At 46.3% G+C, this 144,179-nt stretch overlaps 8 protein-coding genes across 8 annotated transcripts; all 8 read left to right on the plus strand.

Annotated features, from left to right (window-relative positions):
• Positions 1-2,990: 2,990 nt before the first annotated feature.
• On the plus strand, positions 2,991-33,116 carry LOC129706182 (uncharacterized). The gene is made up of 15 exons (XM_055650240.1): positions 2,991-3,253; positions 8,582-8,866; positions 17,689-17,858; positions 19,326-19,605; positions 19,934-20,132; positions 21,031-21,413; positions 22,878-23,113; positions 24,082-24,105; positions 24,587-24,866; positions 26,239-26,540; positions 27,189-27,468; positions 30,294-30,451; positions 31,135-31,414; positions 31,993-32,153; positions 32,833-33,116. The coding sequence occupies exons 1-15, from the start codon at positions 2,991-2,993 to the stop codon at positions 33,114-33,116; spliced, it is 3,585 nt and encodes a 1,194-aa protein (XP_055506215.1).
• Positions 33,117-33,434: 318 nt separating this feature from the next.
• LOC129706189 (fucolectin-like) lies at positions 33,435-44,324 on the plus strand. The gene is made up of 4 exons (XM_055650252.1): positions 33,435-33,442; positions 33,770-33,930; positions 39,069-39,348; positions 40,594-44,324. Exons 1-4 carry the CDS (start codon positions 33,435-33,437, stop codon positions 40,895-40,897), a joined length of 753 nt encoding a protein of 250 aa, XP_055506227.1. The 3' UTR covers positions 40,898-44,324.
• Positions 44,325-51,567: 7,243 nt separating this feature from the next.
• On the plus strand, positions 51,568-57,085 carry LOC129706200 (uncharacterized). Its single transcript, XM_055650263.1, has 6 exons — positions 51,568-51,639; positions 51,942-52,236; positions 53,594-53,873; positions 54,516-54,676; positions 55,895-56,174; positions 56,815-57,085. Exons 1-6 carry the CDS (start codon positions 51,568-51,570, stop codon positions 57,083-57,085), a joined length of 1,359 nt encoding a protein of 452 aa, XP_055506238.1.
• A 6,250-nt stretch (positions 57,086-63,335) lies between these two features.
• LOC129716111 (fucolectin-1-like) lies at positions 63,336-69,731 on the plus strand. The gene is made up of 2 exons (XM_055666000.1): positions 63,336-65,352; positions 67,371-69,731. Exons 1-2 carry the CDS (start codon positions 64,949-64,951, stop codon positions 67,765-67,767), a joined length of 801 nt encoding a protein of 266 aa, XP_055521975.1. The 5' UTR covers positions 63,336-64,948; the 3' UTR covers positions 67,768-69,731.
• Positions 69,732-70,068: 337 nt separating this feature from the next.
• Positions 70,069-88,362, plus strand: LOC129706209 (uncharacterized). The gene is made up of 10 exons (XM_055650276.1): positions 70,069-72,271; positions 79,017-79,762; positions 80,107-80,506; positions 81,732-81,735; positions 82,449-83,251; positions 83,397-83,443; positions 83,544-83,961; positions 84,390-84,428; positions 86,005-86,681; positions 86,990-88,362. The coding sequence occupies exons 1-10, from the start codon at positions 71,868-71,870 to the stop codon at positions 87,409-87,411; spliced, it is 3,960 nt and encodes a 1,319-aa protein (XP_055506251.1). The 5' UTR covers positions 70,069-71,867; the 3' UTR covers positions 87,412-88,362.
• A 4,704-nt stretch (positions 88,363-93,066) lies between these two features.
• Positions 93,067-106,104, plus strand: LOC129716122 (fucolectin-1-like). The gene is made up of 3 exons (XM_055666007.1): positions 93,067-95,188; positions 102,928-103,088; positions 103,864-106,104. Exons 1-3 carry the CDS (start codon positions 94,926-94,928, stop codon positions 104,145-104,147), a joined length of 708 nt encoding a protein of 235 aa, XP_055521982.1. The 5' UTR covers positions 93,067-94,925; the 3' UTR covers positions 104,148-106,104.
• A 644-nt stretch (positions 106,105-106,748) lies between these two features.
• Positions 106,749-108,130, plus strand: LOC129706214 (fucolectin-1-like). Its single transcript, XM_055650288.1, has 2 exons — positions 106,749-107,125; positions 107,914-108,130. The coding sequence occupies exons 1-2, from the start codon at positions 106,749-106,751 to the stop codon at positions 108,128-108,130; spliced, it is 594 nt and encodes a 197-aa protein (XP_055506263.1).
• A 127-nt stretch (positions 108,131-108,257) lies between these two features.
• LOC129706218 (uncharacterized) lies at positions 108,258-116,146 on the plus strand. Its single transcript, XM_055650304.1, has 6 exons — positions 108,258-108,294; positions 109,595-109,874; positions 112,385-112,614; positions 113,962-114,241; positions 114,774-114,796; positions 114,879-116,146. Exons 1-6 carry the CDS (start codon positions 108,258-108,260, stop codon positions 115,535-115,537), a joined length of 1,509 nt encoding a protein of 502 aa, XP_055506279.1. The 3' UTR covers positions 115,538-116,146.
• Positions 116,147-144,179: the final 28,033 nt, after the last annotated feature.

Here is a 144,179-nt window from a genome sequence, read left to right on the forward strand (position 1 = left end):
TTCTAGCTGCATCCGTCGGGTAAGCGATACAGAGGCCAGAAGTCCCTCGCCACCAGTTCAGGACCAGCTACTTTCTTACAGCCACCTTGTTATTGAACATACCTGCAAACCCCCAATCCTACCTCACCAATGGAGCACTCTGGAACCCTGTTATCCATTACCATGAATTAGTGTCATGGAGGTTTGCAAATATCCCCTCCGTCCCAACTTGTCCTACGCCGCATAACATACCCCATCTACACGAGACCGATCTGCCTACGTTTGGCCCACATTCGCCTGAAAATTTCCCATCCCTGTACTTGGTCAAGTATCTTTTAAATTATCTGTCAGCTCGTTCCATATACCCAACACCCTTCGTGTAAATAAGTTTTTCATCAGGTTCCTAATAAATCCCACCCTTTTACCTTAAACCAGTGTCACCTGGTTTTCAATTAACCTACTATATGTAAAAGTCTCGGTGCATTTATATTATTTATCCATGTCATTACTTTAAACCTCTATAATATCACCCCTCAACCCCTGCGCTCTACTCAGAATTGGTTCTGATTGTAATTTTCACATGCCTTTTTATTTTGCATCGTTTTTTTATTATTTCACTTTCTTATAGAAGTTATGAATGCTTTAAGATGTCGTTTTATTTAGATTCAGGCGTATTATTATTACAAGGTACAGTTTGCGGCTTTGATTTGCATGTTATCCAAACATGGAATATATAACCGATAGGCACAATTGTATATTGTATGTATATTTTAGCTGAATATGTATTACTTATTTATATTCAGCCATTGAGATAAAACTCAAATACACCAGGTAGAGCAAAACAGAAGAAGCAATACAGAATATAGTTTTCAGCATTGTGATGCAACTGTTCCATTGGCAAAATCCAATTACATCAATGGGGTAGAGGGGAATCGGACAGTACCCTAGCTTACGGAAGGACCGTTCAGAATCCTCATAACAGGGATGAAGAAGCTGTTCGTCAAACTGGGAGTGCGCGATTTCAAACTTTTGTACCGTCTGCTAGACATTAGTGGGGAGAAGAATAAGTGTCCGGGTAGGACGTCTTTTCCAAGGCAGCATGGTGTAGATGGAGTCACTAGTAGGAAGTCTGTTCGCCGTGATGGACTGGACCACATGCATAACTCTCTGCACAGCTGTTCTCAACCCAAGCTGTGATGCAATCTGACAGCATGCTCTCTGTGATGCATTTCTAGACGTTTTCCAGGGTAACAGGAGGCATTCCGAATTTCCTCAGTAACTCAAGTAAAAGCGTACGTGTACCTTCTTAACTGTCGCATAAATGTATTTTGTCCACGGCAGATTATTGATAACATTAACACCATTGAACTTGATGTAGTCGAACATTTCCACTCCGCTTCATTGATGCTAATTGGGGCATGTACTCCATCATGCTTTCTGAAGTAGTAACCAGCTCCTTGGTCGTGTTAGGTTTAGGAAGGGTTTATTGTCCTGGCACTCTGTCACTAAGCATTCTAACTCCTTCGTTCACACTATCCGGTCTTTGTTGGTGTAACGGCCCACCTCTGGGTGGTGTCGTCTGAAATTTGGAGGTTTTGTGAAATCTCCATATCCAGGTTCCTGTGCTGTTGTACAGGCAAGATTGTTCCTGTACCTCATCGTACTTGTTCATATGACAATAAACCTGAATTGGCACAAGCTTTTGTATACAACATATATTCCCATGCCATTTCCGCCAGCTGCAAATGAACTCTGCTACCAATCGCATCACACATCCCACCACACATTATTATGGGTTACTCTTTCAGGACTCTGACTAGGACATCTTCTCCATCCATGTCTTCCCGATCAGTAGCACTTTCCATAGCAACGCAGGAAGTACAGCTCTTGTATCATAGTCACGTCTATGATTGTTTTTGCAGCGTGGTCTCACACTGAGATGACAGGAAGGTAAATTAACGCGGTTTTGAGGGGCCCGATTTTGTTTACACAAAGAGAATTCGATATCTGAATCTCGGAATCAGATGAAGACACAGAACACCATGCAATAATTACAAATATATGGCGTGGCGACCTGTACTTCAACTTGGCGGGGAGGGTAAGGGATGTCCTCCATATTTATGTTGGAGGCTTAGGAGGCAGCAAAGAGAAGCGGGGAAAAGCAGTGATTGGATCGAGCCCAAGTTCGAGTAGAGTTAGAGGTGAGCCAGAGGGGGAATACAGTTTAAAAAGAGAGGCAAAGCAAAGACCGACTTAACTCAGAGCTTCCCTGGATTGTGAAGTAACAGCAAAAACGAGAAGCAGGAAAAAGCAGTGATTGGCTCTTACCCGAGCGAGAGGCGAGTTAGAAGTGGGTCAGAGTGGGAAACACTTTAAAAATTGAGGCAAAGCACAGACAGACTTAACTCAGAGCTTCCGTGGATTTTGAAGAAACAACAGCAAAGAGAAGCAGGAAAAGGCATTGGTCGGCTCTAGCCCGAGAAGGGAGGAGAGTTAGTAGTGAGTTAGAGTGGACAAACTGTATAAAAAGAGAGGCAAAGCACAGACAGATTTAACGCAGATCTTCCGTGGATGTTGAAGAAACAGCAGCAAAGAGAAGCAGGAAAAAGCAATAATTGGCTCTAGCCCGAGTGAGAGGAGAGTTAGAAGTGAGTCAGAGTGGGAAAAACGTTTAAAAAGAGAGGCAGGCACAGACAGACTTAACTCAGATCTTCCGTGGATATTGAAGAAACAGCAGCAAAGGTAAGCAGGAAAAAGCAATGATTGGCTCGAGCCCGAGTGAGAGGAGAGTTAGAAGAGAGTCAGAGGGGGAAAACCGTTTAAACTGTGGAATTTGGTTTGTAAATTGGTAAATTGGTAAATTAGACAATGTATCAGTCAATATAAGCAAGACAGGTCTTAGGGAGCGGCAGTGAGGGAACGGCCATGTGATCGAAGTGCCTTGTGAGTAAAGTCTAAGTCGAGGCTCGGGAGTGTTCGACGAGGAGGCTGAGGAGAGGAGGCTACGCATAATGTTCCAGACGACGGAACGCAGTGAACATATATCGGGGCAGATGAGACAGTGTGAGGCTTGCAAAATGTGGGAGTCCAGGGACACATATGGAGCCTCTGGCTGCTATAACTGTGGCAAGTGCGTTCAGCTTCCGCTACAAAATGACCGTGTTGGGTCACTGGAGAAGCAGCTGGATGATCTCAGCGCCATCCGGGAAAACACGAGTGTCCTGGACACGACCGACAGTGAGGCAGTCACGCCGAGGATACGGGATGAACCAAGGTGTGTGACGGAGAGAATGTGGAAACGGTGGAAATCGTGGAGTGCAGAAGAACTAGATGGCTGTGCCTAATGAAAACAGGCACGGCTCTTGGGAACTGTTCGTGGAAACGACGTTTTCTGTCCGAGCGGCGGATACGTCGGTGGCTCCAATCCTAGAGATGGGACTCAACCGGCAAGACCGACGTCGGGCCGAGATCTTGTGGTGGGTGACTCCATTGTCCGAGGAGCGGACAGGAGATTCTGTGGCGGAACACGAGATGCGAGGATGGTCTGTTGCCTCCCTGGTCCCAGGGTTCAGGATGACACGAGCCGATTCAGAACATCCTCGAGAAAGAAGGTGAACAGCCGGCAGTAGTTGTAGGCACACATACATCGTGGAGAAGAGAAAGTAGGGTCTCCTACATGAGTTCAGAGAGTTGGGAAGAAGACTGAAATGCCGGACTTCGAGAGTAGTTATTTCTGGGTTGCTTCCTGTACCACGTGCTAGTGAGGACGGGAACAGGGAGATAGCGGATCCGAATGTGTGGCTGTGGGGCTGGAGCAGGGAGCAAGGATTTAGATGTATAGAGCACTGGGATCTCTTCTGCGGATGGGCTGACCTGTATAAAAGGGACGGGTTACATCGTAACTGGAGGGGGACCGACATTCTGGCCCCCTGAGCCAGCCTCCTCATCGACCACTCCCGAGCCTCGACTTAGACTTTACTCACAAGGCACTTCGATCACATGGCCGTTCCCTCACTGCCGCTCCTTAAGACCTGTCTTGCTTATATTGACTGATACATTGTCTAATTTACCAATTTACCAATTTACCAATTTACAAACCAAATTCCACAGTTTAAACGGTTTTCCCCCTCTGACTCTCTTCTAACTCTCCTCTCACTCGGGCTCGAGCCAATCAGTCTGAAGAAGGGTTTCGGCCCGAAACGTTGCCTATTTCCTTCGCTCCATAGATGCTGCTGCACCCGCTGAGTTTCTCCAGCTTTTTTGTGTAACCTTCGATTCTCCAGCATCTGCAGTTCCCTCTTAAACATTCTGGCAGGCAGGTTTGCTGGGTACACACGTGTGGGTTTAAACTAAATCATCGGTGAGGGGGAGCGGTTGACAAATTGGGAGTATAAAGATGGAGTTGAAGGGGAAGTGACTACAGGAAAAAATATTCTCGAATTAATGGGAAGGAAAGCTCGAGAATGTACAGCAGAGTAAGGTCAGGGCCATGTGTGAGGGGGAAGTTAATACGGATGTCAAAGTGCTGTATATGAATGCGCGAAGTATAAGGAATAAATTGGAGGCTCAGTAAGAAACTGGCAAGTATGATGTTGTGGGAATTACGGAGACAGCGGTGCAAGAGGGCATGGGATGGGAACTGAATATTCAAGGGTATACCTCCTATCGAAAAGACAGACAGGTGGGCAGAGGGGGTGGGGTTGCCCTGCTGGTGAGGAATGAAATTCACACCCTTACAAGGGGTGACATTGAAACAGGAGACGTGGAGTCAGTATGGATGGAACTAAGGAATTGTAAGGGTATAAATACCCTAATGGGACTAATCTACGGGCCCACAAACAGTAGCCTGGACATAGGGTGCAAGTTGAATCAGGAGTTAAAATTGGCATGTAGCAAAAGTAATACTGTGGTTGTTATGGGATCTTTCAAGATGCAGGTAGACTGGGAAAATCAGGCTGGTACTGGACCCCAATTAAGGGACTTTGTAGAGTGCCTTAGTGGTGGATTCTTTGAACAGCTTGTATTGGAGCCAACCAGGGAGAAGGCAATTCTGGATATATTGTTATGTAATGAACCGGATTTAATAAAGCACCTCGAGGTTAATGAGCCATTAGGAGGCTGTGACGATAACATGGCCAGGTTTAATCTACAATTGGCGAGGGAGAAGGGTAGATCGGAGGTGTCAGTGTTGCAGTTGAATAAAGGGGACTATGGGGCCATGAGGAAGGAGCCGCCAAAAATTGCCTGGAAAGATGCACTAGCAGGGACGACAGTGGAACAAAAATGGCAGGTGTTTCTATAATAATACAGAAGGTGCAGGATTAGTTCACTCCTAGGGGGAAGAACGGTTCCATGGGGAGAAGGGGGTGAACGTGTCTGATGAGGGACGTCAGGGACAGTATAAAAATTAAAGCGAAGAAGTACAACATAGCAAAGATGAGCGGGAAGCAAGAGGATTGGGTAATGTTTAAAGAACAACAGAAGATAACCCAAAAAGACAATACTGGGTATGTGAAGAGGAAAACATTTGTTAAGACCAAAGTTGGACCCTTGAAGACCGAAAAGCTGAATTTATTATGGGGAACAAGGAAATGGCAGATGATTTGAACAGGTACTTTGGATCTGTCTTCTATAAGGAGGAAACAAACAATCTTCCTGATATAACAGGTACACAGAATTGCCGGAGAAACTCAGCGGGTGCAGGAGCATCTATGGAGCGAAGGAAATAGGCGACGTTTCGGGCCGAAACCCTTCTTCAGACCCTTCTTCGTATCACCTCCTGATATAGTAGTGGCCAGAGGATCTGGGGTGACGGAGAAACTGAAGGAAATCCAAATTAGGCATGAAGTGGTGTTGGATAAACCGATGGGACTGGGGACAAGTCACCAGGGCCTGATGGTCTGCATCACAGGGTACTTAAGGAAGTGGCTCAAGAGAACGTGGATGCATTGGTGATCATTTTCCAATGTTCTATAGACTCGGGATCGGTTCCTGTGGATTGGAGGGTAGCTGGTGTTGTCCTACTTTTTAAGGTAGGCGGGAGAGAGAGAACGGGGATTTATAGACCAGTTAGCCTGACAGGTCGGGAAGATGCTGGAATCAATTATAAAATATGAGATAGCCGAACATTTGGATAGCAGTAACAGGATCTTTCCGAGTCAACGTGGATTTATGAAGGGGAAATTATGCTTGTCTAATCTTCTGGATTTTGTTGATGGTGTAACTAGGAAAATGCACAATGGAGAGCCAGTGGATGTAGTGTACCTCGACTTTCAGAAAGCAATTGATAAGTTCCCACATAGGAGATTAGTGGGGAAAATTAGGACATCTGGTATTATGGGTAGAGTGCTGACATGGACAGAGAAGTGATTGACATACAGGAAACAAAGAGTAGGGATTAACAGGTCCCTTTCAGAACGACAGGCAGTGCCTAGTGTGGTGCGCTAGACTCGGTGCTGGGACCGCAGCTATTTACAATAAATAGCAATGATTTGGATGAAGGGATTCAATGTAACATTAGCAAATTTGCAGTTGACACAAAGCTGGTGGCAGTGCGAACTGCGAAGAGCATGCTATGAGAATGCAGGGTTACTTGGACGGGTTGGGGGGAGTGGGCAGATGCATGGCAGATGAAGTTTAATGCGGATACATGTGAGGTTCTCCACTTTCGTAGCAAAACCAGGACGGCAGGTTACTATCTAAATGGCGTCAAGTTGCGCCAAATGGCGTCAAGGGAAAGCACATCTGGGTGTCCTTGGATCTGGGAGTCCTTGTACATCAGTCTATGAAAATAAGCATGCAGGTACAGCAGGCAGTGAATGAAGCAAATGGCATGTTGACCTTTTTAACAAGAGGGATCAAATATATGAGCAAAGCTGTCCTTCTGCAGTGGTACAGAGCCCTAGTGAAGCCACACCTGGAGTATTGTGTGCAGTTTGGGTCCCTTAATTTGAGGAATGAGATTCTTGCTATTGAGGGAGTGCCGCGCAGGTTTACGTGGTCCCGGGATGGCGGGACTGTCATATGCTGATAGAATGTAGCAGCTGGGCTTGTACACTCTGGAGTTTAGAAGGATGAGAGGGTATCTAATTGAAACATATAAGACCGTTAAAGGTTTGGACACGCTAGAGGCTGGAAACATGTTCCCGATGTTTGGGACTAGGGGCCATAATTTAAGAATAAGGAGTAAGCCATTTGGAACGGAGACGAGGAAACACCTTTACTCACGGAGAGTGGTGAGTCTGGAATTTTCAGCCTGGAGGCGGTTTCTCATGATGCCTTCAAGAGAGAAATAGATAGGGCTCTTACAAACACAGAGTTTATAGATATGGGGAGAAGGCAGTAACGGAGTACTGATTGGGGATGATCAGCCATGATCACATTGAATGGCGGTGCTGGCTCGAAGGGCCGAATGGACTACTGCACCTACGATCTATTGTCTATTGTCTATAGTCTATTGAGAGAGGATGTCGCAAAGAGAAGCCCATACCGACGGAACTGTGTATAAATCGTCATACCCATATCCCTTTGGAAACGGTACAGGTCCCAGGTTCAACAAATAGTCTCTACGTGACATAGATGCGATGACATTTTAACGTGTTGCTTCATTTTGCAGAAGATGATCCTGGCGTATTTATTGGGATTTGCCGTCCTTGCTGGGATATTCCCCGTTGGAATTTGTACAGGTCAGTCTGACACCCTCGGTTATAAGGAATGCACGCCGTCATGTCCTCCTCGTGCTGTCCGCGACATGTCCATCTGAAAGCAGAACCTTCATCTTCATCTTCACCAACCACGTTGCCAGTCTCATGTTCATCGCCAAATCGCGGTCATAACATTTAAATCTAAAATCTCACCCATAATCACATATATACAACGGAGCCCAGTGGAATTCCACAGTCTAGTTCAACAAGCCATTTCCCCCAGCTCCCTCACTTATCTCCGATGCATTAAGATATTTACCTTCGTGAGCAACTCGTCACATCAGACTCTATGAAGAGACCCGCTGAAGGGAAATGTGTTAAATGCACTCTCCGTATGCATTTTAGATGGGCACACGGGTGTGAAGGAAATGGAGCAATATGGGGATGAGTTTAATTTGAAATCATGTTCGGCTCATGCATTACGGGCCGAAGGGCCTGGTCCTGTGCTCCATCTCCCACTGCTCTATTTTCAATGCGCTTGGCCCTGCCCTCAAACATTACTTGTTATCTGCACACGTCTCCCATAAGAAGTGTCTTCCATAATTTTCCATCTTCCTGAACGCCGAGCGGTGGGATCACTGATAATATTTTCCGGCAACATCATCCGGCATTGGGTCCACGGATGGTGCAGTCATGGGTGTGTCACGTGATACAAAACCGAGCGCAATCGAAGTCCAAACCGTGCACAAAACCAGACACAGACACACGCCGTCTCACAAACACTGTTCCTTTCACAGTCCCAATGTCAGACCCTGTTCGACACTTGTGCTCCGCATCAGACTCATTCCACATGGCAGGCAACGCACGACAGTTCCCATTCGTTTACGCGGATGGGAAGCTGGATGATTATCGAAACGGTCTTGGGTGTACCCTTCTTGATTCATCTTCTTGCCCCTCCCAACAGAAAACCTAGCGCTGTGGGGAACCGCGGAGCAGTCCAGCAACAATAATGGGTCAGTTACACGGCTAGCCATTGACGGCAACGATAACCCCGATGCGAACCTAGGCTATTGCAGTCAAACTGAGCTATCCAACAATCCTTGGTGGAGGGTCGATTTAAAGGACATTTATATTTTGTTGGATGTAAGAATCATCAGCCGGATGGACTGCTGCACGGAAGAACTCATCGGAGCCGAGATCCGCATCGGGAACTCGCTGCAGAACAACGGGAACTCCAACAGACTGTGAGTATTCAGCGGCAAACGCTGGCCCTCTGAGGGATCTGCCTTGGAGGACCATTGCGGCGGTTTTGGAATATGCATTGTTCCTGATGTTTTCTTTCTAATATCCAAAAATATTTTGGGTTCAACATGGCTCAGTACGTCAACATTTTTAAATCAAATTAACCATGAATAATTTGTTTGACGAGCAGTTCTGTCAACATATATGTTACTTTTGCCCCGCGGCAAATCTTGACTCCCCCTCAGGTCGTGAGGGGTTGGGGACCCACAGTTAGCGGCAACTCGACATCTCCCGACCATATACAAACTAAAAGGAATCAAGAGATACCGCAGACGCTGGTGCCTTGTGCAAAACACAAAGTACCGGAGGAACTAAGCGGGCTAAGCAGCATCTATTGGGGAAAGTAAATAGACGACCTTTGAGATCGGGACCCTTCTTTATACTGATTCAGATCAGTTTATATAAGGTGAGACAAGATGCACGAGAATGAACAGACGAAATCGGAACCGGCACCGGTGACCAACAAAATGTGGAGCCCACAATGGGCCATCGTTTTCTGTGGAAGAAGTGATAGCGTCATAATGTCACGGAGTGATGCAGCATGGAAACAGGCTCTTCGGCTCAACTTGCCCTCACCGGCCAACATGTCCCAGCTACACTGGTCCCACCTGCCTGCGTCTGGTCCATATCCCTCCAAACCTGTCATATCCATGTACCTGTCTTACTGTTTCTTAAATGTTGAGATATCACCAGTCTCAATTACCTCCTCTGACAGCTTGTTCCATGCACCCATCACCCTTTGTGTGAAACCGTTAACCCTCAGAGTCCTATGAAGTCTTTTCCCCTTCACTTTAAACCTATGCCCTCTGTTTTTCGATATACCTACACTGGGCAAGAGACTGCCAGATCTACCCGATGTATTCCTCTCATTATTTTATACACCTCGGTAAGATTACCAGTCATCCTCCTGTGCTCCGAGGAATAGTCCCAGCCTCCTCATCCTTTCTCTATATGTCAAACACGCCCGTCCAATAAACATCCTCGTAAATCTTCTCTGTACCTTTTCCAGCTTCACAACTTCTTACAGCATGGTGCCCAGAGCTGAACGTAATGCTCTAAATGCGGCCTCACCAACGTCTTATGCAATTGCAACATGATCCTCCAAACTTCTATAGTCAATACTGTGAGTAATAAAGACTAACGTGCCAAAGGCCTTTTTGACCACTCGGTCTACTTGTGCCTCTACCTTCAATGAACCATGCGTCTGCACTCCCAGAGCCTTTGGCTATACAACACGCCCCAGACCCACACCAGTTCTAGGTAGGTCCTGCCCATGCTAGACATCCTAAAATGCAACACCTCGCATCTTTGTTTAAATTCCATCAACAATTCTTCAGCCCATCAAGATCCTGCTGCAATTTTTCACAACCATCATCATCACCTGTAAACCATCCATGTTTGTATCATCTGCAAACTTGCTATTGTTGCCCTTTGTGTTAGCTTCCAAATCATTGACAGAGATGACAAACATTAACGGGCCCAGCACCGAACCGGGAGGAACACCACTAGTCACAGGCCTACAATTCGAGAAGTAATATTCCACGTTCATCCTCTGCGTCTTTCCACGTAGCCAATTGTCTATCCATTCTGCTATCTCCCCTTGCAACCAATGCGATCTAACCTTCCAGACCAGCCTACCACGAGGAGCCTTGTCGAATTGTTTGATTAAGTCAATATGTATACACAACATGAACAGTCCGCCCTCGTCGGCACTTGTGGTGACATCTTCAAAAAAATCAATCAGATTTGTGAGGCACGATCTCCCACGTACAAAACTATGCTGACTATCGCTAATCAGCCCTTGCCCGTCGCAATACCTATCTGTCCTGGATACTTGGATATAATTGCGAATAATCCCTGGTAACGTTCTAACTACAGATGTGAAGCTCACTTGCCTTTTGGCACAATGTCCTCACTATTGTGGGATCATGCCCTGGAGATTTGTCTACTTATGTTCAGTCCCTCTTCGATCGTAACATTGACCATAGCATTCCAAAGAGGAAGAAAAATTCCAAGGGGAAAAAGAGGCAACCGTGGCTGAATCGGTAGGCGGCGCGGCTCTGGCCAGCAGCGGCCTCTGCAGTCTGTCCGCGTTTTTATTATTTTCTGTCTGTGTTTTAATGTAGTTTTTGTTATTTTTTGTTGGGGTGTGTGTGTGGGGGGGTGGGGGGGTGGGAAACTTTTTAAATCTCTCCCTGCACTGGAGACCCGACCTTTTTCTCGTCGGGTTTCCGTTGTCGTTGAGGCCGCAACGAGGAGCGGCCTCCAACAGGAAGAAGCCGGGGACTCAGGTGCTACTCACCGTCGCCGTCGCGGGGCTGGCCGAGTCCGGAGCGGTTGGAGCGGTGGAGGAGCGCTGCTGCTGCCCCTGCTGCTGCTGCTGCTGCTGAGTCGGAGGCTGCTGCTGAGTCGGAGGCTGCTGCTGCGGGTCTGCGGACAGCGGCGCCGGGAGCCCGCGGATCCCTGGAGAGAGACCGCTTTTCGGGGCTCCTGCAACGGCGAATTCACACGCCCGAGTTGCGGGGTCGAAGAGCTCCTGGAGCGGGGCCTAACACCATTGCCCCGCGCGGCTGGAACGGCCGCGGGACTTTACGAGCGCACACCGGGGGCTCCAACACCAAGACCCGGTGTGCGACCTCGCACCACCCGGCGTGGCTTCAATTGCCGCGGGACAATCGCCATCGCCAGCCGGGGGCTTTGACTTTGACTCTGACATGGGGGGGGGGGGGGAGGGTGCAGTGGGGAGAGATAAGTGTTTTTTGGCCTTCCATCACAGCTATGTGATGGATGTTTATGTAAAATGTAATTATGTTGTGTCTGGGTCTATTTGTGTGTAATGTATGGCTGCAGAGACGGCATTTCGTTTGGACCTCTAGGGGTCCAAATGACAATTAAACTCTTGACTCTTGACTCTTGTCTCTTGACAAGGGAAGTTAGCGATGGAATAAAACTAAAGGAAAAGGCGTATAACATAGCAAAGATTAGCGAAAAGCCGGATGATTTGGTAACTTTCAAATGACGCAGAAGGTAACAAAATGGGGAACACGGGTTGAATAGATGAAGGTCGAGGGTGAACACAAAGAAAGGTTAGTAAACACTAATTTAGCTATGTTAAGAGAAAAAGATTAGTAAAGACAAATGTGGGTCCCTTGAAGGCAGAAACAGGTGAAATTATTCTGGGGAACAAGACAACGGCAGAAGAGTTGAACAGGTACTTTGATTCTGTCTTCACTAAGGAAGACAAAACAATCTCCCTGGTGTACTAGAGGACAGAAAATATATGGAGACAGAGGAACTGAACGAAATTTGCATTAGGTGGGAAATAGTATTGGCTGGACTGATGGGACAGTAGGCTGTTCAATCCCCTGGGCTGATTGTCTGCATCAGCTACCTGAACAGGTACTTCGGATCTGTCTTCACTAAGGAAGACACAAACAATCTCTCAGATGTACTGGAAGACAGAACGGGGGTAGAAGATCTGAAATAAATTTTCCAATGCTCAATATATTAGGCTGTGGAGAAATTGTATTGGGTATAATAATGGGGCATTTGAATAGCAGTAAAATGATTAGGCCATGTGAACATGAAGTTTTGAAAGGGAAATCATGATTGACTAATCTTCTGTAATTTTCTGAGCATGTGACAAGTAAAATGGATGAAGCGGTGCCAGTGAATGTGGTGTATCGAGACTTTCAGAAAGCTTTTGATATTGTCCCGCACGGGAGATTGGTGACTAAACTAAGAACACATTGTATTGGGGATAGGGTGTTGACATGCATAGGATATTGGTTGGTAGACAGGATGCAAAGAATAGGAGTGAACGGTTCCTTTTCATAATGGCTTGCAGTGGCAATGGATTGGATTGGATTCAATTTATTGTCATTGCACTTTTCAGAGGAACGAAATGGTTTAGCCTGCAGTCATAACGTAGAAGAAATAACAAAAACTCAACACAGTTTAAAGTCCCAAAGTCATTGTGTTCTTCCCTCCTTGCTCTCCCTTTGCGCCGAGGCAATGCAAGCTTCCGATGTTGTGGCCCAGCCGGGTGATGGTAAGTAAGTCCCGCGGCTGAACCCGTGCTCCGCAAACGGGCCGGTTCAAACTCCGCGGCCTGGGGCGGTCGAAGCTGCCGGAGCTGCCGTCCTCCAGTCCAGCGGACGCAGATGTAGTTGCGGGAGCTCCGGAAAAACAGGTCACCACCTGTGACCTGCGAGCTCCCGATGATGTCGTCCACTGACCCGCGGCCGAGCCTCCGACGCTCCAAAGTCGGGTCGGATGTTGGGTCGCCCCGCAACCACAGTCCCGAAGTCACAGGCTTGGTGTTGGGACCGTAATTGTTTATCATATATATTAATGGTTTGGAAGAGGGAATTAGGAGCAACACTAGCAAGTTTGCGGATGGCACAAAGCTGGGTGGCAGTGTGAACTATGAAGATGATTTTAGCAGGCTGCATGGTGTCCAGGACAGGTTGGGTGAGTGGGCAGATGCATGGCAAATGCAGTATAACATAGATAAATGTGAGGTTGTACTCTTTGGCGGCAAAAAGAAGGGGGCAGATTATTATCTCAACGAGGTTAGGTTAGTTAAGGGGGAGGTGCAGCGAGTCCTGGGTGTCCTTGTACACCAGCCACTAAATGTTGGCGTGCAGGTACAGCAGGCAGTGAAGAAAGCTAATGGAAAATTGGCCTTCATAACAAGAGGATTTCAGTATAGGAGTAAAGAGGCTCTTCTGCAGTTGTATAGGGCTCTGGTAGGACCACATCTGAAGTATTGTGTACAGTTTTAGATTAGATTAGATAGCCTTTATTGTCATTCAGACCGAAGTCTGAACGAAATTGCAGCAGTCATACATATAATACAATAAAACAACTATAAACACATATTAACATCCACCACAGTGAGTCCACCCAGCATCTCCTCACTGTGATGGAGGCAAAAGTCTTAGGTCTGCAGTCTCTTCCCTCCTCTTCTCCCTCTGCGCTGAGGCGATACCCCCTCCTAATTTGAGGAAGGACATCCTTGTGATTGAGGCAGTGCAGCGTAGGTTCACGAGATTGTTCCCTGGGATGGCGTGAATGTCCTATGACGAATGATTGAAAAGACTAGGCTTGTATTCACTTGAGTTTAGAAGGATAGGGGGAGGGGGGGGGGGTATCTTGTAGAAACATATTAAACTATAACAGGACTGAACAAGCTAGATGCAGGAAAATTTTTTCCCAATATTGGGCGAGTCCAGAACCAGGGGCCACAGACTTGGAATAAAGGGGAAGCCATTTAAGACTGAGGTGAGAAAACACGTTTTCAACCAGAGAGTTGTGAATGTGTGGAATTCCCTGCCACAGAGGGCAGTGGAAGCCAAATCACTGGATGGATTCATGAGAGAGTTAGATAGAGCTCTAGGGGTTAGTGGAATCAAGGGATATGGGGAGAAGGCAGGCACAGGTTATCGATTCGGAACGATCAGCCATTATCACAATGAATGGGGGTGCTGGCTCGAAGGGCCGAATGGCTTCCTCATGCACATATCTATCCCAGTGTACTCATGGAGATGCCTCTAGAAATCTTGCACTCATTAGTGATCATTTTCCAACGTTCCATATATTCAGGATCAGTTCATGTGGATTGGAGGGTAGCTAATGTTATTTCACTTTTCAAGAAAGGAGCTGGAGAGACAACCGTGAATTACAGACCAGTTAGCCTGACATTGTTTTTGGGGAAGATGCTTAAAGAATGATTAAAGAAGCAATAGCGGCGTAATTGGACAGCAGTAAAAGGATTGGTCGAAGTCAGCATTTTTTATGAAGGGAACATCCTGCTGCACTAATCTTCTGGATTTTGTTGGAGGATGTGACAAGTGAAATGAATGAACGAGAGCCAGTGGATGTAGTTTATCTTGACTTTCAAAACGCCTTTGATAAGGTCCCACACAGGAGATTAGTGGGAAAAATTAGATCACATGGTATTGGGTGTAGGGTATTGACATGGTAAGTAAATTGGTTGGCAGACAGGAAACAAAGAATATGAATAAACGGGTCCCTGTCAGAATGGCAGGCAGTGAAGTGTGGAGTGCCGCAAGGCTCGGTGCTGGGGCCGCAATTGTTTACTATATATATATTAATGATTTAGATGAAGGGATTAAAAGTAACACTAGCAAACTTGCAGATGACACAAAGCTGAGTGGCAGTATTAATTGCGATGAAGATTCTAGGATGATGCAGGATGACTTGGACAGATTGAGTGAGTGGGCAGATGCATGGCAGATGCAGTATTATGTAGATCAATGTGAGGTTATCCACTTTGGCGACACGAACAAACAGGCAGATTATTGTCTCAATGATGTCAGATTAGGAAAAAGGGAAGTGCAACATGGGTGGCCTTGTACACCATTCACTGAAATTAAACATGCAGGTACACAGGCAGTGAAGAAAGCTAATGGTATGTTGGCCTTCATAACCAGAGGATTTGTGCATAAGAATAAAGAGGTTCTTCTGCAATTGTACAAGGCCCTGGTGAGACAACATCTGGAGAATTGTGTGCAATTTAGGTCCCCTAATTAGCGGACGGACACCCTAGATTTTGAGGCAGTGCAGCGTTGATTTACGAGGTCAATCTCCATGGTGGAGGGACGGTCATATGAGGAAAGATTGGAAAAAGTGGGCTTCTATTCACTGGAATTTAGAAGGATGAGAGGAAATCTAATATAAACATCTAAAATTATAAAATGACTTTACAAGCTAGATGCAGGAAAACAATTCCCAATGTCGGGGGTGTCCAGATCCAGCGGACATAGTCTATGAATAAAGGGGAGGCCAATTAAAACTCAAATGAGAAAACGTTTTCAAGATTCAAGATACAAGATTCAAGATTCAAGAGAGTTTATTGTCATGTGTCCCAGGCAGTACAATCAAATTCTTGCTTTGCTTCAGCACAACAGAATATAGTAGGCATACCCGGAGAGTTGTGAATTTGTGGGATTCTCTACCACAGCAGGCTATAGAGACCAATTCACTGGATTAATTTAAAAGAGACTTAGATCGGGCTCTAGGGGCCTGCAGAATCAAGGAATAATGGGAGAGGGCCGGCACGGGTTACCGATTGTGGATGATCAGCCATGATCGCAATGAATGGCGGTGCTGGCTCTAAGGGCCATATGGCCTCCTCCTATTTTCTATATTTCTATGTTTCTATATTTCTCAAGAAACTTGAGTCACAGTAGGTATGGCCATCGACTCTCCCATGTTGCTCTGTCCCCCTGTCTTTCTCCTCGGTAAATACAGAGGAGAGATACTAATTGAGGGCCTTTACTATCACACAACGTTGACCGCATTGATTACTGAGGGGTCCCACGTTCTCTCTGGTTGCCCTTTCCCCCATTACCTATTTATAAAATATATTTGGATTTTTTATGAATGCTATGTACAAGAGCAATCTCCTGCCCCCGTGTTGCCCTTCTAGTTTCCTAGTTCACGAAACTCCACCAGGGATGCACTTGATCCCAGATGCTTCTACCTGGTTCATTCGGCTTTTCGTTTTTTTGACTAATGCCCCAATGTCTCCCGTTATCCAAGCGTCCTCACGTTTGCCTCTTTCCCACTCAAACAATCTGATCCAATCAACTTTAGAGAGATGTCTCTCATATCCTCAATGTTCGCCATACCACAATTCAGATGTTTAGCACATGGGTACTCTCTGTCCCCATCCATAACTATCTTAAACATAATCGAAAATTGGTAATTCGTCCCAAAAGGATCCTCCGCCATCCTTAACTTACTCCTCCCAATTTCACAAGACTAGTCAAGTTTTGCCTTCTCACGCGTGAGTTCCTCTACATATTGCTGGTGAAACGCTCCTAAACACCTTTGAGAAATTGCACCCCATCTAAACCTTTGACACTATGATTTTCCCACTCTCTATTGGGAAAGTTGATATCCCCTACTATAACAACCTTATTTGACCTGCAGCTATCTGCAATCTCCTGGCATACTTGTTCTTCTAATTCCCGTTAACTATTTGGGAGTTCGTAGTACACCAACAAGGTGAGCGGCCCTTTCTTGTTCCTCAGCTCCACCCGTATGTACGAACCGTCCGTAATGTCATCCCCCATGCCGTGACATCCTCATTCACCAATAATGCACCATGTCCTCCTCTTTGACCATCACCCCTGTCACTCCTGAAACACCTGTGTCACGGAAAATTGAGGCACCATTCCTGCTCGTCTCATAAACAGGTTTCGGTAATGGCTACAACCATTCAGTCGCACATTCCTGTCCATTCTCTAGTCTCATCTGCTTTAGTCCTCATACCCCTTTCATAAACATACGTAAGTTTAAACCAACCTTCCCGCCTCGCTCCCCGACTTATCCCCCTACCCGATTCTGTACTCTAATTCACCGTGAAACATTTTGGGATCCACCTTTCATCGGTCATCAGTGCTGGCTCTGATTTGTTTTAATTTCTCATACGTCGAATTTGCCTCGCTCCGCCTTTCAGTCCGAAGAAGGGATTGAACCCGAAATGTCACATATCCCTTTTCTCCGGAGATGGTGCTTGATCCCTTCTCAATACCATCAGAACCGCACCATACGAAGCTTGCATGTCCACCGATTTCATGACGGCGGCCAACGATGGGTCCACACTATCCACACTACAGCGGATCAGGATCCAGCTATGTAGCTAACTGCTCTGTGATGGCCCCGGTTCCAGATGATTGCTGATTTGCACCCGCGGACTGCCAGCCTGAGACTGTTTTTTTTTCTGTTTCAGCTGTACAATCGTCAACTCTATTCCGAAAACCGGAACAGTTACCGTTCGCTGTAATAATTTTGCGGGTCGATATGTGAACATCGTAATTCCAGGAAAAAATAAAAAACTAACTCTCTGCGAGGTGGAGGTGTTTGGCTCGAGCCCCCCAGATCCTCTCTGTATAACTGAAGGTAGGCTAATAGACCTACATTGGGCCTCGCTGTACATGCCCTTGCATACTGTGACTCAGATCGCATAGAGGCTTTCACCCCCAATTGAATAATAGAATGGGCGGCACGATGGTGGAGCGGTAAAGTTGCTACCTTACAACGCCAGAGACCCGGATTGGACCCGACTACCGGTGTTGTCTATACGGAGACTGTACGTTATCTCCGTGACCATGTGGGGTTTCCCCGGCTGCTCAGGTTTCCTCTCACACTCCATAGCTTTGTCGGTTAATTGACCGGTTAAACAAAAAGTTAATAGTCCCTAGGGTATAAGATAGTGCTCGTAAACTAACGTAGTGATCGCTGGCCGCTGAGGATTCGATGGACTGACGGGCCTGTTTCTTCTTTATCTGTCTCTCTAAAGTTATACACTATTGAAATCAGACCCTTCTGCGCACCTCGTCCATGCCGATCGAGATGTCCCGGCCTAAGCTTGGTCCATTTTCCCGCGTTTGACCAATATCCTTCTCAACCTCGCGTATCCATGTAATGCGCTACTGAAAATATGTCGCCGCTCCAGAGCAGAAATGTTAACATGAACACGTGCGAAGTAAGATCCGGTAAAGTAAGATGCCGAGAGCCGCGTGGATGTCACGTGGGAGGCTCGGATAGGAGGCGTGATGACGCGAGGCTTGCGGGGCAGAAATTAACTCAATTCACCGAATGTACTGAAAGGCTCAAAGATTGTCCGAACCCCAGTTCACTCTCGGGCAGAACAAAGTGTGTGTGTGGGCGAGGGGTTGGGCGGTAGTGATGTAGTGGAGGATGACGGAGTAGACAATAGACAATAGACAATAGGTGCAGGAGTAGGCCATTCGGTCCTGCGAGCCAGCACCACCATTCAATGTGATCATGGCTGATCATCCACAATGAGTTATCTTTCCTGCCTTCTCCCGTAAGGATGAAGAGGAAGGGGGGAAGGGGGGGGGGGGGGGGGGGGTTGTCATATAGTAGAGGATGTCGAAACAAGGGTGAGGTGTGATATAATGGAGGATGATGGAACAAGGGCGGGGGAAGGGTTATACTGAAGGATTTCCCAACCCGTGGAACGGTTCCTTAAATTGTGTAACCCAGTCAATCTTTGCTTTAGCTTCACGAATTTCCAATTATTCTGGGGGCTTGCTGTCTTGAACTTGTATTTATTAAATACTGTGTTGAAGTCTACATGGATAACCCAAATGCTCACCCCTGAAAATATCCATACTTAGCCAAACACGAACTTCCGTTTCCACTATCTCGCGCTCTGTGATGAGACCACACTAGACACAAAGAAAAAGCCAGGACCATTCCCTGCATTGCTTGCAGTCCCAGCCCGGTGCCTAGTTCCACCGCCAGGCCCGGATAAGCAAATACTTTTCTCAACAAATAAAGCGCGATGTGAGGCATTTAGTTTTTTGTTGCTGTCGAATGAATAACTTTCCTCCGTAATAGTAAACCAGGCTGTGGGAGGATTGGCGATACAGTCCAGCACGGCCCAGGAAAACATTGCTGAGCGAGCCATTGACGGCGATAACAATGAGGACGCGCGGCTGGGTTCCTGTACGGAAACCAAAAAGTCACCAAACCCCTGGTGGAGGGTCGATTTAAAGGAAACGTTCGTCGTGTCGACAATCAGAATCGCCAACAGGGGAGACTGTTGCTCGGAACAGCTTCAAGGGGCCGAGGTCCGCATCGGGAATTCATTGGAAAATAACGGGAATTCTAACAAACTGTAAGTATTCACCTATTAACGCTGTAACTACAAAGCGGTTTCGAGCGAGGAAGTAAATAAAAACAGAGCACGTGGTAAATCTAAAATATCAACCAAATACTGAGCTGGTCAGGCTAGGTTTTGAGGGAATGGAACGCATAAGAACAGGGAAGACGTTAAGATGATGTGTTAAAATGATCTATTGCATGTACAGTGAGGGTAGGTGTGTGTGGGGGACGGGTGGTATCCGTCTGCTAGGGTAAAGTCCAGGTGACGCCGGAATAAAGTGCAAACAAGGTTACGTGGTCAACATGCAAATTGCTCACCCTGACAATGTCCACTCTTTCAGGTGTGGGATCGTACAAGTAGCTTCAAAAACAGCGACGTTTACCTTCTATTGCAACGGTTTCATCGGTCGATATGTGAACGTCTTCATCCCTGGTCCTGATAAAATTCTGGCGCTGTGCGAGGTTGAGGTGTTTGGCTTCTACATGCCCACTGGAGTGGTAACGGATGGAGGTGGGATAGCGTCCGCTGCGCGCACCATGGCGTCCTTACTCGGATAAAAGTTACCCAATACAGATTCGGAACATTCAACAACACGACAAACCAATTAAGACACCGATATAGTACATCAATGCTGCAACAAACTCTCCACACCATACGCCAACTTTGACGTGGGGCTTTGTGTGTGGTCCTGACATGCTTCTGTTGCCAGGAATGGAGGATCTGGGTTATCGGGAGAGGTTGGACAGGCTCGGCCGTTATTCATTTCAACGCAGACGATAGATGCGTATAAAACCATGGTGTTAGGGTGAATGCACAGACTCTTTTTCCAAAGGTAGGGGAAATAGGGGGCATAGGTTTAAGGTGAAAATGGAAAGTAATAGTAATAGTAATATAAGTGGCGACGTTTTCACATAGAGCGTGGTCGTCGAACGGAACGAGCTGTCAAATGAAATTGGTTGAGGCCGGAGGATAGCACAGTTTGAAATACATTTGGAAAGGTACACGAATAGGAAAGGTTTAGAGGGATGTCGGCCAATGTGTATGCGCTTCCAGTGGAAGTGGTGGAGACAGGTTCGATTTTATCATTTATAAATTAATTGGATAGGTATATGGACGGGAAAGGAATGGAGGGGTATGGTCTGAGTGCAGGTAGATGGGACTAGGGGAGAATAAGTGTTCGGCACGGACTGGAAGGGCCGAGTTGGCCTGTTTCCGTGCTGTAATTGTTATATGGTTATATGGTTATAATGTAGAGGTAACGGCCAGAACCCGCGGTCCGATCGTCGAGAAGGAAGAGGCAAGTTGCAATCAGATACAACACAGATCTCCGCCAGACACAGATGACAGAGGCAAGCGCGAGGGCAGGAGCATGGTTTGGGCAAAGTTGGAGAATCCGCACCTCGGCCCAGCACTGGCGCATCCATAATATGACTCCAGTCATACTTACCTACTGCTGCCCATTCAACATACGAGACAACGAAAAGAAGGCAGTCGGCAGACTACCATTGCATTTACTCATTTTTATTTGTCTACCCAACAGAAAACGTGGCGCTAGGAGCACCAGCTATCCAGTCCAGCACGGCACAAAAGGCAGACGCTGGGCGAGCCACTGACGGGAACAGCCAAAGCCACTGGACTCATAGCTCCTGCACACTCACCAACAGAACCAAGGACCCTTGGTGGAGAGTTGATTTAAATGATATCTACGCAATATCGATGGTATCTATCACGAACAGAAAAGACTGCTGCTCGAATCGGCTCATCGGTGCCGAGATCCGCATTGGAAACTCGCTTGAGGACAACGGCAATTCCAACAGAGTGTAATTATTCAGCAGCAGACGGTGCCTTATTTTTAATTTATCTCATATAAGACGCCTTCGAATTCTCTTCAATCTAACCCGCCAATTACATTCCATGGCCCTTCCTGGCCCCTGTAATTCGATGCTTGTAATGTTTCCTACTGCCTTCATGTCCCTGAAAGGTCATATCTGCGTTCATCTTCTTAAACTTTAGATACGCCTTTACTTTTTGAGAAAATTTACAGCTCAATCCAAGGTTTCATTATCTTGCCCACGACCATACTCTTTTCTGGAATATTTCGGTCCGGAACGCAGATAGGCTGGCCGTTAAATAACCCCCACATGCCACATGTGGACTAACCAAATATCAACTGCGCCCAATATATTCTCTATGGTTCCTGTCTAACAACGTTGTAATTAACCCTCACAACCCAATGTCCAGTTTGACACATTCATATCTCAATAGGTAAGCAGTTATGATCACAGTAACCAAAGGCTCTCTCATTGAAATACCAGTCACCTGCCTAGACGTTACCGAATACGATGTGATAGCACATTCCAAAGCCCCGATGAACGATGATCGCATTTCAGCGTCATCCCGCGTGCATGCAACGGTACCTCCAGGCAGCCACTAGCTGCAGCTGGCCATAATTCCCATGACTATTGTCACCGGGGACGTGGGATGTTTTCTTGAACTTCCACAACCTGTGGAATAGCATATCACTACGCTAACTAATACGCGGACTAAGCCAAATCCTCACCCACGTGGAAGTCTCATAAACCATAGCGTCAGGACGCACCTACCAAGCCCTGTACATAGAACTCGCTCGGCCATAGTCACAGCCACTTCCAATGGACACTCCTCTGGAGCCCAGCGCTTCAGAAAGTTTTCCTCCAGCTTCCGCGTTCTATGAGTAGCTATCGAAACCGAACCGTCACCCATTCCTTCTCTCCAGATATGCTGCCTGTCCCGCTGAGTAACTCCAGATGTTTGTGTCTATCTTCGTTTTGAATGAGTCTGCTGTCGAGCTCATTATCCCCCAACACCTTCTCCCCTGTAAAAGCAGACTCAAATAGCTGCACGTGAGAGCGGTCGCGCTTATACTTAATGCGAACTACTCTCTCCCTAGTTACGATTTTGAGACCACTTCCAAAATCTTTCTGCACACCGCCAAACTACGGGTCTCTTTGTTACTCTCCAGATTTCATTCCGCATGTCTATTTATCATATTTTGTACACCTCAATAGCAGACCTGTTTATAGTTCTGGAATTCCTCGAGTGGTTTACTGCACCTTTATAGGGAGAACGCGGATGGAAGCCGGGAGTCACCGAGCTGCCTCCCAAGCACTTGTAAACGTTGCCAGCTGATGGCGACCTGTAACTAGCAGCTTCCCAACGCACACATTGTCGGAAACCAATGTGTTTTAGAAGATGGTGGTATCTCAGCTGCTTTCTACTCATCGTGCAACTTCCATTCCTTTCAGCTGTGGAATCATCAAATCAGTTTCGACATTGACACAAGTCTTCAGCTGTGGCGGTTTCACTGGTCGATATGTGAACGTCATCATCTTAGGACCTGCTAAAATCCTGACCCTGTGCGAAGTTCAGGTCTTTGGCTCAAAAGTCCCGTCATTGCCAGATGCAGGTAGGTTCGAATCTGCGCCAGGGTTGTGGTCGTCCACGCCCACACCCATGGAGTCAAAGGTACTTACGCTGATATAAGCTAGCCACACACAACAAATAAATTACATACGGATTCAAACAGATTTAAAGAGTGTTCATTGTGGCACTGCAGAGAACGGCAGTCCATACTTCCACATAACATGATTAAGTGGACCACAAACGAGACGACGCGTTACGCGTTGGTGCGGTGGGTGAACACAATCTCTGATTGTGAGTCCGCCCATCTCTGTAACCTAGCACCTAAAATTACATCAAAACAACCGATAGAATGCACCGTCGCACACCGCCGGTGGTATAATGGCGAGAGCACAGTGAGATGCTCAGGAAGAAAGACATTTGAAAATAACACGGCCGTAACACCCAACAGTGCCCGGTCTGGACCAAAGTGGACATGTTGATGTTGCTCGAAGTACCGGCACACATTCAGTTGCCCTGAAGTCCATCCCTCTTCAGGACCCTGATAAAAAATCGTCCCACAGCCCGGAATTCTCTCCTTCATCGCCCAGAAGGGTCGGCGAAAAATTAACGGCTCCTCAACCTATCCGCATCACTACCATGTATGTTAAGTGGACGTGATCCACGACTGCAGTGCCCTGTGCTCATATTAATTGTCAGATTCAAATATGCAACATGGAAAGAGGCCCTTCAGCCCACCGATTTCACGCCGATCACAGATCACCCACTCACACTAGTTCAAAGTTATCTCACTTTCTCATCAATTCCCTACACACCAGTTTCAAGGTACAGAGACCAATTAATCTACAGACCCGCACGTCTGTGAAATCTGAGAGGAAATCGGAGCAAATCCACGCCCGAATTTCCAGCGCTCTGAGACAGCAGCTCTACCAGTATCCCTTCCCATTTCCCTCCCATCATGCGGTACATTATAGGAAGAGCGAAAACAACGATCGCGTGGACGATATAAATGATTGTATGAGATTATAATGTGGTATAAGAGGTTAGCTACATGACCGCTTATCATGAGATTTCTTAATTGGGCCTCAGTGAACATTGCCCGACCCATCAATGGTACTCACCTTCCCGCCATCGAAGAAATTTATACAAATCGCTACCTCAAAATGACAGGCAGCCGCACTTGAGACGCACACCGCGCTTTCAATTCACGTCTTCCGTCGGGGAGAAGGCACAGTATCAAATCCTGAAAGCCACGTCCAGTTTCAGAAGCAACTTCTTCCCAACAACCACCAGGCTATTAAACACTAAAACCTCCAAGCAAGCTCGGGACATACTTGAAGGAAGGGGGGGGGAGGGAGGGGGGGGGGGGGGGGGGGGGGGGGGGGGGACAGGGGACATTGATTTTTGGCTTTGCATTATTATTGTTTATTTGGTTTTTTTATACTGAGTACGATATCTACTAAACGTTCTTACTGTTTATTATCGTATTTGCAGAGTACCATGTCTACATATTTGTTTCATTTGTGCAAGTAAAAAATGGAGTATTCCGTTTCGGGACATATGACAATAAACCACGTTTGACGCTTCCCAATAGGAAACGCGGCGCCCAGAGCAGAGGTCACCCAGTCAAGCACCTTCGAGTCGGCAGGTGCTGAGCGAGCCATTGACGGTAACAAAAACAGCAACTTCATGCGTGGTTCTTGCACACACACTATGAAATCAACAGACCCCTGGTGGAGAGCCGATCTAAAGCAATCCTACAACGTGTCAGTTGTCACAATCACAAATAGAAGAGATTGCTGCTCGGAATTGCTTACGGGAGCCGAGATCCGAATCGGGGACTCGCTGGAGAACGATGGAAATACTAACATACTGTAAGTATGCAGAGGCAAACTCCGACTATATTTTGCAGCTGCGTCGCGCACCGGGTTCCAATGTCTGGGTTGCATTGAAGACCATCAGTTCCAATGCAGTATTACTGCAGAACAGGTTTCGCATGTCTAATCCACAGACTAGGGAGAACTTTCGACCACTTACTCAGCGGTTGGATCTCCAACCTTGCCTCTAAGGCGGGGGGGGGGGGGGGGGGGGGGGGGGGGGAGTTAATTTGAAGCAGATGACGCATCTATAGTTCCACCATAAAGTCACGTTGAGTACCATGGATCACAGAACGGTACAGTACAAGAGCAGTCCCTTCCACCCACAATATTCCTGCCGAATATGACGCAACGTTAAACTAATGTCCTCCGGCTGCACGTTATCCATATCCCTCTATTCCCCGCATGTTCTTGATACTATCTAAAACACCCCCTAATGGTCCCTATCGTTTCTACGTTCAGTAGAAAGGTCACCGGCATAATTAAGGACCAGTCACACGCAGGGCACGCCCACCTCTGACCTCTTCCAACAGACAAGTGGCACAGAAATATGAAACCGTATATATTCAGGGACAGTTTCTTCCCAGCTGTTTTCAGGCAACCGGACCATGGTATCACCAACAAGGGAGTGATGTGGACCTATCATCTTCGTCTGAAGAAGGGTCTCGACCCGAAAGGCCACCTAGTCCTTCTCTCCAGATGTTGCCTTTCCCGCTGAGTTACTCCAGCTTTTTGTGTCTACCTTCGGGTTAAACCAGCATCTGCAGTTCCTTCCTACACTAGTACCTACCTACCTACCTACGTCAGATTTAATCGGACATTGGAAATTTATCTTGCACTAAAAGTTATTCCCGTTATTCTGTTTCTGTACACCGTGGACGGTTTGATTGTAATTACGTATATTTTTTTCGCTGACTCCGTAGCACGCAACTGACATCCTTGTCAGTGCACCTCGGAACACGTGCCAATAAACGAAACCATCCAATCGATCACAACTGGCAGCGCGTTCCAGACTCACTTGCTGCACACATCTCCTTTGAAGGTTCCTCTTCTTACCTTTAAGCTCTTCCCTCAAGGCGATACTATTTCCACCCTGGAAATGATATGCTCTGATTGCCCACCCTGTATATGTCTCACATCACTTTCTAAACTTTAAACATGGTCCCCCTCAACCCCCGTAATGCCAGAGAAAACAACGAAAGCTTGAAATAATGAGCATGAGAACATATGCTCGCGCTTATAAATGTTCAAGGTAAACGCTGCTTTGTTGAGCAAAGGAAGACATGGCCATCCTCAGTGGAGTTGGGGTCTGCCCCGTTTGTACTGCCTGCTCAAAACATACGTAGTTATTTAGGGCTGTTGCCGGAAGACGCTCTATGACGCACGTACGTGCCATGAAACTTTGCCAGTGTTCACGAGCACAGGCACGCGACGAGCTCACAGGCTCACGGCGGGCGCTACTCCGATCGATCGCACAAACTGTCTCACACAGGAACCTCATCTCTTACAGTTGTGGAATGATTCATTCGGCTTCTGGGACGACATTTACCTTTAATTGTGGTGGACTTGTCGGTCGATATGTAAACATCGTCATCCCTGGCCGTGGTAAAACATTGACCCTGTGCGAGGTTGAGATCTTTGGTTCAGCGCTCCCGACGATACCTCGAAAAGGTAGGCTGAGCTTCCATCTGACGCACTGGTTGTACACTGTCCCACAGCTTAGCTGAGGGAGTTTCCCGCTGATAAAACCTTTGCATAACTACCCTCCTGAAGCTCAATATCGTATTTCTCCACATTATTAGGTTAATTACCATTCTTGGACCCTCGCATTGTGCATACATGATCCTTTGCATGGAATCCCAGCGGGGCTCGGTGCACACGCCCTCATCCATTCAGGCTGGATACCTTATGCTGATAGAAAACAGCCACGCACCAAGGAATTACACATCTATTAAACCCCCCGTGACGGGTGGCTCCCTGCTATCAGACTATTGAAAAGTCCTCCTTTGCGTTGTAGTGCAATACCAAATATTTTAACCTGTCACAGTGCGGTTCCTGGACATATTTTCTAAAGCCATAAAGCTATAACTCTATAACACCACATCATGCAATCTACTCTTTTATTTTCACTTTAATTGTTGCTCTTGTGTGCGGATTCATTGCACACGTGTACAGTATGATTTGACTGTATGGTACAAACAAAGGTTTCTACTGAATCTCGCTTGACTTGACCATACTAAAGCTATACGAATACTGATGCAAACCTTGATAGAGCGCCCACATTCCTTGCGGTTCAATGAGGTGTTTCCCACCCAACAGAAACCTTATCGTCCGGAGCACCGACGATCCAATCCAGCACGGAAGAGGGGGCAGGAGGTGAGCGAGCCAATGACGGGAACAGGGACAGCAACTTCTGGCATGGTTCATGCGCGCGCACCACGAAATCGAATAACCCTTGGTGGAGAGTCGATCAAAAGGAAAGATACAACGTGTCAGAAGTAAGAATCACCAACAGAGCAGACTGCTGCTCTGACCAGCTCCAAGGCGCCGAGATCCGCATCGGGGACTCGCTGGAGAACAATGGCAATTCCAACAGACTGTAAGTATTCATTAGCGAACGCCGACTCTATTCACCTGCTGTGATTTGTTCTGGAATTCTACTGGTACTGTTGATAACGGCAGTTGGAAAAAGAGAGCTGCTTCAGGTCGAAACCAATCTCCCTGCAGATAACGCTACAACTGTGCACCACAGATCCAGATGAGAGGGAACATGAAACAGAGCCGTTGACTAATTATCCAGTGGCATGAGGTCCTGACGTACCTCCATAGAGGTGTGGGGGAGGGGGGGGGGGTGGTCAAACACTGAGAATGATACATTTGTAATTTAAGTGAAATCATGTAATGTAATATTGACCAATCGGAATACAGTGACAATGTTCGGGTAACCATTGCCTGTGGGTAAGGGAGCAATCAGTACAAACCGAGATAATACTACCAATGTATTTGGACTCTCCCGTTTCCTGCGATATGTTAGACACATATAGCAAGTGGTGAGAATATCGGAAGTAGCCGTGAGTGCAAACCTCCACTCCCACCTGCATCACCTACCCACCATCCCCTGAACGTGTCACCAATTCAAGGTTTCAAGGTCAAGTCAGTTTATTGGCACGTGTACCAATTAGGGAACAGTGACATTTGAGTTTCCACACAGCCATACTAAGTGAAGAGCACCAAGACACAAAACCACATAAACGTTAATATAAACATCCACCAGAGCGGATTCCACATTCCTCACTGTGATGGAAGGCAATAAAGTTCAATCTTCTTCCTCTATGTTCTCCCGCGGTCGGGGCAGTCAAACCATCCGCATTCGGGGAGATCAAAGCCCCCGCAGCCGACGATCGAAACCCCCGTCGGGCTGCTCGAAACTCCCGTGTCTGGGCGGTTGAAACTCTCTCCGCGGCATGGAGCCACCGAGTCGTCCTCTTCTTACCAGATACCCCGTGCTTCACAATGTTAAAGTTCTCAGGCCCCGCGGTTGGAGCTTCTATCCCCGGCAAACGGATCGCATCGTCCGGTTTTTAAAGTCCGCAGGCTGCCGCGGTTTGGAACGCCTGTCCGTCTGCAGGAAAGGCCGCCAACTACAGGATGTTAGGCCGCAGTGCGGACGGAGAGTCGATACAGGGAAAAAATCGCATCTCCGTCATAGAAACATAGACACATAGAAAATAGGTGCATGAGGATTCAATTCGGCCCTTCGAGCCTTGATTCATTGTGATAAAGGCCGATCGGCCCCAATCAATAACCCGTGCCTGCCTTCTCCCCATATCCCTTGATTCCACTACCCCCCTAGAGCTCTGCCTAACTCTCTCTTAAATCCATCCAGTGATTTGGCCTCCATTGCCCTCTGTGGCAGGGAATTCCACAAATTCACAATTCTCTGGGTGAAAACGTTTTTTTTTTTATCACCTCGGTCTTAAATGGCCTTTATTCTAAGACTGGTTCTGGACTCGCCCAACATTGGGAACATTTTTCCTGCATCTAGCTTGTCGCGTCCCTTTATAATTGTATATGTTTCTATACGATCCTCCTTCATCCTTCTAAACTTCAGTGAATCCAAGCCTCGTCGTTTCAATCTTTCCTCATATGTCAGTCCCGCCATCCCAGGGATCAATCTCGTGAACCTACGCTGCACTAACGAATGGCATACTCCTGCACCTGTCTATTGTCTATTGTCCTTCCTCAAATTAGAAAATTATTGTCCTTCCTCAAAACTGTACACACTATTCCAGATGTCGTCTTACCAGAGCCCGAAACAACTGCAGAAGAACCACTTTACTCCAATACTGAAATCCTCCTGTTCTGAAGGTGAACCTTCAATTAGCTTCCCTCACTGCCTGCTGTACCTGCACGTCAACTTTCAGTGACCGTTGTACAAGGGCACCCAGATCTCGCTGTACATCCCCCTTACCTAACCTAACCTCATTGAGATAATAATCTGCCCCCTTGTGTTTGCCACCAAAGTGGATAACCTCACATTTATCTATATTATACTGCATCTGCCACGCATCTGCCCACTCACTCAACCTGTCCAGGTCACCCTGCAACCTCCTAACATCCTCTTCACAGCTCACTCTGGCACCCAGCTTTGTGTCATCCGCAAACTTGCTAGTGTTGCTCCTAATTCTCTCTTCCAAATCATTAATATATATGGTAAACAGTTGCGGCCCCAACACCGAGCCTTGCGGCACTTCTTTCGCCACCGCCTGCCATTCTGCAAATGAGCCGTTCACTCCTAGAGCTTGCTTCCGGTCAGCCAATCAATTTTCTATCCACGTCACCACCCTACCCCCAGTACTATGTGCTCGAGGGAAGAGATTGAAAAAAAAAACATTCCCCCAGCCCGACACCACCCGACATAAATCCCCCCTCCCCCTCTCCCACCCCCGACATAAAACAAACCAATGAACACTAAAACATACTTATTAACATATATTAAAAATAACAAAAAATGAAGAATGGGCAGACAGATTGTTGGCGAGCATAGCACAATACCATGAAAGGTATAGAAGTGTGATAACGCACTCCTCCATATTCAGCGACAGTTTATTCGCAGCTGTTATCAGGTAACTGAACCATCCTGCCAACAACCCACTCGCAGTCTTGAACTACTGTCTACTCTGCGGAGACCCTTGGCCTATCTTTGATCGGATTTTACTGGCTTTATCTTACTTTAAACTGTATTCACGTAATTATCTTTATCATGTATCTGCACAGAGTGGATTCCCGATTGTAATTATGTCTTGTCTTTCCGCTGACACTTGCATTAAATTAGACTCAGGCCTACGATAACGTTTGTCACGTTGCCACTTCAGCAGTGATCAGGATACTGGCGTCTCACATTTAAATCCTCATCTATTTCAGCTGTGGAACAGTTGATTCCGCTTCTGAGGCGATTACATTCAACTGTGATGGATTTGTAGGTCGATATGTAAACATCATCATACCAGGAGAGGCTAAAATCTTGACTTTGTGCGAAGTTGAAATCTTTGGAACAGAAGTATTATCCTCGTCTGGAACCGGTAGGCTGAACTTCCCGCTGAAGCTCTGCTTGTTCACAGCCTCACAGCTCGGTTGAGGGTGTCTCCCGCTGATAATGTCTGAGGATAATCACCTTCTTGATGCACCGCCGGCTTCTTCAACACAATGCAAGGTTCCATTTTTGGTTATTCGCCAGTGTTGGACCCTCGCATTGTCCAAACACGACCCTGCCAATCAATGAGATTCCTAAGACATTGGATTCACACATCCGCATCCAATAGTCCATAGACCTTAAGCTGATTAAAAAAAAAACAGCCACGCTCCAACAAATTACACACTAATTGAAACACGCTTGAAGAGCTTCACCCCGGTCTCAGACTACTAAACGCACCCCCCCCCCCCCCCCCCCCCCAACCCTTGAATTGGAGGCAAACCCGATCTCCTAACCTGGCTTAGAACGTTTCTTGTACTTATTTCCCAGGGCCACAAAGCTACAACACTGTCACACCATATCTTGCAATCTATAATTGATTGTTTTGTCTGCGGCGTAATTGTACTGATGTACAGTATGATTTGATAACAAACAACGGTTTCCATTACAACTCGCTCCACTTGACCTTACAAGAGCAACACAAATATCAATGAAATACACAGTTGTTCCTAACCGTGACAGAACGCGTTCATCTCACCCTCGTGTCTCAGTGAGGTATTTCCCACCCAACAGAAAACGTGGCTTTCGGTGCACTGCCGAAGCAATCCAGCACGGATAAAGAGGCAATTGCTGAGCGAGCCAATGATGGTAACAGCGACAGCGATTTCACGCATGGTTCATGCGCGCGCACCAAGAAATCCAATGACCCTTGGTGGAGAGTCGATCTAGTACAGATATACAACGTGTCAGATGTAAGAATCACCAACAGAGCAGACTGCTGCGCTGACCTGCTCCAAGGAGCCGAAATCCGCATCGTGTTAACACTGGGAAAAGATAACAATTCCAACAGACTGTAAGTATTAAGAAGCAAACGCCGGTTTTATTCTGCTGCCGCGCCTTTCTCTGCAAATTCGACTACTACTCGTGCAGCGTTATCATAAGTGGAAAACAGAGAAAAGCTGCAGGTTAAGACTGTTCTCACTGCAGAATAAAATAAACCCGTGCACCGCTGATCTAGATGCGAGAGAACATGATACAGAACCGGATATCACTTATCGAGTGGCATGAGCTGCTGACGTGCCTCTATAGCAGTATGGTCGATAAAATCAAATAAATGATTCTGTAATTTAAGTAAAAGCAAGTTATTTAATGCTTAACAATCGGCTTGCAGTGGGAATGTTCACATAACCGAGAGCACTGGTCATTACCGAGACATGGTTACCTCTGTTTCCGCACACTTTCCCGTTGTTAGCTTACTGTTCGGGACAGGAGCAAGTGTGGAGGATGCCTTAAGTAGCTGATGAAGCCCCCTACATCACGTGAACTTGTCATCAGTTCACCAGCACGGGCCTACGTTAACGTTTTCGAAGCTGCCTCGTCCGCAGTTATCGACGTAGTGGAGTCACACCTTTAATTATTCATTTCTTTCAGCTGTGGAACCGTTGATTCAGTTTCTAAGACGACATTGATCTTCAAATGTGGTGGAATTGTGGGCCGATACGTGACCATTGTCATACCAGGCCAGGCTAAAATATTAACCCTGTGCGAGGTTGAGATCTTTGGATCTGAAGTCTCTTCCTTACCTGGAACAGGTAGGCTGAACTTCCCGCTGATACTCTGGTGTCCAGAGCATCTCAGCTTAGTTCAGAGTGTCTCCAACCGATAAAGTCTGAGGATAACTACTATCCTGAAGCCCACCGCCGTCATTGGCAACACCATGAATTTTAACGTTCTTAATTTACTTGCCAGTGTTGGATCCTCGCATATCCAAATATGATCCCGTCTATGAATGAAATCCTCGAGTGACTCGGTTCACACGCCCTCATCCATTCATTCCGGAGACCTCATGCGGATAAAAAGTAGCCACGTATCACCGAACCACACATAAATTGAAATACCCTTGACGAGTATATCCCCGCTATCAGACTACGGAATGGTCCTACCTCGAGTTGTAGTGCAATGTCGAACTTTTAACCTTCCCCAGTGCGGTTCATGGACTTAATTTCGGTAGCCACAAAGCAATAACACTGGAACGCCACAGCATGCAATCTATGTATTGCTTTTCCACTACTTTTCCTGCTGCTCTGGCTTCAATTCATTTATATACTGTATGACTTGACTGTATTGTACAAACAAGGGTTTCCACTGAATGTCGCTGGACTTGACCACACTATAGCAATACGAATATCAATAGACTGCCGATCGAAGGCGTAAATCCGTCGGTATTACATTTCTCCCTTATGGCTCAGTGAGGTGTTTCCCACCCAACAGAAAACGTGGCGCCCGGTGCACTGCCGACCCAATCCAGCACGGATGTAGGGGCAGATGCTAAGCGAGCCATTGACGGGAACAGCGACGGCGACTTCAGGCGTGGCTCATGCTCGAGCACCATTAAATCGAAGAACCCATGGTGGAGACTCGATCTAAAGGAAAGCTACAACGTGTCCGATGTAAGAATCACCAACAGAGCAGACTGCTGTTCGGACCAGCTCCTAGGAGCCGAGATCCGCATCGGGGACTCGCTGGAGAACGAGGGCAATTCCAATACACTGTAAGTGTTCAGAATCAAGCACCACTCTCTGCAGCTGCCGTGTATTGTTCTGCAAGTTTCACTGTTACTGTTTCAGTGATAACACGAGAGGGAAATAGAGAGAAGCTGTAGGTTAAGACTGATCTCACTGAGGAACAACGTAAAGCTCTGCATCCATGATCCGGATGCGAGAGAAATTGAGACAGAGCCGTAGACTACTTATCCAGCGTCACATCCTGCTGTAATACCTCGATAGCGATGGATTCAATAAAAGGAGATGTATTTATATGTAGTTTCAGTTAATGAATGTTATGTAATGTTGAATAATTGGATTGCAGTGGGGATGTTCAGGTAAATAATGCCTGGGGAAGTAATCGTTCCGCTGGTCCACCAATGTATCCAGATACTCTCCTCATCCCAGCTACCTTTTCGGGCCAAGGGCAAGTGGGCAGGACACTGAAAGTAGCTGCGGGAGCCTCCTACACCCCGTGAACCTGGCAGCAGTTCACCAGAACAGGCAAAAGATAAAGATTGACTCGCCCCCCCCCCCCCCCCCCCCCCCCCCCCCCCCCCCCCCCCCCCCCCCCCCCCCCCCCCCCCCCCCCCCCCCCCCCACCCCCACCATCCGCAGTGACCGAGATAGATGAGTCTAACCATAAAAATCCTCATATTTTTCAGCTGTGCAATCGTTGATTCAATTTCTTGGACGACATTTACCTTCAACTGCCGTGGATTTGTCGGTCGTTATGTGAACATCATCATCCCAGGACAGGACAAAATATTGACCCTGTGCGAAGTTGATATCATAGGTTCAAAACTCCCGTACTTACATGGTGCAGGTAGGCTGGACTTCCACCTGAGGCTCTGTTTGTACACTGCCCCACAGCTGTTGACGGCCCCCCCGCAGTTAACGTCTGGCGATAACTACCTTCTTGAAGCACAGTGCGGTTTTTCGCAATGCTCTGCTATTTGCTCATCTTAGTTTAATTGCCAGTCTTGAACGCTCGAATTGTCCAAACATAATCACGTCTATGAATGAAATCTCTAAGACAACCGGTGCAAACGCCCTCGTCCATTCAGTCCGCAGAACCTATGCAGATATAAACCAGCCACGCACCAACAAATTAAACACAATACACAATGGACAATAGACAATAGGTGCAGGAGCAGGCCGTTCGGCCCTACGAGCCAGCACCGCCATTCAATGAAATCATGGCTGATCATCCCCAATCAGTACCCCTCTCCTCCCTTCTCCCCATATCCCTTGACTCCGCTATCTTTAGGCGCCCTGTCTCGCTCTCTTTTGAAAATATTCAGAGAACCGGCTTCCACCGCCCTCCGAGGAAGATAATTCCACAGACTCACAACTCTCTGCAAAAAAAAGTTTTTCCTCGTCCCGGTTCTAAATGGCCTACCCCTTATTCTTAAACCGTGGCCCCTGGTTCTGGACTCCCTCAATACCGGAAACATGTTCCATGCCTCTAGCGTGTCCAACCCCTTAATAGTCTTATATGTTTCAATAAGATCCCGTCTCATCCTTCAAAACTCCAGAGTATACAAGCCGAGCCACTCAATTCTCTCAACATAGGACAGTCCCGCCCATCCCGGGAATTAACCTTGTAAACCCACGCTGCACTCCTTCAATAGCACGATGTTCTTCCTCAAATTATGGGAACAAAACTGCACACAATACTACAGGTTTGTTCTCACTGGGGCCCTATACAACTGCAGCAGGATCCCATTGCTCCTCTTGTTATACTCAACTCCTCTTGTTATGAAGGCCAACATGCCATTCGCTTTCTTCACTGCATGCTGTGCCTGCATATTTACTTCCATTGACTAATTAACAAGGACCCCCCCCCCTCAGATTTCGTTGTACCTCCCATTTTCCCACCTTGACACAATTTAGATATCAATCTGCCTTCCTTCTACCAAATTGGATAAACTCACATTTATCCACATTAAACTGCATCTGCCATGAATCTGCCCACTCACCCAAGCTGTCCAAGTCACCTTGTAATATTATAGAATCCTACACACAGTTCACACTGCCACCCAGCATTGTGTCACCTGCAAATTTGCTAATGTTACTGTGAATCCCTTCATCTAAATCATTGATGTATATTGTAAATAGCTGCCGTGTCAGCACCGAGCCTTTCTGCCATTCTGAAAGGGACCCGTTAATCCCTAATCTGTGTGTTCTGTCTGCCAACCAATTTACTATCCATGTCAGCACTCTACACCCAATACCATGTGCCCTAATTATGCCCACTAATCTCCTATGCGGCACCTTATCAAATTCTTTCTGAGAGTCCAGGTACACTACATCCACTGGCTCTCCCTTGTCCATTGCCCTCGTTACATCCTCAAACAATTCCAGAAGATTAGTCAAGCATGATTTCCCTTCGTAATTCCATGCTGACTCGGACCGATCCTGTTCGTGCTATCCGGTTCATATTTTATAATTGACTCCAGCATCTTCCCCACCACCGATGTAAGGCTAACTTGCCTGTTTTCTCTCTCCCGCCTTTCTTAAAAAGTGTGATGACATTAGCTACCATCCTATCCACAGAACTGATCCTGAATCTATAGAACATTGGACAATTATCACCAATGCATCCACGATTTCTGAAGCCACTTCCTTAAGTACGCTGGAATGCGGACCATCCGGCCCTGGGAATTTAACAGCCTTCCGTCCCATCAGTCTATCCAACACAATTTCCTGCCTAATGTGGATTTCATCTGTTCCTCCGTCACCCGGATCTTCTGGCCACTACTATATAACCATATAACCATATAACAATTACAGCACGGAAACAGGCCATCTCGGCCCTAAATGTCCGTGCCGAACAACGTTTTAGCCTTAGTCCCACCTGCCTGCGCTCATACCATAACCCTCCATTCCCTTCCCATCCATATGCCTATGCAATTTATTTTTAAATTATACCAACGAACCTGCCTCCACCACTTCGACTAGAAGCTCATTTCACACCGCAACCACTCTCTGAGTAAAGCAGTTCCCCGTCATGTTACCCATAAACCTATGTCCCTTAATTGTGAAGTCATGCCCTCTTGTTTGAATCTTCCCTATTCTCAAAGGGAAAAGCTGGTCCACATCAACTCTGTCTATCCCTCTCATCATTTAAAGACGTCTATCAAGTCCCCCCCAACCTTCTGCGCTCCAGAGAATAAAGACCTAACTTATTCAACCTTTCTCTGTATCTTAGTTGTTGAAACCCAGGCAACATTCTAGTAAATCTCCTCTGTACTCTCTCTATTTAGTTGACATCCTTCCTATAATTTGGGAGACCAAAAGTGTACACCATACTCCAGATTTGGTCTCACCAATGCCTTGTACAATTTTAACATTACATCCCAGCTTCTATACTCATTGCTCTGATTTAAAAAGGCTAGCATACCGTTTTAACCGTACCCAAAGCTGGCTTAACCACCCTATCTATATGAGATTCCACCTTCAAGGAACTATGCACGGTTATTTCCAGATCCCATTGTTCAACTGTATTTTTCAATTCCCTACCATTTACCATGTACGTCCTATTTTGATTTGTCCTGCCCAGGTGTAGCAGCTCACATTTATCAGCATTAAACTCCATCTGCCATCTTTCAGCCCATTCTTCCAAATGGCCTAAATCACTCTGTAGACTTTGGAAATCCACTTCATTATCCACAACACCCCCAATCTTGCAATCATCTGCATACTTACTAATCCAATTTACCACACCTTCATCCAGATCATTGATGTACATGACAAACAACAAGGGACCCAACACAGATCCCTGAGGCACCCCACTAGTCACCTGCCTCCTACCCGACAAACAGCCATCCACCATTACCCTCTGGCTTCTCCCATTCAGCCACTGTTGAATCCATCTTGCTACTCCTGCATTTATACCCAACAGTTGAACCTTCTTAACCAACCTTCCATGAGGAACCTTGTCAAAGGCCTGACTTAAGTCCATAGAGACAACATCCACTGCTTTACCCTCGTCAATTTCCCTAGTAACCTCTTCAAAAAATTCAAGAAGATCAGTCAAACATGACCTTCCAGGCACAAATCCATGCTGACTGTTCCTAATCAGACCCTGTTTATCCAGATGCTTATATATATTATCTCTAAGTATATTTTCCATTAATTTGCCCACCACTGAAGTCAAACTAACAGGCCTATAATTGCCAGGTTTACTCTTAGAACCCTTTTTAAACAATGGAAGAACATGCGCAGTACGCCAATCCTCGGGGGACTATTCCCGTTTCTAATGACAGGAAAATTCCCGTTTCCAATATCAGGAAAATTCCCGTTTCCAATATCAGGAAAATTGTTTGTGTCCTCCTTAGTGAAGACGGATCCAAAGTATCAGTTCAACTCATCTGACATTTCCTTGTTCCCCGTAATAAATTCATCTTTATCAGTCTTCATGGGTCCAACTTTGTTTTTAACTATTGTTTTCCTCTTCGCATACCTTATTAAGCTTTTACAATCCTCCGTTATATTCTTGGCTAGCTTACCTTCGTACCTCATCGTTTCTCCTCTTGCTTCCTGCTCATCTTTGCTACGTTGTAATTCTTCACTTTTATTTTTCTACTGTGCTGGACGTCCCTTTTCAGCCACAGTTGCCCCTTTCTCCCCTTAGAAACTTTCTTCGTCTTTGGAATTAACTGATCCTGCACCTTCTGTATTATTCCCATACATATCTGCCATTGTGGTTCCACTCTCATCCAGTCAACTTTGGTCAGCTCCTCCCTCATGGCTCCATAGTCCCCTTTATTCAATTGGAACACTGGCACCTCCGATTTACCCTTCTCCCTCTCCAATTGTAGATTAAACTTGACCATATTCTGATCATTACCTTCTAATGGCTCCATAACCTCAACTTCCTTTATCAAATCCGGTTCATTACATTACACTAAATCCAGAATTGCCTGCTCCCTGGTAGGCTCCAATGCAAGCTGCTCTAAGAATCCATTACGGAGGCACTTCACAAACTCCCTTTCTTGGGTTCCAGTACCAACCTGATTTTCCCAGGCTACCTGCATGTTGAAATCACCCGTAACGACCTTAGTATTACCTGTACTAAACCAATTTTAACTCCTGATTCAACTTGCACCCTGTATCAAGGGTACTGTTTGGGGGTCCCATATAGGATATTGTTTCCATTCCTCAACAACAGAGCTGCCCAACCCCCTCTGCCCACCTGTCTGTCTTTTCGATAGTATGTATATCCTTGAATATTCAGTTCCAAACCCTGGCCCTCTTGCAGCCTTGTCTCTGTAATTCCTACAACATCATACTTGCCATTTTCTAACTGAGCCTCAAGCTCGTCCACTTTAATTCTTATACTTCGCGCATTCTTATACAACACTTTGACCTCGGAATTCACCTTCCCTCTCGCAATGCTCGCAATTGGCCTTATCTACTCTCTTATTCCTTCTCGAACTTTCTTCCCATTAATTCTTCAATATTTTTTATAACTTTCCCTGTACTCACTTCCCATTCAAATCCATCGTTATACTCCCAATTTGTCAACCCCCACCCCCACTATGTAGTTTAAACACACGTTTAGTCCTAGCAGATCTGTCTCCCAGAACGTCGGTCCCCCTACAGTTAAGGTGTAACCCGTCCCTTTTGCACAGGCCACCCCTACCCCAAAGATCACATGGGTCTATAAATCTAAATCGTTGCTCCCTGCACCAGCCTCTCAGCCACATATTCAGACCTCCCATCTCCCTGTTCCTGTCCTCACTAGCTCGAGGTACTGGAAGCAACGCAGAGATAACCACCTTAGAAGTTCCGCTGTTCAGTCTTCATCCAACTCCCTGAACTCACGTTGCAGAACCACCTTCCTGTTCTTCCCAATGTCGTGTGTGCCCACGTGCACAACTACTGCGATTGTTCACCTTCTTTCGCGAGGATGTTCGGAATTCGGTTCGTGACATCTTGAACCCTGGCACCCAACAGAAAACGTGGCGTTGGGAGGACGCCCGACCCAATCCAGCACGGGTGAAGGGGCAGGTGCTGAGCGAGCCAATGACGGTAACAGCGACAGCGACTTCTGGCATGGTTCATGCGCGCGCACCAAAAAATCCAAGGACCCTTGGTGGAGAGTCGATCTCAAGGAAAGGTACAACGTGTCAGATGTCAAAATCACCAATAGAGGTGACTGCTGCTCGGACCAGATCCAAGGAGCCGAGATCCGCATCGGGGACTCGCTGGCGAATAATGGCAATTCCAACAGATTGTAAGTATTTAGAGGCAACAGTCCACTCTATTCAGCTGTGGTGTATTGTTCTGCAAGTTCCACTGTTATTGTTGCAGTGATACAATGTATGAGAAACTGAGAACAGCTGAAGGTTAAGACGGATTTCACTACAGAAAGAAATACACCTGGTGACCGCCGATCCAGATGCGAGAGAAAATGATACAGAGCCGTAGACCACTTATCCAGTGGCATGAGCTTCCCACGTGCCTCTATAGCGGTTGGTTCAATTAAATGATATTTAATTTTCCCTTTGAGAATAGGGAAGATTCAAACAAGAGGACATGACTTCAGAATTAAGGGACAGAAGTTTAGGGGTAATATGAGGGGGAACTTCTTTACGCAGAGAGTGGTAGCGGTGTGGAATGAGCTCCCAGTGGAAGTGGTGGAGGCAGGTCCATTGGTATCATTTAAAAATAAATTGGATAGGCATATGGATGAGAAGGGAATGGAGGGTTATGGTACGAGTGCAGGCAGGTGGGACTAAGGGGAAACACATTTGTTCGGCATGGACTTGTAGGGCCGAAATGGCCTGTCTCCGTGCTGTAATTGTTATATGGTTATATGGTTATATGGTTAATATATCTGCAATTTAATTGAATTCATGTTATGTCACATTAAACAATCGGATTACAGCGGCAATGTTCAGGTAACCAATGCCAATGGGCGAGGGTTCAAGGGAGTCACTTCCATGTACTTGGACACTCTCTTGTTCCTAACTATTTGTTAGGGACAGGGCTAAATGGGGAGGATGTCGGAAGCAGCCTCGAGAGCGATCCACCCCCTCCTTCCACAACCCAACATCCCTTGGACGTGTCACCAGTTGAGCGGCAAGCACAGTGATAACGTACACCTACAGATTCAGCGACAGTTTCTTCCCTGCCTTTATCAGGTAACGCAATCGTCCTGCCAACAACTAGAGAGCAATCCTGAACTACTATTTACCTCGCTGGAGACCATAGGACTACCATTGATCGGACTTTACTGGCTCTCTTACACCAAATGTTACTTACGATATTCCCTTCATCATGTACACTATGGGTGGCCCGATTGTAATAATGTATTGTCTTTCCGCTGACCGGTAAGCACGGAACAAAAAGCGTTTCATTGTACCGTGGTACGCGCGACATTAAGCTACACTCAGGCCCACGATGACGTTTGACACGTTGCCTCGTCCGCCCTCATCGAGCTAGTGGAGTGTCACAAGTTCATCTTCGTCTCTTTCAGCTGTGCAACAGTGGAATCGGTTTCTACGACGCTGTCCATCAACTGTGGTGGAATTGTCGGTCGATATGTGAACATCATCATCCCAGGCCCGGACAAAATCTTGACCCTGTGCGAGATTGAGATATTTGGTTCGCAGCTTCCGTCTTTACCTGGAACAGGTAGGCTGAACTGCCCGCTGAGGCTCTGGTTCCACACAATATCGAATTTCATTTCAGCCAAGTTCCCGCTGATAACGGCTGAGGTAAATTGCCTTCCTGAAGCACAATGCCACCTTTCTCAATGCCCTACACTTCACCAGTCTTAGTTTACTTGCCAATCTTGGGCCCTCGCATTGTAGAAATATGATCCAGTCTGTGAATGAAATCCATGAGACATGGTGCACATGCTCGTATTCATTCATTCCGGAGACTTTATGCTATAAAGAACTACCAGGCACTAACTAATTACACGTCGATTGTAACAGGCTTGAAGAATATCTCACTGCTGTCAGATTACTTATCGGTCCTCCCTTTAGTTCTAGTACAATACCAACCAGCCTTAGTGCGGTTCGTAGACGTATTTTCTATAGCCATAAAGCTGTAACACAATAACACAATTTTGTCCCATCTATTGTTTTCTCTACTTCACCTGTTGCTCGTGTGCGGCATTATTGCGCACATGTACAGCATGACTTGGTTGTATAGTATAAATAATGTTTTTCTGCATCTTGCTTCATGTAAACGATATGAATATCAATGAAATACACTGCTGATACAAAGCTTCATATAATGCATACATCGATAAGATCACCAGTTTGTATGTGGGAGGAGCAGAATTAGGACAACCGTCAACTCCTCCAATAAAATCATGGCTCATCTATTTACCCACCTTAACCCAATTCTCCTGTATTTCTGTGTAACCCCTAACACGGCACAATACGATACGATTGCACTTTATATACGATACCACACTACCCAACAAAGTCGTTGACGACACCCCTGTATTCAGCTTCCCTCCCCTCACTGATGCAACACATAATTGCAAAGCCAACTGAAATCTTCTGCACGGGGCAGGAGCCCGAGTTGTAGCTGAAATCCGAGGTGTACATGATGAACAGGAAGGGAGAGAGGACCCTCCCCTCTGGGGCCATATGTTGCTCACAACCATGGCCGAGACACAGTTTTGTAGCCGGACATACTGTGGTCGACCAGTCAGGTAGTTGGTAATCCCGGACACCAATGGAGCATCCAGCTGCATCTTCGTCAGTTTGCTTCGTAGGCGGATGGTGTTAAAAGCACTGGAGAAGTAAAGAAACACGTCTTTCACTGCTTCCCCGTTTATCCTGGTGAGCATAGGAACGATTCAGCAGGAGGATGATGGCGTCCTCAATCCCCACCTTTGTTAGGTAAACGTACTGCAGGGGATCCAGGTAGGGTTTAACCAGGGATTGCAAGTGAGTAAGCACCAGCCTTTCCAGATGCTTCGTGATGTTTGAGGTCAGCGCCAACGGTCTGTAGTCATTGGAGTAGGTGGAACGCGTCATCTTTTTTTTTTACATGAACGAGACCTGACGTCTTCCATATCATAGGAGCCCTCTCCCGACTCAGGATCACGTTGAATCTATGCTAGAGTACTCGGCAATACTTCCTGGTACATGCCTGGAGTATCCTAAGGACACATAGTTTTGCATGGTCCTCACTTACTCGGCCTTTATGGTCAGGATCGACAAAGAAAGGCCACAGCAATTGGATAAGAGGGTTGAGGGGGAGAGTTTGTCGGGGAGCAGGTGGGCAGAGGTCCCTCTATGAAATCTGTGAAAGTGCAGGTTTAGCTCATTTAGCAGATTGATTTTACTCCCTCGGCCACTGGTCATCATGTAACCTGTAATGCTCTTCGTACCGTACGGCGAATGCTCTTCAGCCGTACTAATCATGAATCTATGTCTGTCTTAAAAAGATATCCATTGATTTGGCCTCAACGGCCTTATTGGGCAATCGAATCCACAGATCCAGCACCCTCTTTCTAAACAAGTTGCTCACCATTTCCTTCCTAAAGGAACGTTATTTAATTCTGCGGCTACGACCTCTGATCCCAGATCCTTCCACAACTGAAAGAATCCAGCCCGCATCCAGTCTATCCAGGCCCCCTTTTATGTTTCTGAATTCCAGCGAATAGAGACCTTTACCATCAAACGTTCATCTTAGGTTAACCCACTCATTCCTGGGATCATTCTCGTAACCCTCCTCTGGACCCTCCTTCATTAGTGTCCCTCTGGAACACATCCTTCATTAGAAATGGAGTCCGAAATTGCTCTCATTACTCCATCTGCGGCCCGAATCAGCGCCTTATGGAGGCTCAGCATTACGGCCTAATTTTGTATTCTAGTCCTCTTGAAATAAATGATTGCATTGCCTTTGCCGTTCTTAATCCCGATTGGACATGGCAATAAACATTTTGGGAATACCGTACGAACACTTCAAATATTGTACGCGCCAGCAGCGACCTCCTGTGGAACTCCCCCAGTCACCGGCAGTCAACCCTTTATTGCCAGTCTTTGCCTTTCTGCCATTCAGCCAAACTGCTATCCACGCTAGTATCCCCCCCTTTTGTACCATCGGCTCTCATCTTCCTTAGCAGCCTCACCTGCGGTTCTTTATCACAGGCTTTCTAAAACCCTAGGTAAACAACATCCACTGACTCTCCTTTGGCCTGCTATTTACATCCTCAAATAATTCGAGCAGCTTCGTCAGTCAAGATCTCCCTTTCACAAAACCAAAACCATGCTGACGTCGGATATTTTATCATGAACTTCTAAGTACTCCGTAACCTCATCCTTTTTAATAGAATGTAGTCTTACCAGCCACTTGAGTCAGACTAACCGGTCTATTTTCCCCATCATTCTGCTTTGCTCACTTCCTGCCCAACGAGGTAATATTTGCAATTGTGTACTCGGCTGGAACCACTCCTGACACAAATGATTCTTCAAATATCACCACAAATGCCTCCATAATCTCTAACTCCACTTTTTTTCACAACCCTCGCATGCGCTCCATCCGGTCCAGGTGACTTATCCACCTTCAGACCCAAGGACACACTCCTTAGTATTCGACACATCACTAACTTCCACCCCCTGACTCTCTTGAATTTCAGGCACGTTACTGGTGTCTTCTATTGTGAAGATTGCTGCAAAACTTAATTAAATTCATCTGTCATTTATTTATTCCCCATTATCACTACTCCTACATAATTTTCGTGCAGCTGAACTTCCATTCTTGCTTCTTTCTCATTCTATATATCTGAAGAAAGTCTTAATATCCCAAGCCTCTCGCTTCCCCATAATCTTTGCAATATTGCATGCCTTCTCCTTTAGTTCATTGCTGTCCTTGACTCCCCTTGTCAGTCACGGTTACCCCAGTCTCCCTCTAAAATCTTTCTTCCACTTTGGAATGAAAATATCGAGCATCTTCCGAATTATTCCCAGAAGTTCATGCCATTGCAGTTACATCGTCATTCCAGCGAGGGTCCTTTTCCATTCAACGTCCGCATACCTCGGTAGCCCTATTTGTTAAGTTCTAATACCGACACATTTGATTTTAATAGACAATAGACAAGATGTGCAGGAGTATACCATTCGGTCCTTCGAGCCAGCACCTCCATTCACTGTGATCATGGCTGATGATCCACAATCAGTACCCCGTTCCTGCCTGCTCATCATATCCCTTGAGTCCACCATTTGTAAGAGCCCTATCTAACTCTCTCTTGAAAAATCCAGAGGATTGGTCCCTCTGGGGCAGAGAATTCCACAAATTCACAACACTCTGTGTGAAAAGGTTTTTCCTGATCTTCTTTCGAAATGGCCTTCCACTTATTCTTAACGTGTGCCCCTTGGTTCTGGAAAAAAATCATGCCTCTATCGTGTCTTATACGTTTCAATAAAATGCACTCACATCCTCCTAAATTCCAGAGTATTCAGGCCCACCCGCTCAATTGCATTCTCTTCCTGTAAAATTTCAGGTTCTTTATTATAACCTTTATCATATTGTGGTCGGCAACTTTCTGAGGTTCCTTTACCTTAAGCTCCAATATCAAACACAGTTCGCTACAGAACACTAAATCCAGAATTGACATTTTCCCTGTTAGACTTCACTGCAAGTTGTTCTGGGAAAGCATCTTGGAGGTACACTCTGATTCCCCTATGCTGGGTACCAGTGCCAACCTGGTTTTATCCGGTCAAACTGCATCAGTCAGCATTAAATCTCTCCCTGGTGACTCAGTGAGATTTTTTCCATCCAACAGAAAACGTGGCGTTCGGAGCACTGCCGACCCAGTCCAGCACGTATCAATGGGCAACTGCTAAGCGAGCCATTGACGGTAACAGCGACAGCAACTTCAGGCATGGTTCTTGCACGCAAACCAAAAGATCGAAAAATCCTTGGTGGAGAGTCGACCTAATACACAGCTACAACGTGTCAGATGTAAGAATCACCAACAGAGCAGACTGTTGCTCGGATCGGCTTCAAGGAGCCGAGATCCGCGTCGGGGACTCTGTGTCGAACGATGACAATCGCAACAGACTGTGAGTATTCAGAAATAAACGCCGACTCTATTCAGCTGCGGTGTATTATTCTGCAAGTTCCACTGCAGTGATAACATGAGTGGGAATCAGATGAATGCCGTAGATTAAGACTGGTCTCACTGAAAACAAAATTAAATCTGTGCACCGCTGAACCGGATGCAAGAGAAAATGATACAGACCGTATTCCACTTATTCAGTGGCATGAGCTGCTGACGTACATCTAGTGGCGGTGCGTTCTATAAAACGAGATGAATCTGGATCTTCTCCTGTCTCCATCTACCTGTTCGGGACAGGAGCAAGTGGGGAGGAAACTGGGAATAGCAGCGGGAGCGCCCTATATCCGATGAACCTGTCACCAGTTCACCAGCGTAGGCCTTCGTTGACGTCTGACAAGCTGTCGCATCCGCAGTTATCGACGTAGTGGAGTCTCACTTTTAAATCCTTATTTCATTCAGATGTGGAACCGTCGATTCAGTTTCTTTGATAACATTGAACTTCAATTGCGGTGGAATTGTCGGTCGATATGTGACCATTATCATCCCAGGGTATAATAAAACTTTGACCCTATGCGAGGTTGATGTCATCGGTTCTGAACTCCCGTCGTTACTTGGAACAGGTAGGCTGGACTTCCCGCTGAGCACTGCTTGGATACCGCATCTCATCTTAGTTGAGCGTCCTCAGCTGATAAAGTTTGTCGATAAGTACCTTCCTAAAGCCCAGAACCGTATTTCCTATCGCTCTACTCTTTGCCATTTTTAGATTAATCGCCAGTCTGGGGCCCTAGAATTGTGCAAACATAACCCTGTCTATGAATGAAATCCCCGAGACACAGGGTGCACACGCCCTCATCATTCATCCGAAGACGTTGTGCTGATCATCAGCAAGCACGCCCCTACCAATTACACTACTATTGAGACATACTTGAATAGTACCTCCCTGCTCTCAGACTATTGAACGGTTCTCCCTTGAGTTGTAATTCAATCCAAATCTTTTGACGTACCTCATTGCGGTTCTTGGACTTATTTGAAAAACCGTAAACCGTAAGAATATAACATCATATTGTCACAGAATGCATTCTGTTATTACTTTTTCTACCTCACATGTTGCTCCTGTGTGCGGCTTCGTTGCACTGTTGTACAGTATGATTTGATTGGATAGTACAAACAAGGGTTTTTACTGCATCTGGCTTCACTTGACCATACTAAAGCAATACGAATATCTATGAAATTCACTACTGATTCATTGCTTGATACAAGGCCTCCATCCGTCGGAATTAAATGTCTCCTTTGCGGCTCATTGAGGTGCTTCTCATCCAACAGGAAACGTGGCGTCCGGAGGACGGCCGACCCAGTCCAGCACGTATGCAGGGGCAGGTGCTCATCGAGCCAATGACGGTAACAGCGACATCCACTTCAGGAGTGGATCATGCTCGCGTACCAGGAAATCCACAAACCCTTGGTGGAGAATCGATCTAATAGAGATCTACAATATGTCAGAAGTAATAATCACAAACAGAGGAGACTGCTGTTCAAACCGGCTCAAAGGAGCCGAGATCCATATCGGAAACTCCCTGGAGAACGATGGCAATTCTAACCGACTGTAAGTATTCAGAAGCAATCGCCGACTCTATTCAGCTGCGTGATCGTGTTCTGCAAGTTCCACTGGCACTGTTGCAGTGGTAACATTAGTGGGGAACAGAGAAGCTGCAGGTTATGTCTGAACTCACTGCAGAAATAACTAAAACTATCACGGTTGATCCAGATGCGAGTGAAACTGATACAGAGCCGCAGACCACTTATTCGGTGGCACGAGCTGGTGACGCACGTCTGTAGGGGTAGGTTCAATAAAATTAGACGACTATACCAGTAATTTAAGTTAATTGAATAAAAATAATATTGAACAATCGGATTGCATGTGCAATTTTGAGGAAACCAACGGCCATGCGTGAGGGAACATGGAGTTCCTTCATAGACAAGGCGACCAATGTATCCGGACCCTTCCCTGTTCCGAGTTAATTGTTGGGGAGATAGCGGCAAGGATGCTCGAGGTAGACGCGGGGGCCCAACACATGCCATGAAAGTGTCACCACTTCAACCGCACAGGCCTACGATAACGCTTGACACGAGGCCCCGACCGCAGTGATCGAGATATTGCAGGCTCACCTTTAAATCTTCATCTATTTCAGCTGTGGAACTGTTGCTGCGGTTAATTTGACGACATTTATCTTTAAATGTGAGGGATTTGTCGGTCGATATGTGAACATTATCATCCCCGGCCACGCCAAAATCTTGACCCTGTGTGAGGTTCAGATCTTTGGTACAGAGGTCCCGTACTTCATTGGAAAAGGTAGGCGGAACTTTCCGCTGAGGCTCTGGTTATCATTATCTGGTTATAAGGGTTATCAATGCATCTTGCCTCACTTGACCATACAAACGCATCACGATTATCAATGAAATACACTGCTCATACAAATCTCGATAGAAGGCCAACATCTGTCGGCATTAAACATTTCCCTTGCGGCTCAGTGTGGTGTTTCCAACTCAACAGAAAACCTGGCGGTCGGTGCACTGCCAACCCAGTCCAGCACGTATCGAAAGGCAGTTGCAGAGCGAGCCAATGACGGGAACAGAGGCAGCGTCTTCAGCCATGGTTCATGCGCGCGCACCATGAAATCTAAGAACCCATGGTGGAGAGTCGATCTAAAGCAAAACGTCAACGTGTCAGATGTAAGAATCACCAACAGGGCAGACTGCTGCTGGAAGCGGCTCAATGGAGCCGAGATCCGCATCGGGAATTCGCTGGCGAACGATGGCAATTCCAACACACTGTAAGTATTCAGGAGCAAATGCCGGCTCTATTCGCCTGCGTTGTAATGTTCTGCAAGTTTCACTGTTGCTGTTGCAGTGATAACACGAGTGTCGAGCTAATAACAAACACTATACATAACAATCCAACATGTTCATTGGCATATACAAAAGTTACACTGCATGTTGTCACCACTGTGACTGCATCCCGACTAACCGACTAGTATCTTTAAGCGTTAGTAATATATGGCGACCGTATGGTAAAACCAGGACTAGATTATAGATTCGAGTGATGTAACATTTGTGTGTTAGTATCAGGTGGAGCAGATCTACATCGTTCCTCTTAAGAAAATAACGAAACTACGAATACATATGTGAATACATCTAATCAAGTTTAACTGGCGTCTAATAAAATCAGCACTGGAGCAGGTTAAGCTTAGTCTCCGTATCCAAGGGTAGGTTTGCAAGTACGACCCGGGGGTTGATGGAGCATCGGTGATCCGTGAGACGGCTGAGGGGAGGCTGGAGGGCGGGACACCGACTGTGGTGGGGAGAAGGAAGGACACATGCTGGGCTTCATTCTTTATTATGTAAAGGTATATGTATGTTATGATTGTGTTTATAGGTTGTTTGTCTTTTTGCACACAAGTCCGCGAGCATTGCCACTTTCATTTCACTGCACATCTCGTATGTGTATGTGACAAATACACTTGACTTGACTTGACTTGACTTGACTAGTTTGGTCGTCACTCGCACAAATAACAGAAATGCCGAGTACCGTGGGAACTCTTTGTCTACCCCCCCCCCCCCCCCGTTATATTGTGTGATATCGTGCTAGACCACGACCACTTCTCTCTGGTTACATCTTGCGTCAAGTCGCCCCGTGAGGAAGGCCTATTATGCTGACGCTGTGTTTGAATTACTGATGGTTTGAAAACCTGTGGCTGTAGTAGTTGCTTGGGTACGGGCAGCGTCGTACGGGTGTGCCTTGACATGAGGTGTTGCGCAGGGGACCCTAGCAGTGGGTCGCGGGAAATATTTCTTAAGTTGGGCAAATCCAGGTAAACATCAGATTTTGCCAAGTGTGATTTTTCTATCACTAGCTTAGCACTCAGGACTTCCCGCTCGGCTAGCCCGTTCGATTTAGAGCATCTGGGACTGCTGGTAATGTGACGAAAGTTCCATCGTTGGGCAATTTTTTTGAAGCACTGGCTGGTGAACTGGTTTCCGTTGTCAGACATTAGTTTCACGGCTGCCGGGTGACTTGACAAGTTTCGCGCTAGCTTTTGAACCACCAATGCAGAAGTGTGTCTAGGAAGCGGATCGATCTCAAGCCAGCCAGAGTACGTGTCGACCAGAAGCAGGTATTGTTTACCACGCCATTCGGAAATGTCTGTTTCCAGTGTGGACCATGGTAAGACAGGGAAGGTACACAAAATTGCTGGAGAAACTCAGCGGGTGCAGCAGCATCTATGGAGCGAAGGAAATAGCCGACGTTTCGGGCCGAAACCCTTCTTCAGACTGAAGTTTGTGTACCTTCGATCTTCCAGCATCTGCAGTTCCTTCTTGAACACACGGTAAGACAGGGATTGGGTGAGGGAGAAGCGGCTCCTAAGGTTGTTGGGGCACCAGGCTACTTGAGATCGTGCAGGTTTCCACCTTCTCCAGTATAAGCTCGGTGATTCCGGGACACAGAACATGCTCTTGGCTCGAAATATGGTTGCCTTGTTGCCGGGATGTCCGCCGTGGACAGTCGAAATATTTGTCTCATAAAGCAGTTGGAATGATCGTCTTTTGTCCCTTGACAATCACGCCGGCCTGGAAGTACGGGCGAATGGCAACAGATACCGTGTGCTGTTTATTCGGTCAGCCCTGCCAGATGATCGAGGATTGGGACTGTGTGGTGTCATCGGCTGCTGGCTGGGGAGCAAAGACGGCCAGGCACTCTGTGGGAAGGTAAGACACCATCATCACAATGTAGGCATCGACAGCAATGGCACAAGCGTATCCTGCGAACATCGTGCGCTGAAAGATTTTACTGGCGGAGTTGATGCTAAAGGGCATTCGCAGAAACTTGTAGCGGCCAAAATGTGTGTCAAAAGTGGTTCGTTCAGACGATTTGTGTTCTAACGGGATTTGCCAGAATAAACTTTTGGCATCTAGAACCGAGAACACAATCGCTTTGCCCAGGATTGCCACTGCCTCTTCTATGATGCGTATTGGATAGTGCGGGCACTTGATCGCAGTATTCAGATATCTGGGGTTGATACAGATTCGTATTTCGTCTTTGTTTTTCTTGGTGGCCGTGTCGTTGACTGCAGCGATGGCGCCTAAGGATTCCATTGATTGAACTTCGTTTTGTACGCAGTCACGCATGGCATGCGGAATTTTATGAGGCGCGCGAACAACGGGCATTATGTCAGGGTCGGTTACAATAGAGTACTTAAGGGGTAGTTTGCCAGGTTTGTTGTCAAAGAGTTCCTTGAACTAAGCAAAAATCTGTTCGTTGGTATCTGGGTCAGAGAAAGGTTGGTGCATCTCTTCTGCTAAGCGTGCCAATCTCAGGTCCTGACAGGCATCGATACCGAGCAGGGCTGTTACCTTTCCTGGGACAGCAACACGTTCAGCTTGTGCACACGTGTCGCTAGATGGAACTGCGGGTCAACCCTGCCAATTAGGTGAACCTTTCCCCCTCCGAAAGGAATTAACAAGGCTTTTGTGTTTACAAAAGTTTCAGGATTCTTGACGCTGGAAAACTCAGCCAGAGACGTAACATTACAGTGAGCCCCATGTCCATCTTTGCCACAGGAGTAGTGTTGCTGATTTGGAATGTGACCGGGGTTCGCGTAGTTGCATGACATCTCTGATAGAGAATTTATGTTTAGGCTGGAGCTGTCAAGTTCCGACAAATTCCAACAAATATACGGCACAGCTTGAGCTGCATCGGGCAGCCCCGCTGGGCTGTCTCTCTTCTGCTGACAGGCGTTCAGCACGGTAGAACGGGTTGGCAACACTAACTCGGTACGATGAGTGCAGACCTGGCCCTGCGAGGCGAGTATGTGAGTCAGTAACTTCAGAAAAGCAGTAGACATTTTGTGCCCCGATGTGGGTTAGATCAGTATCCCGTAGTAGTTCACTTTTCACTTCATCATTCAAGATGCCACTCACCAGTCTATCGTGGACACGCTCGTCACACAGGTCTCCAAAATGACACCGGCTTGCAAAGTGCTTATGATCCTTATGTAAGCGTCAACCGGTTCGCCAGGGAGCTGGGTTTTTGGATAGAATTTGTATCGTTCCATAACCATGTTGGTCCGAAGTTCACACATGTGGCTGAACATGTTCATTAAACAGATTGGGTCGTTTATAGTCTCTTGAGTGGGGGTCACTTCATTGTTGACACCCATCACAGCCGGTGCATAGTGGAACCGCTCCGCTCGTTGAATTGCTTCAGATGCGGCGACATTGAGAAGCACAGCAGCTGTTTGCTCTTCAGGCGTTCCACGATGGGCAGCCGGAATGTTGACGTTGAAATCCTTCTCTAAAATTCGCCAAAGTTCACTGCGGTCGGCATCGAAACCCAGGAGGTCGGACTTTTTAAACGATTGAGCCATAATGAAGTGGGAAAGAGAAAAAAAACTACTGGGGAACAAAGAAAATAAACAAGATAAACTAGGAGCAGAATGGGTCAGAAAACTGTGACGCCATGGAGAGCTGATAACAAACACTCCACGTAACAAACCAACAGGTTTATTGGCATATAGTAAAGTTACACTGCATGTTGTCACGACTGCAACCACATCCCGACTGACCGACTAGTGTCTGGAAGCGTTAGTAATATATGGTGACTGTAAGGTAAAACCCAGACTGGTTATAGATCCGAGTGGTTTGTGACATATGTGTGTTAGTATTCGGTGGAGCAGATCTACAAGGAGTTAGAAACAGAGAAGTTGCAGGGTAAGATTGATCTCTCTGCAAAAAATCCGCAGGTAACCGTGCCGCCCCCTTCCCCCACAACGCGTGAACCGTTCACCGGCACAGCCCTACGACAAGACTTGACACGTTGGTTCTTCCCCGGTGAACCAGTTCGTTCAGGGTTAACTTTAACCATCTTCTCTTTCAGCTGTGGAACCGTCAATTTAGTTCGCTTGACGACATTAGTCTTTAATTGTGGTGGACTGGTCGGTAAATATGTGAACATCATCATCCCAGGGCACGATAAAATATTGACCCTATGCGAGGTTGAGATCTTTGGTTCAAAACTTCCGTCTTTACTTGGAACAGGTAGGCTGAACGTCCCGCTGAAGCACTGGTTTGTTGAGGGAGACTCCCAGAAATGAAGTCTGAGCATAACAACCTCCCTGAAGCCCCCTACCGTCTCTCGCAATTAGCTACACACTCTCGGTCTTTATTTAATCACCAGTCTTGGACCAAAGCATTGTCCAAACATGATTCTGTCTGTGAAGGACATCCACGTGACACTTGGCCCCCACGCCCCCATCCATTCAGTCCAGAAACCTTGTGCTGATAAACACCAGTCACGCACCAAGTAATTCAATACAACTATTGAAATACTCTTGAGCGTTTCTGCCCGCTATCAGACCACTGAACGGTTCTCCCTTTATCAGGGGCGGAAATCGTTATCTAACATGCTGTGGGAGGGGGACACAATCTCTTGGAGGGCGCGCGCGCACGCGCACACACGCGAGACTTTGGAGGCGTTCGTCCGTGGGCCCTGTGGACGGTAACATCGGGAGCTGACCTGGTTGGTGACCGACTTAAACTCCAGCAACAGCAGCTTCGCCCGCCCCAAATCGTGGAGCTTCAATCGGCACGTTCGCGGGTCCTTTCATCACCCGGCGCGGCATAAATCCGGCCGCTGGATCTTCCATCGCCAGGCGGGCGCTTCAACATCGGGAGCCTCGATGCAGCAATTTGACCGCGGAGAGATGGAAGAACCCGCGTCCGATTTGAGGCCGCGCCGGGCCATGAAATGCCCCGCGAACGGGCCGATTTAAACTCTGCACTATGGTATTTGCTCCACTAGGACCTCCCTCCTCCAATCACCGCGCTTTATCCTCAGTCCCAACACCCCTACTGCCGCCCTTGACCGACACCACCCTCCTCCAATCGCGCTGAATCATCATGCCCCCCCCTCCCCGCACCCCGTTGCCTGCTGCCGACGCCTCTGTCGTCCAATCGTCTGTCCCACACCACTGTCCCCTGCAAAGCGGATATTGATAATTACAAAACGTGGCAGGGGTTGTCCCCCACCTGTCAAAGCATGGAGGGGAAGCCCACCCCCGGGATTTCCGCCCATGCCCTTGAGGCGTAGTGCAATTTAGATCTCATGACTTGCCTCAATGCAGATCATGGACTTATTTTCAATAGTCGCAAAGCTATCAGGTTGTAACGCCATAACTTGCATTCCTCTGAAATTTTTACCAATCTACTGGTTGCTCTTGCGTGCGGCTTTATGGGACCGATGTACAGTATGGTTGTACACCTACGTGTTTCTATAGCATCTCGCTTTACTTGCGAATACGAATTTCAATCAAATACACTGCTGGTCCATATCTTGATGGAAGACTTCGTCCGTCGGTAATTAATCTGTTCCTTGTGTGGTGTTTCCATCCAACAGAAAACGTGGCGTTGGGTGTACCGGCAGCTCAGTCTAGCACCTATCGGTGGGCAGTTGCGGAGCGAGCCAATGACGGGAACAGCGACAGCGACTTCAGGCATGGTTCATGCGCGCGCACCCTGAAATCCACGAACCCTTGGTGGAGAGTCGATCTAAAGAAAAGCTATAACGTGTCAGTTGTAAGAATCACCAACAGAGCACACTGCTGCTCGGCCTGGTTACAAGAAGCGGAGATCCGCATCGGGAACTCGCTGGAGAACGATGGCAATTTGAACAGACTGTAAGTATTCATAAGTAATCGCGGAATCCGTTCGCCTGTAAGTATTCAGGAACAAACATCGGCTCTATTCATCTGCGGTGTCCTGTTATGCAAATCCCATTGTTACAGTGGTAATGATAACATGAGAGGGAAACTGAGAGATGTTGCAGGTTATAACTGATTTCCCTAGAGAAAAGGCTAAAACGGTGCTCCGCTGATGCAGGTGCGAGAGCAAATGGCATAAATCCTTAGTTCACTTATCCAAAGGCATGAGATGCTGACGTATTTCTATAGCGGTGGAGTCAATGAAGTGAAATGAATACATCTGTAATTTAAGTTATGTATTATTGAACAATCGGATTACTGTTATTCAATGTTACAAAGTCTTATGCGTGAGTGAGTAAGCACACCCACCCAGACATCGCTACCTATGTATCCGGATACTCTCCTGCTCCGAGCAAGCTGTTCGGGATCGGAGCAAGTGAGTATAATGCAGAAAGTAGTCGTGGGTGCCCCCCCCCCCCCCCCCCCCCCCCCCCCCCCCCCACATCGCGGGAAGTTGTCACCAGTTCACCAGCACATGCTCAAAATAACGTTTGGCTATGCTTCATCCGCATGATCGAAAAGAGTGGAGTCTCAACTTCAAATCCTCATCTCTTTCAGCTGTGGAACCGTGGATTCCGTTTCTGAGACGACATTGACATTTTATTGTGCTGGATTTATTGGTCGATTTGTGAACATTATCATCCCAGGCCAGGATAAAATTTTGACTCTGTGCGAGGTTGAGATCGTTGGTAGAGAACTTTCGTCCTCACTTGGAAAAGGTAGGCTGAACTTCTCGCTGAGCCTGTGGTTGTACGCAGCCCCACAGTTTAGATGAGCCTGAGCGAGTCTCTCGCTGATAAGGTCTGAGTACAACTACCTTTCGGAAGACGTGTACCGGCTTCGCCAACGAACTGCTCTTCCCCATTCTTCATTTAATCGTCAGTCGTTGAACCCAACATTGTTGAAACATAATCCTGGGCGTGAATGCAATCCACGAGACACTCGCTGCACACACCCTCATCCATTAATTCCGGAGACTTTAAGCTGATAAACATCAGCTGCGCACCGACCCCAGTGAAACGCTTTTGACGAGTATCTGAAGATAGACACAAAATCCTGGCGTAACTCTGAGGGACAGTCAGTATCTCTGGAGAAAAGGAATGGGTGACATTTCGGGTCCCGACCTGAAACGTCACTCATTCCTTCTCTCTATAGACGTTGCTTATGCCGCCGAGTTACCCCAGATGTTGTGTCTACCTTCGGTTTAAACCAGCATTGCAAATCTGAAATTCCTTCCAACACATTTTGAAGACTATCTACCAGCTACAAGACTACTGAACGATCCTCGATTGAGTAGCAGTGCAACCCCGGCCTTTTAACATGCAACCTATTCTATATCTTCAACTTTACCTGTTGCTTTTCTGTGCAGCCCATTGAACTGGTACACAGTAGGATTTGATGAATAGAATACACTTGGGTTTCCACTACATATCGCTTCACGTGAACACACTAGAGCAAAACGATTATTAAAATAATACACTGCCGACCCAAACCTTGATAAAAGGCTCACATCCGTCGGCTCAGTAAGTTGCTTCCCACTCAACAACAAACCTGGCTTTCTGAGCACCGAATTGCACACCCACTGAATGGTATCCCCCAGCTGTGAGACTGCCAACTGGCACACCCCTGCGTTTAAATGCAATCCCGATATTTTAATCGGTCTCAGCTACATACAGCTATCAAAATGTAATATCATATCATGCAATCAATTATTGTCTGGTACTTTACATGTTGGTCCTGTATGCAGCTTCAATGCACTGATAAACTGTGTGATTTGACTGTATAGTATAAACAAGTGGTTCTCCTTCACTTGGCTATACAAAAGCATTACCAATATCAATTAAATACATTGCTGATGCAAACCTTGATAGAACAACAATACCCTTCGGCGTTATATATTTCCTTTGCGGCTCGGTGAGTTGTTTCTATCCCAACAGTAAACCTGGCGTCCGGAGCACCGGCGACCCAATCCAGCACGCATCGAAAGGCAGGTGCTGGGGGAGCCAACGACGGTGACAGCGACAGCGATTTCAGGCATGGTTCATGCACGCGCACCCGTAACTCTAAGAACCCTTGGTGGAGAGTGGATCTAAAGGAAAGCTACAACGTGTCAGATGTAAGAATCACCAACAGAGCAGACTGCTGCATGGACCGGCTCCTAGGTGCCGAGATCCACATCGGGGACTCGCTAGAGAACGATGGTAATTCCAACAGACTGTAAGTATCCAGAAGCAAACGCCGACTCTATTCAGACTGCTGCATGGTCAACATGATCAATGATAATGTGCGTGGGATTAAAAAGGGGTTGCAGGTTAAGACTGATCTAACTGCAGAAAAAAGCTAAAACGAATAACCGCCGATCTAGATGCGGGAGAATATAAGGCAGAGCCGGAGACTACTTATCCAGTAGTATCTGCTGTCGACGTATTTCCAAAGAGGTGCGGGTCAATTGAAGGAGATGTATATATCTGCAATTTAAGTTTATTTAAGTTATGTGATATTGAATAGTCGGATAGCAGTGGCAATGTTCTTGTGACGAATGACGATGCGTGAGGGATCATACAGTATCTACCCATGCAAGGTTACCTATGTATGCGGATCCTCTCCTGTGCCTACCTATCGGTTTGGAAGATGAGGAAGTATGTGTGTGTGGGGAGGGGGGGGGGGGGGGGGGGGGGGGGGGGGGGGGGTGGGTGGGAAGGAATGGTGGGAGGGGGGGGATACATAAGGCCACATCCCTCCCCACACATCCGATGAACGTATCTCCACTCCTCCAACACAGACCTATGATAACCTTTGTCACGCTCCTCATGAAGGAAGCATTGTTGTCTCAAATTTAAATCCTTATCTTTTTCAGATGTGCGACCGTGGATTCGGTTTCTGCGACGACATTGACCTTCAATTGTGATGGATTTATCGGTCGATATGTGAACATCATCATCCCGGGCCAGGATAAAACTTTGACCCTGTGCGCTGTTGAGGTCTTTGGTTCAAAACTCCCGGACTTATATGGAAAAGGTAGGTTGAAGTTCCCGCTGAGGCTTTTGGTTGTACGCAGCCCCGCAACCTACTTGAACGAGGCTCCCGCTGAAGCACACGAGCACCTTTCTCAGCAAGCCACACATTGATATTCATACTTTACTCGCTAGTCTCGGACACGAGCAGTATCCAAACTTGAACATGTCTACGAATAAAGTGGTTGGGACACTAGGTACACACCCCCTCATCCATTCAGTCAGGGGACGTTATGCTGATTAATACCAGCCACGCACCAACGAATTGTACACGTACTGAAACACTCTTGAAGAGTATCCGCCCGCTATCAGACCACTGACTGATCCACCCTTGAGTTGGTGCAATCCCGAAAAATTTAAGCGGTGTCAGTGCGGTTTTGGATATTCTGTATAGTCATACAGCTTCTTCTTCTTTCCGAGTCTACACACAGGATTTGAAGTTGTTTAGCCAGAGCTGAGCACACTTCTCGGCATCTGCATACAATGGTGTCTGTCTTGTCGTTTCTTGTGCTTCTTGTGCATGGTGGTGGAAACAGGGCCGTGACGTGAACGCACTTTCCTTGACGCCAGCCACGCAGCAAATACACTGTAACATCATATCATGCGATCTGTTATAGTGTTTACTTTGCCTGTTGCTCTAGTATGCGGATTCAATGCACTGACATAAAGTAAGATTTGACAGTGTCGTATAAACAAGTGTCTTTATAATCTCGCTTCACATGGTCACACAAAAGATATACGAATATTAAATACATTCACTGTTGATCAAAACCTTGATAGAACGTCGAAATCCATCGGCATTATATATCTCCCTTACGGCTGAGTGGGTTGTCCAGGACAAGGGGTCACAGGTATGGATAGAGGGGAAATCCTTTAAGACCGAGATGAGAAAAACATTTTTCACACAGAGAGTGGTGAATCTCTGGAATTCTCTGCCACAGAAGATAGTTGAGGCCAGCCATTGGCTATATTTAAGAGGGAGTTAGATGTGGCCCTTGCGGCCAAAGGGATCAGGGGGTATGGAGAGAAGGCAGGTACGGGATACTGAGTTAGATGGTCAGCCATGATCATATTGAATGGCGGTGCAGGCTCGAAGGGCCGAATGGCCTACTCCTGCACCTATTTCTTTCTATGTATCTATGTAGCTATGTTTCCCACTCATAGACAACGTGGCATCCAAAGCACAGTCGGACCAATCCAGCACGGATCATGGGGCAGGTGCTGGGGGAGCCATTGACGGAAACGGCGATAGCAATTTCTGGAATGGTTCATGCGCGCGCACTAGGAAATCCAACAACCCTTGGTGGAGAGCCGATCTAAAGGAAAGCCACAACATGTCAGATGTAAGAATCACCAACAGAGCAGACTGCTGCTCCGACCAACTCCTGGGAGCCGAGATCCGCATCGGGGACTCGCTGGAAAACAATGGCAATTCCAACAGACTGTAAGTGTTAATAAGCAATCGTCGCCTCCAGTCACAAGCGTTGTCTTCTTCTGTGTCTTACGTTGTTACTGGAGCAATGGTAATATCAGTGGGGAAAAAGAGAGTTGCTGCAAGATAACAATGATCTCACTGCAGATTAAATCAATACTGTTCTCCGCTGACCCAGATGCGAGAGCAAATGATACAGAGCCGTAGTCCACTTATCCAATGACATGAGCGGTTGATGCACCTCTATAGCGGTGGGGTCAATGAAAGGCCAAGTATAAATCTGTGATTCAAGTTATGTAATAACGAACAATCGGATTGCAGTGGGAATAGACAAGTAACCAATGCCGATGAGTTAGGATCATGCAGCATCTACTCGGTCAATGATGCCTATATGCAGAAAGGAACTGCAGATCCTGGTTTAACCCGAAGGCATACAGACAAATATGGCCTAACGTGTGCGGTCAGGCCACATCCTTGGAGAAAAGTAATAGATGGCATTCCTGACCGAGACCCTTCCTCAGACTGAATTAAGTCTGAAGAAGGTACACGAAAATGCTACAGAAACTCAGCGGGTGCAGCAGCATCTATGGAGCGAAGGAGATAGGTAAAGTTTCGGGCCGAAACCCTTCTTCAGACTGAGTTTCTCCAGTATCTGTGTGTATTTTCCAGCATCTGCAGTTCCTTCTTGAACACTAAGTCTGAAGAAGGATCTCCATCCGAAATTCCTTTCTCCGGAGATGCTCTGTGAAGCGCATGGCCGCCTATGAGTCCGGATATTCTCCTGTTCCTAGCCATCTGTTCGTAACGCGATCTAGTGGGCGGATGACGGAAGTAGCCGTGTGATCCCCCCATATCCCCGGAACGTGTCTCAGTTCACCAGCACAGGCCTATGATTACCTTTGATACGGATCATCATCCGCATGATCGAGGCAGTGGAGACAGTAGAATTTCACGTTTATATCCAATGTTCTAGAGAATTTCGATCAGTTCCTGTGGACTGGTGTGCAGCTAATGTAACCCCACTTATTCAGAAAGGAAGGAGAGAGAATACAGGGAATTATATAAAATTAATCCTGACATCGGTAGCGGGGAAGATGCTTGAGTGAATTATTAAACATGTAATAGCAACGCATTCGGAAAGCAGTGACAGGATCGGTCAAAGTCAGCATGGATTTAAAAGGGTAAATCATGCTTGACTAATGTTTTGAGAATATAACAAGCAGAATGGATAAGGGAGAGACAGTGGGTGGTATATCTGGATTTAAAGAAACGCCTTTGCAAGGTCCCACACAAGAGATTAATGTGCAAAATTAGAGCACATGTTATTTGTAGTAGGGTATTGACATGGAAAGAGAACTGGTTGGCAGACAGGAAGCAAAGAGTAGGAATTAACAGGTCCTTTTCAGAATGGTAGGTAGTGGATATTGGGGTTTCGCATGATTAAGTGCTGTGGCCCCTGTTATTTACAATATATATTAACGATTAAGACGAATGAATTAATGTTACATCTCCACGTTTACGGATGACACAACTTTGAGGCTGCAGGGTGACTTGGATAGACTGGGTGAGTGGGCAGATGCATGGCAGATGCAGTATAATGTCGATACAAGTGAGGTTATCCACTTTGGGGACAAAAACAAGAATGCAGTTTACTCTCGGAATGGTGTCAGAATAGGATAAGGGGAGGTGCAACAAGACCTCTGTGTCCTTGTACATCAGTCACTGAAATGAGCATGTGGATACAGCAGGCAGCGAAGAAAGGAAATGTCAGTGGTAAGGATGCCGGAATAGCCACAGGAGCCCACATCTCATGCACCTGTCACCGGTTCAACAGCTCAGGCCTGGAATAACAAAGGCTTTCTCATCTGCATTGATCGAGATAGTGGAGATTAACTTTTAAACATGTCTTTCAGTTGTGGAACCGTTGATTCAGTTGCTATGACGACACTTACCTTCAATTGTGCTGGACTTGTTGGTCGATATGTGAACATCTTCATCCCGGGCCACGATAAAATCTTGACCCTGTGCGAGGTTGAGATCTTCGTTTCAAAGTTTTCTCCTATCCATATCCGGTTAGAAGAGCCCAAGAAACCCACGTCCGCACCTGAGATGGAAGAACAAACTCGCATCCATATCCCGTCCGTAAAGGGAACCAAACACCCGCCCATACCTGAAGCGTATAACCCGCCAACAACCGGAACGAAACTTCCGTTCGTAACTGGAACAGATCTACCACCAGGCACTGTAACAGGTAGGTTCAACAGGTAGGCTGAGTCTGTGGTCGTAGGCACTGAGGCATTCTCAGCCACGAAATAGATCACTCTATGCTGAATCTGTTCCCTCTGGTCCTAGCCTCTTCCACTACTAAAATGTGATCTCTACATTCAGGCTATCCAGGCCATTGACGATAAGTTTCAATAAGATGCCCAAAGATCCAAAGACCCAAAGAACCACGACCCAAAGATCCAGCGAGCACTGAGCACGGAGCAGTCAAAGGATCTCCGAACGTTAATCCAATCATCCATGGGATCAGTCTAGTAATCATCCGCTGGACTCTCTAAAATGCCAGCACATCCAAAACAGATCACAATATTCCAAATGCACTCTACCCGGTGCCTTATAAAGTTCCCCGGCCTAGTGTTGAAATCGTGGAGGGGACGGCGGGAAACGTCCCCCACGTGCTTTGAGAGGTGCGGGACAATTGCCCCCCCCGTCCCCCATGTTTTGTAATCCGTACTTCATCAGACGCTTTCTAAGAGTTGAATCGGCCCGTTTGCGGGGCCTTTCAGCGCCCGGCGCGGCTTAAAGTCAAACTGCTGCATCGAGGCGATCGGGGCTCCCGATGTTGAAGACCCCGCCGGCCGATGAAAGGCCCCGCGAACGGGCCGATTCAAGCCCCACGATTCGGGACGGACGAAGCCGCTGTTGCTGGAGTTCGGAATCAGTCAGCGTCCGATGTCACCATCCACCCACAGGGACAACGGCCGAAGCCTCGTGTGTGTGTACATGCGCGCGCATTCATGTGTTTGTGTGTATGTGCGCATGCACGCGCGGCCGCCAAGAAATTGCGCCCCCCCCCCCCCCCCCCCCATGTTTTGATAGCGATTTCTGTGCCTGTATTTTGCACAACATTTACCCTGCAGAGAACCAGCACCCACCGTGCGCTGAGGCAGAGAATTCCACACACTCACAACTCTCTGTGTGAATTATCCTGAACAACTCTCCTGAAGCTCCGGTAACCCGGAGCATTGAACTGCCAGTTCTGCCACTCTCTTAACAACATTGCAATTATGGCTATAACGTCCCTGTCGCTCGGACCTATCCATGCACTGAGCTCGTCTGCCTTACCAGTCAGGCCTCTTGCATTAAAATACGTGCAGATCAACACGAGCTCCTTCCTCGCTCTCCGCCTTTCACCTGCCTATTCCGCCCAGTAACTTTTCCCTCGTCATCGTACAAATCAACCTCCAATGTGCATCAGTCATGTATTAGATCCCAACCAGTGCCAATCGAGTTTAAACCCTCCCGTGTAGCATGAGCAAACCTGCTCGCCAAGATGTTTGTACCCCTCCAGTTAAGGTCAACCCGTCTCTGTTGTATAGGACACCCCTGTACCAGAAGAGATCCCAAAGATCCAGAAATCTAAATCCCGGTCCCCTACACCAACTCCTTTATCTCCCTCTCTCTCGGCATTAAATATATCCCTTCCGGCTCAGTGAGGTGTTTTCCACTCAATAGAAAGCGTGGCACGCGGAGCACCGCCGGCCCAGTCCAGCACGGAAGAAGGTGCACCTCCTGAGCTAGCTCATGACGGGAACACCGACAGCGACTTCAGGCATGGTTCATGCGCGCGCACCGCGAAATCTAAGGACCATTGGTGGAGACTCGATCTAAATGAAAGATACAACGTGGCAGATGTAAGAATCACTAACAGAGCGGACTGCTGCTCGGACCAGCTCCTAGGAGCAGAGCTCCGCATCGGGGATTCGCTGGAAAACGATGGCAATTCCAACAGACTGTAAGTGTTCTTAAGCAATCGCCGACTCAAGTCACAAGCGTTGACTTCTTCTGCAATATTCGCTGTTACTGGAGCAATGGTAATATCAGTGGGAAAAAGAGAGTTGATGCAGGATAATAATGTTCTCACTGCACATCAAATTAAAATTATTCTCCGCTGATCCAGATGCGAGAGAAAATGATACAGAGCCGTAGTCCACTTATCCAATTATATAAGCTGCTGACGTTCCTCTATAGCGTTGGGGCTAATGAAAGGATAAGTATAAATCTGTAATTTAAGTTAATTCAAGTTATGCAATAATGAAGAATCGGATTGCTGTGGCAATAGTCAGGTAACCAATGCCGTTTAGTGAGGATCATGCAGCATCCACTCAATCAATGCGGCTTATGAGTGGAAAGGAACTGCAGGTCGTGGTTTAACCCAAAGATATACACACAAATATGGAATACCGTGTGCGGTCAGGCGGCATTATTGGCGAAAAGCATTAGGTGACGTTACGGGTAGAAACCCTACCTCAGACTGAATACAGTCCAGACTGAATACAGACTGAATCCATCCGAAACGCCACTTATTCCTTTTCTCCAGAGATGCTCTCTGACGCTAATGGCTACCTATATATCCTGTTCCTAGCCATCTGTTCGTAACCGGAGCAAGCAAGAAACCTGTCATCAGTTCACCAGCACAGACCTACGATTACCTTTGTTACGTTTCATCATCCGCATGATCGAGGCAGTGGAGGCAGTAGAATCTCACGTTTAAATCCAATGTTGTATAGACTTTGGCTCAGTTCCTGTGGACTGGAGTGCAGCTTAAGTAACCCCACTTTTTAAGAAGGAGAGAGAGAGCAAATGGGGAATTATATAAAATCAATCCTGACATCGGTAGCGGGGAAGATGCTTGAGTGAATTATTAAAGATGTAATAGCAACGCATTCGGAAAACAGTGACAGGATCGATCAAAGTCAGCATGGATTTAAAAGGGGAAAATATGCTTGACTAATTTATTGAGGATATAACACGCAGAATGTACAAGGGAGAGACAGTGGATGTGGTATATCTGGATTTAAAAAAAACGCCTTTGCAAAGTCCCACACACGAGGTTAGCGTGCAAAAGTTGAGCACGTGGTATTGCGAGTAAGGTATTGATATGGCTAGATAACAGGTTGGCAGAGAACACGCAAAGAGTAGAGTTTAACGGGTCCTTTTCGGAATGGCAGGCAGTGGGGTTACGCAAGGTTCAGTGCTGAGACCCACTTTATTTACAATATATATTGACGACTTAGACGAAGGAATTAAATGTCACATCTCGAAGTATGCGGATGACAAAAAGCTGGGTGGCAGTTTGAGATACCAGGAAGATGCTATGGGGATGCACGGTGACTTGGATAGGTTCAGTTGGTGGGCAGATGTATGACAGATGATGATTAAAAAAATGCTTTCTTTTGCGTAGTGATCGAGATAGAGGAGTCTCACTTTCAAACATCTCTTTCAGCTGTGGGACCGTTGTTTCCGTTGCTTTGACGACAATTATCTTCAATTGTGATGGATTCATCGGTCGATATGTGAACATTTTCTTGCCGGGACAGGATAAAATCTTGACCTTGTGCGAGGTTGAGGTCTTTACTTCAATACTTCCTACCATCGATACCTTGTTAAAACCGAAGCCGTATCCCCCTTCCGCACACGAAAGGGAAAAGCTAACCACCACCAATACCCCTTCACTAAAGGGAACGAAACAGCCGCCTTCATTTGGAAAAGAAACGACGCCCCAGTCAACAAAGGGAACGAAAATACCGTCCATACCTGGAACGACTATCCAGCCAAGAACCGGAAAAAAAGGTACGTTGCTATTGGGAGCGAATCTACCATTGGGAACGGGGGAACAGGTAGACTCATCGCTTCGCCAAGACGTGGAGACATTCTCAGCAACAAAATATATCAGCCACTGGTACAATTTCCGGACGGAGGTAATCATGTTAGACCGAGATTTAGTCCCTTCCGGCTAAAACACAGCCCCCTCGTCTCTTTCTCAATGGCATGACATCTTATTCTGAATCTGTGCCCTCTGGTCCTAGATTCCCCCACAACTGGGAACGTGCTCTCTACATTCACACTATCCAAGCCTTTCAATGTCCGATAAGATTCAATGAGATCCCCAATAATCCATTACTACTCCAGCGAATACAGGGCCCGGAACAGTCAGTGGGTCTCCATATGTTACCGTAATCATCCCAGCGATCACTCTCGTAATCCCCCACTGGACCCTCCACAATGCCAGCACATCTCAGATATGGGGCCGAAAACTGTTCACAATATTACAAATGCGCGCTGCCCAGTGCCTTTTACCCCCCTGCTTTAACATTCTATCTCTCTGGATATAAATGCAAAGAATGAATTTGCCTTTCTTAACACCGGTTCAACTTGCAAATAAACATATTGGGAATCCAGCGCCAGCACTCCCAAGTCCATTTGCACACCCGATTTCTGAATCACAAATGTGCCCTTCCTGAACAGAGCACTCGTCCTTGATGAGTACCCTGTTCCTGCTTTTTCCCCCAATATCCCTTGAATCCGTTATACCCGAGAGCTATAGCTTACTTTCACTTAAATGCATCTTGCCTTTCGGCTCAGTGAGATGTTCCCTCTCCACAGGAAACGTGGCGGGGGGCGCAAGTCCGACCCAGTCCAGCACGGAAGAAGGGGCAGGCGCTGAAGGAGCCATTGACGGGAACAGCGACAGCGACTTCTGGAAAGGTTCATGCGCGCGCACCAGGAAATCCAAGGACCCTTGGTGGAGAGTCGATCTAAAATCAAGCAATTACGTGACAGATGTAAGAATCACCAACAGAGCAGACTGCTGCTCGGACCAGCTCCTAGGAGCAGAGCTCCGCATCGGGGACTCGCTGGAAAACGATGGCAATTCCAACAGACTGTAAGTGTTCTTAAGCAATCGCCGACTCAAGTCACAAGCGTTGACTTCTTCTGAAATTTTCGCTGTTACTGGAGCAATGGTAATATCAGTGGGAAAAAGATAGTTGCTGCAGGATAACAATGATCTCACTGCACATCAAATTAAAATTATTCTCCGCTGATCCATGGAAACATTGAAACCTAGAAAATAGGTGCAGGAGAAGACCATTCGCCACTTCGAGCTTGCACAGCCATTCATTGTGATCATGGCTGATCGTCCCCTATAAATAACTCGTGTCTACCTTCTCCCCCTAGATTCCACTGGCCCCTAGAGCTCTATCTAAGTCCAGATGCGAGAGAAAATGATTCAGAGCCGTAGTCCAGTTATCCAATGACACGAGCCTTTATCGCACCTCAATAGCGGTGGGGTCATAGAAACATAGAAACATAGGTGCAGGAAGAGGCCATTCGGCCCTTCGAGCCAGCACCGCCATTCGTTGTGATCATGGCTGATCGTCCGCTATCAATCACCCGTGCCTGCCTTCTCCACATATCCCTTGATTACACTAGCCCCCAGAGCTCCACCTCACGTTCTCTTAAATCCATCCAGTGATTTGGCCTCCACTGCGCTCTGTGGCAGGGAATTCCATCAATTCACAACTCTCTGGGTGAAAACGTGTTTTCTCACCTCAGTCTTGAATTACCTCCCCTTTATTCTAAGATTGTGGCCCCTGGTTCTAGACTCGCCCAACATTGGGAACAGTTTCCCTGCATCTAGATAGCCCAATCCTTTTAGAACTTTATATGTTTCTATATGATCCCCCTCCTCCTTCTAAATTCCACTGAATACAATCCTAATCATTTTAATCAATCCTCGCATGACAGTCCCGCCTTCCCAGGGATCAATTTCGTGAACCTATGCTGCACCGCCTCAATCACAAGGATGTCCTTCCTCAAATTAGGAGACCAAAACGGCACACAATACCCCAGATGTGGTCTCACCAGAGCGCTATTGAATTGCAGAAGAACCTCTTTTCGCCTATACTGAAATCCTCTTGTTATGAAAGCCAACATTCCATTAGCGTTCTTCACTGCCTGCCGTACTTGCACGCCAACTTTCAGTGCCCGGTGTACAAGGACGCCCAGGTCTTGCTACACCTCCCCCTCAATGAAAGGAGATGCATTAATATATAATTTAAGTTAATTCAAGTTATGTAATGATGAACAATCTGATTGCGGTGGAAATAGTCAGGTAATCAATGCCCATGAGTAAGGATCATGCAACATCTAGCCAGTCAATGCGGCCAACGTGCAGGAATGAACTACAGGATCAGTTCATGTGGATTGGCGTGCAGCTAATGTAACCCTACTTTTTAAGAGAGAATGCTGAGAGAAAACTGGGAATTATAGTCCACTTGTCTTGACATCCGTAGCGGGGAACATGCTTGAGTGAATTATTAGAGATGTAATAGCAACGCATTCGGAAAGCAGTGACGGGATCGGTCAAAGTCAGCATGGTTTTAAAAGGGGAAATCATGCTTGACTAATTTATTGAGGATATAACACGCAGAATGTACAAGGGAGAGACAGTGGATGTGGTATATCTGGATTTAAAAAAAACGCCTTTGCAAAGTCCCACACACGAGGTTAGCGTGCAGAAGTTGAGCACGTGGTATTGCGAGTAAGGTATTGATATGGCTAGCTAACAGGTTGGCAGAGAACACGCAAAGAGTAGAGTTTAAACGGGCCGTGTTCGGAATGGCAGGCAGTGGGGTTACGCAAGGTTCAGTGCTGAGACCCACTTTATTTACAATATATATTGACGACTTAGACGAAGCAATTAAATGTCACATCTCGAAGTATGCGGATGACAAAAAGCTGGGTGGCAGTTTGAGATACCAGGAAGATGCTATGGGGATGCACGGTGACTTGGATAGGTTCAGTTGGTGGGCAGATGTATGACAGATGATGATTAAAAAAATGCTTTCTTTTGCGTAGTGATCGAGATAGAGGAGTCTCACTTTCAAACATCTCTTTCAGCTGTGGGACCGTTGTTTCCGTTGCTTTGACGACAATTATCTTCAATTGTGATGGATTCATCGGTCGATATGTGAACATTTTCTTGCCGGGACAGGATAAAATCTTGACCTTGTGCGAGGTTGAGGTCTTTACTTCAATACTTCCTACCATCGATACCTTGTTAAAACCGAAGCCGTATCCCCCTTCCGCACACGAAAGGGAAAAGCTAACCACCACCAATACCCCTTCACTAAAGGGAACGAAACAGCCGCCTTCATTTGGAAAAGAAACGACGCCCCAGTCAACAAAGGGAACGAAAATACCGTCCATACCTGGAACGACTATCCAGCCAAGAACCGGAAAAAAACGGTACGTTGCTATTGGGAGCGAATCTACCATTGGGAACTGGAACAGGTAGACTCATCGCTTCGCCAAGACGTGGAGACATTCTCAGCAACAAAATATATCAGCCACTGATACAATTTCCGGACGGAGGGAATCATGTTAGACCGAGATTTAGTCCCTTCCGGCTAAAACACATCCCCCCTCGTCTCTTTCTCAATGGCATGACATCTTATTCTGAATCTGTGCCCTCTGGTCCTAGATTCCCCCACAACTGGGAACGTGCTCTCTACATTCACACTATCCAAGCCTTTCAATGTCCGATAAGATTCAATGAAATCCCCAATAATCCATTACTACTCCAGCGAATACAGGGCCCGGAACAGTAAGTGGGTCTCCATATGTTACCGTAATCAACCCAGCGATCACTCTCGTAATCCCCCACTGGACCCTCCACAATGCCAGCACATCTCAGATATGGGGCCGAAAACTGTTCACAATATTACAAATGCGCGCTGCCCAGTGCCTTTTACCCCCCTGCTTTAACATTCTAGCTCTCTGGATATAAATGCAAAGAATGAATTTGCCTTTCTTAACACCGGTTCAACTTGCAAATAAACATATTGGGAATCCAGCACCAGCACTCCCAAGTCCATTTGCACACCCGATTTCTGAATCACAAATGTGCCCTTCCTGAACAGAGCACTCGTCCTTGATGAGTACCCTGTTCCTGCTTTTTCCCCCAATATCCCTTGAATCCGTTATACCTGAGAGCTATAGCTTACTTTCACTTCAATGCACCTTGCCTTTCGGCTCAGTGAGATGTTTCCGTCCCCACAGAAAACGTGGCGTGGGGAGCAAGTCCGACCCAGTCCAGCACGGAAGAAGGAGCAGGCGCTGAAGGAGCCATTGACGGGAACAGCGACAGCGACTTCTGGAAAGGTTCATGCGCGCGCACCAGGAAATCCAAGGACCCTTGGTGGAGAGTCGATCTAAAATCAAGCAATTACGTGACAGATGTAAGAATCACCAACAGAGCAGACTGCTGCTCGGACCAGCTCCTAGGAGCAGAGCTCCGCATCGGGGACTCGCTGGAAAACGATGGCAATTCCAACAGACTGTAAGTGTTCTTAAGCAATCGCCGACTCAAGTCACAAGCGTTGACTTCTTCTGAAATTTTCGCTGTTACTGGAGCAATGGTAATATCAGTGGGAAAAAGATAGTTGCTGCAGGATAACAATGATCTCACTGCACATCAAATTAAAATTATTCTCCGCTGATCCATGGAAACATTGAAACCTAGAAAATAGGTGCAGGAGAAGACCATTCGCCACTTCGAGCTTGCACAGCCATTCATTGTGATCATGGCTGATCGTCCCCTATAAATAACTCGTGTCTACCTTCTCCCCCTAGATTCCACTGGCCCCTAGAGCTCTATCTAAGTCCAGATGCGAGAGAAAATGATTCAGAGCCGTAGTCCAGTTATCCAATGACACGAGCCTTTATCGCACCTCAAAAGCGGTGGGGTCATAGAAACATAGACACATAGGTGCAGGAAGAGGCCATTCGGCCCTTCGACGCAGCACCGCCATTCATTGTGATCATGGCTGATCGTCCGCTATCAATCACCCGTGCCTGCCTTCTCAACATATCCCTTGACTACACTAGCCCCCAAAGCTCCACCTAACGTTCTCTTAAATCCATCCAGTGATTTGGCCTCCACTGCGCTCTGTGGCAGGGAATTCCATCAATTCACAACTCTCTGGGTGAAAACGTGTTTTCACACCTCAGTCTTGAATTACCTCCCCTTTATTCTAAGATTGTGGCCCCTGGTTCTAGACTCGCCCAACATTGGGAACAGTTTCCCTGCATCTAGATAGCCCAATCCTTTTAGAACTTTATATGTTTCTATATGATCCCCCTCCTCCTTCTAAATTCCACTGAATACAATCCTAATCATTTTAATCAATCCTCGCATGACAGTCCCGCCTTCCCAGGGATCAATTTCGTGAACCTATGCTGCACCGCCTGAATCACAAGGATGTCCTTCCTCAAATTAGGAGACCAAAACGGCACACAATACCCCAGATGTGGTCTCACCAGAGCCCTATTGAATTGCAGAAGAACCTCTTTTCGCCTATACTGAAATCCTCTTGTTATGAAAGCCAACATTCCATTAGCGTTCTTCACTGCCTGCCGTACTTGCACGCCAACTTTCAGTGACCGGTGTACAAGGACGCCCAGGTCTTGCTGCACCTCCCCCTCAATGAAAGGAGATGCATTAATATATAATTTAAGTTAATTCAAGTTATGTAATGATGAACAATCTGATTGCGGTGGAAATAGTCAGGTAATCAATGCCCATGAGTAAGGATCATGCAACATCTAGCCAGTCAATGCGGCCAACGTGCAGGAATGAACTACAGGATCAGTTCATGTGGACTGGCGTGCAGCTAATGTAACCCTACTTTTTAAGAAAGGATGCTGAGAGAAAACTGGGAATTATAGTCCACTTGTCTTGACATCGGTAGCGGGGAACATGCTTGAGTGAATTATTAGAGATGTAATAGCAACGCATTCGGAAAGCAGTGACAGGATCGGTCAAAGTCAGCATGGATTTAAAAGGGGAAATCATGCTTGACTAATTTATTGAGGATATAACACGCAGAATGGATAAGGGAGAGATAGTGGATGTGGTATATCTGGATATTAAAAAAAAAAACGCCTTTGCAAAGTCCCACACACGAGATTAGCGTGCAAAATTTGAGCACATGGTATTGCGACTAAGGTATTGTTATGGCTAGAGAACAGGTTGGCACAGAACACGCAAAGAGTAGAGTTTAACGGGTCCTTTTCGGAATGGCAGGCAGTGGGGTAACGCAAGGTTCAGTGCTGAGACCCACTTTATTTACAATATATATTGACGACTTAGACGAAGGAATTAAATGTCACATCTCGAAGTATGCGGATGACAAAAAGCTGGGTGGCAGTTTGAGATACCAGGAAGATGCTATGGGGATGCACGGTGACTTGGATAGGTTCAGTTGGTGGGCAGATGCATGACAGATGATGATTAAAAAAATGCATTCTTTTGCGTAGTGATCGAGATAGAGGAGTCTCACTTTCAAACATCTCTTTCAGCTGTGGGACCGTTGTTTCCGTTGCTTTGACGACAATTATCTTCAATTGTGATGGATTCATCGGTCGATATGTGAACATTTTCTTGCCGGGACAGGATAAAATCTTGACCTTGTGCGAGGTTGAGGTCTTTACTTCAATACTTCCTACCATCGATACCTTGTTAAAACCGAAGACGTATCCCCCTTCCGCACACGAAAGGGAAAAGCTAACCACCACCAATACCCCATCACTAAAGGGAAAGAAACAGCCGCCTTCATTTGGAAAGGAAACGACGCCCCAGTCAACAAAGGGAACGAAAATACCGTCCATACCTGGAACGACTATCCAGCCAAGAACCGGAAAAAAAGGTACGTTGCTATTGGGAGCGAATCTACCATTGGGAACTGGAACAGGTAGACTCATCGCTTCGCCAAGACGTGGAGACATTCTCAGCCACAAAATATATCAGCCACTGATACAATTTCCGGACGGAGGGAATCATGTTAGACCGAGATTTAGTCCCTTCCGGCTAAAACACATCCCCCCTCGTCTCTTTCTCAATGGCATGACATCTTATTCTGAATCTGTGCCCTCTGGTCCTAGATTCCCCCACAACTGGGAACGTGCTCTCTACATTCACACTATCCAAGCTTTTCTATGTCCGATAAGATTCAATGAAATCCCCAATAATCCATTACTACTCCAGCGAATACAGGGCCCGGAACAGTCGGTGGATCTCCATATGTTACCGTAATCATCCCAGCGCTCACTCTCGTAATCCCCCACTGGACCCTCCACAATGCCAGCACATCTCAGATATGGGGCCGAAAACCGTTCACAATATTACAAATGCGCGCTGCCCAGTGCCTTTTACCCCCCTGCTTTAACATTCTAGCTCTCTGGATATAAATGCAAATAATGAATTTGCCTTTCTTAACACCGGTTCAACTTGCAAATAAACATATTGGGAATCCAGCACCAGCACTCCCAAGTCCATTTGCACACCCGATTTCTGAATCACAAATATGCCCTTCCTGAACAGAGCACTCGTCCTTGATGAGTACCCTGTTCCTGCTTTTCCCCCCAATATCCCTTGAATCCGTTATACCTGAGAGCTATAGCTTACATTCACTTAAATGCATCTTGCCTTTCGGCTCAGTGAGATGTTCCCTCTCCACAGAAAACGTGGCGTGGGGAGCAAGTCCGACCCAGTCCAGCACGGAAGAAGGGGCAGGCGCTGAAGGAGCCATTGACGGGAACAGCGACAGCGACTTCTGGAAAGGTTCATGCGCGCGCACCAGGAAATCCAAGGACCCTTGGTGGAGAGTCGATCTAAAAGAAAGCTATTACGTGACAGAAGTAAGAATCACCAACAGAGCAGACTGCTGCTCGGACCAGCTCCTAGGAGCAGAGCTCCGCATCGGGGACTCGCTGGAAAACGATGGCAATTCCAACAGACTGTAAGTGTTCTTAAGCAATCGCCGAGTCAAGTCACAAGCGTTGACTTAGAAACATAGAAACATAGAAATTAGGTGCAGGAGTAGGCCATTCGGCCCTTCGAACCTGCACCGCCATTTAATATGATCATGGCTGATCATCCAACTCAGTATCCCGTACCTGCCTTTTCTCCATACCCTCTGATCCCCTTGGCCACAAGGGCCACATCTAACTCCCTCTTAAATATAGCCAATGAACTGGCCTCAACTACCCTCTGTGGCAGAGAGTTCCAGAGATTCACCACTCTCTGTGTGAAAAAAGGTCTCCTCATCTCGGTTTTTTAAAGGATTTCCCCCTTATCCTTAAGCTGTGACCCCTTGTCCTGGACTTCCCCAACATCGGAAACAATCTTCCTGCATCTAGCCTGTCCAACCCCTTAAGAATTTTGTAAGTTTCTATAAGATCCCCTCTCAATCTCCTAAACTCTAGAGAGTATAAACCAAGTCTATCCAGTCTTTCTTCATAAGACAGTCCTGACATCCCAGGAATCAGTCTGGTGAACCTTCTCTGCACTCCCTCTATGGCAATAATGTCCTTCCTCAGATTTGGAGACCAAAACTGCACGCAATACTCCAGGTGTGGTCTCACCAAGACCCTATACAACTGCAGTAGAACCTCCCTGCTCCTATACTCAAATCCTCTTGCTATGAAGGCCAACATGCCATTCGCTTTCTTTACTGCCTGCTGCACCTGCATGCCTACCTTCAATGACTGGTGTACCATGACACCCAGGTCTCGCTGCATCTCCCCGTTTCCCAATCGGCCACCGTTTAGATAATAATCTGCTTTCCCGTTTTTTTGGCACCAAGATGGATAACCTCACATTTATCCACATTAAACTGCATCTGCCAAACATTTGCCCACTCACCCAGCCTATCCAAGTCACCTTGCAGTCTCCTAGCATCCTCCTCACACCTAACACTGCCCCCCAGCTTAGTGTCATCCGCAAACTTGGAGATATTGCCTTCAATTCCCTCATCCAGATCATTAATATATATTGTAAATAGCTGGGGTCCCAGTACTGAGCCTTGCGGTACCCCACTAGTCACTGCCTGCCATTGTGAAAAGGACCCGTTTACTCCTACTCTTTGCTTCCTGTTTGCCAGCCAGTTCTCTATCCACATCAATACTGAACCCCCAATGCCATGTGCTTTAAGTTTGTATACTAATCTCTTATGTGGGACCTTGTCGAAAGCCTTCTGGAAGTCCAGATACACCACATCCACTGGTTCTCCCCTATCCACGCTACTAGTTACATCCTCGAAAAATTCTATAAGATTCGTCAGACATGATTTACCTTTCGTAAATCCATGCTGACTTTGTCCAATGATTTCACCACTTTCTAAATGTGCTGCTATCCCATCTTTAATAACTGACTCTAGCAGTTTCCCCACTACCGATGTTAGGCTAACTGGTCTGTAATTCCCCGTTTTCTCTCTCCCTCCCTTCTTAAAAAGTGGGGTTACGTTTGCTACCCGCCAATCCTCTGGAACTACTCCAGAATCTAAGGAGTTTTGAAAGATTATTACTAATGCATCCACTATTTCTGGAGCTACTTCCTTAAGTACTCTAGGATGCAGCCTATCTGGCCCTGGGGATTTATCGGCCTTTAATCCATTCAATTTACCCAACACCACTTCCCGACTAACCTGGATTTCACTCAATTCCTCGCGGGCCCCTGCTATTTCCGGCAGATCATTTATGTCTTCCTTAGTGAAGACGGAACCAAAGTAGTTATTCAATTGGTCCGCCATATCCTGGTTCCCCATGATCAACTCACCTGTTTCTGACTGCAAGGGACCTACATTTGTTTTAACTAATCTCTTTCTTTTCACATATCTATAAAAACTTTTGTAGTCAGATTTTATGTTCACTGCCAGTTTTCTTTCATAATCCATTTTTCCTTTTCTAATTAAGCCCTTCGTCCTCCTCTGCTGGTCTCTGAATTTCTCCCAGTCCTCCGGTATGCTGCTTTTTCTGGCTAGTTTGTACGCATCATCCTTTGCTTTGATACTATCCCTGATTTCCCTTGTTATCCATGGATGCACTACCTTCCCTGATTTATTATTTTGCCAAACTGGGATGAACAATTTTTGTAGTTCATCCATGCAGTCTTTAAATGCCTTCCATTGCATATCCACCGTCAACCCTTTTAGAATTAATTGCCAGTCAATCTTGGCCAATTCACGTCTCATACCCTCAAAGTTACCTTTCTTTAAGTTCAAAACCATTGTTTCTGAATTAACAATGTCACTCTCCATCCTAATGAAGAACTCAACCATATTATGGTCACTCTTGCCCAAGGGGCCACGCACAACAAGACTACTAACTAACCCTTCCTCATTACTCAATACCCAGTCTAAAATAGCCAGCTCTCTCGTTGGTTCCTCTACATGTTGGTTTAGATAACTATCCCGTATACATTCCAAGAAATCCTCTTCCTCAGCACCCCTGCCAGTTTGATTCACCCAATCTATATGTAGATTGAAGTCACCCATTATAACTGCTTTGCCTTTGTCGCAAGCATTTCTAATTTCCTGTTTGATGCCATCCCCAACTTCACTACTACTGTTAGGTGGCCTGTACACAACACCCACCAGCGTTTTCTGCCCCTTATTGTTTCGCAGCTCTACCCATACCGATTCCACATCCTCCAAACTAATGTCCTTCCTTTCCATTGCGTTAATCTCCTCTCTAACCTGCAACACTACCCCACCTCCTTTTCCTTTCTCTCTATCCCTCCTGAATATTGAATATCCCGGGATGTTCAGCTCCCAGCCTTGGTCACCCTGGAGCCATGTCTCCGTGATCCCAACTATATCATAATCATTAATGGCTATCTGCACGTTCAACTCATCCACCTTATTACGAATACTCCTTGCATTGAGACACAAAGCCTTCAGGCTTGTTTTTACAACGCTCTTACCCCTTATACAATTATGTTGAAAAGTGGCCCTTTTTGATTTTTGCCCTGGTTTTGTCTGCCTGCCACTTTTACTTTTCACCTTGCTACCTATTGCTTCTACCTTCATTTTACACCCCCCTGCCCCTCTGCTCTTGTACCCATCCCCCTGCCACATTAGTTTAAATCCTCCCCGACAGCAGTAGCACACACCCCCCCAAGGACATTGGTTCCATTCCATTCCAGGTGCAGACCGTCCTGTTTGTACTGGTCCCACCTCCCCCAGAACTGGTTCCAATGCCCTAAAAATTTTAATCCCTCCCCCTTGCACCATTTTTCAAGCCACGTATTCATCTGCAATATCCTCCTATTTCTGCTCTGACTGGCCCGTGGTACTGGTAGTAATCCAGAGATTATTACCTTTGAGGTCCTACTTTTAAGCTTATCTCCTAGCTCCCTAAATTCATCCTTTAGGACCTCATCCCTTTTTTTACCTATATCGTTGGTGCCAATATGCACCACGACAACTGGCTGTTCACCCTCCCCCTCCAGAATGTTCTGCAGCCGTTCAGTGACATCCCTGACCCTTGCACCAGGGAGGCAACATACCATCCTGGAGTCTCTTTTGCGGCCGCAGAAACGCCTATCTATTCCCCTGACAATTGAATCCCCTATTACTATTGCCCTTCCACTCTTTCCCCCCCCCCCCCTCATGTGCCGCAGAGCCACCCATGGTGCCATGAACTTGGCTGCTGCTGCATTCCCCTGATGAGCAATCTCCCTCAACAGTTTCCAAAATGGTATACCTGTTTAGGAGGGAGATGACTGCAGGGGACTCCTGCACTACCTGCCTACTGCTTTGCTGACTATTGGCCACCCGTTCCCCTTCCGTCCTCTTACCTTTTACCTGCGGTGTGACCAACTCACTGTACGTGCTGTCCACGACTTTCTCAGTGTCGTGGATGCTCCAGTATGAATCCAACCGCAGCTCCAATCGTTCAATGCGGTCTGCCAGGAGCTGCAGCTGTACACACTTCCTGCAAACATAGTCACCAGGGACACCGACCATATCCCTGATCTCCCACATGTTGCAGGCTGAGCAAACCACGGGGCCAATCTCCACCGACATATCCTACTCCCAATTTAACTATATTAAATATTGAAAAACACAAAACTTTATCTGTTAAACTTTACTAATAAATACTGTACCCTTATCTCCCAGAATCCTTATCTCCCAGAATCCTTATCTCCCAGAATCCTTATCTCCCAGAATCCTTAGCCTAAAGGCAAAAATGTAAAAATGTAAACCAATCAGAGGCTTCCCCCAGACTCCTTCTCTGGAACGTTTGCGTTTTGGTCGCAGGTTACAGCGCAGGTACTCCTCCCCTCTCACCAACGGCTCCCTGGGCCTCTGTGGAAACAAGCCCCGCGGTGTATTTTATACTTACAGCGCAGGTACTCCTCCCCTCTCACCAACGGCTCCCTGGGCCTCTGTGGAAACAAGCCCCGCGGTGTATTTTATACTTACAGCGCAGGTACTCCTCCCCTCTCACCAACGGCTCCCTGGGCCTCTGTGGAAACAAGCCCCGCGGTGTATTTTATACTTACAGCGGTACTCCTCCCCTCTCTCGGCAACGGCTCCCTGGGCCTCTGTGGAAACAAGCCCCGCGGTGTATTTTATACTTACAGCGCAGGTACTCCTCCCCTCTCACCAACGGCTCCCTGGGCCTCTGTGGAAACAAGCCCCGCGGTGTATTTTATACTTACAGCGCAGGTACTCCTCCCCTCTCACCAACGGCTCCCTGGGCCTCTGTGGAAACAAGCCCCGCGGTGTATTTTGTACTTACAGCGCAGGTACTCCTCCCCTCTCTCGGCAACGGCTCCCTGGGACTTCTTCTGCAATTTTCGCTGTCACTGGAGCAATGGTAATATCAGTGGGAAAAAGATAGTTGCTGCAGGATAACAATGATGTCACTGCACATCAAATTAAAATTATTCTCCGCTGATCCATGGAAACATTGAAACCTAGAAAATAGGTGCAGGAGAAGACCAATCGCCCCTTGAGCTTGCACAGCCATTCGTTGTGATCATGACTGATCGTCCCCTATAAATAACTCGTGTCTACCTTCTCCCCCTAGATTCCACTGGCCCCTAGAGCTCTATCTAAGTCCAGATGCGAGAGAAAATGATTCAGAGCCGTAGTCCAGTTATCCAATGACACGAGCCTTTATCGCACCTCAATAGCAGTGGGGTCATAGAAACATAGAAACATAGGTGCATGAAGAGGCCATTCGGCCCTTCGAGCCAGCACCGCCATTCATTGTGATCATGGCTGATCGTCCGCTATCAATCACCCGTGCCTGCCTTCTCCACATATCCCTTGACTACACTAGCCCCGAGAGCTCCACCTAACGTTCTCTTAAATCCATCCAGTGATTTGGCCTCCACTGCGCTCTGTGGCAGGGAATTCCATCAATTCACAACTCTCTGGGTGAAAACGTGTTTTCTCACCTCAGTCTTGAATTACCTCCCCTTTATTCTAAGATTGTGGCCCCTGGTTCTAGACTCGCCCAACATTGGGAACAGTTTCCCTGCATCTAGATAGCCCAATCCTTTTAGAACTTTATATGTTTCTATATGATCCCCCTCCTCCTTCTAAATTCCACTGAATACAATCCTAATCATTTTAATCAATCCTCGCATGACAGTCCCGCCTTCCCAGGGATCAATTTCGTGAACCTATGCTGCACCGCCTGAATCACAAGGATGTCCTTCCTCAAATTAGGAGACCAAAACGGCACACAATACCCCAGATGTGGTCTCACCAGAGCCCTATTGAATTGCAGAAGAACCTCTTTTCGCCTATACTGAAATCCTCTTGTTATGAAAGCCAACATTCCATTAGCGTTCTTCACTGCCTGCCGTACTTGCACGCCAACTTTCAGTGACCGGTGTACAAGGACGCCCAGGTCTTGCTACACCCCCCCCCCCCTCAATGAAAGGAGATGCATTAATCTATAATTTAAGTTATGTAATGATGAACAATCGGATTGCGGTGGAAATAGTCAGGTAATCAATGCCCATGAGTAAGGATCATGCAACATCTAGCCAGTCAATGCGGCCAACGTGCAGGAATGAACTACAGGATCAGTTCATGTGGACTGGCGTGCAGCTAATGTAACCCTACTTTTTAACAAAGGATGCTGAGAGAAAACTGGGAATTATAGTCCACTTGTCTTGACATCGGTAGCGGGGAACATGCTTGAGTGAATTATGAAAGATGTAATAGCAACGCATTCGGAAAGCAGTGACAGGATCGGTCAAAGTCAGCATGGATTTAAAAGGGGAAATCATGCTTGACTAATTTATTGAGGATATAACACGCAGAATGGATAAGGGAGAGATAGTGGATGTGGTATATCTGGATATTAAAAAAAACGCCTTTGCAAAGTCCCACACACGAGATTAGCGTGCAAAATTTGAGCACATGGTATTGCGAGTAAGGTATTGTTATGGCTAGAGAACAGGTTGGCACAAAACACGCAAAGAGTAGAGTTTAACGGGTCCTTTTCGGAATGGCAGGCAGTGGGGTTACGCAAGGTTCAGTGCTGAGACCCACTTTATTTACAATATATATTGACGACTTAGACGAAGGAATTAAATGTCACATCTCGAAGTATGCGGATGACAAAACGCTGGGTGGCAGTTTGAGATACCAGGAAGATGCTATGGGGATGCACGGTGACTTGGATAGGTTCAGTTGGTGGGCAGATGCATGACAGATGATGATTAAAAAAATGCTTTCTTTTGCGTAGTGATCGAGATAGAGGAGTCTCACTTTCAAACATCTCTTTCAGCTGTGGGACCGTTGTTTCCGTTGCTTTGACGACAATTATCTTCAATTGTGATGGATTCATCGGTCGATATGTGAACATTTTCTTGCCGGGACAGGATAAAACCTTGACCTTGTGCGAGGTTGAGGTCTTTACTTCAATACTTCCTACCATCGATACCTTGTTAAAACCGAAGACGTATCCCCCTTCCGCACACGAAAGGGAAAAGCTAACCACCACCAATACCCCTTCACTAAAGGGAAAGAAACAGCCGCCTTCATTTGGAAAGGAAACGACGCCCCAGTCAACAAAGGGAACGAAAATACCGTCCATACCTGGAACGACTATCCAGCCAAGAACCGGAAAAAAAGGTACGTTGCTATTGGGAGCGAATCTACCATTGGGAACTAGAACAGGTAGACTCATCGCTTCGCCAAGACGTGGAGACATTCTCAGCCACAAAATATATCAGCCACTGATACAATTTCCGGACGGAGGGAATCATGTTAGACCGAGATTTAGTCCCTTCCGGCTAAAACACATCCCCCCTCGTCTCTTTCTCAATGGCATGACATCTTATTCTGAATCTGTGCCCTCTGGTCCTAGATTCCCCCACAACTGGGAACGTGCTCTCTACATTCACACTATCCAAGCCTTTCAATGTCCGATAAGATTCAATGAAATCCCCAATAATCCATTACTGCTCCAGCGAATACAGGGCCCGGAACAGTCAGTGGATCTCCATATGTTACCGTAATCATCCCAGCGATCACTCTCGTAATCCCCCATGGACCCTCCACAATGCCAGCACATCTCAGATATGGGGCCGAAAACCGTTCACAATATTACAAATGCGCGCTGCCCAGTGCCTTTTACCCCCCTGCTATAACATTCTAGCTCTCTGGATATAAATGCAAATAATGAATTTGCCTTTCTTAACACCGGTTCAACTTGCAAATAAACATATTGGGAATCCAGCACCAGCACTCCCAAGTCCATTTGCACACCCGATTTCTGAATCACAAATATGCCCTTTCTGAACAGAGCACTCGTCCTTGATGAGTACCCTGTTCCTGCTTTTTCCCCCCAATATCCCTTGAATCCGTTATACCTGAGAGCTATAGCTTACATTCACTTAAATGCATCTTGCCTTTCGGCTCAGTGAGATGTTCCCTCTCCACAGAAAACGTGGCGTGGGGAGCAAGTCCGACCCAGTCCAGCACGGAAGAAGGGGCAGGCGCTGAAGGAGCCATTGACGGGAACAGCGACAGCGACTTCTGGAAAGGTTCATGCGCGCGCACCAGGAAATCCAAGGACCCTTGGTGGAGAGTCGATCTAAAAGAAAGCTATTACGTGACAGATGTAAGAATCACCAACAGAGCAGACTGCTGCTCGGACCAGCTCCTAGGAGCAGAGCTCCGCATCGGGGACTCGCTGGAAAACGATGGCAATTCCAACAGACTGTAAGTGTTCTTAAGCAATCGCCGACTCAAGTCACAAGCGTTGACTTCTTCTGCAATTTTCGCTGTTACTGGAGCAATGGTAATATCAGTGGGAAAAAGATAGTTGCTGCAGGATAACAATGATGTCACTGCACATCAAATTAAAATTATTCTCCGCTGATCCATGGAAACATTGAAACCTAGAAAATAGGTGCAGGAGAAGACCATTCGCCCCTTGAGCTTGCACAGCCATTCGTTGTGATCATGACTGATCGTCCCCTATAAATAACTCGTGTCTACCTTCTCCCCCTAGATTCCACTGGCCCCTAGAGCTCTATCTAAGTCCAGATGCGAGAGAAAATGATTCAGAGCCGTAGTCCAGTTATCCAATGACACGAGCCTTTATCGCACCTCAATAGCGGTGGGGTCATAGAAACATAGAAACATAGGTGCAGGAAGAGGCCATTCGGCCCTTCGAGCCAGCACCGCCATTCATTGTGATCATGGCTGATCGTCCGCTATCAATCACCCGTGCCTGCCTTCTCCACATATCCCTTGACTACACTAGCCCCCAGAGCTCCACCTAACGTTCTCTTAAATCCATCCAGTGATTTGGCCTCCACTGCGCTCTGTGGCAGGGAATTCCATCAATTCACAACTCTCTGGGTGAAAACGTGTTTTCTCACCTCAGTCTTGAATTACCTCCCCTTTATTCTAAGATTGTGGCCCCTGGTTCTAGACTCGCCCAACATTGGGAACAGTTTCCCTGCATCTAGATAGCCCAATCCTTTTAGAACTTTATATGTTTCTATATGATCCCCCTCCTCCTTCTAAATTCCACTGAATACAATCCTAATCATTTTAATCAATCCTCGCATGACAGTCCCGCCTTCCCAGGGATCAATTTCGTGAACCTATGCTGCACCGCCTCAATCACAAGGATGTCCTTCCTCAAATTAGGAGACCAAAACGGCACACAATACCCCAGATGTGGTCTCACCAGAGCGCTATTGAATTGCAGAAGAACCTCTTTTCGCCTATACTGAAATCCTCTTGTTATGAAAGCCAACATTCCATTAGCGTTCTTCACTGCCTGCCGTACTTGCACGCCAACTTTCAGTGCCCGGTGTACAAGGACGCCCAGGTCTTGCTACACCTCCCCCTCAATGAAAGGAGATGCATTAATATATAATTTAAGTTAATTCAAGTTATGTAATGATGAACAATCGGATTGCGGTGGAAATAGTCAGGTAATCAATGCCCATGAGTAAGGATCATGCAACATCTAGCCAGTCAATGCGGCCAACGTGCAGGAATGAACTACAGGATCAGTTCATGTGGACTGGCGTGCAGCTAATGTAACCCTACTTTTTAAGAAAGGATGCTGAGAGAAAACTGGGAATTATAGTCCACTTGTCTTGACATCGGTAGCGGGGAACATGCTTGAGTGAATTATGAAAGATGTAATAGCAACGCATTCGGAAAGCAGTGACGGGATCGGTCAAAGTCAGCATGGTTTTAAAAGGGGAAATCATGCTTGACTAATTTATTGAGGATATAACACGCAGAATGGATAAGGGAGAGATAGTGGATGTGGTATATCTGGATTTAAAAAAAAACGCCTTTGTAAAGACCCACACACGAGATTAGCGTGCAAAATTTGAGCACATGGTATTGCGAGTAAGGTATTGTTATGGCTAGAGAACAGGTTGGCACAAAACACGCAAAGAGTAGAGTTTAACGGGTCCTTTTCGGAATGGCAGGCAGTGGGGTTACGCAAGGTTCAGTGCTGAGACCCACTTTATTTACAATATATATTGACGACTTAGACGAAGGAATTAAATGTCACATCTCGAAGTATGCGGATGACAAAACGCTGGGTGGCAGTTTGAGATACCAGGAAGATGCTATGGGGATGCACGGTGACTTGGATAGGTTCAGTTGGTGGGCAGATGCATGACAGATGATGATTAAAAAATGCTTTCTTTTGCGTAGTGATCGAGATAGAGGAGTCTCACTTTCAAACATCTCTTTCAGCTGTGGGACCGTTGTTTCCGTTGCTTTGACGACAATTATCTTCAATTGTGATGGATTCATCGGTCGATATGTGAACATTTTCTTGCCGGGACAGGATAAAATCTTGACCTTGTGCGAGGTTGAGGTCTTTACTTCAATACTTCCTACCATCGATACCTTGTTAAAACCGAAGACGTATCCCCCTTCCGCACACGAAAGGGAAAAGCTAACCACCACCAATACCCCTTCACTAAAGGGAAAGAAACAGCCGCCTTCATTTGGAAAGGAAACGACGCCCCAGTCAACAAAGGGAACGAAAATACCGTCCATACCTGGAACGACTATCCAGCCAAGAACCGGAAAAAAAGGTACGTTGCTATTGGGAGCGAATCTACCATTGGGAACTGGAACAGGTAGACTCATCGCTTCGCCAAGACGTGGAGACATTCTCAGCCACAAAATATATCAGCCACTGATACAATTTCCGGACGGAGGGAATCATGTTAGACCGAGATTTAGTCCCTACCGGCTAAAACACATCCCCCCTCGTCTCTTTCTCAATGGCATGACATCTTATTCTGAATCTGTGCCCTCTGGTCCTAGATTCCCCCACAACTGGGAACGTGCTCTCTACATTCACACTATCCAAGCCTTTCAATGTCCGATAAGATTCAATGAAATCCCCAATAATCCATTACTGCTCCAGCGAATACAGGGCACGGAACAGTCAGTGGATCTCCATATGTTACCGTAATCATCCCAGCGATCACTCTCGTAATCCCCCACTGGACCCTCCACAGTGCCAGCACATCTCAGATATGGGGCCGAAAACTGTTCACAATATTACAAATGCGCGCTGCCCAGTGCCTTTTACCCCCCTGCTTTAACATTCTAGCTCTCTGGATATAAATGCAAATAATGAATTTGCCTTTCTTAACACCGGTTCAACTTGCAAATAAACATATTGGGAATCCAGCACCAGCACTCCCAAGTCCATTTGCACACCCGATTTCTGAATCACAAATATGCCCTTTCTGAACAGAGCACTCGTCCTTGATGAGTACCCTGTTCCTGCTTTTTCCCCCAATATCCCTTGAATCCGTTATACCCGAGAGCTATAGCTTACTTTCACTTAAATGCATCTTGCCTTTCGGCTCAGTGAGATGTTCCCTCTCCACAGAAAACGTGGCGGGGGGAGCAAGTCCGACCCAGTCCAGCACGGAAGAAGGGGCAGGCGCTGAAGGAGCCATTGACGGGAACAGCGACAGCGACTTCTGGAAAGGTTCATGCGCGCGCACCAGGAAATCCAAGGACCCTTGGTGGAGAGTCGATCTAAAAGAAAGCTATTACGTGACAGATGTAAGAATCACCAACAGAGCAGACTGCTGCTCGGACCAGCTCCTAGGAGCAGAGCTCCGCATCGGGGACTCGCTGGAAAACGATGGCAATTCCAACAGACTGTAAGTGTTCTTAAGCAATCGCCGACTCAAGTCACAAGCGTTGACTTCTTCTGCAATTTTCGCTGTTACTGGAGCAATGGTAATATCAGTGGGAAAAAGATAGTTGCTGCAGGATAACAATGATCTCACTGCACATCAAATTAAAATTATTCTCCGCTGATCCATGGAAACATTGAAACCTAGAAAATAGGTGCAGGAGAAGACCATTCGCCCCTTGAGCTTGCACAGCCATTCGTTGTGATCATGACTGATCGTCCCCTATAAATAACTCGTGTCTACCTTCTCCCCCTAGATTCCACTGGCCCCTAGAGCTCTATCTAAGTCCAGATGCGAGAGAAAATGATTCAGAGCCGTAGTCCAGTTATCCAATGACACGAGCCTTTATCGCACCTCAATAGCGGTGGGGTCATAGAAACATAGAAACATAGGTGCAGGAAGAGGCCATTCGGCCCTTCGAGCCAGCACCGCCATTCATTGTGATCATGGCTGATCGTCCGCTATCAATCACCCGTGCCTGCCTTCTCCACATATCCCTTGACTACACTAGCCCCCAGAGCTCCACCTAACGTTCTCTTAAATCCATCCAGTGATTTGGCCTCCACTGCGCTCTGTGGCAGGGAATTCCATCAATTCACAACTCTCTGGGTGAAAACGTGTTTTCTCACCTCAGTCTTGAATTACCTCCCCTTTATTCTAAGATTGTGGCCCCTGGTTCTAGACTCGCCCAACATTGGGAACAGTTTCCCTGCATCTAGCTAGCCCAATCCTTTTAGAACTTTATATGTTTCTATATGATCCCCCTCCTCCTTCTAAATTCCACTGAATACAATCCTAATCATTTTAATCAATCCTCGCATGACAGTCCCGCCTTCCCAGGGATCAATTTCGTGAACCTATGCTGCACCGCCTCAATCACAAGGATGTCCTTCCTCAAATTAGGAGACCAAAACGGCACACAATACCCCAGATGTGGTCTCACCAGAGCCCTATTGAATTGCAGAAGAACCTCTTTTCGCCTATACTGAAATCCTCTTGTTATGAAAGCCAACATTCCATTAGCGTTCTTCACTGCCTGCCGTACTTGCACGCCAACTTTCAGTGACCGGTGTACAAGGACGCCCAGGTCTTGCTGCACCTCCCCCTCAATGAAAGGAGATGCATTAATCTATAATTTAAGTTATGTAATGATGAACAATCGGATTGCGGTGGAAATAGTCAGGTAATCAATGCCCATGAGTAAGGATCATGCAACATCTAGCCAGTCAATGCGGCCAACGTGCAGGAATGAACTACAGGATCAGTTCATGTGGACTGGCGTGCAGCTAATGTAACCCTACTTTTTAAGAAAGGATGCTGAGAGAAAACTGGGAATTATAGTCCACTTGTCTTGACATCGGTAGCGGGGAACATGCTTGAGTGAATTATGAAAGATGTAATAGCAACGCATTCGGAAAGCAGTGACGGGATCGGTCAAAGTCAGCATGGTTTTAAAAGGGGAAATCATGCTTGACTAATTTATTGAGGATATAACACGCAGAATGGATAAGGGAGAGATAGTGGATGTGGTATATCTGGATTTAAAAAAAAAACGCCTTTGTAAAGACCCACACACGAGATTAGCGTGCAAAATTTGAGCACATGGTATTGCGAGTAAGGTATTGTTATGGCTAGAGAACAGGTTGGCACAAAACACGGAAAGAGTAGAGTTTAACGGGTCCTTTTCGGAATGGCAGGCAGTGGGGTTACGCAAGGTTCAGTGCTGAGACCCACTTTATTAACAATATATATTGACGACTTAGACGAAGGAATTAAATGTCACATCTCGAAGTATGCGGATGACAATAAGCTGGGTGGCAGTTTGAGATACCAGGAAGATGCTATGGGGATGCACGGTGACTTGGATAGGTTCAGTTGGTGGGTAGATGCATGACAGATGATGATTAAAAAATGCTTTCTTTTGCGTAGTGATCGAGATAGAGGAGTCTCACTTTCAAACATCTCTTTCAGCTGTGGGACCGTTGTTTCCGTTGCTTTGACGACAATTATCTTCAATTGTGATGGATTCATCGGTCGATATGTGAACATTTTCTTGCCGGGACAGGATAAAATCTTGACCTTGTGCGAGGTTGAGGTCTTTACTTCAATACTTCCTACCATCGATACCTTGTTAAAACCGAAGACGTATCCCCCTTCCGCACACGAAAGGGAAAAGCTAACCACCACCAATACCCCTTCACTAAAGGGAAAGAAACAGCCGCCTTCATTTGGAAAGGAAACGACGCCCCAGTCAACAAAGGGAACGAAAATACCGTCCATACCTGGAACGACTATCCAGCCAAGAACCGGAAAAAAAGGTACGTTGCTATTGGGAGCGAATCTACCATTGGGAACTGGAACAGGTAGACTCATCGCTTCGCCAAGACGTGGAGACATTCTCAGCCACAAAATATATCAGCCACTGATACAATTTCCGGACGGAGGGAATCATGTTAGACCGAGATTTAGTCCCTTCCGGCTAAAACACATCCCCCCTCGTCTCTTTCTCAATGGCATGACATCTTATTCTGAATCTGTGCCCTCTGGTCCTAGATTCCCCCACAACTGGGAACGTGCTCTCTACATTCACACTATCCAAGCCTTTCAATGTCCGATGAGATTCAATGAAATCCCCAATAATCCATTACTGCTCCAGCGAATACAGGGCCCGGAACAGTCAGTGGGTCTCCATATGTTACCGTAATCATCCCAGCGATCACTCTCGTAATCCCCCACTGGACCCTCCACAATGCCAGCACATCTCAGATATGGGGCCGAAAACTGTTCACAATATTACAAATGCGCGCTGCCCAGTGCCTTTTACCCCCCTGCTTTAACATTCTAGCTCTCTGGAAATAAATGCAAAGAATGAATTTGCCTTTCTTAACACCGGTTCAACTTGCAAATAAACATATTAGGAATCCAGCACCAGCACTCCCAAGTCCATTTGCACACCCGATTTCTGAATCACAAATATGCCCTTTCTGAACAGAGCACTCGTCCTTGATGAGTACCCTGTTCCTGCTTTTCCCCCCAATATCCCTTGAATCCGTTATACCTGAGAGCTATAGCTTACTTTCACTTAAATGCATCTTGCCTTTCGGCTCAGTGAGATGTTCCCTCTCCACAGAAAACGTGGCGTGGGGAGCAAGTCCGACCCAGTCCAGCACGGAAGAAGGGGCAGGCGCTGAAGGAGCCATTGACGGGAACAGCGACAGCGACTTCTGGAAAGGTTCATGCGCGCGCACCAGGAAATCCAAGGACCCTTGGTGGAGAGTCGATCTAAAAGAAAGCTATTACGTGACAGATGTAAGAATCACCAACAGAGCAGACTGCTGCTCGGACCAGCTCCTAGGAGCAGAGCTCCGCATCGGGGACTCGCTGGAAAACGATGGCAATTCCAACAGACTGTAAGTGTTCTTAAGCAATCGCCGACTCAAGTCACAAGCGTTGACTTCTTCTGAAATTTTCGCTGTTACTGGAGCAATGGTAATATCAGTGGGAAAAAGATAGTTGCTGCAGGATAACAATGATCTCACTGCACTTCAAATTAAAATTATTCTCCGCTGATCCATGGAAACATTGAAACCTAGAAAATAGGTGCAGGAGAAGACCATTCGCCCCTTCGAGCTTGCACAGCCATTCGTTGTGATCATGGCTGATCGTCCCCTATAAATAACTCGTGTCTACCTTCTCCCCCTAGATTCCACTGGCCCCTAGAGCTCTATCTAAGTCCAGATGCGAGAGAAAATGATTCAGAGCCGTAGTCCAGTTATCCAATGACACGAGCCTTTATCGCACCTCAATAGCAGTGGGGTCATAGAAACATAGAAACATAGGTGCAGGAAGAGGCCATTGGGCCCTTCGAGCCAGCACCGCCATTCGTTGTGATCATGGCTGATCGTCCGCTATCAATCACCCGTGCCTGCCTTCTCCACATATCCCTTGACTACACTAGCCCCCAGAGCTCCACCTAACGTTCTCTTAAATCCATCCAGTGATTTGGCCTCCACTGCGCTCTGTGGCAGGGAATTCCATCAATTCACAACTCTCTGGGTGAAAACGTGTTTTCTCACCTCAGTCTTGAATTACCTCCCCTTTATTCTAAGATTGTGGCCCCTGGTTCTAGACTCGCCCAACATTGGGAACAGTTTCCCTGCATCTAGCTAGCCCAATCCTTTTAGAACTTTATATGTTTCTATATGATCCCCCTCCTCCTTCTAAATTCCACTGAATACAATCCTAATCATTTTAATCAATCCTCGCATGACAGTCCCGCCTTCCCAGGGATCAATTTCGTGAACCTATGCTGCACCGCCTCAATCACAAGGATGTCCTTCCTCAAATTAGGAGACCAAAACGGCACACAATACCCCAGATCTGGTCTCACCAGAACCCTATTGAATTGCAGAAGAACCTCTTTTCGCCTATACTGAAATCCTCTTGTTATGAAAGCCAACATTCCATTAGCGTTCTTCACTGCCTGCCGTACTTGCACGCCAACTTTCAGTGACCGGTGTACAAGGACGCCCAGGTCTTGCTACACCTCCCCCTCAATGAAAGGAGATGCATTAATCTATAATTTAAGTTAATTCAAGTTATGTAATGATGAACAATCGGATTGCGGTGGAAATAGTCAGGTAATCAATGCCCATGAGTAAGGATCATGCAACATCTAGCCAGTCAATGCGGCCAACGTGCAGGAATGAACTACAGGATCAGTTCATGTGGACTGGCGTGCAGCTAATGTAACCCTACTTTTTAAGAAAGGATGCTGAGAGAAAACTGGGAATTATAGTCCACTTGTCTTGACATCGGTAGCGGGGAACATGCTTGAGTGAATTATGAAAGATGTAATAGCAACGCATTCGGAAAGCAGTGACGGGATCGGTCAAAGTCAGCATGGTTTTAAAAGGGGAAATCATGCTTGACTAATTTATTGAGGATATAACACGCAGAATGGATAAGGGAGAGATAGTGGATGTGGTATATCTGGATTAAAAAAAACGCCTTTGCAAAGTCCCACACACGAGATTAGCGTGCAAAATTTGAGCACATGGTATTGCGAGTAAGGTATTGTTATGGCTAGAGAACAGGTTGGCACAAAACACGCAAAGAGTAGAGTTTAACGGGTCCTTTTCGGAATGGCAGGCAGTGGGGTTACGCAAGGTTCAGTGCTGAGACCCACTTTATTTACAATATATATTGACGACTTAGACGAAGGAATTAAATGTCACATCTCGAAGTATGCGGATGACAAAACGCTGGGTGGCAGTTTGAGATACCAGGAAGATGCTATGGGGATGCACGGTGACTTGGATAGGTTCAGTTGGTGGGCAGATGCATGACAGATGATGATTAAAAAAAAGCTTTCTTTTGCGTAGTGATCGAGATAGAGGAGTCTCACTTTCAAACATCTCTTTCAGCTGTGGGACCGTTGTTTCCGTTGCTTTGACGACAATTATCTTCAATTGTGATGGATTCATCGGTCGATATGTGAACATTTTCTTGCCGGGACAGGATAAAATCTTGACCTTGTGCGAGGTTGAGGTCTTTACTTCAATACTTCCTACCATCGATACCTTGTTAAAACCGAAGCCGTATCCCCCTTCCGCACACGAAAGGGAAAAGCTAACCACCACCAATACCCCTTCACTAAAGGGAAAGAAACAGCCGCCTTCATTTGGAAAGGAAACGACGCCCCAGTCAACAAAGGGAACGAAAATACCGTCCATACCTGGAACGACTATCCAGCCAAGAACCGGAAAAAAAGGTACGTTGCTATTGGGAGCGAATCTACCATTGGGAACTGGAACAGGTAGACTCATCGCTTCGCCAAGACGTGGAGACATTCTCAGCCACAAAATATATCAGCCACTGATATAATTTCCGGACGGAGGGAATCATGTTAGACCGAGATTTAGTCCCTTCCGGCTAAAACACATCCCCCCTCGTCTCTTTCTCAATGGCATGACATCTTATTCTGAATCTGTGCCCTCTGGTCCTAGATTCCCCCACAACTGGGAACGTGCTCTCTACATTCACACTATCCAAGCCTTTCAATGTCCGATAAGATTCAATGAGATCCCCAATAATCCATTACTACTCCAGCGAATACAGGGCCCGGAACAGTCAGTGGGTCTCCATATGTTACCGTAATCATCCCAGCGATCACTCTCGTAATCCCCCACTGGACCCTCCACAATGCCAGCACATCTCAGATATGGGGCCGAAAACTGTTCACAATATTACAAATGCGCGCTGCCCAGTGCCTTTTACCCCCCTGCTTTAACATTCTAGCTCTCTGGAAATAAATGCAAAGAATGAATTTGCCTTTCTTAACACCGGTTCAACTTGCAAATAAACATATTAGGAATCCAGCACCAGCACTCCCAAGTCCATTTGCACACCCGATTTCTGAATCACAAATATGCCCTTTCTGAACAGAGCACTCGTCCTTGATGAGTACCCTGTTCCTGCTTTTCCCCCCAATATCCCTTGAATCCGTTATACCTGAGAGCTATAGCTTACTTTCACTTAAATGCATCTTGCCTTTCGGCTCAGTGAGATGTTCCCTCTCCACAGAAAACGTGGCGTGGGGAGCAAGTCCGACCCAGTCCAGCACGGAAGAAGGGGCAGGCGCTGAAGGAGCCATTGACAGTAACAGCGACAGCGACTTCTGGAAAGGTTCATGCGCGCGCACCAGGAAATCCAAGGACCCTTGGTGGAGAGTCGATCTAAAAGAAAGCTATTACGTGACAGATGTAAGAATCACCAACAGAGCAGACTGCTGCTCGGACCAGCTCCTAGGAGCAGAGCTCCGCATCGGGGACTCGCTGGAAAACGATGGCAATTCCAACAGACTGTAAGTGTTCTTAAGCAATCGCCGACTCAAGTCACAAGCGTTGACTTCTTCTGAAATTTTCGCTGTTACTGGAGCAATGGTAATATCAGTGGGAAAAAGATAGTTGCTGCAGGATAACAATGATCTCACTGCACATCAAATTAAAATTATTCTCCGCTGATCCATGGAAACATTGAAACCTAGAAAATAGGTGCAGGAGAAGACCATTCGCCCCTTCGAGCTTGCACAGCCATTCGTTGTGATCATGACTGATCGTCCCCTATCAATAGCTCGTGTCTACCTTCTCCCCCTAGATTCCACTGGCCCCTAGAGCTCTATCTAAGTCCAGATGCGAGAGAAAATGATTCAGAGCCGTAGTCCAGTTATCCAATGACACGAGCCTTTATCGCACCTCAATAGCAGTGGGGTCATAGAAACATAGAAACATAGAAAATAGGTGCAGGAGGAGGCCATTCGGCCCTTAGAGCCAGCACCACCATTCATTGTGATCATGGCTGATCGTCCGCTATCAATCACCCGTGCCTGCCTTCTCCACATATCCCTTGACTACACTAGCCCCCAGAGCTCCACCTAACGTTCTCTTAAATCCATCCAGTGATTTGGCCTCCACTGCGCTCTGTGGCAGGGAATTCCATCAATTCACAACTCTCTGGGTGAAAACGTGTTTTCCCACTTCCGTCTTGAATTACCTCCCCTTTATTCTAAGATTGTGGCCCCTGGTTCTAGACTCGCCCAACATTGGGAACAGTTTCGCTGCATCTAGCTAGCCCAGTCCTTTTAGAACTTTATATGTTTCTATATGATCCCTCTCCTCCTCCTAAATTCCACTGAATACAAGCCTAATCATTTTAATCTTTCCTCGCATGACAGTCCCGCCTTGCCAGGGATCAATCTCGTGAACCTATGCTGCACAGCCTCAATCACAAGGATGTCCTTCCTCAAATTAGGAGACCAAAACTGCACACAATACCCCAGATGTGGTCTCACCAGAGCCCTATTGAATTGGAGAAGAACCTCTTTTCACCTATACTGAAATCCTCTTGTTATGAAAGCCAACATTCCATTAGCGTTCTTCACTGCCTGCTGTACTTGCACGCCAACTTTCAGTGCCCGGTGTACAAGGACGCCCAGATCTTGCTACACCTCCCCCTCAATGAAAGGAGATGCATAAATCTATAATTTAAGTTAATTCAAGTTATGTAATGATGAACAATCGGATTGCGGTGGCAATAGTGAGGTAATCAATGCCCATGAGTAAGGATCATGCAACATCTAGCCAGTCAATGCGGCCAACGTGCAGGAATGAACTACAGGATCAGTTCATGTGGACTGGCGTGCAGCTAATGTAACCCTACTTTTTAAGAAAGGATGCTGAGAGAAAACTGGGAATTATAGTCCACTTGTCTTGACATCGGTAATGGGAAGATGCTTGAGTCGATTATTATAAATGTAATAGCAGCGCATTTGGAAACCAGTGACAGGATCAGTCAAAGTTCAAATTATGTTTGAATAGTCTTCTGGATTTTTGAGAATATAACATGGAGGATGTATAAGGGGAAGACAGTGGACGTGGTGTATGTGGATATTCAAATAGCATTTACCTAGGTCTCACTTAAGTGATTAGTGTATAAAATTAGAGCTAATCGTATTGGCAGTAGGGTATTGACATGGATCGGAAACTGGTTTGCAGACAGCATGCAAGGAGTAGAAATTAACGGGTCATTTAAGAAAGGCAAGATGTGGCTAGTGGGGTTCCGCAAGGCTCAGTGCTGAGACTCCTGTTATTTGTAATATATATTAACGATTTAGACGAAGGAATTAAATGTTACATTTCCAGGTTTCCGGATTACATAAAGCTGGGGGAAAGTGTGAGCTTCCAGGAGGATGGTTTGAGTCCTCAGGGTGACTTGAATATGTCGAGTGAGTGGGCAAATGCATGACAGATGCAGTTTAATGTGGATCAATGTGAGGTTATCCACTGTCATGGTAAGAACAAAAATGCAGATTATTATCGGAACGGTGTGAGAACAAGAAACGGGAATGTGCCACGAGACATCCGTGTCCTTGTGCATCAGTCATTGAAAGTAAGCATCCGGGTACTGCAGGCAGCGAAGAAAAGACATGGCAGTGAGGAGGATGCCGGAGTAGCCATGGGAGCCCACTACATGCCATGCACATGTCATCAGTTCACCAGCACAGGCCTACTATAACAAACGCACTCTCTTCCGTAGTGATCGAGGTAGCGGAGTCTCACTTTTAATCATCTCTTTCAGCTGTGGAACCGTTGATTCAGTTGCTTTGACAACACTTACCTTCAATTGCGATGGACTTGTAGGTCGATATGTGAACATCTTCTTGCCGGGACTGGATAACACCTTGACCCTGTGCGAGGTTGAGATATTTGCATCAAAAAGTCCTTATATCCATATCCCGTTAGAAAATGACACGAGAGCCACGTCCGCACCTGATACGAAAGCGCACACTCCCGTCCAAAACCCGCCCGTAAAGGGAACGAAACTCCCGCCAATATCTGGAACGAAAATCCCGTCCGCAATGGAAACGACCACCCAGTCCGCAGAGGGAACGACGCCCGAGTCCGCAGAGGGAAAGGAAATACCGCCCAAACCTGGAACGAATATCCCGCCAACAACCGTAAGGAATCTTTCGTTCGGAACTGGAACACATCTACTGTCTGGAGCTGGAACAGGTAGGCTCAACGCCCCGCTAATGCTGTGGTTATAGACATTGAGGCACCCTCAGCTACGAAATCTCTCATTGATACTGTTTCTGGACGGATGGAATCATGTTAGCCCCAGTTTTCCTAACATCTGGTTAAAACAAATCCTCAGCATCTCCTTCCTAATGGTATGTCCTTTTATTCTGCATCTGTGCGCTCTGATGCTAAACTCTCACACTACTGGAGACATGCTTCCTACATTTACACTATCCAGACCTTCCACTGCACGATGTTTCAATGATATACCCAATGATCCATTACTACTCCAGCGAATACACGGTACGGACAAGTCAACAGATCTCCATATGTTATATCAATCATCCCTGGTAATCTGTTAATCCTCCGCTGGACCCTCTACAATGCCAGCACATCCGTCCTCGGATATGGGGACCAAAACAGTTCACAGTATTCCAAATGCGCTCTGCCCAGTGCCTTATAAAGCCTCTGTATTTGACCCCTGCTTTTAAATTATAGCTCTCTGGATATAAATGCTAACATTGAATTTGCATTCCTGAACACCGGTTCAAATTGCAAATTAACCTTTTGGGAATCCAGCACCAGCAACCCCAAGTCCATTTGTACCTCCGATTTCTGAATCTCTCCTACATTGAAAAACACTGCACTTTTATTTATTTTTCCAATTTGCACTCACTTTGTTATGCTGTCTTCCATCTGCGACTTATTTGCCTCTCTCCCAACTCGCCCAGGCCATTCTACAGATTCGCTGCTTCCACTGCATGACCTGGCCTCCAGTTATCTTTGTATTATCCGCAACATTAAGTTGGGATAATGCTTAATATCCTAACATAAGCATTAATTCCATCATTCACATCATTGATATACCATGTGCAAAGTGCCGGACCTAACACAACACCTTGTGAACAACGCCACTCACTGGCAACCAACCAGAAAAATAAACATGATTCCGTCGCTTTGCCTTCCATACAGCCAACCTGATATCCATGCTGGTCATCCCTTGAGTTGTAGTGCAATCTGGATATTTTAACCCGCCTCAGCGCGGTTCTCAGATCACTGTTCTCTCGTTCAATTCCTATAATGCTATAACACCATTTTATACAATCTATTGTTTTATTTCTAATTTACCTGTTGTTCGTGTGTACGGCTCATTGCACTAACATTATGTACAATACAAATAAGTGTTTACACTACATCTCGCTTCAGTTGACCACACTAAATCAGAACGAATGTCAATCAAATATACTGATGACCCAACTACTGATAGCAGGACAACATCCATTGGTATTAGATCTCCCCCTTTCGGCTCAGTGAGGTGTTTTCCACCAAACAGAAAACGTGGCGCTCGGAATGAGTGCGACCCAGTCCAGCATAGATGAGGGGGCAGTTGCTGAACGAGCCAATGACGGGACCATCGACACCGACTTCACGCATGGTTCATGCGCGCGCACCATTAAATCGAAGAACCCTTGGTGGAGAGTCGATCTAAAGGAAAGCTACAGCGTGTCAGATGTAAGAATCACCAACAGAGCAGACTGCTGCTCGGACCAGCTCCTAGGAGCCGAGATCCACATCGGGGACTCGCTGGAGAACGATGGCAATTCCAACACACGGTAAATATACATACGCGATCGCCGATTCTATTCACCTGCGGTGACTTATTTTGCAAATGCCACTGTTACTGGAGCAATGGTCACATGCGTGGGTGAAAGAGAGAGATGCTGCGGGGTACGTATTACTTCACTGCAGATACAATTAAGTTTTTGCTCCACCGCTCAAGATGCGTAACACAACATAGAAACATAAAATCATAGAAAATGGGTGCCTGCACCGCTATTCAATATGATCATGGCTGATCATCCAACTCAGTATCCTGTACCTGCCTTCTCTCCAAACCCCCTGATCCCATTAGCCACAAGTGCCACATCTACCTACCTCTTAAATATAGCCAATGGACTTGCCTCAACTACCTTCTGTGGCAGAGAGTTCCAGAGATTCACCACTCTCTGTGTGAAAATGTTTCTCACATCTTAGTCCTAAAGGATTTCCCCTTAATCCTTAAACTGTGAGCCCTTGTCATGGATTTCCCCAACATTGGGAACAATCTTCCTGCATCTAGTCGGTCCAAACCTTTAAGAATTTTGTAAGTTTCTATAAGATCCCCCCTCAATCTTCTAAATTCTAGCGAGTACAAGCTGAGTGTATCCAATCTTTCTTCATATGAAAGCGCTGACATCCCAGGAATCAGTCTGGTGAAAGTTCTCTGTACTCCCTGTATGTCAAGAATGTCTTTACTCAGATTTGGAGACCAACAATGTACGCAATACTCCAGGTGTGGTCTCACCAATACCCTTTACAACTGCAGTAGAACCTCCCTGCTCCTGTACACCAATCCTTTTGCTTTGAATGCTAACATGCCATTCGCTTTATTCACTGCCCGGTGCACCTATATGCCTACTTTCATATAACCATATAACCATATAACAATTACAGCACGAAAACAGGCCATCTCGGCCCTACAAGTCCGTGCCGAACAACTTTTTTCCCTTAGTCCCACCTGCCTGCACTCATACCATAACCCTCCATTCACTTCTCATCCATATGCCTATCCAATTATTTTTAATTGATACCAACGAACCTGCCGCCACCACTTCCACTGGAAGCTCATTCCACACCGCTACCATTCCTGGAGTAAAGGAGTTCCCCATCATGTTACCCCTAAACGGCTGTCCCTTCATTCTGAAGTCATGTCCTCTTGTTTGAATCTTCCCTATTCTCAAAGGGAAAAGCTTGTCCACATCAACTCTGTCTATCCCTCTCAGCATTTTAAAGACCTCCATCAAGTCCCCCCTTAACCTTCTGCGCTCCAGAGAATAAAGACCTAACTTATTCAAGCTATCTCTGTAACTTAGTTGTTGAAACCCAGGCAACATTCTAGTAAATCTCCTCTGTACTCTCTCTCTATTTTGTAGACATCCTTCCTATAATTGAGCGACAAAAATTGTACACCATACTCCAGATTTGGTCTCACCAATGCCTTGTACAATTTTAACATTACATCCCAGCTTCTATACTCAATGCTCTGATTTATAAAGGCTAGCATACCAAAAGCTTTCTTTACCAACCTATCTACATGAGATTCCACTTTCAAGGAACTATGCACGGTTATTCCCAGATCCCTCTGTTCAACTGTATTCTTCAATTCCCTTCCATTTACCATGTACGTCCCATTTTGATTTGTCCTGCCAAGGTGTAGCACCTCACATTTATCAGCATTAAACTCCATGTGCTATCTTTCAGCCCATTTTTCCAAATGGCCTAAATCACTCTGTAGACTTTGGAAATCCTCTTCATTATCCACAACACCCCCTATCTTGGTAACATCTGCATACTTACTCATCCAATTTACCACCCCTTCATCCAGATCATTGATGTACATGACAAACAACAAAGGACCCAACACAGATCCTCTATTCACCTGCCTCCAACCCGACAAACAGCCATCCACCATTACCCTCTGGCATCTCCCATTCAGCCACTGTTGAATCCATCTTGCTATTCCGGCATTTATACCCAACACTGTAATGTGACTGGTGTACCATGACACCCAGGTCTCGTTGCATCTCCCCTTTTCCTAATCTCCCACAATTTAGATAATAGTCTACTTTCCTGTTGTTGCCACCAAAATGGATAACCTCACATTTATCCACATTATACTGCATCTGCCATGCATATGCCCACTCACCCAGCCTAACCAAGTCACCTTGCAGCCACCTAGCATCCTCCTCACAACTAACACTGCCCCCTAGCTTCGTGTCATCCGCAAACCTGGAGATGTTGCATTCAATTCTCTCGTCCAAATCATTAATATATATTATAAATAGATGGCATCCCAGCACCGAGCCTTTAGGTACCACACTATTCACTGCCTGCCATTCTGAAAAAAGACCCGTTTACTCCTGCTCTTTGCTTCCTGTTTGCCAGCCAGTTCTCTATCCACATCAATACTGAACCCCCAATAACAAGTACTTTATGTTTGTATACTAATCTCTTATGTGGGACCTTGTCAAAAGCCTTCTGAAAGTCCAGATATAACACATCCACTGGTTCTCCCTTATCCACTCTACTAGTTACATCCTCGAAAAATTATATAAGATTCTTCAGACATGATTTACTTTTCGTAAATCCATGCTGACTTTGACCAGTGATTTCACCACTTTCCAAATGTGCTGCTATTCCATTATTAACAACTGACTCTAGCAGTTTCCCCACTGCCGATGTTAGACTAACATGTCTGTAATTCCCCGTTTTCTCTCCTCCTCCCTTTTTAAAAAGTAGAGTTGCATTAACTACCCTCCAATCCTCAGGAACCACTCCAGAATCTACCAAGTTTTGAAAAAATATCACTAATGCATCCACTATTTCTGGGGCTACTTTCTTTAGTACTCTGGGATGCAGTCGAACTGGCCCTATGTATTTATCGGCCTTTAATCCATTCAATTTACCTAACACCAATTCCCGGCTAATCTGGATTTCACTCAGTTGCTCCATCTCATTTCCGGCAGATTATTTATGTCTTCCGTAGTGAAGACAGAACCAAAGTTTTTATTCTATTGGTCTGCAATGTCCTTGTTCCCCATGATCAATTCACCTGTTTCTGACTGCAAGGGACCTACATATGTTTTAACTAATCTATTTATCTTCATATATCTATAAGCTTTTGCAGTCAGTTTTTATGTTCACTGCCAGGTTTCTTTCATAATCTACTTTCCCTTTCCTAATTAAGCCCTTTATCCTCCTCTGCTGGACTCTGAATTTATTCCAGTCCTCTACTCGGCTGCTTTTTGTGGCTAATTTATACGCTTCATCTTTTGTTTTGATATTATCCATGATTTCCCTTGTTATCCACGAATGCACTACCTTCCCTGATTTATTATTTTGCCAAACTGGGATGAACAATTGTTGTAGTTCATCCAAGCAGTCTTTAAATGCCTTCCATTGCATATCCACCGTCAACCCTTTAAGAATCACTTGCCAGTCAATCTTGGCCAATTCACGTCTCATACCCTCAATGTTACCTTTCTTTAAGTTCAAAACCCTTGTTTCTGAATTATCAATGTCACTCTCCATCCTAATGAGGAACTCAACCATATTATGGTCACTCTTGCCCAAGGGGCCACGCACAACAAGACTTCTAACTAATCCTTCCTCATTACTCAATTCACAGTCTAGAATAGCCTGCTCTCTCGTTGGTTCCTCGACATGTTGGTTTAGAAGTTTACCCTGCATACATTCCAAGACATCCTCTTCCTCAGCACCCCTGCCAATTTGACGTTACAGATCCGTTGTCCTCTTATCCAAATGCACGAGTTGCTGCGATAGGGTCAATAAAAGGAGATCAATAAATCTGTAATTGATTTCAAGTAATGTAATATTAAACAATCGGATTGCAGGGGCATTGTTCAAGTAACCAATGCCTATGAGTGAGAGATCATGCGGTCTCTATCCAGTCAATGATCCCTATTTATCGGAAGGAACGGCAGATGCTGGTTTAAACCGAAGAAACCGAACACAAAAATCTGGAGTAACTCTGCGGGACAGACACCATTGCTGGAGAAAATAAATATGTGACGTTTCGTGTCAAGACCTTTCTTCAGATTGTACTGAGTCTGAAAATGGGACTCGATACGAAACGTCGCATATTATTTTTCGCCATAGATTTTGTCAGAGCCGCAAGGCAACCTATGTATCCGAATCGTCTTCTGCTCCGAGCCATTTTTTCGGAACACGAGCAAGTGGATACGTTGCCGGAGTTTACGTGGGAGCCCCACATTTTCCCGGGATCTGTCACCAGGTCACCCGCACTGGGCAGGAATAAATTTTAGCACGATTCCTTGCCGTATTATTGGCAGAGTTACGTCTCACCCTTAAATCCTCATAATTTCAGCTGTGGAATCTTTGACTCAGTTTCGGGGACTTCAATTGGGGTGGATCTATCGGTCGCTATGTGAACGTCATCATCACAGGAAAATGTTTTTACCCTGTGCGAGATTGAGAATGCCACAAATTCACAACTCTCTGGGTGAATAAGTGTTTCCTCATCTCAGTTCTTAATGGTCCACACCTCATTCTTATACTGCGGTCCCTGGTTCTGGACTCCCCAACATCGAAAATATGCTTCCTGCATCTAGCGTGACCAATCCCTTAAAAATGTAATATGTTTCTATGAGACCCCCTCTTGACCTTCTAAATTCATGTGAGTACAAGCCCAGTCGCTCCATTCTTTCAGCATATGACTGTCCCGCTATTCCTGGAATTAAACTTGTAAATCTACGCTGCACTCCCTCAATAGCAAGAATGTCCTTCCTCAAAGTAAGAGACAAAAACTGCAAATAATACTCAGATGTGGTCTCTCCAGTGGCCTGTACAACTGCAGGAGGACAGCTTTGCTCCTGTACTCAACTCCTCTCTTTATGAAGGCAAACATGCCATGAAATTTCTTCACTGCCTGTTGTACCTCCTTTCTTACTTTCAGTGACTGATGTACAAGGAAACCCTGGTCTCGTTGTACTTTCCATTTTCCCAACTGGACACCATTCAGACAATAACCTCCTTCCATTTCTATCCACCAAAGTGGATAACTTCACATGTATCCACATCATACTGCACCTGCCATGCATCTGCCCACTCACCCAACCTGTCCAAATCACCCTGCATCCTCCCAGCATCCTCCACGCAGCTCACACTGGCACCCAGTTTGTGTCATCTGCAAATTTGCTAATGTTACTTTAAATTCCTTCATACTAATGATTAATATATATTGTAAAAAGCTGTTGTCCCAGCACCGAGCCTTGCGGTACACCACTAGTCACTGCCTGGCATTCTGAAAGGGACCTGTTAATCCCTACTCTTTGTTACCTGTCTGCCAACTAATTTTCTATCCGTCAATACTCTACCCCTAATACCATATGCTCTAATTGTTCCCATTAATCTCCTGTGTTTGACCTTACAAAGGCTTTGTGAAAGTCCAGATACACTACTACACTGGCTCTCCCTTGTCAATTTTACTTGTTACATACTCAGAAAATTCCAGCGGATTTGACAAACATAATTTCCCCTACGTAAATTCATGTTGACTTGGACCGATCTTATTACTGCTGTCCAATCATGCCGCTATTTCATCTTTGCTAATCCACTCCACCGTTTTCCCCACCACAGATGTCAGCCTAACTAGTCTATAATTCCCTGCGTTCTCACTTCCACTTTCCCACAACAGTTGGATAACTTCAGCTACCTTCTAATCCACAGGAACTGATCCTGAATAATTGGAACATTGAAAAATAATTACCAATGCTGATCCACGATTTCGAGATCCAAATCCTTGAATACCTGTGATGCAGCCAATCAGGCCCTGGGGATTTATGAGCTTTCAGTCCCTTCAGTCTACCCAACACAATTTCCTAACTAATATGAATTTATTTCAGTTCCTTCATCTGTTCCCAAGTACACCTGGGAGATTGTCTGTGTCTTCCTTCGTAAATACAGAACCAAAGTACCTGTTCAACTAGTTTGCCATTTCCTTGTTCCTTGTTCACCCGTGTCTGTTTTCAAGGGACTCACATTATTCTTAACAATTTTTATCCTCTTCACTTACCAAAATAATCTTATACTATCCTCCTTTATATTCTTGGCTAGCTTGCCTTCGTACGTTATATTTTCTCCCTGTATTGCCTTTTTAGTTACATTCTGTTCTTCTTTAAACGTTTCCCAATCCTCTGGCTCCCGCTCATCTTTGCCATGTTATACGTCTTCTCTTTAATTTTTATATTGTCACTGACTACCCTTGTGAGCCACGGTCGTCTCTTACTCCCCTTGGAATCTTTCTTCCTCTTTGGAATGTAATGATCCTGCATTTTCTCAATTATTCCCAGAAATACCTGCCATTGTTGTTCCACCGTCATCCCTACTAGGGTTATTTTACATAAGTGGGCCAGTTCCTCCCGCATGGCTCCATAGTCCCATGTGTTCAAATGCAATACCGACACTTCCGATTTTAACTTCTCTCTATCAAATTGCAGATTAAAACGTACCATATTTTGATCACATCCTCCAGTCACAACCTCCCAATGGTTCCTATACCTTGAGATCCCGACCCAAATCCGGTGCATTACATAAAACTACATCCAAAATTGCTTGCTCGCTGGTTGGCTGCTCCAAGAATCCATCTCGATGGCACTCCACAAACTCCCTTTCTTGGGGGCCAGTACCAGCCTGATTTACCTAGTCGACCTGCATGTTGAAATCTCCCATAACCACCGTTGTATTACATTTGCGACATGATCATTGTTACTCCAGGTGCAACTTGCACCCTATCTCCAGGTTACTGTTTGGGGGTCTGTACATAACTCCCATTAGGGTATTTTCACACTTACAATTCCTCAGATCTATCCTCAATGACCCTACATCTTCTGATTCTGTCACCCCTCGCAAGGGACTGGATTTCATTCCTGGCCCACGGAGCCACCCCACGCCCTATGCACACCTGTCTGTCTTTTCGATATAACGTATACCCCTGAATATTCAGTTCCCAGCTCTGATCTACTTGCAGCCATGACTGTAATTCCCACAACATCATATTCACCAATTTCTAGCTGAGCCTCAATTTCATCCACTTTATTTCTTGTACTTCGTGCATTCATATATAACACTTTTAATTCGGTATTCACGTCTCCTCTCCCACCGGACACTTTTTCACCTAACCTCGCACTCTTATCCCTTCTTGAACTTTCCGTCCCATTAATTGGAGAGCCTTTCGTAACTTTTCCTGGATTCTCTTCTCCTTTGACCCCATCCTCATTCTTCCATTTGCAACCCCTCTTCCCCGCTATTTAGTTTAGTGTAATCAGTCTGAAGAAGAGGCTCGACTCGAAACGTCACATATTCCTTTTCTCCAGAGATACTGTCTGATCAGCTTCTTTGTATCGAGCCCACACACAAGATTAGAAATTGTTCAACCAGAGCTCAACCCATTTATCGGCATCTACATACAACGAGCTTGTGTTTCTTGTGCTTCTTGTGCGTGGTGGTGGAAACATCGGTGAAAACAGGGCCGTGACTTGAACGCTCTTTCCTTCACCATGTCTGCCCAGCAAGACTACCCGTGTATCAGGAAGCTCGATTCATTTGGCGTGTTCATAGCCATCTGTTAGGAACACGCCAAATGAATAAGATGCCGGCTATTGCCCTGTTAACCCACTTATCCACGCAACGTGTCGCCAGTACAGGCCTGTGATCACATTTTACGCATGAGGGAGACAGTGGAATCTCACGTTTAAATCCTCATCTTTTTCAGCTGTGGAATCGTGGATTCAGTTGCTGGGACGACGTTGACCTTCAATTGCGGTGGAATTGTCGGTCAATATGTGAACATCGTCATCCCAGGCCCGGATAAAATTTTAACCCTGTGCGAGGTTGAGATATTTGGCTCAGAACTCCCGCACTTCCATGGAAAAGGTAGGCTGAAGTTCCCACTGGGGCTCTGCCCCATAGCTTAGTTGAGCAATTCTCCTGATTATGAAGTCTGTGTATAACTATCTTACTGAAACCCCGTACCGTCTCTGACAACGATCTGCTATTTGCCGTTGTTGGTTTAATCGCCAGTCGGGGACCATCGCCCTGTCCGAACCTGAGCCCGTCCTTTAATGAAAACTGAGAGACAGTCGTTGCACACGACGTCATTTATTTCGTCCGCAAACCTTTTGCTGATAAACACGAGCCAGCAACAAAAAAAAGGCCTATTGAAACACGCTTGGAGCGTATCTCCCCGTTACCAGACTACAGCACAACCCCCCCTTGAATTGCAGTGCAATCGTGATATTTTAACCTGCCTTAGCGCGGCACTGGAACTTATTTTCTATAGGTTTCTTGATATAATACTATAACACCATGGGATGCAATTTACTGTTTCAATTCTACTTTACATGTTGCTCTTGCGTGCGGCTCCATTGCACTGATATACATTTCGATTTGATTTTCTAACACTAAGAGATTTTGATGCATCTCGCTTCACTTCACCACAGGAAAGGAATAGTATTAAATAGAAACGTAGAGTAGGCCATTCCGCCAATCGAGCCAGCGCCGCCATTCAATACGATCACGGCTGATCATCCAAAATGAGTGCCCCGTTTCTGTTTTCGCCCCATATCCCTTCAATCCGTTATCCCAGAGATTTATATGTAACTCTCTCTTAAATACATCTTGCCTTTCGGGGACGTTTCCATCCCCACAGAAAATCTGGCGTTCGGAGCCAGTCCGATCCAATCCAGCACGGATGAAGGGGCAGTTGCTGAGCGAGCCAATGACGGTAACAGCGACAGCGACTTCAGGCATGGTTCATGCTCGCGCACCAGAAAATCGAAGAACCCTTGGTGGAGAGTCGATCTAAATGAAACCCACCTCATATCAGATATAAGAATCACCAACAGAGCAGACTGCTGCTCGGACCAACTCCAAGGGGCCGAGATTCGCATCGGGGACTCGCTAGAGCACGATGGCAATTTCAACAGACTGTAAGTATTCATAAGCAACCGCCTAATCTATCCATCTTCGGTGCCTTCTACGAATTATACTGTTACTGGAACAATAATAACATGAGTGGATAAAAAAGAGAGATGCAGCAGGTTATGAATGGTTTCGCTGCGGGTTAAATACAAAATGTCTTCCTCTACTCCGGGTGCGTGAGACAATGATACAGAGCCGTAGTCCACTAATCCAATGGCACGAGGTGCTGCCGTATCGCTTTAGCGACGCGGGTTCATAAAAGGAGGTGCATAAATCTGTAATTGAAGTCAATTCAAGTTAAGTAATACTGAACCACCAGATTGCAGTGACAATGTTCAGGTAACCAATGCCAATGAATGTGGCTCATGTAGGCTCGATCCACTCAGCGCTATCTGTGTGTCCGAACGAACTGCAGATGCAGATTTAAACCGAAGATATACACAAAAACTGGAGTAACGGCGGGTTGGACAGGAGCTATGGAGAAAATGAATAGCTGACGTTTCGGGTCGAGTCCAGTCTGAAGAAGGGTCTCAACCCGAAACACCACCTATTCCTTTTCGCCAGAAATGTTGCCTGACCCGCAAGGCCTCCTGTGTATCCGGAACCTTTCCGGTTCCTAGCCATCCGTTCGGAACACGAGCAAGTGGATACGATTTCAGCTATTGCCGCGAGAGCCCCGCATATCCGCGGAACGTGTCAGTACACCAGCACAGGCCAATGATAACATTTGAAACGCTTCATCATATGCGCGATCGAGACAGTGGAGCCTTAAATCCCTCATATGTTTTAGCTGTGGAATCGTTGATTCGGTTTCTTGGAAGACATTGACCTTCTATTGCGGTGGAATTGTCGGTCGATATGTGAACGTCATCATCCCAGGCCCGGATAAAACGTTAACCCTGTGCGAGGTGGAGATATTTGGTTCAGAACTCCCGTACTTACATGGAAAAGGTAGGCTGAACGTCCCGAAGAGGCTCTGGTTTAACACAGCCGTACAACTTAGTGGAGCGATTCTCCCGCTGATAACGTCTGAGGATAACTTCCTTATTGAAGCCCAGTACCATCTCTCCCAAAGCTCTGCTCTTTCCTATTCGTAGTTTAGTCACCGATATTGGACCCTCGTTGTGTCCGAACATGAGCCACAGTGCGTGTTCATGAAATCCCTGAGACACTCTGTGCACACGCTCTCATCCATTTCGTCAGGAGACCTTATGCTTATAAACACCAGCTACACACCAAACAATTACACACTTAATGAAGAGTATCACCTTGCTATCATAGACTTAACCTAAGTAGTTGTAAATCCCAATATTTTATCCCCTCAGTAGGTATGTTGCAAAGCCTACCTGAAACGTCGCTGAAAATCTGGCGCTGCGGATGTGCGCGATTTTAGCGACGTTTTAAGGGGGCGGGTTTAAAACGCGATTTTCACTAGGCTGTTCCAATCGAAGATGTTCAGCCTAGTAAATCATTAACGAAAAATCGCTGAAAGACCCCGTCGCAAAAGGTATAATTAGTTTTTATGGCCTTGTATAATAGTTATAATAGTTTAAACATCACTCTCTAAACCCGCGACCTCACGCAACCACAGGGCCGCATGGAGCTGTATACAGAAGGTATATAGCTTATTTTTACATTAAAAGGGGCTTCTTAAGAACCTTTTATACAAAGTTTACTATTGCGAGTAGCTAATTTTGGGCTCTTTATATCCCGCAGTATTTTTCTGGGCATTTGGGGGTACAAATCTAGCGCAATGTGAACGTTCTAAACCAGCGCGTTCACAGGATCCCACTAGAAAGCTGATTTAAATGGACTTTAATTTACAGCAATTGAACACTAAATTCCTTCCATTTGGCCTATAAATTAATGCAAATGAGATTGAAAAATCATGTTTTATTGTGAATTATTCATGAATATTATTTGGACACTTGGGCTATTTAAAAATGTTAATCATTTATTAAGGAATGGATATATGTTTAGATCTAGTAATTGAAGTTTGAAATTAGCTACACTTGGGTAACTAACTAATTATATGTTTTAATTTCAGGCCATCCAAGTAAGATTATTTTATATTTGTTTCAGAATGGTTCAGAATGGATGAAAACTTAGCAACAGTAATGCCAATGAACATACGATAACTGAAAATTTCATTCAGTTCTCTTAATTTTTAAGAAGGTTATGGCCTTTTGACAGCACACCATCACAGCTTTTTTGTTATGTCCATAGAAAATTAATAGGGAACAAGATGCTAATTTCCGAGTATGAAAATGGCCATAACTTTTTAAATACTTGAGATATGAAAGTGAATTAGGTGTCAAATTAAACTTCTTTTCATGCTTTATCTGACGGGATAAATTACAGTCTTGATTTTTTAAATCTCAAAATGTTGTAACATTGCTACCCTCAGTGCGGTGTTTGGTCTTATTTTCTGTAATCGTAAATCCATAACACTACAACAACATACCACGAAATCTATTGATTTGTCTGCTTTACCCGTTGCTCTGCTGTGCGGAATCATTGCACTGATGTACAGTATGACTAGATTTGATAGTAGAGACGACAGACTTCACTGCATCTCACTTTACTTTGCCATATAAAGCAACACGAACATTAATGAAATACACTGCTGATACAAACCTTGATAGAAGGCCTACATCCATCGTTAATAAACCTCCCCCTTGCGCGTCAGTAAAGCTTTCCCACCCAACAGAAAACGTGGCGTTGGGAGCAAGTCCGACCCAGTCGAGTACGGATGAAGGGGCAGCTGCGGAGGGAGCCAATGACGGTAACAGCGACAACGACTTCAGGCATGGCTCATGCTCGCGCACCAGGAAATCGAAGAACCCCTGGTGGAGAGTTGATCTAACAGAAAGCTTCAACGTGTCAGACGTCATAATCACCAACAGAGCAGACTGCTGCTCCGACCAGCTCCAAGGAGCCGAGATCCGCATCGGGGACTCGCTGGAGAATGAGGGCAATTCCAACAAACTGTAAGAGTTCAGAAGCAATCACCGACTGCGGTGTCTTCTTATGCAAATTCCATTGTTACTGGTGCAATGATAAAAATGAACGGGGAAAACAGATGCTGCGGGTGTAGAATGCAGTTGAAATTAAAATGTTGCTGCCATGACCCAGATGCGGGAGAAAATGATACAAAACTATTTTACACTTAATCAGTGGCATGAGCTGCTGACGTACCACTATCGCGATGGGTTAATTAAAGATGAGGTGCTTATATCAGAAATTGATGTTAATTGAAGACGTGTAATTCTGAATAATGGGATTGCACTGGCAATGTTCACGTAACCAATGACTATGATTGAGAATAATTGCAGGCACGAACTACTCAGGGCTACCTATGTGAAGGAGCGACCCCCAGTTGCAGGTGTAAACCGAAGATAGACACAAAATGCTCCAGCAACAGCAGGTCGGGCATCAAAAATCGAGAAAGGGAATAGCAGACGTTTCGGGATGAGAACGTCCTTCAGTGTATTCAGTGAGAAGAAAGGTCTCGCCTGAAACGTCACCTCTTCCTTTTCTCCAGTGATGGTGTCTGACCCGCAACGTCTTCCGTGTACCCGCATCCACTCCGGTTGCTAGCCATCTGTTCGGAACACGAGCAAGTGTATACGAAGCCGGCAATTGCCGTGGTAGTACCAGATATTCGCGGACGGCGTCATCAGTACACCAGCACATGCCTACGATGACCTTTGAGACACTTCCTCATTCGCATGATCGAGACAGTGGAGTCTCACCTTTAAATCATCATGTTTTTCAGCTGTGGAATCGCCGATGCAGTTTTCGGACCGAAATTGATCTTCATTTGCGATGGATTTATCGGTCGATATGTGAACGTCATCATCCCAGGCCCGGATAAAATCCTAACCCTGTGCGAGGTTGAGATATTTGGTTCAGAACTCGAGTACTTACATGGAAAAGGTAGGCTGGACACCGCGCTGATGCTCTGGTTGTACACAGCCCCACAACTTAGCTAAGCGATTTTCCCGCTGATAAAGTCTGAGTTTAAGTTCCTTGTTGAAGCCCAGTACAGCCACTCCCTACGCTCTGGTCTTTGCCATTCGTAGTTTTCTCACCAGTCTTGGACCCTCGCTGTGTCCGAACATGTGCATGGCTGTTCATGAAATCCCTGAGACGGTCGGTACATTAGCCTTCAACCAATTCGTCCGCAAACATTATGCTGACAAACACCAGCCACGCACCAAAAATACACTTCTATGGAAGCACGGTTATAGAGTATATTCCTGTTACCCGCTAGAGAACGGTCCTCACATGAGTTGCAGTGCAATCCCGATATTCATCTTACCTCAGCGCGGTTCGCAGACCAATGTTCCCTAGCCCTATTGCTATAATACGATGACACCATGTTATACAATCTGTTGTTTTATTTGTACTTTACCTTTTGCTCTTGTGTGCGGCTTCATTGCACTGATGTGCAGTATGATGTTTGTGTAGCACAAAAAATTGTTTGCACTGCATCGCGCTTCACTTGACCACACTAAATGAGAACGAATATCAATGCAATGCACTGTTGACCCAAACCCTGACAGCAGGCCGACATCCCTTGGTATTAACCCCCCCCCCCCCCCCCCCCCCCCCCCCCCCCCCCCCCCCCCCCCCCCCCCTTTCGGTCCAGTGAGATGTTTCTCGCCCAACATAAAACGCGGCGTTGGGATATTTGTTTAGGAACTCCCGTCCTTACATGGAAAACGTAGACTGAAGTATCCGCTGAGGCTCCTGTTGTTCACAGACCCACAGCTTAAGTGAGAGAATCTCCCGTTGATAATGTTTTAAGATAATAACCTTACTTGAAACTACAACTCTGCTTTGTACCATTCTTCGTTTAATCGCCAGTCTTGGATCATCCCTTTATCCAAGCATGCACCTGTCTCCGAATGCATTGACTGCGAGATACGGTGCACAATTAAACATCCATTCAACCCGGAGACTTCATGCCGATAGGCACCAGCCACGCCCCAATGAAATGCACATCTAATGAAAGTCGATGAAGAATATCACCCTGCTATCATATTATTGCACCGTGCTATCTTTAAACGGTACTGTTGAACTGTACTACCAATTGGTGCATGTGACAATCCATGTCCTTTGTCCTTTTGTTCTATGTTGAGTAGTAGTGTAAACTCAATCTTTTCACGCGTCAGTGCGGTGTATAAACGTAAATCCATAACATTGACATGAGATCTATTGATTCTTCAACTTTACCTGGTGCTCTTGTCTGCGGCGTCATGGCACTGATGTACCGTATGATTTGATTCGATAGTAGTGAGAATGGAATGCACTACATATCGCTTCACTTGATCATGGTAAAGCAATAAGAATATTAATGAGATACCCTGCTGATCCAAACCTAATAGAAGGACTACATCCGTCGGTAATATATCTCACCCTTTCGGCTCAGTGAGGTGTTTCCTAACCTACAGAAAACTTTGCGTTGGAATCAAGTACGACCCAGTCCAGCACGTATCCAGGGTCAGGTTCTGAGAGAGCTAACGATGGTAACAGCGACAGCGACTTCAGGCATGGTTCATGCGCGCGCACATATAAATCCAGGGACCCTTGGTGGAGAGTCGATCTAAATGAAAGCTACAACGTGTCAGATGTAAGAATCACCAACAGAGCAGACTGCTGCTCGGAGCATCTCGTAGGTGCCGAGATCCGCATCGGTGATTCGCTGGAGAAAGATGGCAATTTCAACAGACTGTAAGTATTCTGAAACAATCGCCGACTCTGCTCACCTGTGGTGTCTTCTTCTGCAAATTCCACTGTCATTGCAATGATAAAATGACCTCACTGAAGAAAAAAAATAAAATTGCGCTGCGCTCACCCTGATGCGATGGAAAATTATACACAGCCGTTGTCCATTTATTCAGTGGCATGGCCCGCTGACGTACATCTATAGACATGGGTTCAACAAAGGGACATGCATAAAGCAAACAATTCATTCATTTCATTTACGCGACAGTCCGATAGTGACTGGCGCGCGACAGTCGCGTGCATCATCATGCCCTTTCAAATATTTTATCTGCTCTGCAGAATATAAAGCCGGACAGTAAAAGCTTCTTTAGGTATGTGAAGAGGAAAACATTAGTTCAGACCAAAGATGGACCCTTGAAAACCGAAAAGGGTGAATTTATTATGGGGAACAAGGAAATGGCAGATGAGTACGTTGGGTCTGTCTTCACTAAGGAGGACACAAACAATCCTCCTGATATAGTAGTGGCCAAATGATCTGGGGTGACGGAGGAACTGAAGGAAATCCAAATTAGGCAGGAAATGCTGTTGTATAGACTGATGGGACTGAAGGCCGGTAAATCCCCAGGACCTGCTGGTCTGCATCCCAGGGTACTTAAGGAAGTGGCTCTAGAAATCCTGGATACATTGGTGATAATTTTCCAATTTTCTATAGACTCAGGGTCAGTTCCTGTGGATTGGAGGGTAGCTAATGTTATCCCACTTTTTAAGAAAGACCGGAGAGAGAAAACATGGAATAATAGACCAGTTAGCCTGACATCGGTGGTGGGGAAGATGCTGGAGTCAATTATAAAAGATGAGATAGCCGAACATTTAGATAGCAGGAACGGGATCGGTCCGAGTCAGCATGGATGCATGAAGGGGAAATCATGCTTGACTAATCTACTGGATTTTTTTTGCAGATGTACCTAGGAATATGGAGAAAGGAGAGCCAGTGGATGTAGTGTACCTGGACTTTCAGAAAGCATTTGATAAGGTCCCATGTAGGAGATTATTGGCAAAATTAGGGCACATTGTATTGGGGATAGAATGCTGCATGGATAATGAAGTGGTTGGCAGACAGGAAACAAAGAATAGGGATTTAAAGGACCCTTTCAGAAGGACAGGCAGTGACTGGTGGAGTACCGCAAGGCTCGGTGCTGGGATCGTAGCTATATACAATATACCTCAATGATTTGTATGAAGTAACAATAGCAAATTTGCAGATTACGCAAAGCTGGGTGGCAGTGTGAGCTGTGACTTGGACAGGTTGGAGGAGTGGGCAGATGCATGGCAGTTGATGATTAATGCGGATAAATGTGAGGTTGTCCCCTTTGGTAGCAGAAACAGGAAGACAGACTACTATCTAAATGGAGTCAGATTGGGGAAAATGGGATACAACGGGATATGGGCGTCCTCGAACATCAGTCTATGAAAGTAAGCATGCAGGTGCAGCAGGCAGTGAATAAAGCGAATGGCATGTTGGCCTTTATAACACGAGGAACCGAATATAGGAGCAGAGAAGTCCTGCAGTTGTACAGAGCCCTAGTGAGACCACACCTGGCGTATTGTGTGCAGGTTTTGTCCCCTAATTTGAGAAAGGACATTCTTGATATTGAGGGAGTGCATCGTAGGTTTACACGGTTAATTCCCGGGGTGGCGGGACTGTCATATGCTGACAGAATGGAGCATCTGGGTTTGTACACTCTGGAGTTTAGAAGGATGAGAGGCAATCTCATCGAAACATATCAGATTGCTAAGTGTTTGGACGCTCTATAGGCAGGAAACATATTCCAATTGGTGTGTGAGTCCAGAACCAGGGGCCACAGTTTAAGAATAAGGAGTAAGCCATTTAGAATCGAGACGAGGAAACACTTCTTCTCGCAGAGAGGTGTGAGTCTGTGGAATTCTCTGCCTCAGAGGGCGGAGGCGGCATACACGATACGACACGCCGGAGGCGCGCAAAGAATGTATGCCCAACAAAATCCTGGAGCGCGGCGCGATACCGCGCGGAACTCCATACTCCTCCGCGCTTCTCCATGCGACCGTCCCGCGCGGCCCACACGCTACCAGTGCGCCTCAACGCGACGAGGTCGCGTAAATGTGCGCAAATGATGGCCAAGTGAGACAGGTATCCAGTGGCTAGTATTAAGCATCATGCCCGCTCGGTCCACTCAGGGCTATCTTTGTGTGTGTGGGAACGAAATGCAGATGCAGGTTTCAACCGAATTTAGACATAAAAAGCTAGAGTAACTCATCCGATCGGAGAGCAACTCTGGAGAAAAAGTATAGCAGACGTTTCGGGTAGAGAACCTTCTTCAGTCTCCAGGGACGATGTCTGACCCGGAACGCTACTTATCTATTCGCAACATCTGTTGTTCCGAACAGGAGCAAGATGATACGATGCCGTCAATTGCCACGGGAGCACCACATATCACCGGAACGTGTCATAATTGCACTACAACAGGCCTATGGTAACTTTTGACACGCTTCCTCATACGCACGATCGAGACAATGGAATCTTACCTTTACATACTCATCTTTTTTAGCTGTGGAATCGTTGATTCTGTTTCTGTGACGACATTGACTTTCAATTGTGGTGGATATGTCGGTCGATATGTGAACATCATCATCCCAGGCCCGGATCAAATCTTAACCCTGTGTGAGGTTGAGATATTTGGTGCAAAACTCCCGCACTTCCGTGGAAAAGGTAGGCTGAATCCGCTGCGGCTCCGCCGCACAGCTTACTTGAGCGAGTCTTCCGCTGATAACGTTTGAGAATAATTACATCACTGAAGACAAGTACCGGAATCCCCAACGTTCTGCTCTTTGTAATTCTTAGTTTAATCGCCAGTCTTTCACACTACATTTGTCCAAGCACGAGCCTGTCTACGAGTGCAATATATGAGAGACTCGCCGCACATGCTCACATCCTTTCAGTCAGAGAAATAGAAACATTGAAAATAGGTAGCTGGTCCAGTCCTTGTATAATTTTATATGTTTCGATATGATGAGATCCCCCTCATCTTTCTAAACTCTAGTGAATACAAGCCTAGTCTTTTCAATCGTTCCTCATATGACAGTCCCGCCATCCCAGGGATCAATCTTGTCAACCTACTCTGCACTGCTTCAATCACAAGGATGTCGTTCCGCAAATTCGTAGGCCAAAACTGTACGCAATACTCCAAATGTGGTCTCACCAGAGCCCTATACAACTGCAGAAGAACCTTTTTACTCCTATACTGAAATCCTCTTGTTATGAAGGCCAATATTCCATTAGTTTTCGTCACTGCCTGCTGTACCTGCACGTCAACTTTCAGTGGCCAGTGTACAAGGACAACCAGGTCTCGCTGTACCTCCCCTCTTATCTAACTTAACCCCATTGAGATAATAATCTGCACCCTTGTTTTTGCCACAAAAGAGGATAACCTCACATGTGTCTATATTTTATTGCATCTGCCACGCTTCAGCCACGCGACCTAATACTAATAAGCACCATCCCCGCACCAACGAAATGCACATCTCATGGAACACGCTTGGAGATTACCACCCTACTGTCAGATTATGTAACGGTCCTATCTTGAAATGCCGTGTAACCTTATTACTTTAACGCCTCAGTGCGGTGTTGGGTCTTTTTTCCATAACCGTAAATCCATTACACTGTGACACCATATCATGAAATCTATTGATTTTTCTACTTTATCTGTTCCTTGATTTGATTAGATTTGATAGTGGAGACGAGGGCATTCACTTCTTCGCGCTTCATTTGACCATAGTAAAGCAACGCACAGCATCACATACTAGTTGAGCGAGCCTCCAGCTGATTTTGCTTTTCACTTTACCTGTTGCTCTTGTGCAAGGCTTCATAGAGATGATGTGTGATATGATTTGAGTGGATGGTACAAACACGGGTTTCCACTGCATCTTACATCACTTGGGATACTAAAGCAATACTTATATCAATTAAATACGTTGATCCAAACCGTGATAGAAAGCCTACATCCGTCGGCATTTAATATCGCCCTTGCGGTTCAGTGAGGTTTTTCCTTACGAACAGAAAATGTGGCTTTCGGAAAACCGTCGACCCAGTCCAGCGCGTATCGATGGGCAGGTGCTAGGCGAGCCAATGACGGTAACAGCGATACCGATTTCACGCATGGTTCATGCACACGCACCTGGAAATCCAAGAACCCTTGGTGGAGAGTCGATCTATTAGAGATCTTCAACGTGTCAGATGTACGAATCACCAACAGAGCAGACTGCTGCTCGGACCGGCTCCGTGGAGCGGAGATCCGCATCGGGAACTCACTGGCGAACGATGGCAATTCTAACGGACTGTGAGTATTCAGGAGCAAACGCCGACTCTATTCAGTTGCGGTGTCTTATTTTGTAAGTCCCATTGTTGCTGGAGCAGTGACGACACACGTGGGAAGTAGAGTGAAGCTGCAGGTTATGGCCGATCTAAATGCAGAACGCTGAATCTGAGAACACAACCCAGATGCGAGAGAAAATGACATGGAGCCGCAGTCCACATATTTGGTGTCACGACCTGCTGATGTACTTCCAGATCAATGGACTACCTTCAATAAAATAAGATCAGTATATTTGTAGACAAGTGCTGTAGAAACTCAAAGGGTGCAGCAGCATCTATGGAGCGAAGGAAATATGTAATATTTCGGGCCGAAACCATTCTTCAAGTCCTCTGCAGTTATCTGCTGTACCTTCTTAAATTAGTCAAAGCATTTGTAAATGAAATTCATTCAAGTTATGTAGTATTGAGCAATCTGATGGCAGTAGCAATTTTCACCGATCGTGCAGTCCCTACCCAGACAAGGTTCCCTCTGTATCCGGACCCTCTCCTGTTCTTAGCTACCTTTTCAGGACGGAAGCAAGTGGGCAGGATGCCTGAGGTAGCCGCAGGAGCCCCCTACATCCAAGGAATATGTCTCCAGTTCACCAACGCAGGACTATGAGAACGTTTGACATGCTTCCTCGTCGGCATGACCGAAACAGTGGAGTCTCACTTTTTAATCCTCATCTCTTTCAGCTGTGGAATCGTTGATTCAGTTTCTGTGACGAAATTGATCTTCAATTGTGGTGGACTTGTCGGTCGATATGTGAACATCATCATCCCGGGCCAGAAGAAAATATTGCACCTGTGCGAGGTTGAGATCTTCGGTACGGAACACCCGTCTTTACCTGGAACAGGTACGCTGAACTTCCCGCAGACGCTCTCGCTCTGCACTGCATCGAACCGTATTTGGGCAAAGATGGCGCCTGCCTGCGGCGACTTTTGCAAAGCACAAGATCATCAAAGGATCAACATCAACTCCCAACAACTCACCCGCATCAGGGAAACAGCAGAAATATGTACCGTTCCGGATAAGCTGCATGGGAAACTGAAGGCTCTTGCAGTTTCGCGATCTCCCGCAGCTGCGGGAGCCCCAGACTTAAAACGTATCCACGCTCACTTGAAATCACCCGACCCGACGGAGGAACGCAGGTACTGTACCTGGAATGTCCGGGATGACCTCCAGGGCCGACGGGCTGGATCTTCCAGGAACAGCGTAGCTGGAGTTGCTTCCAGTGTGTCCGGAAACGTGGCCGACGGGCAGGACTTCAGGTCAGATTGAAGCGCAGAGGACTTCTGCCGCCTCTCCCTACTATCCTATTGGCCAACGTATAGTCCCTTGAATATAAAGTGGAGGACTCAAGGGCAAGGCTGCTTTATCAAAGGGAGCTGATGGAATGCTCTTTATCCTGTTTCACCGAGACATGGCTCACCCCCAGCTCCCCAGACTCAGCGGTCCTGTCCAGCCGAAAACTTCGACCGATGCCAGTGTACGGTCCACCGTATGGTCCGTACACTTGCATCTGGAAAAGGGAGAGGATGGGGCGTCTGCCTCGTGGTCAACTCTGTGTGGTGCTCAGACGTGGCGTTCCTGTCCAAATCCTGCTCTCCACACCTCGAGCATCTGGCGGTGAAGTGCCGTCCCTTCTACCACCCGAGGGAATTCACCTCCATCATCCTGACCGCGATCTACATCCCACCCCAGGCAGACGTCCGTCTGGCACTGGACGAGCTGCACGCCGTGGTCAACAAACACCAGACGTCTAACCGCCGGGGCGTTCACCATCATAGCTGTGGACTTCAATAAAGCAAACCTGAAAAAATCGCTCCCAAACGTCCAACAACATGTCTCCTGCTGCACCAGAGGACCAACCACCCTCGATCACTACTACACCACCAATAAGAATGCATAACGCTCTATCCCTCGCCCATACTTCAGTAAATCCGACCATACCGCGGTGCTGCTTATTCCTGATTACATGCAGCAATTGAAGAGGGCACCCCCCGAGGTGAGGACTGCACACAGCTGGTCCGGGTTGGGGTGGGGGGGTGGCAGAGGATTTTTTGGAGTGTGTAGATTGGGCAGTGTTCAGGAATCTGGAACGGACCTGAACGAAAAAGCCACAGATGAAGTGCTATGAGAGGTTGATCATGGCGCAAGTCATCTCCTACCTCGACAAAAACCTCGAACGACTGCAGTTTGATTAGCGCCACGACAGATCAACGGTGGATGCGATCTCGTTGGTTCTCCAGTCCGCTCTGGACCACTTGGACAACAAAAACACATATGTCAGGCTGTTTTCCATTGATTACAGCTCGGCATTTAATACAGTCATCCCCTCCAAGCGGGTTACCGAACTCGCATAACTGGGTTTCTGCTCATCCCTCTGCAATTGGTTCATCGACTTCCTCATTCACAGACCACAGTCAGTTCGTATTGGTAGAAATGTGTCAGCCTCAATAACAATAATCACGGGAGCACCTCAAGGCTGCGTGCTTAGCCCCTGCTGTACTCACTCTGTCCTCATGACTGCATAGCCGGTCATGGTGCGAACTCCATCATCATGTTCGCTGACGACACCACTTTTGTGGGACTTATCACTGATGGGGACGAGACATATTATAGAAGTGAGATCGACCGACTGACCAAATTATGCCAGCACAATAACCAGGCCCTCAACACCAGCAAAACCAAGCAACTGATTGTGGACTTTGGAAGGGGGAGGATGGGGACACACACAGTCTCGTTTATATCATCGGGTCGATGGTGGAAATGGTCAACAGCTTCAAATTCCTGTGCGTGGACATCTCTGAAGATCTCTCCTGTTCCGAGAATACTGATGCAATCATAAAGAAAGCACATCAACGCCTCTACTTCCTGAGATGATTACGGAGAGTCGATTTGTCAAGGGGGACTCTCTCTAACCTCTACAGGTGCACAGTAGAAAGCATGCTGACTGGTTGCATCGTGGCTTGGTTCGGAAACTTGAGCGCCCTGGTGCAGAAAAGATTACAACAAGTGACAAACACAGCCCAGTCCAACATCGGTTCTGACCTCCCGTCCATCCAGGGGATCTATCACAGTCGCTTCCTCAAAAAGGCTGTCAGTATCATCAAGGACCCACACCACCCCGGCCCAACACTCATCTCCCAGCTACCTTCAGGTCGAAGGTTCCGGAGACTGAAGACTGCAACCACCAGGTTCAGGAACAGCTTCTTCCCCACAGCCATCAGGTTACTAAACTCGGCTCGGACAAAACTCTGAACATTAATAGCTCATTATCTGTTTATTTGCACATTATCTGTTTAATTATCCATGTGTGTATATATTTATCAAATGGTATATGGACACACTGATCGGTTCAGTTTTCGTGCCAACTATGTTCTGTTATGCTAAAGCAAAGGAATAATTTAATTGGCCTATCAGGAACACATGACAATAAAACTCTTTTGAGCTCTTGAACTCTCGCCGATAATGTTTGAGGATAATTACCTTCCTGAAGCACATTGCCGTCTTTCTCAACAACTATGCACTTTACCATTCTTATTTCAATCGCCTGTCTTGGACGGACCCTCATGTTGTCCAAACATAATCCGGTCTATGAATGACATCCCCGAGACACTCGGTGCACGCACCGTCATCCATTCAGTGCGCAGAGATGAATCAAATAAACACGAGCCACACAGCAACGAATTGCAAACCTTTTGAAACACTTTTAAATCGTGTCTGTCCGCCTTCTGGCTACCGAGCGCCCCCCTCTTGAGTTACAGAGTTTTCATAGTAATCATAGTTTCACAGCATGGAAACAGGCCCTCCGACCCAATAGGCCCACACCGGCCATCTAGTTCCACCTACCTGCTTTCGGCCAATATCCCTCTGAATCTGTCATATCCATGTACCTCACGAAACATTTCTCAAATGTCGCGATAGTACCTGCCTCAACTACGTCCTATGGGAACTCGTTCAATACATCTGCCATCATTTGCGTGGAAATGTTACCTCTATGGTTCTTTACAAATCCCACTCACCTTAAATCCACGAGTCTCGATTCCCCGACTGTCGGCAGGAGACTCTGAGCGTCTAACCGATAAATGCCTCTTATGATTTTATATACCTATATATGATAACATATATCGCATCTCCTGCGCTCCAAGGAATAGTCATATCTTGGTAAATCTCTCACCATAGCTCAGACCCTCGAGTTCTGTCTACACACTCGTAGAACTTCTCTGCGCACTTTCCAGTTGACAACATCTTTCCTATAACATGGTGGCCAAAACTGAACACAATGTGGCCTCATCAACGTCTTACACGACAGCAACATGAACTCCCAGCTTCCATAGTCAATGCTGTAACTGATGAAGGTCAATGTGCCAGGCACCTATGGATCACCTTATCTACCTGTGATGCCACTTTCACCGAATTATGTACCTGCATTTCTCGATCCCCCTGCTCTACAATTTTACTGCATGCATAACCTATCCGCCAGAGTAGTCTCTTGTAACTTTCCGAGCACAGATGTCAATCTCGCTGGCCCGTAGTTCCCAACCTTTCCCTACAGCCCGTCTTGAATAGAGGCACAGCATTTGCCTCCTTCCAATCTTCCGACACCTCACCTGCATGTAACGACGACATAAATCTCAACGAGGGCTCGTGCAATTTCCCCCCTAGCTCCCCACAATGTCCGTGGACAAATCTGATCAGTTGTAGTGCAATCGCCACCTTTTACCGTGCGTCAGTGCGCTTCTTGGACTTATTTTCTAAAGCCGTAAAGTTACACTAAACGATCGTGTTACACTAAACTCTGTTTGACTTTACCTGTTGCCCTTGTGTGCGGATTCACTGCACCGATGTATAGTGAGATTTAATCGGTTAGTGCAAACAAGGGTTTCCACTGCATCTCAGTTCAACTGAACGTAGCAATTTGAATATCAATACACTGCGGATTTAAACCTTGATAGCAGGCTTAGATCCGTCGCCATCAAATATAATGGAATACATTATTCATGCGCGTCAGTTACGTGTTTCCCAATCCAACAGGACCCGTGGCACACGGAGCACCGCCGACCCAGTCCGGCACGAATCACGAGGCACCTGCTGAACTGGCTATTGACGGGAACAGCGACAGCGACTTCAGGCATGGTTCATGCGCGCGCACCAGCAATTCCACGGACCCTTGGTGGAGAATGGAACTAAAGGAAAGCTACAGCGTGGCAGATGTAAGAATCACCAACATAGCAGACTGCTGCTCGGAACAGCTGTTAGGTGCCGAGATCCGCATCGGGGACTCGCTGGAGAACGATGGCAATTCAAACACACTGTAAGTATTTAGAAACAAAGGCCGACGTAATACAGCTGCGGGATCTTGTTCTGCAAGTTTCATTGTTACTGTTGTGGTGTTAACCAGAATGGGATACAGAGAGAAGCTGCAGCATAAGACTCAACTCACTGCAGAAAAAAATGAACCTGTGCACCGCCGATGCAGATGCGAGAGAACGTGATATAGTGCGGTAGACCGGTGGAAAGAGCTGCTCACATATATCTATAGCGGTGGGATCAATGAAAGGATATTATTCTAGCTGCATTTTAAATACACTCAAATTATGTAATGTCGGACAATCGGATTGCAGTGGCAATGTTCTGGTTACAAGTCCCTATGGTGACGGATCATGCACTCTCTGTCCAGACAAGGCCATCTATGTCACCGGGTCCACTCCTGTTCCTAGCTATTTGTTTGTGACACAAGGCAGTGGGGAGGATGCCAGAGTCGCCACGGGAGTCCCCGACATCGCATATACCTCTCACCAGTTCACCAGCACAGGCCTACGATAACAAACGCTTTCTCATCCGTCTTGATCGAGGTAGCGGAGTCTCACTTTCAATCATCTCTTTCAGCTGTGGAACCGTTGATTCAGTTGCTTTGACAACACTTACTTTCAATTGTGATGGACTTGTTGGTCGATATGTGAACATCTTCTTGCCGGGACAGGATAGAATCTTGACCCTGTGCGAGGTTGAGGTATTTGCTTCAAAACCTACTGATACTGAAACTCCCGGCCATATCCCACCAATATCTGGAAACAAACTCCCGTTGAGAAATGTAACAGATCTACCATCTGAAGCTGGAAAAGGTAGGCTCAAATCCGCGCTAAGACAGTGGCTGTAGACACTGAGGCATTCTCAGACATGCTATCTCTCACCGATACTATTTCTTACCGAGGGAATCACGTTAGCCCGAGATTCACTACCCTCTGGCTAAAACAAATCCTCCTCATCTCCTTCCAAATGGTATGTCCTTTTATTCTGAATCTCTGCCCTTTGGTCGTAGACTCTCCCAATGAGATCCCCGATGATCCATTCCTATTCCTGCGAATACAGGGGCCCGGAGCCGTCAAAAGATTTCCACATGTTAATCATCATCATCCGTGGGATCCGTCTCGTAATCCGCCCTTGGACACTCTAAAATGCCAATAAATCGCTCCTCACATATGAGGCCCAAAACAGTTCACAATATTCCAAATGCGCTCTGCCCAGTGCGTTATAAAGCCTCAGCATTAAACACCCGCTATTTAATTTCTTGCTATGGATATAAATGCTAACATTTAATTTTCCGTCCTTACTACCGGTTCAACTTGCAAATAAACCTTTTGGGAATCCTGCACCAGTACTCCCAAGTCCATTTTGCACCTACGATTTCTGAATCCTCCCCCGCCCCCCCCCCATCAAAAAACAGTATGCAGTTTTATTTATTTTTCTCAGGTTTCGGGCCCAGTACCGAAACCTGAGGCAAACCACCAATCACAATCTTCCAGTCCAAAAAGCAGCCTTCCACCATCACCCTCTGCTTCCTTCCAATACATTATTCATGCGCGTAAGTCACGTGTTTCCCAATCCAACAGGACCCGTGGCACACGGAGCACCGCCGACCCAGTCCGGCACGAATCACGAGGCACCTGCTGAACTAGCTATTGACGGGAACAGCGACAGCGACTTCAGGCATGGTTCATGCGCGCGCACCAGCAATTCCACGGACCCTTGGTGGAGAATGGAACTAAAGGAAAGCTACAGCGTGGCAGATGTAAGAATCACCAACATAGCAGACTGCTGCTCGGAACAGCTGTTAGGTGCCGAGATCCGCATCGGGGACTCGCTGGAGAACGATGGCAATTCCAACACACTGTAAGTATTTAGAAACAAACGCCGACGTAATACAGCTGCGGGATCTTGTTCTGCAAGTTTCATTGTTACTGTTGTGGTGTTAACCAGAATGGGATACAGAGAGAAGCTGCAGCATAAGACTCAACTCACTGCAGAAAAAAATGAACCTGTGCACCGCCGATGCAGATGCGAGAGAACGTGATATAGTGCGGTAGACCGGTGGAAAGAGCTGCTCACATATATCTATAGCGGTGGGATCAATGAAAGGATATTATTCTAGCTGCATTTTAAATACACTCAAATTATGTAATGTCGGACAATCGGATTGCAGTGGCAATGTTCTGGTTACAAGTCCCTATGGTGACGGATCATGCACTCTCTGTCCAGACAAGGCCATCTATGTCACCGGGTCCACTCCTGTTCCTAGCTATTTGTTTGTGACACAAGGCAGTGGGGAGGATGCCAGAGTCGCCACGGGAGTCCCCGACGTCGCATATACCTCTCACCAGTTCACCAGCACAGGCCTACGATAACAAACGCTTTCTCATCCGTCTTGATCGAGGTAGCGGAGTCTCACTTTCAATCATCTCTTTCAGCTGTGGAACCGTTGATTCAGTTGCTTTGACAACACTTACTTTCAATTGTGATGGACTTGTTGGTCGATATGTGAACATCTTCTTGCCGGGACAGGATAGAATCTTGACCCTGTGCGAGGTTGAGGTATTTGCTTCAAAACCTACTGATACTGAAACTCCCGGCCATATCCCACCAATATCTGGAAACAAACTCCCGTTGGGAAATGTAACACATCTACCATCTGAAGCTGGAAAAGGTAGGCTCAAATCCGCGCTAAGACAGTGGCTGTAGACACTGAGGCATTCTCAGACATGCTATCTCTCACCGATACTATTTCTTACCGAGGGAATCACGTTAGCCCGAGATTCACTACCCTCTGGCTAAAACAAATCCTCCTCATCTCCTTCCAAATGGTATGTCCTTTTATTCTGAATCTCTGCCCTTTGGTCGTAGACTCTCCCAATGAGATCCCCGATGATCCATTACTATTCCTGCGAATACAGGGCCCGGAGCCGTCAAAAGATTTCCACATGTTAATCCATCATCCGTGGGATCCGTCTCGTAATCCTCCCTTGGACACTCTAAAATGCCAATAAATCGCTCCTCACATATGAGGCCCAAAACAGTTCACAATATTCCAAATGCGCTCTGCCCAGTGCGTTATAAAGCCTCAGCATTAAACACCCGCTATTTAATTTCTTGCTATGGATATAAATGCTAACATTTAATTTTCCGTCCTTACTAGCGGTTCAACTTGCAAATAAACCTTTTGGGAATCCTGCACCAGTACTCCCAAGTCCATTTGCACCTCCGATTTCTGAATCCCCCCCCCCCATCAAAAAACAGTATGCAGTTTTATTTATTTTCCTCATGTTTCGGGCCCATTACCGAGACCTGAGGCAAACCACCAATCACAATCTTCCAGTCCAAAAAGCAGCCTTCCACCATCACCCTCTGCTTCCTTCCAATGCATTATTCATGCGCGTAAGTCACGTGTTTCCCAATCCAACAGGACCCGTGGCACACGGAGCACCGCCGACCCAGTCCGGCACGAATCACGAGGCACCTGCTGAACTAGCTATTGACGGGAACAGCGACAGCGACTTCAGGCATGGTTCATGCGCGCGCACCAGCAATTCCACGGACCCTTGGTGGAGAATGGAACTAAAGGAAAGCTACAGCGTGGCAGATGTAAGAATCACCAACATAGCAGACTGCTGCTCGGAACAGCTGTTAGGTGCCGAGATCCGCATCGGGGACTCGCTGGAGAACGATGGCAATTCCAACACACTGTAAGTATTTAGAAACAAACGCCGACGTAATACAGCTGCGGGATCTTGTTCTGCAAGTTTCATTGTTACTGTTGTGGTGTTAACCAGAATGGGATACAGAGAGAAGCTGCAGCATAAGACTCAACTCACTGCAGAAAAAAATGAACCTGTGCACCGCCGATGCAGATGCGAGAGAACGTGATATAGTGCCGTAGACCGGTGGAAAGAGCTGCTCACATATATCTATAGCGGTGGGATCAATGAAAGGATATTATTCTAGCTGCATTTTAAATACACTCAAATTATGTAATATCGGACAATCGGATTGCAGTGGCAATGTTTTGGTTACAAGTCCCTATGGTGACGGATCATGCACTCTCTGTCCAGACAAGGCCATCTATGTCACCGGGTCCACTCCTGTTCCTAGCTATTTGTTTGTTACACAAGGCAGTGGGGAGGATGCCAGAGTCGCCACGGGAGTCCCCGACATCGCATATACCTCTCACCAGTTCACCAGCACAGGCCTACGATGACAAACGCTTTCTCATCCGTCTTGATCGAGGTAGCGCGGTCTCACTTTCAATCATCTCTTTCAGCTGTGGAACCGTTGATTCAGTTGCTTTGACAACACTTACTTTCAATTGTGATGGACTTGTTGGTCGATATGTGAACATCTTCTTGCCGGGACAGGATAGAATCTTGACCCTGTGCGAGGTTGAGGTATTTGCTTCAAAACCTACTGATACTGAAACTCCCGGCCATATCCCACCAATATCTGGAAACAAACTCCCGTTTGGAAATGTAACACATCTACCATCTGAAGCTGGAACAGGTAGGCTCAAATCCGCGCTAAGACAGTGGCTGTAGACACTGAGGCATTCTCAGACATGCTATCTCTCACTGATACTATTTCTTACCGAGGGAATCACGTTAGCCCGAGATTCACTACCCTCTGGCTAAAACAAATCCTCCTCATCTCCTTCCAAATGGTATGTCCTTTTATTCTGAATCTCTGCCCTTTGGTCGTAGACTCTCCCAATGAGATCCCCGATGATCCATTACTATTCCTGCGAATACAGGGCCCGGAGCCGTCAAAAGATTTCCACATGTTAATCCATCATCCTTGGGGTCAGTCTCGTAATCCTATCTTGGACACTCTAAACTGCCAATAAATCGCTCCTCACATATGAGGCCCAAAACAGTTCACAATATTCCAAATGCGCTCTGCCCAGTGCGTTATAAAGCCTCAGCATTAAACACCCGCCATTTAATTTCTTGCTATGGATATAAATGCTAACATTTAATTTTCCATCCTTACTACCGGTTCAACTTGCAAATAAACCTTTTGGGAATCCTGCACCAGTACTCCCAAGTCCATTTGCACCTCCGATTTCTGAATCCTCCCCCCCCCCCCCATCAAAAAAAACAGTATCTTCCAGTCCAAAAAGCAGCCTTCCACCATCACCCTCTGCTTCCTTCCATGAAGCCAATGTTCTATCCATTCAGTTCTCTCTCCTTGAGTGGCATTTCCCCTCTAAACCTCCAGAACAGCCAACCACTCGGAACTTTCTTAAATGCCTCAGTAAAATCCATGTATACAACGACTTTAGTTCTGACATAATCAACTAATGTTGGTCACATTTTGAAATAATTTGGCGAGTCACGACCTCCAACACACAGGTCGTTGACTATCCCTGATCTCCACGTCCATCTAAGTGCATGCATAATCTATCCGCCAGAGTAGTCTCTTGTAACTTTCCGAGCACAGATGTCAATCTCGCTGGCCCGTAGTTCCCAACCTTTCCCTACAGCCCGTCTTGAATAGAGGCACAGCATTTGCCTTCTTCCAATCTTCCGACACCTCACCTGCATGTAACGACGACATAAATCTCAACGAGGGCTCGTGCAATTTCCTCCCTAGCTCCCCACAATGTCCGTGGACAAATCTGATCAGTTGTAGTGCAATCGCCACCTTTTACCGTGCGTCAGTGCGCTTCTTGGACTTATTTTCTAAAGCCGTAAAGGAACAACGCAGTTACACTAAACGATCGTGTTACACTAAACTCTGTTTGACTTTACCTGTTGCCCTTGTGTGCGGATTCACTGCACCGATGTATAGTGAGATTTAATCGGTTATTTTGACTTTAACTTTCACATTGACGTGTATACTTGGATATTCAGCTCCGAGCTACAATCCTCTTTCAGCAATGTTTCCGTAATGCCTATTACGTATTACCTATAATTTTCTAATTGTGCTAGAAGCTTATGAAACTTGTTCCACCTTCTAGGCGCATTCAAATATAACAAATTTAAGTCTGTATTCACCACTCCCCAATTTACCTAACCTCAGCCCTTTTTTAAACTTTATGTACTATTATTTCTCCTGCAGTTTTCAGTAAGCGCTCCTCCGAACTTCTTCCCTTTAATTTCACCCCCTACATTTCCAAATTGTATGCCAATTGTACCCGACTCTGCCCACCCCACTCCCCCCACCCTCTCCCCCTCCTCTCCCCCAACCCTCTCCGCCCCTCCCCCCCACTCTTTAGTATACCGCACACTGCTGGCAAGTTTGCTATCACCCATCCACAGCACCATCTCTCGATCACCTCCAACTATAGGGTGGGAAACAGCCCCTTAAGTACTTATAGGGGAACACGAAGCCAGTATTTGGCACCCAGACCAGTATATTTAATCCTTGCCACTAAATGACATTACTCTCTACCCAACAGAAGCAACCGCGGTGCCTGGAAAAACAGAACTGAAGGAAACTGGTTTTCAGGGAGAGGTCATTCAGAACATTGTGAACACCTGGCGTAAGGGATCGTGCATGCGCACCAAGAGAAGCACCGACCCGTGGTGGAGGCTTGACCTGAAGGAAACATTCACCGTGACACGAGTTACAATCATCAACAGAATAGACTGCTGCAGGGAGGAGCTAATTGGTGCGGAGATCCGCATTGGGAATTCTCTGCAGAACAACGGCAAATCCAACACACTGTGAGTATACAAAGGGGAAAGAACGAACGTAATAAGTTGCAATATAATGATAGTGTGCAAACTTCAGCGGCCAGACTGCGTACATAAAAAAAAACAGAGTAGTACCGTACAGGAACGTGCCCTCTGTCCACAATAACCGTGCCAAACATGGCGCCAAGTTAATCTAATCTATGCTGCACGTTTCCCACATCCCTGCATAGCCATGTGTTATCTAAACACCTTTCAAACATTACTGTCGTACTTGCTTCCACCACCAGCCCTGGCAGCGCGTTCCAAGCACCCACCACGGTTATGTAAACAAAGACGCCACGTATTTTTTCTTTAAACCATTAAACATCTTCCTCTCAACTCTCAAGCTATGCCTCTCGTCTTTGCCATTCTCCATCCAGGAAAATAATTTCTTCATGTACTTTGATGCGATCACTCCGGGAGCCTCTTGCGTTCCATGGAACAAAGTATTAGCCTGCCCAACCTCTTCTTTCAATAAACTTCCTCGAATCCTGTCTTGCGAACATCCTTGTCAATCTGCTCCGAAATATTTCTGTTTTTAGTTTTATCACTGTAAGAAAGAGTCTGGAGCTAGGAGGATGCGGCTCCACCAGCGGTGTGTCCACGGGGTCCTAATGCTCACATGTTATTTGGAACTAGCAAGATGCCCCTTCTCCAGGTATGTGCTCACCGGGTCCTAAGTCCAACATTGGTCTGCAACTAGGAGCGTACCTTCTCCAAACGCTGAGCAGAAGAACAGCGTCTGGCATGACGGTTAGCTGATTTCCCGACGCTCCCCTCTCACCATGCTATCTTCATCTTTTTTCAGCTGTGCCACAGTCCAGTCCATTTCTACATTAAACCTAACCTTCAGCTGTCATGGGCTATTAGGTCGATATGTGAACATCGTTATGCCAGGGCGCGAGAAGGTCCTGACCCTGTGCGCGGTAGAGGTGTTCGCCGTAAAACTTCCGACGCTGGCTATTGAAGGTAAGCTGCAATTGGAGCCTTGTCTGTTACTGTTTAGATTCATAGAATTGTGGAGATAGAATATTAAAGGCATATAGAGCCATGGAGATAGGCAGCACGGAAGCAAGCGCTTCATTCCCAGTCGCAACTTGTGATAACCATCTTCGCTATCAACGATGCCACACACATTCGTGTCCTCTGCAAACTTACTTATACTGCTCCGATCCATGAGGCACACCACTACAGGCCTCCGGGTTGAAAAACATCATTCTACCACCTATTACCTTACATGAAGCCAGCTCCCGATCAAGTCGGCTGGCTTCCTTGGATCCCATGCGACATAACCTTCCTGAGCAGGCTACCCTATGAACCATATCAAATACCCTGCTGAATTCCATAGAGACAACGCCTATAGCGTCCCATTCAATGACGTTTTAGTTACTACTTTAAGAAATTGTATCATATTCTCCAAATACGAACCTCCACGTACAAACCCGCGCTGGTCTATCGAAATGAATAAAAACATATACAATACGTGCAGGGGTAGGCCATTCGTTCCTTCGAGCCTGCACCGCCATTCAATATGCTCATGGCTGATCACCCAACTCAGTATCCTGTACCTGCTTCTCTCCATACCTTTAGCCACAAGGGCAACATCTAACTCCTCTTAAATATAGCCAATGAACTGGCCTCAAATACGTTCTGTGGCAGAGAGTTCCAGAGACTCGCCACTCTCTGTGTGAAAAATGTTTTTCTCATCTCTGTCTCAAAGTATTTCCCCTTTATCCTTAAACTGTGACCCCTTGTCCTGTACTTCCCCAACATCGGGAACAATCTTCCTGCATCTAGCCTGTCTAGCATTGCTCCCTTATTCCTCATATTCCTCTCTAATAACTTGCCTACCACAGACGTATGGCTCAGTGGTCTACATTTCCTTGGCATTTCCTTGAAGACCTTCGTAACTAGAGGAACAACATTAGCTACCCTCTGGCTCATCATTAGTTTCTAATTCTGATTCGTACATCTCAGCCATGGGGCCAGCAATTTATTTCCGAGCTTTTCACAATGACCCTGGATCTATATGATCAGGCCGGGGAGATTTGTGCACATTTATACGCCTCAAGATGTTAAGCACCTCTTCGACATGCAGCATAGATAGAAGAACATTGGGAGTTGGGAACACTTTCGCGGAGGCGCAGATATAATTCTGTGGAGGAAGTTATTATATCCCCTTGCCAATAAGCAACATCAGAAGACAGTAGTCCTCCAGGGGCGTCATAGACGTACGGGACTGTGGTGCACAGGAGCGGGACAATTCTGTCCTAGTGTAATTTTAATGTTGTTATAGTATCTGCCTCAACCATCTCCTCTGCCAGCTAAATATCGCGCCTAAAACATACTCAATGACTTGCCTTCCATAGGCATCTGCGGCAATATATTCCATAAAGTCACCACCATCTGACTGAAGAAATTCCTCTCGCCTTCTTTCTAAAGGCACGTCCTTTTATTCCGAATCTATGACACCTGCCCTAGAATCTTCCTACTAGTGGAAACATGTTCTCTCCACATTGATTATATCCAGGCCTTTGACTATGCAGTAAGTTTCAATAAGGTCCACCTCGTCATTCTAAACTCAATCGCGTACAGGCCCGATGTCGTATGTTAACCGAATAATCCTCGGGTTCATCCTCGAGTATCGAGATACGGCGAAAAGCTGACTTTGCAGATATCCAGTCAAATAAGTCATTGATACCATTGGTAATACAACAATAAAATGTCTAAATACAGGAGTTTACAGTGTTATAACGATACAGTTGCAGAGGAAATGCAGATAACAATAACTGCAAACGCTGCAATGAGGCAGGTTGGAATATCGGGACTACAGCCTAAGACATGGGAGGTCCGGTCAGTAGGCCTGCAATAGCGGGGAGCTAATCAAAAAGCTGATGTACATGCGTCCATGCTTTTGTGTTTTCTGCCCCACGGAGAGAGCAGAAGAGGGAATGGGTGTTTCGTGCTTATGTTGGAAATTTTCCCGAGCAGTGCAAATGTACGTGGAGTCGATGGAGGTAGGCTGGTCTGTGTGATAGACTGGACTATATCCACCACGCTCTGCAAATTTTCGTGGTCTTGGACAGAGATGTTCCCAAACCAAGCTATGATGCATCGCGATTGATAAACAAATTGCTGGAGTAATACAGCGCATGACGGTTAGCTGATTTCCCGACGCTCCCCTCTCACCATGCTATCTTCATCTTTTTTCAGCTGTGCCACAGTCCAGTCCATTTCTACATTAAACCTAACCTTCAGCTGTCATGGGCTATTAGGTCGATATGTGAACATCGTTATGCCAGGGCGCGAGAAGGTCCTGACCCTGTGCGCGGTAGCGGTGTTCGCCGTAAAACTTCCGACGCTGGCTAGTGAAGGTAAGCTGCAATTGGAGCCTTGTCTGTTACTGTTTAGATTCATAGAATTGTGGAGATAGAATATTAAAGGCATATAGAGCCATGGAGATAGGCAGCACGGAAGCAAGCGCTTCATTCCCAGTCGCAACTTGTGATAACCATCTTCGCTATCAACGATGCCACACACATTCGTGTCCTCTGCAAACTTACTTATACTGCTCCGATCCATGAGGCACACCACTACAGGCCTCCGGGTTGAAAAACATCATTCTACCACCTATTACCTTACATGAAGCCAGTTCCCGATCAAGTCGGCTGGCTTCCTTGGATCCCATGCGACATAACCTTCCTGAGCAGGCTACCCTATGAACCATATCAAATACCCTGCTGAATTCCATAGAGACAACGCCTATAGCGTCCCATTCAATGACGTTTTAGTTACTACTTTAAGAAATTGTATCATATTCTCTAAATACGAACCACCACGTACAAACCCGCGCTGGTCTATCCAAATGAATAAAAACATATACAATACGTGCAGGGGTAGGCCATTCGTTCCTTCGAGCCTGCACCGCCATTCAATATGCTCATGGCTGATCACCCAACTCAGTATCCTGTACCTGCTTCTCTCCATACCTTTAGCCACAAGGGCAACATCTAACTCCTCTTAAATATAGCCAATGAACTGGCCTCAAATACGTTCTGTGGCAGAGAGTTCCAGAGACTCGCCACTCTCTGTGTGAAAAATGTTTTTCTCATCTCTGTCTCAAAGTATTTCCCCTTTATCCTTAAACTGTGACCCCTTGTCCTGTACTTCCCCAACATCGGGAACAATCTTCCTGCATCTAGCCTGTCTAGCATTGCTCCCTTATTCCTCATATTCCTCTCTAATAACTTGCCTACCACAGACGTATGGCTCAGTGGTCTACATTTCCTTGGCATTTCCTTGAAGACCTTCGTAACTAGAGGAACAACATTAGCTACCCTCTGGCTCATCATTAGTTTCTAATTCTGATTCGTACATCTCAGCCATGGGGCCAGCAATTTATTTCCGAGCTTTTCACAATGACCCTGGATCTATATGATCAGGCCGGGGAGATTTGTGCACATTTATACGCCTCAAGATGTTAAGCACCTCTTCGACATGCAGCATAGATAGAAGAACATTGGGAGTTGGGAACACTTTCGCGGAGGCGCAGATATAATTCTGTGGAGGAAGTTATTATATCCCCTTGCCAATAAGCAACATCAGAAGACAGTAGTCCTCCAGGGGCGTCATAGACGTACGGGACTGTGGTGCACAGGAGCGGGACAATTCTGTCCTAGTGTAATTTTAATGTTGTTATAGTATCTGCCTCAACCATCTCCTCTGCCAGCTAAATATCGCGCCTAAAACATACTCAATGACTTGCCTTCCATAGGCATCTGCGGCAATATATTCCATAAAGTCACCACCATCTGACTGAAGAAATTCCTCTCGCCTTCTTTCTAAAGGCACGTCCTTTTATTCCGAATCTATGACACCTGCCCTAGAATCTTCCTACTAGTGGAAACATGTTCTCTCCACATTGATTATATCCAGGCCTTTGACTATGCAGTAAGTTTCAATAAGGTCCACCTCGTCATTCTAAACTCAATCGCGTACAGGCCCGATGTCGTATGTTAACCGAATAATCCTCGGGTTCATCCTCGAGTATCGAGATACGGCGAAAAGCTGACTTTGCAGATATCCAGTCAAATAAGTCATTGATACCATTGGTAATACAACAATAAAATGTCTAAATACAGGAGTTTACAGTGTTATAACGATACAGTTGCAGAGGAAATGCAGATAACAATAACTGCAAACGCTGCAATGAGGCAGGTTGGAATATCGGGACTACAGCCTAAGACATGGGAGGTCCGGTCAGTAGGCCTGCAATAGCGGGGAGCTAATCAAAAAGCTGATGTACATGCGTCCATGCTTTTGTGTTTTCTGCCCCACGGAGAGAGCAGAAGAGGGAATGGGTGTTTCGTGCTTATGTTGGAAATTTTCCCGAGCAGTGCAAATGTACGTGGAGTCGATGGAGGTAGGCTGGTCTGTGTGATAGACTGGACTATATCCACCACGCTCTGCAAATTTTCGTGGTCTTGGACAGAGATGTTCCCAAACCAAGCTATGATGCATCGCGATTGATAAACAAATTGCTGGAGTAATACAGCGGGCCAAGCAGCATCTGTAGGGAAAGGGGACAGGTGACGTTTTGGGTCGGAACCATTCTTCAGAGAGTGTCTGAAGCAGGTTTCCGCGCCAACCCTTCACTTAATCCTATTCTCCATAATTGCTACCTGACCTGCTAATGCACTCCAGAATGTTGTGTCTATCTTCCGTATAAACCGGCATCTGTAGCGCCTGCCTGCACACGCATCCCTATCGGATGCTTCCCACGGTGCGTCCTTGGGGGTTGGTGCGAATGGTGTGGCAAGTTGATGAGATATGCCAAATGTCCTGTCTTCGGAGGAAATAGATGGTGGGTGTGGGTCTGAGGAAGTAAATCTGAGAGTCGCAGGAGGCATGCCGCTAGATCTGCAGCCACGAGGAAATGCAAAAGGCAGCGAATAATAATTAATCCTTTATATGGAACTGGGAAAGCGATGAAATATTCAGGATGATGCTCATTCCAAGGCAGTCGCTCCATAACGCAGCAGGTATCGGCTTTTCAAGCTTGCAGATGTTTATGTAGCATCACAACCCCAACATCGTCGCCAGCAGTTATCATGGGTGACTTTAATCTACATTTTGATTGAGCCATCCAAACTGGTAGCAGACTTGAGGAGGAGGATTTACTGGAATGTTTATGCGACGGCTTTTTAATCCAATATGTAGAAGAACCGACTAGAGGGCAGGCCACCGGTTATTGTTTAATGCGAAATGATTAGTTAGCAATCTTGTTGTGCAAAGCCCCTTGGGCAACAGTGATCATAATATGGTGGAATTCTGCATTAGGATGGAAAGTGACACGATTAATTCGGAGACTACCGTCCTGAAAATTAAAGGAAACTTTGAAGGAATGGGACTTGAATTGGCTTGGATAGACTGGCAAATTATACTTAAGGGGATGACGGGGGAGATGCAATGACAAAGATTTAAATACCAAAGACTTCAGTAAGTCCTTTGACAAGGTTCCACATGGAAGCTTGGATACGAAGGTTCAATTGTTGGGTATTGATAGTAGAGTAGCAAGATGGATTAATCATGTGTAAATGCGAGATACCCGAGAGTAATGGTGGATATCTGTTTGTCCGTTTGGTGACTAGTGATGTGCGTCAGGGATCGGTGATGGTTCCACTGTTGTTTGTCATATACATCAATGATCTGGATGATGGTGTGGTAAATTGGATTGGTGTGCAGATGATACTAAGATAGGTGGTGTTGTGGATATTGAAGTAGATTTGAAGGAGGCCCCGGAGATAGTGGTCTCCCTCTACGCCGAAAAAGCTTTCGACAGGGTCGAGTGGAGGTACCTAAATGAGGCGAAGGACAGTTTTGGCCTCGGTAACAGTTTTATTCTTTGGGTCAGCCTATTATACTCGTCCCCGGTGGTCTCAGTACAAACAAACGGCACACTGTCGCCCCACTTCCCCCTTCAGAGCGGTACCAGGCAGGGTTGCCCGTTATCATCACTCTTGTTTGCTGTCGCGATAGAACCCTTGGCGGTCTGGTTACGCTCAGAGAAGGGCTTTAAATGTGTTACACGGTTCGACACAACTCATAAAGACTCGTTGTATGCGGATGACCTGCACCTGTACATCTCGAACCCAGTCAGCTCTGTCCCTGTGATTACGAATATTTTAGAACGGTTTGGTGCGTATTCTGGTTATAAACTTAACTACCAAAAGAGTGAGCTATTACCGATTAACTCATTGGCTAAGCAGCTCCCTCGCTCTTTAACCTCATTCAAATCGGCAGAGGACGGGTTTCGCTACCTCGGCGTCTTCATAACAACACCCTTATCTGATATGTTCCGCACAAAATTTCTGCCTCTGGTTGAGAAAGCCGAAAGAGATTTTGACCGCTGTTCACTTTTACCGCTATCCCTCGTGGGCCGGATAAATCTGGTCAAGATGGTCGTCCTACCCAAATTCCTGTATCTTTTCCAGCACGTCCCTATACTTATCACTAAATCATTTTTTGATTAATTAGAAAGGACAATATCTATTTTTTATGGGGTAGCAAACCGGCTAGAATCCGAAAGGCGATACTGCAATCCCCTAAGAGTGACGGCGGTTTGGCACTTCCTGACTTTAGGCGATACTATTGGGCAGCTAACTTGCAAAAACTCCTGTATTGGATGAATGATGATTGCGACCACCTACCGACCTGGGTACACATGGAAAAGGCGAGTTCACATCTCCCGTTGCTCTCAACTACCCCTCTCTATAACATCTGCGGGTGCAGGCCCAATTGCGTCCCTCTCGCTCAAGATATGGAGTCAACTCAGGAAAAACGTCGGTTTTCAAGGCCCTTCTATCTTAACCCCACTGCTTAAAAATCACATCTTTAAACCTTCAAGTACAGACCACGCATTCAAAACCTGGCAAAGCAACGGTATCAGTAGTATCAAAAACCTGTACAAGGATAATAATTAATAATAATAATAATTTTATTTATAGAGCACTTTAAAAACAAACATAGCTGCAACAAAGTGCTGTACATCACTAATCATTGACAAAAAATTAATACACACCAAAAATAACAATCAAAAGAAATAGTAGGAAAAGACATTTAAAATAAAGAAACATCAAAAAACACCACAACAGAAGCAAAGCCTCAGGCATGGTCAAAAGCCAGGGAGTACAAATGCGTTTTTAACAAGGATTTGAAGATGGACAGTGAGGGGGCCTGTCTGATGTGCAGCGGCAGGGTGTTCCAGAGTGCCAGCAGCAACAGAAAGGCTCTATCACCTCTTTACTAGACCGGTACCTCCAGGAGCAGCTGACCAGCTACCTGAGGGACCGGGCAGGAGTGTATGGGTGGAGCAGCTCAAGAGGTAAGGCGGGGCGAGCCCATTCAGAGATTTAAAAACAAATAACAGTAACTAAAATGAACCCGAAAGTGCACCGGGAGCCAGTGTAGGCCAAGGATGTGCTCTCTTTCGTCCTGTTAAAAGGCGGCAGCAGCATTCTGAACCAACTGGAGACGAGCCAGTGAAGAACGAGCAACACCAAAATAGAGCGCGTTACAGTAATCCAGCCTAGATGTAATAAAGGCATGGATTACTGTCTCAAAATGCTGCCGCTCGAGAATGGGCTTCACCTTCGCCAGCTTCCTTAGGTGAAAGAAGCTGGACTTAACCACCGCGCATATTTGGCGATCTAATTTAAAGTCACTGTCCATCCTAAAACCCAGGTTCACAACTGTGATGGCATCTTTTCGTCCTTTGCGGAGCTCTCGTCCAATTATAGCCTCCCGAATTCCCACCTTTTTCTTTTTTTCCAGATTAGGGATTTTGTGAAGAAGACATTCCCCCATTTCCCAAATCTCCCCCATGAAACCCTGACCGATAGCATCTTAGCTCAAGATCCCAACCGGAAGAAATGCATCTCTGTTGTGCATAACTTTTTAGGGTCGGTTATATTGAAACCTCATACCTCATTAAAAGCTGCGTGGGAGGGTGAGCTGAATACGAAACTAACAGACCAGCAACGGGACTCTGCCTTGGATTTGATCCATTCTTCCTCCATATGTGCTCGTCATGGCCTAATCCAATGCAAAGCCCTTCACAGAGTCCACTACACAAATGCAAGATTATCTAGAATTTACCCCGCTGTTAGGGACACCTGCAACAGATGTAATCAATCTCCTGCCAACCATAGCCATATGTTTTGGTCTTGCCCTAAGTTAGCAGCATTTCGGAGGAGTGCTTTCGACTTGATAAACAGAGCCTACGGCCAGACTATTCCTCCAGACCCACTGTCAGCCATTTTCGCTACCCCTCCCAACACCAACCTCTCTGTTGCGGTGAAACGGGTCCTAGCTTTTACAACCTTGTTAGCCCGGGGACTGATCTTGCTTAACTGGAGGCTCAACTGTCCTCCGACACACGCCCGGTGGATTAAGGATGTGCTTTACAATTTAAAGCTTGAAAAACTTAGGTTCTCTCTCAAAGGTTCTACCAAGACATTCCTAGATACATGGCACCCTTTCTTGGAACTTGTTAACTCTCTCAACTTGTCCCCGGACTCGGAAGAGGACTGAGTGCTATCCACCATTGTTCTGCTCTACTGCAGCTGCTCTCCCCTTAACCCCTCCCCCCTTCCCACACTTATTTATTTAATTACGTACTTAGTTACTGTTATTAGTGACCTATTTTTTTTTAGTACTTTTTGTTTTGTTTATCTTACCATATTTGTGTGGATGTGTACGTATGTGAGTGTTGTTTGTGCCCGTTTGTTTCCGACCTGATTCGGGAGGGTTGAAGTTGGGTAAGGGTAAGGGCTTTGAGGGTCTATTACATACTGTTGCACAATTAGGCCTTGACTGTCATGGTCTGTTATTATTGTATGTATGCAAATTGCTGTGAAATTCAAATAAAATATTTAAATCGAAGTAGATGTTCAACGTCTAGATAGATTTAGGCCATTTGGAACATTGGGCTGAAAGATGGCAGATGGAGTTTAATGCTGCTAAGTGTGAGGTGCCACATCTTGGCAGGACAAATTAAAATATGACGTACGTGGTAAATCGTAGCGAATTGAGGAATGCAGTTGAACAGAGGGATCTATGAATAACTGTGCATAGTTCCCTGAAGGTGGAATCTCATGGTAAAGAAAGTTTTTGGTGTGCTGGCCTTTCAAATCAGAGCATTGAGCATAGACGTTGGGATGTGACGTTAACATTGCATAAGGCCTTGGTAAGGCCAATTCTGGAATATTGTGGACAATTCTGTTCGCCAAATTATAGGAAAGATGTCAACAAAATGGAGAGAGCATGTTTGTCATGTACATCAATGATCTGGATGAAGGTGTGGTAAATTGGATTAGTAAGTATGCAGATGATACCAAGATAGGGGGTGTTGTGAATAATGAAGAGGATTTCCAAAGTCTACAGAGTGATTTAGGCCATTTGGAAAAATGGGCTGAAAGATGGCAGATGGAGTTTAATGCTGATAAATGTGAGGTGCTACACCTTGGCAGGACAAATCAAAATAGGACGTACATGGTAAATGGTAGGGAATTGAAAAATACAGTTGAACAGAGGGATCTGGGTATAACCGTGCATAGTTCCTTGGAGGTGGAATCTCATATAGATAGGGTGGTAAAGAAAGCTTTTGGTATGCTAGCCTTTATACATCAGAGCATTGAGTATAGAAGCTGGGATGTAATGTTAAAATTGTACAAGGCATTGGTGAGACCAAATCTGGAGTATGGTGTACAATTTTGGTCGCCCAATTATAGGAAGGATGTCAACAAAATAGAGAGAGTACAGAGGAGATTTACTAGAATGTTGCCTGGGTTTCAACAACTAAGTTACAGAGATAGGTTGAATAAGTTAGGTCTTTATTCTCTGGAGCGCAGAAGGTTAAGGGGGGACCTGATAGAGGTCTTTAAAATGATGAGAGGGATAGACAGAGTTGATGTGGACAAGCTTTTCCCTTTGAGAATAGGGAAGATTCAAACAAGAGGACATGACTTCAGAATTAAGGGACAGAAGTGTAGGGGTAATATGAGGGGGAACTTCTTTACGCAGAGGGTGGTGGCGGTGTGGAATGAGGTCCCAGTGGAAGTGGTGGAGGCAGGTTCATTTGTATCATTTAAAAATAAATTGGATAGGCATATGGATGAGAAGGGAATGGAGGGTTATGGTACGAGTGCAGGCAGGTGGGACTAAGGGGAACACAATTTGTTCGGCATGGACTTGTAGGGCCGAGATGGCCTGTTTCCGTGCTGTAATTGTTATATGGTTATATGGTTATAGGAGATTTAGTAGAATGTTGCCTGAGTTTCAGCGCCTAAGTTACAGAGAAAGGTTTAACAAGATATGTCTATATTCTTTGGAGCGCAGAAAGTTCAGGGGGACTAGGGAGTCTTTAAAATTATGTGAGGGATAGACAGAGTTGACGTGGACAAGCTTTCTCCCATTGAGGATAGGGAAAATTGAAACAAGAGGACATGATTTGAGAATTAAGGGACAAAAGTTTAGGAGCAACATGAGGAGGGACTTCTTTACTCAGAGAATGGTAGCTGTGTGGAATGAGCTTCTAGTCGAAGTAGTGGAGGCAGGTTCGTTGGTATAATTTAAAAATAAATTGGATAGGCATATGGATGAGAAGGGAATGGAGGGTTATGGTATGAGTGCAGGTAGATGGGACTAGGTGAGATTAAGTGTTCGGCGCGGACTTGAAGTGCCGAGGGCCTGTTTCCGTGCTGTAATTATTATATGATTTGGATGAATGAATGAATGATTGAAGGATGAATGATTGAATGATTGAATGATTGAATGACTGAATGCATGAATGAATGAATGATTGAATGCACGATTGAATGAAGGAATGATTGAATGAACGAATGATTGAATGAATGAATGAATGAATGAATGTAAAAATGATTGAATGAATGAATTAATTAATATGTTTATTAGCCAGGTTTTCACATATAAGGAAGATGCCTGTTAATGATATGATGAAAGCAACTTTTTCCCTCCAGACTCTGCCATAACCCTCCATGACCTCCACACGCTCGCTGTACTTGCGGTCCTCTCGAACTGCCTAGGCCCGAAACGTTGACTATCCCTTTAGCCGTACATAGCCTAATCCCCTGAGTTCACCTGGGAGATATTTTTTATTTCAGATGGTAGAAGCTACAGCCTCTAGCTTTCCAACACTCCGTATCTACCACACCAAGCATTTATCTTTATCAAGTCAAACGTCAGCCTCCTTCGCTGCAGGGAAAACAACCACTACCTATCAAATATTACCCAATAACGAACGAAATTGAATCAGTATCAATAAGAATCCCGCCGCATAACCTCGTCTGTCCATCACTCCATAGATTCCTCCCGTCTTGCCGAGTTCCTGGAGTTCCTGGAAGTGTTGTTGTATGTACAGAAACGAATATCTGCGATGTTTTGCGTCTCGTTGATTATTTAATTTATCCTTGTAAACCTTTTCAACATTCTATCTAGTTCAACCGCATTATCCCTGCACCGTGGTGATTTGAACTGAACAAACTACTCCATGTACATTCTGTGTCGTGTTCGGTATATTTATAACATGACATCCCAACTTTTATATGCTATGCCGCGCCCTGCAAAGCCAAGCATACCGCGCACTTCAACATAACCATCCTGTGCTGTCACCTTTGGCGAATTATGAATCCCAAGCTCCACCTGTTCACAATTGTTCTCCAGACGTCTATCAGTTATTGTATGTTTATATATTATATAATTATTATGTATAATATAAGTTTGTATATTACAGAACCCTTATTTGACCACATGATTCATCATTTAGCGCTTCTGAGGGCCAAATTCAGAAGGTCATAATGCCACGTGGTAGAGTAGAATTCGGCCATTCGGCCGATCAGGTCCACTCCATCATTCAACCATAGTTGACCTACCTCTCCCCCCCTAAACACATTCTCCTTCCTTCTCCCCAAAACCACTGACACTAATCAATAATCTTTCTATCTGTGCCTTAAAAAATATCAAATGACTAGGCCACTGCAGCCTTTTGTGCCAAATAATTCGACAGATTCACCACAATCTGAACACAGAAACCTCTCGTCATCTCTTTCCTAAAATAACGTCCTTTTATTCTGAGACTATGGACTCTAGTCCTAGACTCTCCCACTGCTGGAAACATCCTCCCCACATCCACTCTACCCAATCCCTTCACTATTCCGTATTTTTCAACGAGGTCCCCGCTGATTCTTCTAATCTCCAACGAGTGCAGGCACGGTGCCGACAAACGCACACCACAGTTTATGCTACTGATTCCTGGGATCATTCTTGTGAACCTCCTCGGGACCTTCTCCATGGTCGTCAGGACGTCCTTTCTTAGCTATGGTGCCCAAAAGTGCTCACAATATTCCAAATGGGTCCTGACCAGTGACGTATGGAGCCCTAGCATTCCATCCCTGTTTTTATATACAAGCCGTTTTGAAATAGCATTCAGTTTACCTTCTTCACTACCGATTCGATGTGCAGATGCCTTTTGGGGAATCCTGCACAAGCACTTCCAAGTCCATTTGCACATCCACTTTCTGGATTATCTCCCCATTTAGAAAATATTCCTTGCCTTTATTCCTACTACCGAAATGCACGACTCCACACTTTGCTACACTATATTCCATCTGCCATTTATCTGCCCACTCTCCCAACCAGTCCTAGTCCTTCAGCAGTGTCCCTGCTTTATCTACATTAACGGCCTCTCCACCTATTTTCGTATCACCGCAAACTTGGCCACAGAGCTATAAATCCCCTCCTCCAAATAATGAATATAGCAACCTGCTAGCCATGCTGGTATCTGCCCTTTGATCACGTGGGCTTCCAACTCTATTACCAGACCGACGAGTGACACCTCATCAAAGTATTTCTGAAAATCTAAGTAAACAATATCTACCGACTCTCCTTTGGCTGTCCTGCTATATATCTCTTCAAATAATTCCAGAAAAATTGTCAAGCAAGACCTCCCCTTAACGATGCAATGCTGACGAAAGCCTATTTATCATGAATTCCCTCCAAATACCACACATCGTACTTGACGGAATTATATGGCGTCCCGTGTCCGCATCAATCAAACTTGGAGATTGATTTTCGTTTAGACATACGGCGCGGAAACAGGCCCTTCGGTCCAACGGCTCCGCAGCGATCCCCGCACATTAACACTATCCTACACAGAAGAGGGACAATTTTACAGTTTTTATCTAGCCAATTAACCGACAACCCAGTCTGTCTTTAGGGTGTGGGAGGCAAGTGCAATGTGCACACTGAGGTAGAGTTAGGGTTATGGTACATGACGCGAATTGACTTAAAATTCTATTGGTCAAGGACAGAGGCCAGCTGATTCATTACAACATTTATCGTTGCGGTTATGACAATATTTGTTCCTACCCAACAGTGAACGTTGCGCGTAGGACGATAGAAACAAACACCGCTTATCGGACAAGAGATGCCGAACGAGCCACTTGGCTGCTGCCTTCCTGTACGCAGATGAAGAGAACCACGAACATTTGGTGGAGTATGGACGCAAAATTAATGTGCGACATATCCGACGTAAGGATCACACAGAGAATGGATTGCTGCGCCGAATGGCTCCGAGCAGCCGAACTCCGCATTGCAGATGCCTTGGGGCACGCAGGGAATTCGAATATCGTGTAAGTATTCGCGGCAAATGGCAGATCTCCTGCAGTTGAGGGGCATAGTGATACAGAGTGGAAACAGGCCCTCTTCCCAACTCGCCCATGCAGCCCAAGTTGCCCGAACTACGCTAAATGTATTTGCTTGCATTTGGCTCATCTATCTATCAACCTATATTCTATCTTCACATAACTAAAACTCTGATATTGTTATATTCCGGTTTGTCCGGTTTTTTTCTATTTGCGCAAAAATGGTACGCGATAGCGCTTCGATTTCCCCCCAGTTCGCTCACCGTCCTCCTGTGCTGCTAGATCGGTGGCATATTGTAAATGTTTGCGAGGTTTAAACAATGCGCAGATTGAACTCCTCTCCTGGCAGTCAGCGCCGCGCAGATTAGTCTCTTCTCCTGTCACTCCCCTGGGACGGTCCGCCCCATCGCGTCTTTACTGGAACTGAGGGACGCTCTGGATGGCCGGCGGAGGACTCCAACCGGACACAACTTTCCGAGGGACTAGAAGCGGCACGGCCTGTCGACGGAGATATCGTCGATATCGCTAAACGTAAAGTGGAGATTCTGATCGCGGCGGGAGGAGATCGACCAGCGACCAGCGCCCGCTGTGCGTCCCTATCGCACCGCAAGCTCCAGCCACTTTCCCTCCTCCCCCCCCCCCCCCTCGCTGGTTCTTGATGCCCTCCTCTGTGATACCACCCACCACCCATGGCTCTTTCCCCGGCATTTCTCCAAGCTATCATCTTCCTCCCCCCCCCCCCCCCCCCCCCCACCACCACCCGCTGCCCCCGCCCACACAGCCATCTCCCCCCACGTTTACGTTACGATTTGAGTGGCACAGTGGCGAAGCGGTAGAGGTGTTGCCTTACATCTTCTGAGACCTGGGTTCGACTCTGATTACGGGTGCTTGTCTGTCAGGAGTCTGCACGTTATCCGCGTGGCCTACGTGGGTGTTCTCCGGGAGCTCCGGTTTCCTCCATCACTCTAACGACGTACGGATGTGTAGGTTAATTGGCTTGGTATAATAGTAACTTGCCCCTAGTGTGTGTGTAGATAATGTACATGTGCGGGAACCGCTGCTCCACGTGGACTCGGTGGGCCGAATGGCCCTTTTACGCGCTGTACCTCTGAACTAAAGCAAAGTCCACCCGGCCACCCAAACGCTGTTCCGTGACAATCATTTATTTCGGTTACCGAAGCGAGTAGAGAAGGAAATCGTCTCCAGATAATCTGCCCATATTAGAGTTCACTGCAGACGAGTCTGGAACGGGTCGTCAGGCCAGAGGTAACTGGGGTTGAAACCGGCAATGAAAGCCACAGACGTCCCTTGAACCACCGACAGTGACGCACCACCACGTTCGTCAGAGGCTGTTGGCCTGTATCTGTGCTGTGTATTTGTAGATACTGTAGAAATCCCCGTGGTGACCAGCGAAGGGCAGTAAAGTCCAAAATTCTATGCTCCACGGCGACACAATCGGGATTAGAATCCTCTCAGGTGCTGGCTTTTCATTGATCGATGTTCCTCTCTTTAAGCTGTGGATCTGTCCAGTTGGTGCCTGGAACGGTATTTGACTACGTCTGCGAGGGGAGTTCGGGACGATATGTGAACATTATCCTACCGGGAGACAGCAACACCCTCATCATATGCAAGATTGAAATCTACGGCTGGAAGGTAGATATGCGCAGAGAGAAGTTGCCCACAGCCTGATGGCCACACCAGGCTCCCACTGTCAACAATCTCACACGGGTACCGTGAGGAACGAATGTTTAGATAGCTTCATCTGGTAATCGTTTGATGTATCAGTGTGGTCGTGGAATAGATGTAAACGCATTTATTGTATTGATTTGAATTGAAATAATAAATATCAGATCAACAAAAGAATGAGCCTTATGTGTGGTCTATAGACGCGAAAACATTACTGTCTGTTGTTAAAGCGAATATCAGCATCTACATGAGAATGGAAACTGCAAATATCACGGGCAATTCTCATATATAAACATAGAAAATATGTGCAGGAGGAAGCCATTCGGCCATTCGAGCCAGCACCGCCATATCTTGCATGTGCGTATTTTGGAAGAGTGGAGACAAAGAACTTCATTTGTCGTTTTATCAATACAGGCACAAAATGCGGGCATAACGAGGGGTGGGGGTGTCGAGGGGACGAGGAGAGGGAACGTGTCGGAACGGCATAACGGAGGACAGAGGAAGGGGGTGAGAGAGGTAGTAAGGGGGAGATAGGTGGAGGGAATGTGGTGAGGGGAGAGAGGAAGTGGAGAAGGATAGAGTGTGAGGGGAAATGGGGAGAGTGAGTGTGTAAAGAGAAGGAGAATGAGAAATGGAGGGAGTGGGGGAGAAAGAGGGAGAATGTGATGGAAGGGAGGAAGGAAATAAGGTAATGGGGAGAGGGTGCGTGTGTGCGGGGAGAGAGTGTGAATGAGGAGGGGAGCGTAGGCTGAAATGGGGAGAGACGAGAGGGAGTCGATAAATGAGTAGAGAGGGGAAGAGGAGGAGAGGGAAGGAGGAGGAGAGGGGAGAGAGGGAATGGGAGAGAGACGAGGAGGATGAGGGAGCGATGGGAGAGGGAAATGGAGAGGGAGGGGTAGAAAAGGAAGATGCAGGAGGGGAAGAGGATAAGGTAAGATGGGCAGAATAGAAAGAATGAGGGAGAGAATATGAGGGGAGAGGGGAGGGGAGCGAAAGGGATTAAGGGAGGGGAAAGTGGATGAGGGATGGGAGAAAGGGGAGAGAAAGGGGAGAGGGGAGAGAAAGGGAGAGGGGAAAGAGTGAGGATGGGAGAAATTAGGGATAATGTTAGGGGGAGGTGAATGAAAGAAGGGAATGAGGGGGCCGATTGTGTCAAGAGGAAGAGGAGTGGAGAAAGAGGGAGTGTAAGGGGAAAGAGAGGAATAAAGAGAATATAAGGGGAGGAATGAAGGAACTGGGAAAGAAGGAGGGGAAGAGAGAGGGAATAAGGGTGGGGGGATAGAAGCAGGGGTAGGGGAGGGAATGAGGGTGGGAAAATGATGGTGAATGTGTGGGGAGAAGGGGGAGAGAAAGAAAAGAAGGGAATGAGGAGGGGTGTGAAGGAGACGGGGGAACGGGAGCGGTTAAGCAGGAGGGCGTGTGAGGGAATAGGGAGGGAGAGAGCGAAAGAATGTGAGGGGAGGGCGGGAAAAGGGTGGATTGAGGACGCGTGGTGGGAGAGGGAGG

This window comes from Leucoraja erinacea, chromosome 2 (assembly GCF_028641065.1).
Source record: "Leucoraja erinacea ecotype New England chromosome 2, Leri_hhj_1, whole genome shotgun sequence".
In the NCBI taxonomy this organism is placed as follows: domain Eukaryota; kingdom Metazoa; phylum Chordata; class Chondrichthyes; order Rajiformes; family Rajidae; genus Leucoraja; species Leucoraja erinaceus.

Excerpts from the sequence above, each read along its gene's own strand:
- LOC129706182 (XM_055650240.1), top strand. The coding sequence starts at position 2,991 with ATGTTCCAGACGACGGAACGCAGTGAACATATATCGGGGCAGATGAGA. Across the intron at positions 21,414-22,877 it reads AACGGCAATTCCAACAGAGT|CTGTGGAATCATCAAATCAG; the intron begins GTAATTATTCAG and ends CATTCCTTTCAG. Across the intron at positions 27,469-30,293 it reads AATGGCAATTCCAACAGACT|CTGTGGAACAGTTGATTCCG; the intron begins GTAAGTATTCAT and ends CATCTATTTCAG.
- LOC129706189 (XM_055650252.1), top strand. Across the intron at positions 33,931-39,068 it reads CCCGTACTTACATGGTGCAG|AAAACGTGGCGTTGGGAGGA; the intron begins GTAGGCTGGACT and ends GGCACCCAACAG. Across the intron at positions 39,349-40,593 it reads AATGGCAATTCCAACAGATT|CTGTGCAACAGTGGAATCGG; the intron begins GTAAGTATTTAG and ends CGTCTCTTTCAG.
- LOC129716122 (XM_055666007.1), top strand. The coding sequence starts at position 94,926 with ATGAGTGCGACCCAGTCCAGCATAGATGAGGGGGCAGTTGCTGAACGA. Across the intron at positions 95,189-102,927 it reads GATGGCAATTCCAACACACG|CTGTGGAATCGTGGATTCAG; the intron begins GTAAATATACAT and ends CATCTTTTTCAG. Across the intron at positions 103,089-103,863 it reads CCCGCACTTCCATGGAAAAG|AAAATCTGGCGTTCGGAGCC; the intron begins GTAGGCTGAAGT and ends CCATCCCCACAG.
- LOC129716111 (XM_055666000.1), top strand. The coding sequence starts at position 64,949 with ATGAGTACCCTGTTCCTGCTTTTTCCCCCAATATCCCTTGAATCCGTT. Across the intron at positions 65,353-67,370 it reads GATGGCAATTCCAACAGACT|CTGTGGGACCGTTGTTTCCG; the intron begins GTAAGTGTTCTT and ends CATCTCTTTCAG.
- LOC129706200 (XM_055650263.1), top strand. The coding sequence starts at position 51,568 with ATGAAGTGGGAAAGAGAAAAAAAACTACTGGGGAACAAAGAAAATAAA. Across the intron at positions 53,874-54,515 it reads GATGGCAATTTGAACAGACT|CTGTGGAACCGTGGATTCCG; the intron begins GTAAGTATTCAT and ends CATCTCTTTCAG. Across the intron at positions 56,175-56,814 it reads GATGGTAATTCCAACAGACT|ATGTGCGACCGTGGATTCGG; the intron begins GTAAGTATCCAG and ends TATCTTTTTCAG.
- LOC129706209 (XM_055650276.1), top strand. The coding sequence starts at position 71,868 with ATGAGTACCCTGTTCCTGCTTTTCCCCCCAATATCCCTTGAATCCGTT. Across the intron at positions 72,272-79,016 it reads GATGGCAATTCCAACAGACT|TTTGCGTAGTGATCGAGATA; the intron begins GTAAGTGTTCTT and ends AAAATGCTTTCT. Across the intron at positions 79,763-80,106 it reads ACTGCTCCAGCGAATACAGG|TACCCTGTTCCTGCTTTTTC; the intron begins GCCCGGAACAGT and ends GTCCTTGATGAG.
- LOC129706218 (XM_055650304.1), top strand. The coding sequence starts at position 108,258 with ATGTGCATGGCTGTTCATGAAATCCCTGAGACGGTCG. Across the intron at positions 112,615-113,961 it reads CCCGCACTTCCGTGGAAAAG|AAAATGTGGCTTTCGGAAAA; the intron begins GTAGGCTGAATC and ends CCTTACGAACAG. Across the intron at positions 114,242-114,773 it reads GATGGCAATTCTAACGGACT|CTACCTTTTCAGGACGGAAG; the intron begins GTGAGTATTCAG and ends TCCTGTTCTTAG.
- LOC129706214 (XM_055650288.1), top strand. The coding sequence starts at position 106,749 with ATGAAATACACTGCTGATACAAACCTTGATAGAAGGCCTACATCCATC. Across the intron at positions 107,126-107,913 it reads GAGGGCAATTCCAACAAACT|CTGTGGAATCGCCGATGCAG; the intron begins GTAAGAGTTCAG and ends CATGTTTTTCAG.